We start from the raw sequence: 120,915 nt of genomic DNA on the forward strand, positions 1-120,915 counted from the left end.
AGGCCTAAATTATTTCTGTAAACAATTTTTGAATATTATGTACAACACAAATCATTGATAACCAGTTCCTGGCATGATAAAATAGCTTGTGTCAGACCCTCCCATTAACACTTAACGTATATACTCTAGACAAAATATAAAAGTGATTGTATGAAAACATGGAGACCAGCCAAGCAAGAAAAACTAGAGGGAATATAATCCTTGAAAAAAGGGAAAACCTCCCCCCGCAACCAATGAGTTCCACATTTAACAGGCTTTTCCGCTAATGATACTTCACGGTTTCCTGTAGCACAAGGGGAAATAGGCACGAAAGGCAGAGAGTGGAAGTCTGAATGGCCAAGGAAGTAGTGGCTGGAGTACAGGAATGCCAGAGCAGGTAGAAATTGAGCAAGAACTCTGGGAAGTGAGTGAGCTACAGAGAGGGGAACCCAAAATCCACATGCAAATCCCCCTCACATCCTTAGATACCTTCTAAATGGCACAAGTGCAGGGCAAGATTTTAAGGAACCTAGTGGAAAAGTCAAATATCTGAACAGGGATTTTTTTTTGCAGCTTCCACAGTGTTTGGGACACCAAGTTTGGGGTTCAGGACTCCCAAAATTAAAAGGCCTTGGTAGGGCTTCCCTGGTGGCGCAGTGGTTGAGAGTCCGCCTGCCAATGCAGGGGACACGGGAGGACACGGTCCGGGAGGATCCCACATGCCGCAGAGCGGCTGGACCCGTGAGCCATGGCCCCTGAGCCTGCGCGTCCGGAGGCTGTGCTCCGCAACGGGAGAGGCCACAACAGTGAGAGGCCCACGTACCGCAAAAAAAAAAAAAAAAAAAAAAAGAATACAGTGGTTTGAACCTGGGCGATGGCAGTGGATGTGGAGGAGTCATGGATGTGCATATACTCAGCAGGTCAAACCCGTGACTGCTGAAGGTTTTAAGGCGGGTAAGGGGGAAGTAAGCAGCAGGATAATAAAAATAGACTAGATTCATTGAGTGCCGACTATCCAGTCGCTGTTCATATTTAATCCTCGCAACAAACCTATGAGGCAGGTACAATTCGCACCCACATTTTACATGCAATCCGTTTTTCCAGCCTTGGGATTGGGAGTAGAGGCGGTAGTCCTCGGGACCTGGTTTATGTAAAAAAGGAGTGGGCTCCTGGGAGTAAGGTGGGGTGGCCTGTGGGGAGGTAGAGAAGTAAGGGTTGGGTAGGCGTCCGCAGGGGACAGGGCCCGCCGGCCGTTGGTCCCGCTGCCAAGGGAGCTTTGTGCAGATCCAGTCTCGCCAGCGGGTGGGAAGCGACAGCCCCGCTCAGTCCCTCCAGCAGCTGTCTCTACCTCATCTGCGATTTGGTGGGGAGCCAGCGCACCAAGCCCGGGAGGATGCGGCGCCCGCTGGGGCCTGGGGGCTTCCGGGGGCTCTGGCGGCTCCTCTGCTTCCTGCTGCTGAAGAGCCGCCCAGGGAGCGGCCGCGACGTTAGTGATCACGGTCAGGAGGACACCTGGGGGGTGCGGGCAGGGCCAGAGAGCGATTCTGAGAGAAGTGGGTCCGGGGGCCTCAAGGTTAGGAACTTAGGAGGAAAGGAATCTGTTTGAGGGGTGAGAAGAGAAAACTGCGCAGAAAGAGGCGCAGGCCTGGCGTGGGGCTCGGTGTATGGGGTACGGACTTAAGAGAAGCGGACTCGGGAAGATTGGGGATTCGGGAGAAGGACTGAAACACACAGGGCCAGCGGGAAGTAGAACCGGCCTGGGCGGCCGCAAGAGAACCAAGACGCGCTGAGGGGCCAGGGAAGAGATGCCCATGGCTCAGGGATAGTCAGGGGACCAGGATCTCTGCACAGTAGGAGCAGGGGCCGCGGGTATCGGGCTCCGGAGAGAAGGCTGGGCCGAGGGATGACCCAAGGCTTCTTTATAAGCCCCTAGAGCCTGGCGTTTGCGATCCAATTTCCGGTAAGAACGGGAAGGCTAGGATGGGGTAAAAAAGGATGGAGGGGGAAAGGATCCATCCTCTTCCTCCCCCTTCACTCTGCGCCAACCGGGTAGACCATCGCTGACACGTGTGAGCAGCCAGAGACCGACTGCGCAGACTCGAGGATTCCAGCGCCCTGCGCTTGGGGCAGACGGCGCAGACTCCTAGCCTGATGCCAACTCTCCTTGCCCGATTCTTGGGTTTAGAGGCCAATGCAGAGGACTCGCGAAAAACTGTAGGAGGTGACCTGGGGGCGGGGGGCGGGACGCGTGGGGTGGGAGAGGACCGGCAAGACTTGTGGGGATGACTCGCTCTCTTTACTGCCCAGAGCCGCCTCCATGCCAAGCTTTGGCCACCGCTCAGCACCACGGACAGCGCCAGGTGCCCTGTGGGTCTGACTGAGGGTGTCTGGGTCACCACTTTTCTATCAGTTCTGGGAGCGCTGCCTCAGAGAAGCTCTCTCCTTCCAGAAGCTATTTTCCTTCTCAATATTAGGTTCTGCTCCTTCCTAAAGCCAGGGAAATGATATTAGGGTCCATTTGACTGGGGAAGAGAATTCCCTTTTCATGATGACTCATGGTAGTTCCACTATAGGAAAACAAACAAAGAAACAAACAAAAATCCCAGACTCCAACCCTACCCCATTTACCTGGAATGAGGCAAGTGTGTATAGCATTAGGAATTATCTCCATCCCCGTCCTTCCCTTTTGCACAGTCGGGCAAACTGTGGCTTTCAGGACAAGGATCCAGACACTCAAACCCTATACATACCAATATTTCCTTCCTCGAAGGATTCCAGGCGTCCTCTCCAATCCCCTCCAGGCTTCAAAGCCTTCCCTGAATGCAGTTCACCTGCTCTCCACGCCCTACCTGTTCACCTGATTATCCATTCTATGTGTGTAGCTTTCTGAGTCTCTTTTTAACTCACCTTCCACAGGCTGCCTGTGGAGCTTGGTTCTTACCTGGAAGTTGGTACCAAAGGTGAATGAGGTGCAGGGGCTGAGGAACAGGGCAGATGGTGACGGGGGAAGGAAAAATGAAAAGGAGGACTTGAAAGGAGGTGGGGGTCTGGTGAGGGGGACAGAGACCACTGAACCCAGGGGTGATAGTGGAAGGAAGCTGCTTTCCTTCAGCTTGGATTTGGAAGGCTTCTGGTCAAGCTCCTTTCTCACACCACTATTTTGTCCTTAGATGGTCAGGGCCAAGTGGGAGTGGGGCACCTCTGGACCCTCCAAGGATTTACCACCCCAGTCTTCCAGCAGTTGCAAGTTGTACTCCAGCAGATTATGCCCCAAGGTGAGTAAGAGCTGGAGAAGAGAGGCTGAGGCTTGGTCAGATACAGGGGTATAGTGAGGGGCTTTTTGATCTGAGAACAGGCTTTCAGCCCCAAATGTCTCTACTTGACACTTTCCTGTCATGCTTACCTCATGGAGAGTTGGGAGAGACCAAAATGGGGATGGAGGTAGAAGGGCAGGCTGTTAGCCCTTGAACACCCTGGAAGGGCCCAGCAGAGGCTTCTAGAAGAAGCCCCTGGAAGAGGTCAGCATCTAACTCCTTGGGACTAGCCCCAACTCCAGGCACTATCTGAGTTTTTCCAGAGCCAGGAATCCTTAAGTCCTCATCCAGGAGAATACACACACACACACACACACACACACACACACACACACACACACCCCTAAGCCTCTGAGTAGGAAGCAGAGCAAATTGTATGACAAATAGAAGAGAGGAAGGAAAGGGAGTGGGGACTCCCTTGAAGGCAGATGGCTGACCCTTCCTTAGAGCAGAGTTTCATGAATGGGAGAAGAATCAGATAGGAAATCTGGCTTGAGTTCATGTTACTACTACCACTACTGATGTCTAATATGTGTAAAATGCCTTAAAGTAGTGGTTCTCAAAGTGCATCCCCAGACCAGTAGCATCAGCATCACCAGGAGACTTGCTGGAAAGGCTAATTCATGACCTTCACCCCAGACCTCCTGAATCAGAAGCTCTAGGAGGGAGGAACAGCCATCTGTGTTTTAACAAGCCTTGCAGGAGATTCTGATGTACTCTAAAGTTTGGGAATCACTGCCTTAGAGTTTTCTCAGCACTCTGTACATCCCTAATCTCATTTAATTTTCACAATAGCATCAAATGAGTCAGCAAAAAGAGTATAGTCCTAATCCTAACTGAATGTTTATTATATGCCAGGCATTGTGCTAAGCAAATTTTATATGCCATCTCATTTCATTCTCTCCACCAGTTGTGATCCTTTGGCCACTTGAGGGAGAAGGGGAGTGCTGACCTCACTCTGGTCTCTGGAGTGGGCCAGTCAGAGCGTCCCAGGTATTAATTCACCACCTCCTTTCAACCTGCAGGTTTGTTCTGGAAGGATGACATGGCCCAGGATGTGATGACACAGAAGATGGGGCACATTGGCAAACCCCACCCCCAGGATCCATGTGTGAGGATGCGGCAAGAAGCCTTTCCCACCAAAACCACTGGGGTGAGGTGTGTGAAGCCTATGGTCAGTCCATGATGTCTGGTGGACAGAGAGAACAGGGAGGGAACGGGCATTAAAACTGCAGGTAAGAGCCGCCAGGAGCACTCTGAGAATGACTCAGAAGTCCTGTCTGGGATCTGCAGGAAACAGTTCCATGAACCACTAGTGACACCTGCAAAGGGAGACGAGGGAGGTGCTCGCAAGCCTAGGTCCCATTTCTCATCCCCATCTCTTGTAGGAGCAAGCAAGGGGAGAAACTTCGACTCCTATTCCCCAAGGTGAGACTCATGTGTCTTCTCAAGACTTTTAAAGCCCTGACTTTAGGTCCCATCTCTTTCCCTCTGGGGCCCTGTCACCCTTTTCTGCCTCCTTCTTGACTCCTGGCTTCCCTCCTCACAGGCCCCAGTGGTCAAGGTGAACAGGGATCAGTGCTTTACCTCCAAAGTGGTTTCGAAGGCCCTGAAACGAGAGGTGACCAACCCTGTCAAGGTGAGGGGCTCACTTTTTCTAGGGAAGTTGGAATCACCAAGGACATGTTTAAATGAGGGAGGCAGGTGTGAAGGAGGGAAATGTGTATTGGTGTGTGAACACAGAAGGTGCATTTTCCTGTCTCTCTCAGACTACTTGTGGGCATCCATATGAAAGGTTGGGGGGTGTGATGCAGGTGCTGGGAGTCTCTAAGGGTGAAATGATCTATAGGATCATTCACAGGCACTGAATTTCCAAAGGCATAGAAAACTGCAGAGTTTTCAATGTTAAGTAAAAAGTTCTCCTTTTCTCCATGTACTCCCTTGTATATAGCAAGTGATAGCAAAGCTCCTTTGGATGAATGGGAGACGTAGCCCAGAGGCCCTCACATTCACCTCTTCCCCACCTTGCTCTACTCTGTGGCCTGGGTAAGTCAACCAGGCAAGGCTCGGAGTTATCTACCTAGGATGCTTGAACTCTTTGGAATCCAGATTGAAAACACCCATTTAGCACTGCCATCTATCTATAGATGAGACATTGGGGCCCAGGCTGGTCAAGCAACTTACTCAAGGCTGCATAGCAAGTTCATGGCAGAGCTAAGACTGGACCCAGGTCTCCTGATTCCCAGCCCTTTCCCCTACACAGTCCCTGCCCTTCCTCTCAGGGACTGCAGTGTGGGTTGTGCTGCCCCAAACATCAGACTCCTCCATATTGACAAAAGTCCTTTTTTGAACTAAGACCTAAATTACAAGAAGGTGGCAGCCAGTGGAAGATATGAAGGAAGGGCCTCCCAGGAAGAGAGCACCGCAATGACAAATGCCCTGACAGAAGGATACCATAGCAAGACTGAGGGAAAGTCAGTGGCAGAAGATTAGGTTGGAGATGTAGGCTCGGGGTCGATCACACAGGGGCTCACAGGTCATGGTGAAAGTTTGGATTTTATTCCAAGGGTAGTGGCAAGTTAACTAGGAAATTTTAAGGATGGGGATGTAATAATGTGATATGATTTTAAAAGCTCACTCTAACGGTATCAGGGATGGATTGTGAGAAAAGCGAGAGTGAAAACAGAGAGTCCTGTAAAGAGCCGATCATCCTGGTCCAGGGGAGACTGAAGTGGCTTGGACTGGGGTGGTGGCAGCGGAGCCGGCACCTCCAGCTAGCCATGTGCTCCATCCAGGGGCAGCCTGCACCTCTGGGGGCTTCTAGCCTCTCACGCTCTCCTAGGAAACCAGTTCCTACTCCCATAAGATGGTAGCTGAGCTTCCTAAGCTTAGGTTGGTCACTGGGTCCACACACTCAGAGCTAAGTGACAGACCCACCTGTGAGAGACCGGTTGCTGCCGTGCCTTCATGAAAGCAAACAAGGTGTTGCCGTTCTTCTCCAGCCTGAGCCCAAGGGAAAATCAGCGGATGAGAAGTCTATGAATTCTGTGTGGGAGCAAAGGGGACAGGCACTCAGTTGATGGGTTGAGTCACTGTGAGGTGACTCAAATCAGGGTGTTATTGAAGCATTTGTGGGAGAGTAGGTGAGGGAAGGGCCACCTCTCCACATACCGGTTCCAATCCTTTATTTCTGGTTTTAGGGCTTCTTTGAGTCACCCCCCACTGTGGGCCACAACCTTGTCGCTGATTGAGACCTAATGCAAAGCTGCTTTGCCCCAGTGCCCTCCCCATTGCCCTCTGGAGGGGAAGTTCCAGGATGACCGAAATCTGGATCATTAAAGTGACTTTGATGCAAACTCTCTGTGACTTGCCCTGAGGCAGGATGGATCGGGTTTGGACCTGGCCACAGCCTTCAAAGTGAGAGAGGTGGGACCAGAACAAGGGTTGCAGTGAGGCGAGCACAGCCCCTCACTGCTGCCGGAGGCTGCTTCTGTCTTGTTTTCTTTCCAGTGACCATTCCTGAAGTGAGGAAAGCGAGGATGGGACCACAGCTGGAATGGCAGCCTTCTTTACACACATCCAGCTATGCTGTGTGGTCTAGTTGCCCATCCTTCCATGTCAGACAGGCCTGGACCCTGCTGTTTTATGAGGGTCTCCCACCTCCACTATTACAGCCCCTGCCAGGGCTCTCTCACTCTTTGTGCGCTCAAGAATCAACATAGAAGTGCTGTAATCAAAGTGTACACACATTAAATGTTTTGCTGACTCTTGCCAGTTTGCTCCTGGTAGCGTAAAATCTTACAAGGGAGGGAGTAATCTGATCACTCATGCTCAGCTCAGCCAAATACCAGAATGTCCTATTTGCAAAGCTTTCTACTTCCCACGGTACTCTACTCATACTCTCATACATCAGAGGTGTAAGCACGTGGGCAGATATCAAAATTTAGTTTCTCTGAAGAACTGGGACTTGGCCACACATCTCATCCATTTAAGCAACCCAGAGAAATTAAGTGACTAGTTCTTGATGGCCCCGATTCTTGGTCATCCTGCTGTTTTTGCCCTCTCCCCCTCTATTCGTTGTGTTCAGGAATGGACCTAAACCCAACACTAGACCAGTCATATTCGTTTGTACCTAGTTCTCATTAAATTGGGCAACCCCTGCTACTCACCCACATTTCCCCCTCATTCATTCCCTCTTTCTTTCCAAGACAGAAAATGGAGAGAAGAAGATGAGCATTTTTAAAAGGAAGGTAAGTTTAGCTCTTATCGTAGAAGGGCAGATTATATGATTTGGATCGTATTATTTGATAGAAAATGGGAAGCCATTGAAGGTCTGTTGAGCAAGGGAGTGACACAATGAAAGCTGAGCTTAGGAAGAACAATGTCACATTTCTGTAGAAGGATGGGTTAGGGAGTAGGAGAAAAGTGGCAACATTCTAGAAAGACTGTTGAAATAGTGCAGTGTGCCACACGAGGACCTGAACTTGAGTGAAAGAGGACATATAAGAAGGATATCTTGAAGGATGAATTAATAGGCCTTGGCAAGTGTTAGGGGTTGAATCCTGTCCCCCCCAAAATTCATAAGTTGAAGTCCTAATCTCCTGTACCTCAGAACATGACCTTATTTGGAAATAGGAGTGTTAACAGATATAATTAGTCAATTTAAGATGAGGTCATTCGGGTGGGCCCTAATCCAGTATGACTAGTATCCTTAAAAAAGGGGAAATTTGGAGACAGACGTGCATAGAGGGGAGATGACAAGAAGAGATACAGGGAGAAGATGGCCACCAACAAGCCAAAGAGAGAGGCCTGGAACAGCTCCTTCTAGCCCAAGAAGGAACAAACCCTTAAAACACATTGATTTTAGACTTCTAGCCTCCAGAACTGTGAGACAATACATTTCTATTGTTTAAGTTCCCCAGTTTGTGGTACTTTGTTACAGCAGCCCTAGGGAACTAATACAGGTGATTTTTGTTTTTGTTAGAGATGTTTTGCCTTAGTGAATAATGATGCTGCACATGGAGCAGGGACATCTGGAGCGTTGGTTGGGGAAGGAAAACGGATGTAGTCTTTTTTTTTTTTTTTTTGGCTGCATTGAGACTTCGTTGCTGTGTGTGGGCTTTCTCTAGTTGTGGCGAGCGGGGGCTACTCTTCATTGTGGTGTGCAGGCTTCTCATTGCCGTGGCTTCTCTTGTTGTGGAGCATGGGCTCTAGGCATGCAGGCTTCTGTAGTTGTGGCATGTGGGCTCAGTAGTTGTGGCGCATGGGCTTAGTGGCTCTGCGACATGTGGGATCTTCCTGGACCACGGCTCAAACCCGTGTCCCCTGAATTGGCAGGTGGATTCTTAACCACTGTGCCACCAGGGAAGTCCCTGGATGTACGCTTAAAGGTTAAAGCCAAAAGCCTATTCAAGGACATCACAACAGCAGTTCTCTCCTACATCATTTCTCTTCCCCTGCATGCCTGATTATTTTCATCAATATATTAAGTACCCTGCAATATCTCCTAGATCTAATTTTTTTTTCTCAACTTCTGTTTCTGGTAACGGTGCACTACATGATTCATACTATCTCTGCCTGCGGAAGACAGCTTGTCTTAGTCTGATTCCTCCCAAAATCAAAGCCTGAAGTAAGGGCTTGCATGGGGGTCATGTAGATTGGGATTAAATTTCAAGATGAGGAGTGAGAGAATGGGAAGGGTGAAACAGAGGGCTTGGAAAGCTATTGAAGGATGCATTAAGGAGTTATATGCAACTGAGGTAAGTTCTTGTGGGGACTCTCTTAGGCATCATGTACAATGCACCTCAGAACTGTCCTCTGAGACAGAGAAAAGGAAAGTATTTATCCTATGGGCCCATCCCCCACTGGATAAAGGATTGCACTACAAGATGTTAATTTCCTCATATATCCAGGTTTTTCATGCATGAGAATGTCTGAGCAGAGTCCCAAGGATATCTAATGCTGTGGTAGCAGAGAGGACCCAGGCCAAAAACAAAAGATCTGCAGTGCAGGTGAGGCAGGTGGTATCAGATTACACCTGCATCTAGCTGGTGGCTGCAGTAATGGCTAGAATTAAAAGGCAACCCAAGAGGATGCAAAATGGGACAATAAATGGTGTCTAATATACCTTAAAAGCTGGATGGAAAAGTATCCAAAATCTTCTTAAAAGCGTCAAGGAGGGCTTCCCTGGTGGCGCAGTGGTTGAGAGTCCGCCTGCTGATGCAGGGGACACGGGTTCGTGCCCCGGTCCGGGAAGATCCCACATGCCGCGGAGCGTCTGGGCCCGTGAGCCATGGCCGCTGAGCCTGCGCGTCCGGAGCCTGTGCTCCGCAATGGGAGAGGCCACAGCAGTGAGAGGCCCGCGTACCGCAAAAAAAAAAAAAAAAAAAAAAAAAAGCGTCAAGGAGCTAGCGAAAGAGCGAGGAGTAATTGACTCAGGTCAAGATGCAGGAAAGGAGCAGAATCCAGAGGTGGTAAACCCAATGCTCACAGTTGCTTTGGACTGGGGAAATTTTCCATTTTAAGAAGCAGACAAAAAGCTGATTTAGACAGCCTATGCAGCTAGAGTAGTAGATGTCAGTGTCCAGGCCTGTGAAAGGAAGAATTCGAGTAAACTGCTCTCTGTTTTGGTCTGGGACCAAGAAGCTAACTCTAGAAATAAGGGGAAAATGGAAGTCAATCTACCCTTGCTCAGATCGCAGCATGTCCTTGTAATTGTATTAAGGTTGTATCAGATTGCTAGTGCTTTTAGGCACCTGCAGAAGTAAATGAAAATCCTCTAAGACCTTAAATTATTTCTACAAAAAATTTTTCAAATACTATAGTCTGCACAATAGATAACAGAAACAGACCCATAGTGATCCAATGATTGCAAAGCAAAACAACTGTGCTTTACTATGTTCAAGCATATCAAAGCCAAAGTGTAACTTTTGACAAGGATCTAGAAACCACAGAAAGTAATATGGAAGATTTTTAAAAGAATCAAACAAGTCAAAATACATGAGGCAAAAACTGATAGAACTGAAAGGAAAAACAGAAAAATTCACTTGTATAATTGGAGACTTCAACACTCCTCTGTCAGAAATTGATAAATCAAGCAAGCAGAAGTTCAGGAAAGATACAGATGACCTGAGCAGAACAATCATTCTATTTGATCTAACTGACATTTAGAATATACCACCCAACAACAGCACAGTGCACATTCTTCTCAAGCTCACATGGAACATTCATCAAGATAGACCACCATAAAACACACCTTAACAAATTTAAAAGACTAGAAATCATACAGAATACATTCTTAGACCACAATGGAATTAAACTAGAAATCAATAACAAAAAGATAGCTGGAAAATCTCCACATATCTGGAAAACAACACCTTTCTAAACAATCCATGGGCCAAAGAAGAAATTTCAAGAGAAATTTTAAAGTATTTTGAAATAAACAAAAATAAAATATAATTTATCACAATTTGTGGCATGAAGTGAAAACAGTGCTTAGAAGGAAATTTATACAATGAATGCATACATTAGAAAATAAGAATGATCTAAAATCAATAAAATAAGTTCACACTTTAGGAAACTAGAGAAAGAAGAGCAATTTAAGTTTGAACCAAGCAGAAGAAAACAATTAAAATTAGAGAGAAATCAATAAAATTGAAAACAGGAAAATAATAAAGAGAAATCAATAAAACTCAAAACTGGTTCTTTGAAAAGAAAAAGAATCAAACAGAAATTCTAAAACTTAAAAATGTAAGAACCAAGATTTTAAACTAATTGAATAGGTTTAATAACAGATTAGAGACAGCTGAAAGAGAACTGGTGTACCAGAAGATGTGTCACAAGAAACTTAGCCCTTCCCTCCAAAAAATACAAAGAGGCAAATGGTGGAAAATGCAGAAAAAAGGGTAAGAAATCAAGAGGATTCAGTGAGGAGGTCCACTATTCATTTTAATTGAAATCCCAGAAAGAGAAGAGAGAGAATAGGACATAAGCAATATTTTAAAAGATTGTGGCTGAAAATTTTCCAAAACTGTTGAAAGATATCGATCCACTGATTCAAGATTACCAAAAAATCTTAAGCAAAATATTAAAAAACTAAAACTAAGACAGAAAATATGACGAGACTGCAGGAAAACAAAGACAAAGGAAAAATTCTTAAAAGCAGCTGTGAATGTGGTGGAGGAAGGGATTATTTTCAAAGGAGCACCATTTAGTCTAATAATTAAGTCCAAGACAGCAACAATAGAAGCCAGAAGAAAGAGAAATGACTTCTTAAATATACTGAACGAAAATAACTGTCATCCTAGAATTCTATAACTAGCAAAATTATCCTTCAAACAGGAGTTCCACTTCTGTCTGGGTTGTAGGAAACTCAAAAGATAAACACTCTCATTCTAACAACAAGAAAATAGCTGGTTTAACTATAGAATCATGTTTTCTTGAGCACATCAGAGGAAATGGTTGGGGGACACAATGAGTCTTTTAGGGTGCTGGAAATGTTCAATTCCTTGACCTGGGTTACATGGGTGTTCATTTTGTGATAATTTATTGAGCTGTTCATTTTTGTCCTATGCATTTTTCTGTTTTTTATATTTCAAAATTTACAAATTTTTTAAAAAGGAAATAAATGGGGTGAAGTGAGAAAGATGGCAGGGGGAATTGTGGAGGTGAGGAGAAGACTTTCCTGAGTATATCTTATTATATAAGTTTGATTTTTAAACAGCGTAAATATTTTACATATTCTAAAATAAAGTATATAAAAATAAAAGCAAATTCTAATATTGAAAATGAACAAACTAACCAAATTATATATCAGATTAGTAAAAATGACTACACAAACAAAAGAATTATTTCAAATGACTTTAGAACACCATATTTTGATGGTATATCCCTAGGGATTATAAGGACAAAATAAACTACCCAAAGTCTTAAGTGTATTCACTGTTTTATTAGTAGAGTAATATCTATATTATCATTTGTAAATTATTGTATGCATATTGTAGGATTAAACCGATAAATGATTATGTTACGTTATGGGAAACCAAATTTTTCAGTGTAATAAAGAGATACAAGTATAGAATTAAGAATTCAGTAAAAATCACAGCTAAATTTTAATTGGAAATATCAGTGTGTGTGTGTATTTGTGACGGTATCTTAATATCCTAGCTCTGTGCACTGAAAGGACCTAGAAGCAACATCAATCACCTCAGTAGCCATTATCACCCCTAGAACCCAGACTGTGGTCTCTAAAGTCAGTTCTTACTAAAAGCTACCAAGTCTCTTTGGAGGAATGACTGCTTCCATGTCTAGGGCAAGGAATAAAAAAAATTAACCTCGTACATGTTGGAATGATAGAAAGCAAGGGAGCTTTCAGTGATTAATGGGACGTTTCAAAAGGAAAAAAGAATGAGTTTAAAGGAACTTTCACTTAATTACTTACTTAGGACAATTTGAATATTACTGTGATTGACTGATACATATTGAATATATAAAAATCCATACTTCCATAGTAATGCTCAAAGATAAAAAGTCATAACAAATATTTTTTAAAACTTAGGGACTTCCCTGATGGCGCAGTTGTTAAGAATCCACCTGCCAGTGAAGGGGACATGGGTTCGAGCCCTGGTCCGGGAAGATCCCACATGCCGCAGAGCAACTAAGCCCGTGTGCCACAACTACTGAGCCTGCACTCTAGAGCCCACAAGCCACAACTACTGAAGCCCGCTGCCTAGAGTCCATACTCCACAACAAGAGAAGCCACCTCAGTGAGAAGCCCACACACCACAACAAAGAGTAGCTCCCCAGCTCGCCGCAACTAGAGAAAGCCTGCGCACAGCAACGAAGACCCGATGCAGCCAAAATAAATAAATAAATAAATGTATTTAAAAAAACACAAAACTTACTTGCCACTCTTGGTGGTAACTATTACACCAACTCATCACTCTGCAAATTAATAGTTAAAGAGAAGAAACTAAGAATGTATGCTACCTTTCCAATTGGAATTGTATCTCAGGATATAACTAAGTGCAGTTGATGAGAGAATGCTCTTCTTTATGAAATAATATCAGCTAACAAATGTTAAAGGAGTGATAGAACTAGAAAATCACCATTTTAGTCAAAGATCATCAATGAATGGCAACACCACTAGGTGAAAAGTTGCTGGGGAACTACTTTATGACAGAGATCTGGCTGTCTCTACCTTAAACCAGTGATCAATTATAGCATCACTAACAGTGGGACAGCCAGACATTATACACTTCCTGAAATGATGCAATTGGAGTCATACAGCATCACCTGTAAATTTTTTGTTTTAAAAAATTTTTTACCTGATCCAGTCAAGACTTAAGTTCTATTTTTCAGGAAATACAGGGGACATACAGGATATATACAGGGAAAATACAGGAAAACATATCACGAGGAAACAGTCACAAATCCTGAAGGTAGGGAGTTGTAAAGAAAGCCTGACCTGGTATCTTCCACAAGAAAATGTCAAAAAATGGGGAGGGGGGGGGACGCACTGTTTATGTTAATTTAAAGAGAATTAAGAAACATAACCAAATGCAATGGTGGTCTTTGATTGACTGCTACTTTGAACAAAACAGCTGAAAAAAGGCATTTTTTTGGAAACAATTTGAGACATTTGAATACGAACTGAGCATTAAATGATATTCGGGAATTATCGTAAATTTCATTAGGCATCATAATGGCATTTAGGTTATATGGGAAAATACCCTTATTTCTTGGAAATGCATATTGAAACTTTTGGAAGGTAACTATAATGTCTATTGTTTACTTTTAAGTACTAAAAAGAAGCAAAGATGGCAAAATAATCAATAACTGTTCAGCCTAGGTGATGAGTGTATGAGTACCATGCACCACCATCTTTTTAAATTTTTTTATTTTTGTATTTTGGAAAATTTTTATGAACAGCAAGAGAGTAAAGTGATCAATTTTGACCTTTAGAAAGCTCACTCCCAAGCTTATTGGGTGACAAGAATGGAAGCAAAAGACTCGTTAGATGATTACTGCAGTAGTCATCATGAAAGAGAGAAGTCATATGGACTCCATCATATAGAGAGAAGTGGGCTGATGGGAGACATTTTGCAGGCAGAAACCATAGGATTTTGATAGGCTCGAGGTGGAAGAGGGCGAAAGAAAGGCGAGCCAAGGCTAATAACAAAAGCCAATATATATCCAGTGTTTAGTATATGCCAGTGCAGTGGTTGTTCTAAGTGAGGCACGTGAGTTTAATTCCTGTAAATCTTCACAACCACCTTGTGAGGGAGGCACTGTTGGCACCTCCATTTTACAGATCAGGAAACTTGGGCACAGAGAGGTCAAGCAACGTGCCCAAAGTTATACCCCTAAGTAGGCGGCATTGCTAGAAGTGGAATCCGAGCACACACGCAAAACCATTCCTGCTCTTAAGGATAACATCTATACCATTAATTGAGATGCGAAAGAGTACATATTGTATTCACCTGTATGCTCCTCTTCTTAAGGTTTATACGACCCGGCTCACGTAACTTTCTTGGCCCCCACACAACTGGAACCCTTCTCGCCAACCCTGCGACTGGGTGATACAGGTGGTGGCCCTTGGGGAGAAGCATATGTCAAGGTGAGGCCAAGTGCGAATTCTAGAGAAGCGCCTACTATTTGGGGTAGGAGGGACGGGGTGGGTAGGACCCCCAGTAAGACAGTGCTTTTACGCCACGAATGACGCAAATCAACGCAAGAGCCGGGGGTGGAAATGTCGTCACCATCCGCCTGGGGTTGGCGGAGTTGCCGCGAGAGGGGCGTGTAGACCCCGCCTCGGTGGGTGGGGAGTGGCAGGCCCCGCCTCGGCCCCTCTGCCAGGCTCCGGCCCGAGTCGCTGCGGCTCTGGCAGCCGAGCGGGAGCGCGGAGCCCGGAAGGATGCGGCGCCCGCGGCGGCCTGGGGGTCCCGGGGGATCTGGGGGTCTCCGGGTGCTCCTCTGCCTGATGCTGCTGGGCAGCCGTCCGGGAGGCTGCAACGCCATTAGCGCCCACGGTCAGGAGGAAATGGGGGGATTGGGGGAGGATGGTGCCGGGAGCAAAACTCGGTGGGGGGCGTGGGGGGAAGTGTCACGCAGGTCGCGAGCTCAGGTAGAATGTGTGTGTGGAGTGGGGTAGGGGGAGGCACTGTGAGATGAGGAAGATGAGAGGGCGTCTGCGAGGAAAGGGGCGTAGGCCTGGAGGTGGGGCTGGGAGCTCGGGGGCGGGACCTAAGAGAAGCGGGCTCAGGGGAAGATTGCGGTTTGGGGAGAAGGAATGGGGGTGCATATGGACAGAGGGACCTAGAGACGGGATACAGGACCACAGGAGAAGCAAGTCTCTCCGAGGCGCCAAAAAGTGGCGACAGGAGCTGAGGGATGGAGGAGGGGAGGGAAGAAGAGGGAGCCCTGATCTGCCGGGAGAAGTCGGGGCCGAGAGCTCCGGGGTCCCAGCTTTCCGTACAGTATCAGGCCGAGGGAGGGGCCAGCGTTTCTCTTCAAGCCCAGAGAGGCCGATGGCTGTAATCTGATCTCCGATAAGAGAGGGACAGCTGGGGGAGGGGGCCGAAGAAGGTGAAGAGGGAAGGGTCGTCTCACGTCCCCCTCCCCACGGCCAGGCTTGGTGCTGACTCACGTCTGTGCGGACAGAGACAGTCAGCGCTGACTCACGGGCAGGGGGAGGGTGGGGGCGGGGCGCACGTGGGGGAAGGGGGCAAGCTCGCCGTCTGGCGTTCTCCTTCGCCGTCTGGCGTTCTCCTTCCCCGCCGGGCTTGGAGGCCAATGCAAGATACTTCCTGTGGCGCCGCGGGTTAGGAGGGTGGAAGATGAAGACTGAAATGGCGGAGAGGTCACGTCCCTTGGAGACTCCTCACCCTGTTACCCTTCCCTCCCCCATCACTGCTTCCAGGCAAGCCCTCAGCGGCGCCAGGCTCAGAGCTTCAGCGCCACGAACCGCCCCAGCAGTACAGGGGCCGCGGACTGCAGGGACAGCGTGGGGAGCATTGCCTTAGAGACACCCCGCCCATACCCCTTTCCCACACGAAGGGGAAGTGTGCTGGGTTCCCATCTCTTCTGACCCCCAGGCCATTATAAGATGCTTGTGGAGATTGGGAAAGGAAAGTCCCTTTTTCCTCAGAATTTGGACAAAAACTACCCCATAGTAATGCTATGAGAGTAGATGTATCAATATGATTCTCCACCATCACGATTCCCATGCACCTGGAGGGCTTCTTCTCCCTATTACTCACTTAAGCTAACAGAGGCTTTTAGGGGAAGAATCCAGACTTGCAGATCTTTAAAATCCAAAGCCGGATCCTGTGCTTTCTTCTCAAGAGGAGGACTCTTCCTCCTCTCCTCCCAGCTGAAAGCCTTCCTTAGAATGAAAGAATGGATCCCATCTGCTTCCCCCTTTTCTAGCCTGTTCATCCATCTGACCATTCTATGTGTGTGGGTGTCTGAGCCTCTGCTCACCTGTCCTCTACAGGCTGTCTGTTTGACCGCAGACTCTGCTCTCACCTCGAAGTCTGTATTCAGGGTGAGTGAGGCCCAAACATAGGATTTACAAAACAGAGTTGGGGGGGGTGATGTATAATAAGAAAGAAGTGGGGTGGGCTGGAAGGGAGAGGGGGAACTGGGCTTGGAGAGAAGGGGGACTGGACTGGAGGGGCAGAGCTCTCTGAAGCCAAGAGAGGAGATTGAGGGAGTGCTGTCTATTTGCAGCCTGGACTTGGGAAGGCCTGTTGTCCAAGCCCCCCACCACTGACACCACTTTTGTGCTCTTAGATGGCTTGTTTGGACAATGCCAGGTGGGAGTGGGGCAAGCCCGGCCCCTTTTGCAAGTCACCTCCCCAGTTCTTCAACGCTTACAAGGTGTCCTCCGACAGCTCATGTCCCAAGGTGAGGTCTAGATGCGCTGGAGGAGGGAGACTGTAACTTGGTTAGATAAGGGTGGGGAAGGGAGGGGCCACCTGACTCCAGGATTTCTCTCATGGAACATTCCTATCACACCCACTCTGGAACCTCACCTTCCCAGACCTTACTGGAGAAGGAGGCAAGACAGGAGTGGGGGTGGAACCCTAGAGATAGGCTGTTCACACTTAGACTCTCTGGAGGAATCCAGAGGAGGCTTCTAGAAGACACCTCACACTTAGACTCTCTGGAGGAATCCAGAGGAGGCTTCTAGAAGACACCACTGGAAGAGGCCAGCATTTATATCTTTAGGACCAACCCACTCCCTGGAACTGACTGAGTACTCCAGGGCCATGAATCCTGGAGTCTTCAGCCAGGAGAATACCCCACTCATCCAATTCACTCATTCAACCAATATTTATTGGGTACTTCTACATGGCAAACGTAGTTTTAGGTGCTTGCGATATATCAGGGAGTGAAACAAAGATCTCTGCCTACTGGGGTTTACATTCAGGGGTGAAGGGAGGGAATACACTAGAAATTAGAAAACACTAGTATGTTAGAAGGTGATAAGTGCCATGGAGAAAACAATTACAGCAGGATAAAGGGATCAGAAATGGTGAGGTAGGAAGCTGTGGTATTAAATTGAGTGGTCAAGATAGACCTTATTGAGACTGAAATTCAAATAAAGACATCAAGGAGGTGGGGATGCTTTCCCAGAAGGTTATCTCAGGGAAGAGTGTTTCGGGTGGCCAGGGAGCTAGATAGAATAAAAGCCCTAAGATAGGAGCGTGAGTTTGAGGAACACCATGGAGAACCCCTCTACAGAGTGGCTCTGAAGGAGTGATGGAGAGGCAGAGTAGAAGATGCAGTCAGGTAGGTAATGAGGGAAGGGATGCTCTGGGATTTTATATGAGAATGTATGGACATTGGCTTTACTCTGAGTAAAAGAGGAAACCATCACAAGGTTTGAGCATAGGGGTGCATGATCTCACTTCTACTTTAAAAAGATCACTCTTGCTGCTGTGTTGAGAATAGAATGTAGGGAGTCAATGGTAGAAACAGAAACACGAAACATTAAAAGCTATCACAGTAACTCATGTAAGAGATGAATAAGCATGGACCAGGGTGGTTGCAGGGAGGTAATGAGAAATGACAGAATTCTGCCTGTATTTTTAAGGTAGTGAGCATGATTTCATGAAATATTGGATAGGGCCATGAAAGAAAGGGAGTAGTCAAGGATGACACCTAGGTTTTATTGCCTGAACAGCTAGGTTGATGTACATGTCATTAATTATGCAGAAGGATCAACTTGAGGAAAGGGGTGTTCAGTTTTGAATACACTGAGTTTAAGATATCCATTCAATAACGTGGGAAGTTGAGTATATAAGATTGGGTTTTAAAAAGGAGAGGTCCAGAGTGGAGATATGAATTTGGGATTCTTTGGCATATAGATGGTAATTAAACCCATGAGGTGAATGAAATAACCAAAAGATTGTGTGTTTATGAAGAAGAGCCCCAAAGAATTCTATTATTAAGAGGACCAGAAGAAGGAGCAGAACCAACAAGGGAGTCTGAGAAGGGAGAGCCAGCAAGGTAGGAGGAAAAACAAGAGTGTATGGTGTCCTAGAAGCTAAGTGAAAGTGTATCAAGGAGGAAGGAGTGATCAACAGTGTCAAATGATGGTGGTAGGTTAAGTGAGATGAGATCTGAGAATTGACCCTGGATTTAGATATGCAGAAGCCACTGGTGATCTTGATGAAAGCCGTTTTGGTAGAATAGTTGGGAATAAAATCCTGAATAGAGTGGATAAGAGGGAATGGGAGGAAAAGAACTGGATACAGCCAGTATAAATAACACTTTCAAAGAGTCTTGCTACAAAGAAAAGCAAAGAAATGGGGTGATAGCTGGAGGGGACTGTGGGATCAAACAGTATTTTTATAAGATGGGAGAAACTGCATCATGTTTGTATGTGAATGGGAATAATTCAGTAGGGAACAGGAGAAAATGATGATGTAGGAAATAGGGGAGAATTGTGGGGAAGATGTTCTTGAGTAGGTAGTAGGGGATGAAATCTCGTGCTCAAGCAGAGGAATTGGCCTTATACAGGGACACAGATAGTTCATCTAATGTTAATAGGCAAAAAAGCAGGTATAGATCCCAGGATATGAGTTAAGAGCAGTACAGATTATTAATCCAGAAACAAGGAAAAAGGAATGGGGGTGGAGAGTGGGAGATTATCCCTTTAAAATAGATGACTGACCTTTCCTGAGAGCAGAGCTTCATGGAGGAAAACGGTCAAACGGAGATCTGCCTCATGATAAGATGATGCTGCTGAATGTTTAAAACAGCTGTATAGTGCTTTGGAGTTTTCCAAGCACTTTTATTTTCCTGATTGTACTTAATCTTTACTACAGACCCATAAAGTATATATTATTCTCACTTTACAAATAAAGAAAACTAAGGTTCAGGATCAATAAAAAGAAGCTGAGGGCTTCCCTGGTGGCGCAGTGGTTGAGAGTCCGCCTGCCGATGCAGGGGACACGGGTTCGTGCCCCGGTCCGGGAAGATCCCACATGCCGCGGAGCGGCTGGGCCCGTGAGCCATGGCCGCTGAGCCTGCGCGTCCGGAGCCTGTGCTCCGCAACGGGAGAGGCCACAGCAGTGAGAGGCCTGCGTACCACAAAAAAAAAAAAAAAAAAAAAGCTGAATAATAATATTGATGATGATTATAATAATAGCACTTATTGAAAGCTCCCTATGTGTCAGGTACTATTCTAACCATTTTGTATTGTGTATTTTAATTATCGCAACAATTTTAGGAGGTATAAACCCCCATTTTTCAGATGAGAGAACTAAGGCTCGGATAGGTTCAGCTAAGGTTACACAATTAGTAAGTGGCAGAGGACTTAAACCCAGTCTCACTGGAAGCAGTCTCACTCCCAGATCTATACCTGAGTGTGGGAAAAGGACAGCTCAAATCACCCACCGCATCTCTAGACCCCCTCCGCTGTTCCTCTGCCCTGCCAAATTCAATACACTGCTGGGTAGAGGGTGCAGTTTTGATCTACACTGGTCCCTGTTACTGGGCCCTCAGACTTTCCCAAGCCAATCTCAATCTCACCCTATTCTGTTCCCTGGCAGGACTGTCCTGGCACGATGACCTCACCCAGTATGTGATCTCCCAGGAAATGGAGCGCATCCCCAGGCTTCACCCAGCAGAGCCCCATCCAAGGGACAGGTAGGCATCATTTCTCATCAACTCTGTGGATCTGTGATCATCCTGATGGACAGGGGGAAATGGGTACAAAAATCAGCAGGCTGGGGCTTGGGTAAAAGAGGTTCTGGAGTAGTCAGTCATCTGACACGCTCACATGCCCAACACGAGCTGAGCTCATCCCTGGGGATCCAGCAGAAGAGGGCCATTAAAAACTGTTTTAGGGCTTCCCTGGTGGCGCAGTGGTTGAGAGTCCGCCTGCCGATGCAGGGGACACGGGTTCGTGCCCCGGTCTGGGAGGATCCCACATGCCTTGGAGCGGCTGGGCCCGTGAGCCATGGCCTCTGGGCCTGCACATCCGGAGCCCGTGCTCTGCAGCGGAAGAGGCCACAGCGGTGAGAGGCCCGCGTACCACAAAACAACAAAAAAAACTGTTTTGTTTTGTGTTTTTTTTGCCTAACAAAGTCTTTTTTTAATTTTTAATTGAAGCATAATTGATTTACGGTGTTAAAAACTGTTTTGAAACATTTGGACTTTTGGTATTTTGTTTTTGGTCTGGTTTGTCTTTTAATGAATTCATTTACTCAGCAAAAAATACAGGGTTATACTATGTGCCAATCACTGTGCTAATCTTTACGGATACAAAGTAGGAGAACAAGACAAATTACTTTTTCTCTAGTACTGACATAGGAAAGATATGTTAGCAAAGTTTCACCCACATCAGACTCAGATATGAATCAGATAATGGTAGTACTTGAACTGATTTCTGGGATGCATCAGGAGATAGAGAGAGTGGAGAAGCTATAATAATTAGTACTACATGGTATTGGCACAGACATATATATAAGTACTTATAAGTACGTGTAAAATTATGTTCCTTTTTACAGTTTTTTAAAAATATACGTGCATCTATGCTTTTTCAAATTCTTTTCCCATTTGGATTGTTTCATAATATTGAGCAGAGTTCCCCGTGCTATACAGTAGGTCCTTGATGGTTATCTGTTTTAAATATAGCAGTGTATACAGGACATTTGGTATCTTAAAAGAAGCATCAAAGTAGTCATCATGGAACAAATTAGAATTTTGTCGGACTGAAGTCGTTTAATGTTCGGTTTTGTTACTATGTGGAATTGTATATGGTAGGAGGCACCATCATCTTTTTGTGGTTAGGGGCTCTGAAGGCATCATTCAGACCCTGTAAAGCAGAGGAAAGTAAATGACGGCTCGGGGCTCAGACGATGACACCAGGTGAAGGAGGCAGAGTGGGGCAGGGGGAACAGAGTGAGAGCGCACAGTCCTGAGTGTTTGAATGCGCACTTGGGGACATGCCCACAGGGACAGTGTGGCAAGCTGCAGACACAGTTCATCTAGGTTCCCAGCTGCCTTCCCCTTCTCCTGTTCTCCCCTCTCCATCCCTAGCCTCACGCTTCCAGCTCTGCCGCTGTGTTTCAGGGATCCGGGCATGCTTACCAGGGAAGCGATGACCTCTGCCCCTGGCTTGGCCCTCTGGCCCTTCCCCATGCTACTGTCTCCTCGCCTGAGGCTACCTCATCTCTTAAGAGAGCAGGCTCATTCTATGCTAAGCCTGGACCCACCATCTCTGCCTCGTAGGCTCTATATGCCCTCCCCCACACGACCAACACACACACACACACACACACACACACACACACACACACACACACACTTTGCTTTCCTCCCCAGATCTGGCTTGGCGCCCAGGAGACCGGGTCCCGCTGGGGAGCTGCTTTTACAGGGCATCCCCACTGGCTCCGCCCCTGCTCCCCAGCATCGGCTTCCTCGACCTCCAGTAGGTAGGGGTGGAGCTGGGGCAGGCTCCCCCCTCTCCCCTTTGCAGGCTGAGCTGCTGCCCCCTCTCCTGGAGCATCTGCTGCTGCCCCCGCAGCCTCCCCACCCCGCCCTGAGTTATGAACCTGCCCTGCTGCAGCCCTACTTGTTCCATCAGGTGAGCCCTGGACCTCCGCCCCACCGCAACCCCAGTCCCCCAGCCCTGATGTCTGCTCTCATCCGAATCTCTGGTTTCCCACAGTTTGGCTCCCGCGATGGCCCCCGGAGCTCAGAGAGCTCCCCAGGAATGGTCAGTGTTGGCCCCCTGCCCAAGGCTGAACCCCCAGCCCTCTTCAGCAGAACTGCCTCCAAGGGCACGTTCGGGGCTCACCCTGGCCGTTCCTATGGGGACCCTCCAGGGCCTCCGCCTGCTCAGCTTCTCCAGGAGTCAGGGCTGCTCTACCTGGCCCAGGAGCCACAAGTGCCCAGCAGGGCCAGGGCACCAAGGCTGCCAGAGCAAGGGGGCAGCAGCCAGGCAGATGACTCCTCAGAAGGCTATGAGGAGGAAGGACTAGAGGGTCGCAGGGAGAAGCCTCCTTCCCCAGAAGAGCAGCCAGGTAACAGAGTCCGCAGCATCCACTCCCTGCCTGTGGGGCTGCTTTCTGGGAGGTGGGGCGGGGAGGGTCCTTCCTGACTACCCATGCATTTGTTAATTTGTCCTTAAAGTCACCTACACACTCAGCTAATGTCTACCGACCACCTGCTCTATGCCAGGCACTAGGTAGGCAGTGGGGATACAGTGGGGGCAGTAGAGCTGACATGACTCTTCTTCAGCTGGGGGATCAAGGAGTCCCTGCTGGGCCTGAAGTTTGGTCTTGACACAGGAAGCTCTTTCCCCCAAAGTGTGGACAAGGGTGGGAAGGGGAGGGCATCAGTGTCCTGGTGTTTGAAAAGTTCTTAAATGTACCACCGGTCCCCTCCACCCCCAAATGCATCCCACAAGTTCATCTCGGCACCAGCCCTAAGCTCCGTGTCTGGCTCCCTGCAGATGTGACTCTGCAAAGGCTGGCAGCTGTGCTGGCGGGCTACGGGGTGGAGCTCCGTCAGCTGACTCCTGAGCAGCTCTCCACCCTCTCCACCCTGCTGCAGCTGCTGCCCGAGGGTGCAGGACGAAATCTGGGTGAGTGTCCAGGCAGAGAGACTACCAGCCCCGTGGAGGCCTCTTGCCCCACTTCTCAAGACCACAGCAAGCAACCTAGAGGGAAAGGGCCAAGGTCAGGGGAGGGAGTTCTTTTGAGACACGGAGTCATTGCCAGCCAAGGGCGGGGAGCAAGGGGTGGGGTGGTGAGCCGAGAGGTTAGAGCAGGAAAGGACTGGAGGATGGAAGCCACGGGAAAAGAAGCCAACAGGGGGTGTGAGCCGGGACCAGGAGGCACGGAGAAAGCTGGGCGGAAGATAATGAGGACCTAAGGAGGGGCATGGCCACTAAAAAGGAGAAGCCAATGATTGATGGGCAGAGGGAGGACTGAGCAGAGAAGAGCTTTGAGAGGTGTGGCCAATAACAGAGGGAGGAGTTGATAAAACAATGAATTATAAGGCAGAGGCACAGAGGCATGAGGCCACGCGTAGGAAGAGACCAGCGATGGGGTCTTGGTTACTGACGCGGGGAAAGAGACCACAGCAAATGTAACAGGCTCAGGGCCTCTGGCCTTTTCTCCCACCTGCGTTGTGTGGACCTTGGCCTTGGCCCTTTGCCCAGAGTCTTGTTTTTCCTGTCTCTGCAGGAGGGGTTGTAAACATTGGAGCTGACATCAAGAAAGTGAGTTTGTGACACCTGCCTGACCCATAAGTGCCCAATGGCAGCAAACCCCTTGACTGAAATCTAAATCTCAGTATCAGGACCCAGAATCTGTATCCTCCAAGCCCTCATTTTGGTGGAACTGAGGCCCAGAGGCTGCAAGTCATTGTTTAAGGTCTCACCTCAAGTTGAAGGCAGAGCTGGGACCAGAAGCTAGAATTCTTGATTCACTGCTTTTTTACACTACAGTCATCTCAGACCACACTCTGAGGGTCCCTAGGGGAAGTGGGGGGACGCGAGCAGGCGGGCTCCTGACTGCCCTGCGGCTTGAGGCACTCTATCCGTTTCACATGTTGGATTTCTAAGATTGTGTGGCTAAACAGAAGTCGAAAAATCACGGCTTGCCTGTTCATCTTCTCCCCTAACCCCAGCTTTCCTCACTCTGGAGCTTCTCCCCACTCCAGCCCCATCCTGTGGATTATTACTGATCATGAATAATCACTCATTCAGTCCTTTTTCATTCATTCATTCATTCATCCACTTGACTCACTTTCCTGGATGCCCTCTCTGTACCCGGTGCTGACCTGGGCCTGGGGATAGAAAGAGAAACATGTCCTAAGCACCCCTGTGGGAGCTCAGCGTCCGAGTGTGGACCCCCTCCCCCCCGACCCCTCCACCGTTAGAGACCATACCTCTGTCCTCTCTTCTAAACAGACAATGGCGGAGCAGGTGCAGGGCGCAGACGCAGCGGAGCCTCCACCGCCCACGCCCTCCCTGCCCGGATCCCCCACTGCTGGTCCCACCTCCAATAAAGCCCAGCAGGAGCTGAGCTCTGGATCCTCTGAGCCTCCCAAAGCTGCCGGCCCCCCTGCCACGCCCATCCTGCGAGAGGAGAAAAGTCCACTGGGCCAGAGCCAGCCCACGGCGGCAGGGCAGCCCTCTGCTAGGCCATCAGCAGAGGAATATGGCTACATTGTCACTGACCAGAAGTAAGGGCTCCAGCCTGGGGCAGCCTCCTGGTCCCTTGGGTGTTGGGCTGGCCCGCCTGGCAGGAAGCAGAGAGCAGAAGTCCAGATGTGGAGTACACACGGGGCTGGGCTGCTCTGCACCCCTGGAGGTTGTTTCAAGGAAGTGGCCTAGAGGGTCCCCACTTTCCTTCCTCTGCCGGCTCCCCACCTCCAGGCCCCTGAGTCTGGCTGCAGGAGTGAAGCTTCTGGAGATCCTGGCTGAGCATGTGCACATCTCCTTGGGCAGCTTCATCAACATCAGGTGGGGCTGTATCTGGCTGGGGCAGCAGGGATCTAGCAGGTAGCTTGAAGCGGGAGGTGGCTGGAGGGGCTCAGGGTAGGAGGGGAAGACAAACTGTGAGTAAGGGGCCAAGGTCGGGTCAAAGATGTTTCCAGCTGCACTGAAGGTACAGCCACACCCAGCCCTGCTGCTGGCCCCATCCAGTATCTTCCCAGCCTCAAACACCCCTGTATGGCATCTCTGATTGGTTTTAGCCCCATCCTCTAACAGGGAGAGGGCCAGAGAGGACCTCTCATTTTGAATCTGGCGTCTGTGGTGGGTGAGGCAGTAACATACCTCCTATTCGGCAGTGTCGTGGGACCAGCCCTTACCTTCCGCATCCGGCACAATGAACAGAACCTGTCTTTGGCTGACGTGACCAAGCAAGCTGGTAAGTACTCCTTGACCCCAGCCTGAGTTGTATATATCCAGGCCTGTGGCTGGTGCTCCCCTTGAAATATTCCCAGCCCACATGGACCCTGCCTGCCACCTGGCATAGCATGACATGGGGTGGAGTCCACATGGGGCTGGACACAATCTGACCTACATCCTCCCTGCAGGGATGGTGAAGTCTGAACTGGAAGCACAGACAGGGCTCCAGATCTTGCAGACAGGCGTGGGACAGGTATGAGATAACTGAAGGATCAATCAAAGCTCCAGAGGGCTCATGTTGCCCACAAGAGATGCAGGCAAACGACAGGAGAATAGGAGCTGAGATCTATCTGGCTGGTCCCCCAGCTTTGCCAAAGCAGCCCTCCCCCGTGCAGTTTTCTTTCTGACCAGCAGATGGCCCCAGCAGCTCCTCCCTGCAGGTCCAGCCTTCTCTCCGAAGCCAGCTTACTTGGAAGAATCACCTGAGATGGCCATAGCTGTCCATAGATGTTCTAGAGCAAAGTCTCAAATTCCAAGGGAAAACATGACACAGAAAGGACACTGAACTCAAAATATGCTTCTATTCTGCATCCAACACTGATGCCTCACATTCTACTCTTTGATCTCTTGGGTCTCTCTATACTTCTCTGTATCCATTTTTAAATGCAAAAACTCCTAGGGAGGGTCACCCACTAAGTCTCTGGCAGTGCAATGTGGTTGAGTTGCCTCAACGGGGATTGAGAAGGAAGATCTTCGGCCTCTCCAGGTCCTTCTGCCTGTACCGCCATGCCCCTGCCTCCCAGCTTTGCCCCAGGAGATATCCTAGCAGGGAGTGGGCCATGGGACAGGGGTGGGGAGCAGCTCCTAAGTCTCCCCACACCACTGCCCCCCTTGATTCTAGCCTTGTTCCCACAGAGGGAGGAGGCAGCCGCCGTCCTTCCCCGACCGGCCCACGGCACCTCTCCCATGCGCTCCACGCTGCTTACTCTGGTGGCCCTGGCGGGTGTGGCCGGGTTGCTCGTAGCTCTGGCAGTGGCCCTGTGTGCACGGCAGCGTGCGCGGCAGCGGGACAAGGAGCGCCTGGCCGCGCTGGGACCCGAGGGCGCCCACGGTGACACTACCTTTGAGTACCAGGTGTGCAGCCCCAGACGCTTGTTGATGAGAGGGAGTGGAAGGGGCTCGGGAGTCGGGGCCTCACCTGGGATGAGGGTGGGGAGCTGGATGTCCAGGCAGGTGCTGGAGAAGCCCCAGTGGGAGTGCTGCGGGGCAATTTTGAATGGATGGGAACTGAGAGCAGATGGTTGCTGACGTTCTCCCCAGTGCTGTGATTCGGGGGGGGGGGGCTCTAGGCTTCTGCTCTGTGACATCCGAGGTTGTCATAGGCATAGGCACCAGCCAAGCAGAACAGCCCCGAAAAGGATGAGAGCCATGGCAGAAGACCCTACCCCAGAGGAAATGGGTTTCATTCAAAAGCAATCAAGGACAAGCCTAGGGACTCTACTGAACTGAGCCCAGGACCCTGTTGGGAAGGATTCAGGAGACCTTGGACCCTGCCCCATCCTTCTTCCGCAGGACCTGTGCCGCCAGCACATGGCCACAAAGTCCCTGTTCAACCGGGCAGAGGGTCCACCGGAGCCCTCTCGAGTGAGCAGCGTGTCCTCGCAGTTTAGTGATGCGGCCCAGGCCAGCCCCAGCTCCCACAGCAGCACACCGTCCTGGTGCGAGGAGCCCGCCCAGGCCAACATGGACATCTCCACGGGACACATGATTCTGGTCAGGACAGGGCATCGGCCCAGAGTGGGTGAGGGGACCGGACGGTGGGAGGGGCAAGGCTGGCAGTGGGGGCCAGCGCCAGGCTGTGGTGTCCCTGTAGGCGTACATGGAGGACCACCTGCGGAACCGGGACCGCTTGGCCAAGGAGTGGCGGGCCCTGTGTGCCTACCAGGCGGAGCCCAACACCTGTGCCACCGCCCAGGGGGAGGGCAACATCAAAAAGAACCGCAACCCTGACTTCTTGCCCTGTGAGTGAGTCCTGCTGACCCGCCGGCCCCAGCCCTCTGTCTGCTGGGAGCTCTGGAGGGCTTGGGGGCGGGGCCGGGATCCTGGCTCAAGCTGAGTGGCAGAGGTGCCAGGACCCCAATGACTGGAGGGACTTCTGGGGTGGGATGCGGGGTCTGTGCAGATGACCACGCACGCATCAAGCTGAAGGTGGAGAGCAGCCCTTCTCGGAGCGATTACATCAACGCCAGCCCCATTGTGAGTGGCCCCCACCTCCTCCCTGTTTTCATCCTGCCCCCATAGACTCCATTTCCCCACCCAAGGCCCCAGAATTGTGAGCCTGATATCCTAGCATGGAAATGGGGCTTCTCAGCCTCCCCTAGACCCTGGCCCGCTCCCTTTGACCGAGCGTCTCCATAGTGGCATTTCCCATCCTGGCTCACGATGTATCTTTCCCGTCCCCAGATTGAGCACGACCCTCGGATGCCAGCCTACATAGCCACACAGGGCCCACTGTCACATACCATCTCAGACTTCTGGCAGGTGGGCTTTTGGAGGGAGGGCTTTTCCAGGGAGTAGGCGCCCTTGTGGCCAGCCAGGGCCAGCCAGGTCCCAGGGAGGTTAGAATGGAGCTTACCTGGGTCTCTGTCCCTAGATGGTGTGGGAGAGTGGCTGCACCGTCATTGTCATGCTGACCCCGCTGGTGGAGGATGGTGTCAAGCAGTGTGACCGCTACTGGCCAGATGAGGGCTCCTCCCTCTACCATGTATATGAGGTCAGCAGGACCCCACGGCCAGGAGACGATGGGGGTGGAGAAAATGGATGGTGCACCGCTCATGCATGTGTGAACATATGTGTATATAAACATATATGTGCATACACATATTCACATACATGCATATACATGTGTGTATGTGTGTGTCCAGTCTAGGGCCAAAAAGCACTTGTAAGGACCTATGATGAAAGGTACAGATACAAAGCTATAAAACCACTGAAACTAAGGTAAGAAGCTAAGAGCCAGGAGTACAGTTTTGAGACAGGGAAGATAAGTATACTCAAAGGCCAAGATTGAGACCTACTTTTATTGAGCCTAACTTAGATCTGAGTTTCCTGGAGGCCAAAGCGAAGAAAGAAATGCCACCAGTCACATATATTGCTTATTTAAAACAGAAACAAACTTTTTCATTAGGAGAAAAGTTAGGTAGGGGGGAACTGGGCAGAGGCAAGGCAAGGGAAGGAGCAACATTCCTGACAAATGGGAGGTGACACCCCCCCCCAATAAGACAAGAGACATTAATTGCACACGTCCAGTTTCTCATGAGCACTGGATAGCAGTTTTGCATCATCAGATGAGCACACAACGGTCTTTTTAAGTTTTAAAAATTGGTCTTGCTTGTGGTTAAAGAAAAAAATCAAATGGAAAATATAGAATTTTATCAAAGTTTATGGTGTGTGTAGCACAGACACTTTGCTAGTCTCTGTGCAGAAGAGGAAGGAGAAACTTTGAATTCAAGAGGCTCACAATATTGGGAATTCCCTCGCGGTCCAGTGGTGCTTTCACTGCCCTGGGCCTGGGTTTGATCCCTGGGGGATCTAAGATCCCTCAAGCCACGGGGCTCAGCCAAGACAAACAAATGAAAACTCACAATAGTTGTGTCTAGATGAAAAAGCCACCAGTTGTCCTGAGCAGTCCATTAAGTGACACAAACAGCTAGGGTTCTTGGGGACAGCTGGAACAGTTGGGGCGGGTGGTTGGGTGAGCTTCCTGGAGGATTTAGAATCTGACTGGCCTGGGAGGCCGGGAGGATTTGGAGATGCCCTGCCGCGCTCAGTCCTGCACCCCCTCCTCCGCAGGTGAACCTCGTGTCGGAGCACATCTGGTGCGAGGACTTCCTGGTGCGGAGCTTCTACCTGAAGAACGTGCAGACCCAGGAGACGCGCACGCTCACGCAGTTCCACTTCCTCAGCTGGCCGGCAGAGGGCACCCCGGCCTCCACCCGGCCCCTGCTGGACTTCCGCAGGTGAGCGCCCCAGCGCCTGGGCGGTGGGGCGGCCCGGGGGAGGCTCCGAGGAGCCGGAGAGAGAGCAGCACAGGAGCAGGGGGCCGGGAGCTAGGCTCCCTTACCTTCCCCCAGTCCATCAGGTCCTCCTAGGGCCCCAGGTCAGGTGAGGCAGATCCTGTAGCCTGACCTGGAGCCTCGGCCTCAGGTCCACTGGTGCCCCCTGCTAGACACCCCAAACCAGGACTGACTCTGACTTCCTGGACCCCCTTCCAGACACCAGCCCCCAAACCAGAACTGACGCTCTGTCTCGCTGTGCCCATTCCTCCACTGCTGTACTCCAGCCCCTGTCTGCTCTCTCTCTGCTGGCCAGCTGTCTCCTCCCTCTCTCTTGCACTCTTTTTCTCCCTGCCTCTCCATGTCCGGTGCTTTCTCCGTAACCCCATTCCCCCCAAGAAGGGCTCACTTTGTTTCTAGCTCTCTCCCTCTCCTCGGTCCCTGCTGCCTGTTTCCGCCTGTCCTGTGCTTCCAGGTGGCCAGCACTAGTCTCTGTGTCTGCTGTCCCCTCGCTGTCTCTCACTCCCTCCTGCCATCCCCCTTCTTTATCCCTCTGTGTCTCTTTGCCTCTATTTTTCTTTCCCTTTGTCTTTCCCTCTCTTTCCCTCTCTTCCTTCCCTCTTTTCTCTCCCCCCTCCCTCCCCCACCCACCTCTTTGTCCATCACTGTGTCTCGAAGTCTGTCTCACTCTTCCTCTCCATCCACGTTTCCCCCTCTCTGCACCTCTTCCTGTTCCTTCTCCCTGCTCTGTTTCCTCCACCTCCCTCCCATGTCTGCCTATTTACTCTGCCTCTCTGTCTCTGTCTCCCCCCACCATCTCTCATTCTCTACATGGCTCTATCTCTCCCTGGCTCTGTCTCCCTTCACTGTCCCCTCCCTCCTCCCTCCCCCTCTCTCTCTCTCTCTCTCTCTCTCACGGCTGCCAGTGTCATTTTTGTGATCTGCAGCTAGTATTCTCACTCCAGTTGCATAGTCACAAAAGTGATCATTGGCAGGTGTGGCCGCTGCATGGACAGGACATGAGGACGTGTGGGCCCAGGGACCACCCTGAAGGCTGCTGGGAGAGCCGGGGGCTGGGGGGACTCAGGCAAGAGACAAATACTATCAAAGGGAGTGCGGGAGGATCTCTGGATTCTTGGGGACTCAGTGGAACCAGGTGGGGGCTGGGACAGGAGGCTAACAGGGGGACCTGCCCTGTTCTGACGCTGAAACCGTGACCAGGCCAGGCCTCCAGCATCCCCTGCCTGTCCCCTCTCTAGACAGGTGGCTGAGAAGTCTGCTGCCAGGCTGGGGCCTCACCCACACTGTGGCGGCTTCCTGCTTCTCTGCCCCTTGCCAGGCTGGCCTGAGGTCTCTAGGCGCTAGGCAGAGAGCAGAGGGGCAGAGCCGGTGGGGGCGGGGGGCAGTTGAGGGAGGAACCTGGGGATAGTTTCTGAGCCTCAGGACAATGGTTTCTAACTGGGGTCCCCGGGGCCTGAGGCACAGGCTTCTCAAAAGCAACGCTAGGGGCATCAGAGCTATTTTTTTTGTTTTCCACATTTAAAAAATCTTTATAGAACTAGTGCATGGACCTGTTTTAAGGCTGCACAGGTTAGCCAAAAGGTTATATTTCTTTGCTTTAGGCTGGGATTATGTAAACTCAGTTGGCATTAGACACCCAGAACAAATTAATCGCTGCTTAATAAATATAGTTTGGTGAAGGTCCACCAGAGGCAAGGCAAAATAATTCTTTAAGTCCTAGAAAGTGACTCTGAGCAAGTTCCTTGACCTCTGTCTGTTTTCTTACCTGTGAAATGAGAATGATGACCATACTTTAGGGGTTGTTACAAAAGTCAGTAGCATAAAGTCTGTAAAGTCTGCTTTAAGTGCTTGGCACGTAGCAAGGGCTCTATTAATTCTAAATACTGTTTCTTATCATTATTATTAAATGATTGGGAACCACTGTGGCAACTTCTGTTCAACCCCAGCCCTGATATACCAGCCAATATGCTAGAAAACCATGTGGACTCCTGGAAAACCTTTCAAAGTCACCTGGCCCCTGCAAGCCTTGAGGAACCAGATGGAGGACCACTAAGTTCCAAGCTTCCCCTGAAGTACTCTAATAACCCTTCAGAAGGTCCTCCCTTGCCCTGGCCCATTGGAGGTATCAGAAATCTGCAAGTGACTCTCAAAGCAGGAATGTCATAAGGGACAAGGGCAGGTTAGACTGGGCCACCGAGAGAGGAAGAAACCCCCTGCTCATTGCTGAGCTGCTGTGATCAGGGCAGCAGAGTCGGAGGTCCAGGTGGACCAAGTCTGAATATGACCCAACCACGGAACACCAGTGTGGAGGCAAGACTTATCCAGGGAGACAGGCGCAGCATCATATTCAGAGCGGAGGTGTTGTCCTCCCCTCGCCAGAGGAACTCTGTGCCCAGGGCTACTACCCGACCTCACTGCTGGTGAGGACCACAGGTAGCCTGGGTGGCGAGCGGAACACCTTGGGCAGTTGTAGGGGCAGAGCAAGGATGTGGCAAGATTGACACCCTTGAAGTCACCAGAAAGCCTATCCTCCCCGAACTTCTGGCAGAGGTGGCTGTTAATATTATTATGTCTTATTATTAATCATACTATCATTTAATGAGCACCTACTGTGTGCCAGGTATTGCACTTAGTTCTTTACATGGATTATTTCACATAATCATAGTAAGAACCCTAAGAAGGAGGTTACTACTCTTATCATCCCCACTTTACAGGTAATAAAACTGAGGCTCAAAGAGGTTAAATCAGTTGTTCCAGGTGCACAGCTTGGGTACATAGCTCGTAAGTGATGAGGCAAGCCCAGTGCCACCTACACTATCTCTGGTTCTTTGCCTCCAGCCCTGACTCCTGTCTCCAGCCCTCTTCCCTCCTCTGCCATTGGCATGTGGGGAGAAAAGGAAGAAAGAGAGGCCCTCAGGTGTGTGTTTCGGTTCCCCTTTCCCTCTGCCGGTGCCCCCTGACCTCACGCCCATTTCTTATTGCAGGAAGGTGAACAAGTGCTACCGGGGCCGCTCCTGCCCCATCATTGTGCACTGCAGGTGCGTTCAGGGGGGCTGGGGTGTGGATGGAGGGGCCCTTGATGCCAGCAAACTACAGCCCATGGGCCAAATTCAGCATACCATCTGTTTTCTTAATGGCCCATGAGCTAAGAATGATGTTCCTATTTTTAAACAGTTGAAGAAAAAAAAAAAAAGTTTGACAGAGACTATACGTGGCCCACAAAGTTGAAAATATTTACCATCTTGTCATTTACATAAGAAGTTTGCTGAATGAAAGCCTGGCCAGAGGCTGGAGAAAGCTATTCCCTCTTGCTGCCTCTGCCTCAGGGCAGAGCCAGGGCTATCCTTTTCGGTTACCTCACTGCCCAAGAGACACCCCATGGGTCACAGGCTCCCCACTCGAGACCCAATTCCCAGGGCCTATGACCGTTCCCTCATCCTCCATTCACTCATCCCACCCCCATCCCCAGCTAACCCTAACAGCTCCACCAGTCTCCCCCTCTCCTCCTGGTTCCTGCTGGATCCCAAACTCAGCCTGTCACCATCTCCTCTTTCAGTGACGGTGCAGGAAGGACTGGCACCTACATCCTCATCGACATGGTACTGAACCGCATGGCAAAAGGTGACGACCCCCCTCCTCCCCGGCCACAGCTCACCTACAGCCCAGCCTCTGATTAGAGTCTCCCCAGCCCCTGGGATCACAGGAGTTCGTGGAGGGCAGGTTGCCACACCCCCAGGCTTTCTCCAGTCCTGCAAGCCTCCCACCCCAGGATGCCCTAGGCTTTCGGGGTTTTACCCTCCTCTGGACACCCCCTGAGCAGCCCCGTGCTCCCCCTACCCAGGAGTGAAGGAGATTGACATCGCTGCCACCCTGGAGCATGTCCGTGACCAGCGGCCTGGCCTCGTCCGCTCCAAGGTAACCGTTCCTCCCTCCACCCACCCTAGCCACCACCCTTCCCCAACCAAAGTGGCAGCAGCCGGCCTCTCCTGCCTGCCTCCATACCCCTCCCCCGGGAGGGCTCCCTCCCCCCCACCCCACAAGTGACCTCCCCAAAGCACCCTCCACCCCCGGGGCAGGAGCAGAGGCCAGGACCCCCCATGACCCTCCTCCCCCTGCCCTTCCCCAGGACCAGTTTGAATTTGCCCTGACAGCTGTGGCGGAGGAGGTGAATGCCATCCTTAAGGCCCTGCCCCAGTGAGACCCTTGGGGCCCCTCCGTGGGCAGCCCAGCCTCTGCTCCTTCTTTGCTATGTGAGCATCTGTGTACTCACTCCTCACTTCCCCACCTGCCACCTTGGCCCCTCTTGGGCATGTCTAGCCCTTCCAAGAGGAGCATGTAAAGAAGGGGAAGTGGGAAGGGGCACGCCGGGAGCCCTGGCATCAGTCCCGTGGGGGAGCTGGCAGCTGGCCAGGAGGAGAGGAAATCAACAATTCCACCCCAGAGCCTCCTCCTGCCTGAGTTCCCTGGCCCCCATTTCCCACCACTCTGGATGCTCCCAATATGTCTGTGTGGACGCCCTCCACCCTCCGGTGTGGCTAGAATGGGGCGGAGGGGCCACCATGTCCAGCTCTTCCTGTTCTCCCAGCCCCTGCTGCCCGCTGACCTGCCTCCACGACCCACACTCTGGCCCTTGCCCTTCCTACCCCCTCCCCCGGCCCTCCCTCCGCCACATGCCACTCAACTCTCTCCCCCTGGCACAAGAGAACATTTCTAGAAAAATCTACTTTTGTATCAATGTGAATAAAGTTAGTGTGTCGTGTGTGCAGCTGCAACCCAGACTCCTACGCATTTCTGTCTGCTCTGCTTCCAGACTCCAGCCCTGGCCTCAGCCTGGAGCCGGGCCCTGCTGCCTTTCTCAGGAGATGCAGAGAGGGTGATGGGAGGGCCAGGCTGCCAAGTCACGCTCTCCAAGGCTTGAATGGTAGCTAATAACAATTAGGCAGTGGTTTTTTTTATGCTGTGCTCCCTATGTGTCTGGCAGTCTCCAAGGTGCTTTACACCCATTAACTTGTTTAATCTTCAGGACACGCTACCAATTATTAGCCCCATCTTACAGACGAAGAGACTGCGGCACAGAACTTGCTCGAGGTACCACAGCTAGTTAAGTGGTAGAGTTAGGATTCGAACGCAGGCACGCTTGACCTCTTTGCTGCCGGTCCTCTCAGTTCTTGGGCGGCTGCTTCATGTCCTTCGGCCTCAGGAATAATGTACGTCGAGCAGGATTGAGGTTAGGACTAAACGAGGTGATGCAGGCAAAGTGCTCGCCACACCTTAAGCAAAAGTAGCTAAACTCTGATAGCGACTCGCAGACCAGGCCTATGAGGTGTGACAACAGCCATTCACCTGGGGGCAAGGGGCACTTTCTCCCCCCTCCCCCATAACGTTCCACCCTGTATGGCCCCAGGGGAGCCCTCATCTGCATGTCATGAGGTGTCCTTGTCAAAGATGGTAGACGTAGAACTGAGGCAAGAGAGCCTTGGGTATGGAGGTACTCAGGAGTTAGGGCCACCTAACCTTGCCAGGGTTCAGACCCGTCACATGAAAAATGGGCGAGTACCACCCGTGCTGCGCAGGGAGCGAAGGGACCAGTGAGTGGACCACGGGCCCTTCACCCTTCACCTGTGCTCTACTGAGGTTCAGCACCACTGGTGTTTCATCTCAAAGGCCGGAAGTGGGCAGAACAGCCACTTTACCAGCAGATTCTCTCTCTCTCAAGATAGAGGCTTGAAAGTCCTCTTTCAGGGCAGACTGCTTCCTTGCTTTGAGAAAAATACAATATAGACCCTTTGGCCACTGAAGATGAAGCCAAGTGCTCATCCCGGAATGGAAGAGAGCATTGGTGGGGAGCCACACCTCCCTGCTTGACAATAGAAAGGTGCTTGTCAAAGGTGCCTGGGAGGGCATCTCTGCAGGTATCTGGAGAGAGAAGCAGGAGAGGTACCTGGCTTTCTCCTCCCTGGGGCCCTGATGAGTTTGAGGCCTGGACCCTGGGTGGGGTGGACGTGTGCCACTCCACATGGAGAGAGGCAGGCCTCTGACACTGCCCACTGGCCTTAAGCTAAGGAGACCTGTGGAGGGGACTCAGTCTCTGGGCCTTGGGAGGAGGTTTTTACAGGTTTTTCACCACGTGTTCCCGGCTTTCTGTTGGCCCCATGCTTTCAGTCAAGTCATTACTCAGTCTGGTCCTAGCTGTGCCACAGAGTATTGGGTGGTGGGACCCTGCGTAAGGGGAACAACAGCTACCTGGGGAGAGCCAGCTGTGGGGCCCCAAGAAGTGAGGGCAGAAGAATGCGCATTTCATGGACTTCTACAACATACTTAGAGAGGGCCACCTGGTCAAAGAGAGGACTCCTGCTGTCAGCTGGGAAAGCTTGCAACTTCTGGATGCCTGGGCAATAAAGGGAGGTGTGTCACCCGCTGGTCCCCCAGGGTTCCCCACCCCGGGAAGGGAAGCACAGGGAACACGGCACACCACCAAACTCTCGAAACTCAGCTTTATTGAGTTCCAGTGTCTCCCTCTTGGTCTGAGCTCAGCCCCGCTGGCTTTGATAGGTCTCTGAGACTCAACGGCCCAGGGTCTGGCAACACCCCGGCTCCACCACTCCCCTCCCCAGCCACCAGGCTCCCCAGGGAGGGAGGAGGAGAGGCAGCTTCTGTGGTGTTGGAGAGAAAGAATGGGCAGCGGGGTCAGAGGCCGAAGAAGCCATACAAGCAGCAACATGCCCAGAGCACCCATCACACACCAATTCCAGCCACACACCCGCCCCCCACCACCACCACCACTGAGAGGGCTAGCTTCCAAGCTCCCACGCCTGTCAGCCTTCTGAGACCACGCCCTGCTTAGCTGATCAGCCGTGGCTCATTCTCAGACCCCGGGACTGCCCACAGGAAAAGAGCCTCTCCGAGATGCCACAGAGCCTTGATTGGTACACTCTAACCCCGGCGCTAGCAAGAGGTGTCAGGGGAAACAAAGCTCAGACCATTACCCCTTCATCCACATTCTTGCCACCCCTGCCAGGGACAAATCAAAGGACACGATCGCCCCATCTCACAGTGAGTTAACAAGCCTACCAGGGCTGGAACTACATGTCCCAAGATGCACAGCTCTGTAACTGTGCACCACTTCCCCCAAGCACGATCTAACAGAAAGGAGGCATGGTGCGTTGCATTCTGGGACTTGTAGTCCCCAAGAGACAGCACCAAACACCCAGGGAAGCGTTTACAGGCTAAGACTACTTCCCACCCAGCCCCCACCCACCACCCAGGCCCGGCTCTACGCTCAGCATGGGCGAGGGAGAGGAATGGAGGGTCCCCTCCCAGTGCACAGGGTTGGGCGCTGTCCTGTTGGAACTGTGCTGCCATTCTGGGTCCCGGACATCCAGCTCAGAACACATCTGGGGAGAGAGCAGGGGCGGGGTGACAGGAGAGAGGGTCAGCAGCAAGCCGTGGAGGACGGAGCTGAGCATGCAGCCCTGGGCTAGCCCTGTGGCCTCTCCCTGAGCCCTGATGCATGGTGCAGGAGGATGGGATATGGTCCCCTCCTAAGCCTCCCTCCTGGGGCAACCTGGCCTTAACCCCCCTCTCCAGGATTAGCCGGCCTCACCTCTGGCTAGTCCCAAGGCCTGGGGCAGGCTGAGGCAGCAAGAGGAAGGGAGGAGGAGTAGGCTCCGGTTCCGAATCTGGACGGCCGAGAGGCTCCCGCCCCACCCAGCTAGCCTCCCCGGAAGACCTTATGGCCCTACTGGCCACAGAATCTTCCTCGCCACAAAGAGGCCTTCTGGGGGAAGCAAGAAGGGAGTCCCAGCCAGACGGCAGTGAAAGCAAGCGATGCGGCCCACGGGGAATTGCAGAGAGAAGAGTGCGAGGGAGAAGCAGCACCAGGAGGGAAGCAACAGAGACGTCAGAGCTCAACACTGCGCAGAAACCAGGGTGGGGTTGTCTGCAGCCAGATAAGGAGAGCCGTGGCTGCTGACTCTGGCTCAGAGAACCTCAGGCCAAGTCCTCCTTCCTTAACATCATCAGCAACACAGGTGGCAGAAGACCTGGGCACGAAAGGCCTGACCCAAGCCACTAATGCCCCTTTAAACTCCCTGTCTAATAAGAATAAGTGAATCCTGGCTCCTCAGGCCCTCCCACTGCCCTGAGGCCCCCCACCCTGGGCTTTGCCAGGGACCTATCAGCCGTGGGCTGAGCACAGCAAATCCTGACTCCACGCTGGAGGGTGGAGGGGGGTGGACCTGGGAGGGAGCACGGAGGTGGAGAGGGGCTCCTGCAACTCAGGCCATGCCCCTCTCTGCTCTCCTGACAGTGAACAGGACCCCTGGCCCCCTGAATCGGGTGGGTTGGGCCTGGTGATCAGAGGATGAGGCAGCGAGAGGCCTTCTCCTCCGGAGATGGGCTGGGTTTGGCTGTGTCACCCCTTGCACCCTCATGGGTCTCCCCCATGCCTGGGTCGTGGTTCTGGGCCTTGGGCTGCCCCTGCCGTCGACGCTGTGCCCCCCGCCCACCTGCTGGTTTCTTCCCAGCTGCCTCCATCTCCGACAGGCTGTAGGCCATGGCAAGCTGCAGGTCCTCGTCATCCTCAGAGAGGTCGCTGTCAGGGGGTCGCGACACAGGGGTCTGCCGGACCTGTGTGGCCCCTGACCTGGAGGTGACAGACTGTTGCTGCTCGCGACGGCTCAGCTCCAAGCCCAGTGCCAGGTCATCCGGGATACCTGTGGGAATAACAGCCACCATGATCCAGGCTCTGATCCAGGCTGCAGGAATCCGGCCTCATGCAGCAGCCACTCTGACCCCTCACAGCTCCTCCTCTGGAACTGGTGTGCATGCATTTTGGCACCTAGCGTAGTGGTTATGAGCATGGCCAGGCATTCGGCTCCAGCAGGTATGAGCTGTCTCCTTTGGCAAGTTACTCAACCTCCCTAAGCCTCCCTTTCCTCATCTATAAAATGGGAATGACGTGAGTGCCTGCATCATCAAATTGTTCCAATGATTAAATAAGAGAGCCCATGAAGAGCCTTTAGCACACAGAGCTCCCAGAGTCGGCGGGCATAAAAGGGTAGTCATGGTGACCATCCTGTACTGCGTGGCAGCGTTGTGGGAAGAAAAGTTCAGCTCCAGGAGCCCTGTGTCCTGAGCTTCATTCCTGGCTTTACCCTTTGGTAAGTGGGTCAAAGCCTTGGGCCTGGGGCTACTTGGGAGTTAGGGCCATTTAGCTGTGCTGAGGCTCAGTCTCCTCAAACGAAAAGTAGGGCAAATGCAAACTGCCCTGCTTTCCCCCGGGTGTTTTAAGAATACAAGGGATGTGGTATGTGCGCAAGTGCTTTAAAAATAGTCAAGTGCTCTGCAAACTCCAGGCACCCCACACATGATGACGGCGATTAGCTGGCCCTCTGAGACTCCACAATTCTCTGTCCCAGCCCCCTTCCCTGGGATCACCATCTCCGACCCTGCCAATCTGGCTTCCCTGCCCCAGGGGAGTTCAGAGAGGAGCAGTTAGGGGAAGGGGCTTTGGGGCCTGGGGCTTCCTGATCGGGATTGGGTGGCAGAGCCGCTCCTCACCATTGATTGTGACAGACTTCAGCTGCCCGTCCTCCTCCACTTCCACCCGCTCCTGCCCGTTCTCCATGATCCTGGGGGAGACAGCACAGTTCATTCGGTGGGCATGCCCAAGTCCTGCGGGCACCTGTCCAGGCTCCGGGACGTCGCAGTGGACAGGGCAGTCTGCACTCTGCCCTCAGGGAGCTGCTCTCCAGTCGTATGCGGCTCCGCTCCACCCCCACCCACCCCACACCCTGCATGGTCCCAGAAGGAGCCCTCACCTGCGCGTCGTGATGCGGCGTCCTTGGACAAAGGTGGTAGATGTAGAAACAGAGCGAAAAGCACCAGCCCCAGGACTGAAGGAGAAAGATGAGGAGGAGAAATCTGGCATTGGGACAAAGGAGGAGGAGGAGAAGAGGATGTTAGACAGAGGCTGTACCAGGCAGGCTGCATGCACAATGGACCGGGAACCTCTGTGGGGTCTCCCCGCAGAGCTGCCCAGAGGCAGGGTTCCAGAGACACAGAGAGAAGGCGTGGGAAGATGACAAGCTGAGAGGAGGGGCTCCAGGACTCCAAATGCTTGCAAGCATGGGAAGGGACGGCACTTACCAGAGTGTCCAGGGAAGGAGGAAGAGAAGGTGAAGAAGGGGCCCGAGTGTCGGGCACTCCGGTTCTGAAGCTCTGAGAACGGGCCCAGGTCATCTGCAACAAGTAAGCAGATGAACCATCATCTGGTGAAAAGATTCCCCCAACCCTAGAATGTGTGAACCCTGCTCTGAAGTCTCGAAATATAAGCTGCTAAGCAACTGGGTACATTTCTGATTTTTTTCTTTTTCGCTTGGACTGATTTATAAATTAAATTCCTTTTTAGTATTATTATATGAAAAAGTTCCCTGGTCAATTCTGGCCACTATGAAGAATAAAGGAAGGGGGGTGGGGAATAGCTCCTTCAGTTTTATGCAGATAAGCCTGGTGTGATGTCAGGCAGACACAGCTACAAGCCCCGGCTCCGCCATCTGCTGTGTGACTGTAAGCAAGTTATCTGAATGTGCCTCAGTTTTCTCATCTGTAAATGTGGATAAAATTATCTACCTCACAGGGTTCATTTAACCATTCAAAAAAGTGGTATCTGTTGTTGTTTGTAATGGCATTATTACTGTCCCATGATGCTCTGAGTCTTGCTTTCATGGCTGTCACTGTGGAGGTTTAACAATGAATTATTGTTATCATTTAATAAGGCGAGTCTCTGAAGTGTCACTATAGGTCACGCGGGTTCTGGAATGTGTAAGGTTCTGTCCCAGAGCTCACTGGATCCACCCACACAAAATCTTCTGTCCGTGGAATTCTGCTTCCCTCTCAGCCTCCCGCCTAAGGGCCTCCCAGCTGATGGAGAGCAGGCCTGGAGGGAGAAGTCGAGCTTATCAGAGGCCGCCCGAGTCCACTCACCAAAGAGCTCTGCAAAAGGGTCACCACTCCCGAAGAACTCCCGGAAGACCTCCTCCGGGCTGCGGAAGGTGAAGGTGAAGCCAGGGCCGCCACTGCCAGCTTCCGCCCGACACGGGCCAGTACCTGAAGGAGAGGCAGGATGAGGAGGGGGCTTAGGGCGTGCACCCTGCCCTGAGCCAGGGGCCCCCCTAAGGCACAGAGACTCCAGGGAGACTCCAGGAGCCTCGAGAGCAGAGTGAGAGCAAGCATCCACTGCAGGAATCTGCCCTCCCCCTTCCTCCCTGACCCACTTCCATCCCTGGGTGCCCCCGCTCCACCTACCTGCCCCAGTCAGCCCTTCCCGGCCATAGTGGTCGTAGATCTCACGCTTATGCTCTGGAAAGAGAGAACAGATCATTTCTCCCTCCCTCTGGGATGACGGCCTCCCCTTCCAGGCTAGGCCCCTCAGAGGACTGGCCAGAGACTGACAACTGGGGGGCAGCAGGTTGCACAGCGGACATGCGCTACAGGTTTTAGCAGCAGCTCAGCCCTTCACATAGTGGCTCCTTCTCATCTGTAAAATGGACACAATAACAGCACCGACCTCAGAGTTGCAAGGATTAAATAAGATAATCCACCTTGCACAGTGCCTGATACATAGTGCTTCATAAATGTTAGCTAATCATTACTATGTTATTATTAATCAGGGCCTAGCCTAAATGTCACAGAGAGACCTTTCTTGACTACCTAAAACTGGTGCCTATTATTCCCTATTCCCTATCACATCACCCTGCTATGTTCCTTTGGAATAATCTTGTCTATGCATTCACTTGGTTAATGTTGGCCTTCCCTGACCAGACTGTGATAAACCCATCAGGACTTGTAGGGCCTGCTCGTCCTCCATCGTTCCTCAGTACCCAACAAGGGCCTGGCACCATAAGCACTCAGTGAATATTTTTTGAATTAATGAATGAAAGACCTGGACTCATATTCCTCGAGCAAGTTACTTCACCTCTCTCAGCCACAGTTTCCTTGCCTGAAAAATGGGGGTGATAAATCCTGTCTCACAGGATGGCTGTGAGGACTCATGGAGATTACAACTACCAATGCCTGGCACAGAGGAGGCTCGGCACACCTTGGTTACCTGCCCTGCTTCCTTCCCCTTGTCAGGATCCATGATGCAACTAGCAGACCCTGGGGAGCAGACACTGAGACAGGGGATCAGGGGAAGAATAAAAGGGTGCTTGACACACAGTAGGTGCTCCTCTGAATTGAAACAAACAAACAAACAAAAAAATCCCAGAGTCCCTGTGGGAGGGGGGCACTTAAATGCCAGGTTGGAAAAGGCATGGAGGAGACTGGGGTGGTGGCAGCATGGCTTTGGGAAAGAGTGTGAGGGGGCATGAAGTGGCAGTGACAGGTGCTGCCCTGCCCTGACCCCTGACCCTGGCCCTTACTGTCCGACAGCACTTCATACGCCTCGGCCACCTCCTTGAACTTCTTCTCAGCAAACTCTTTATTATCTGGGTTCTTGTCTGGGTGCCATTGTAAAGCCTTCTTCCGATATCTGCAGGAAGTGGGTTCAGAGGGGAGGGTCAGGAGACAAACGCAGGCACTTCTCACTAGGGAACAGAACGACCCACTTCCTGTTAGCCCACCATAGCCCTTCCACCACTCAGATCCCGGTCCATGCCAGCTGCTAGGGCTGCCCCTGCAGCAATGTTTTAACGGAGTCCCCATCTCGCCCCTCTGCAGCCAGTGCTGGGACTATACACTTGTATTAGACGTAAGGATGAGAAAGCCCCAGGCCTAACGCCTCCCTGGGGCTCGCTGGGGCTGGGGTTGCTAAGGACGTGGGTACATGCGGCCATGGGGGGGAGGGGCACAGTGCTTGAGCATCTTTGCACCGCATCCTGAGACAGTCCACACCTAGAGGCTGGGGGTTGGCGTAGGAATAAAGGGGAAGGGAGGGGATGGGGGGGCTGTACTGGAAAAGAGCTCACACTGCACCTTCCAGCGGAGCTTCACGCTGTAGACTTTCTCCTACTCATCCAGGGGTCTCCTTCCTCCCTACAGGGGTCGCCCTCTGAGGGAGGCCCGCAATCCTTTCTAAGGACCTGGCTCTCTCAGCCCAGCCTCTGAAGGGCCCCAGGGTGCTGGAGCGGGGGGGAGGGGGGTGAGTGGCTTTCTGGTGCACAGCGGAGGCACTTACGCCTTTTTGATGTCATCAGCGGACGCACTTCGCGGCACGTCTAGGATCTCGTAGTAGGATGCCATGGCAACTCGTCAGTCGTCAGGCGGGCCTCCTTGGGGCTACGGTAGAGAAGGTACAGTCAGGCGGAAAGAACCGAGAGCCCCTCCCGGGGCTGGAGACCCCGGGGGCGGCGGGAGGCGCTCCCAGGGGGCCGCGGAGCCCGCTGGCTCTCCTCGCGGCCGGTGACTCGGCTCCCTCGGGCAGCCTTATCGGCCCTCGCAGGCCGGTGCCACGGGCTATCTCGGGGCCCAGGGCCGGGGCGCCCTATCGCGGCCCCCAAACGCCAGCAGCCCGGCCCAGGGCCCCCCAGCCTGACCGGGGCCCCCCGCCCGCACCTCCTCCTCCGGGAGTCCCTGGCCTCTTGGAGCGCCCCGCCCCTGCCCCCCGCCGGGAACCGTCTGGCACCGGCTGCCCGGCTCGCGGCTGCTGCGTAGGACGCGGCAGGCCCAGCTGTGCGCGCAAGCTTGCGTCAGCGGCACGGAAACTACTAGAGACCCAGAGGAGGCCGGCTCGGCCTGTCACCTTGGGGGGTGGAGGGGGGTGTGTGCTGCTGCAGGGGCTGCCGGGAGATGGAGGCGGAGCCGGCTATTTTGGGCTTGCACCAGGACAACGTCATCCCCAGATGGGACCTGGGAGACAGCGGCAGGCTCCATCCAGGAGTGACGCACTTGCCAACAAACAAGCCACCCAGCCCCTGGCCCCTCTGTGGCTTTCCTAGAGACAGGCTCGATGACCGAGGATTACTCACCCAGAGGAAGTCGCCACTTCAAGGGCTCACAGACTCCTCTCTGGGCCTAAATCCTCCCCCTTCTTGAGATCCCTGCTCTAAGCCCCAGCCCTCAGAAGAGGCTGTCCGACTTCCCTGAGTAGGTCAGACCTGCCTCTCATAGCATCTCTTGGCAACCTTCCTCACACTGGTCAGAGCATTTATTTGTTTGATTATCTGATTGACAGTCACCTCCCCCACTAGGATGCAAACTCCACAAGGCAGAGATTATGTCTTTTTTCTCACTGGAGTATTCAGGACAGTAGTGCGGTTCAAAAATATCCATTGGATGATTAAATAATGCACAGATGGGAACATGTTCTTAACAATTTTGACACATTTGGGAGATTAATGGGATTAATGGGTGGTTAATGGGAAAATGGGGGGAAAAAAAGGAGAAGAAGTTCTCCAGATTCGAGGTTTTTCTTTCCAAACTGATCCTGAGTAGACCTCTTCCACCTTAGAGTGTTTTCTGGCTTCAGGCCTCATGGGAAAGTTAGAGAACCTTCTAGAACTGGCTCCTACTTGATATCCAGGCCAATCCACAAGCATTAATTGAGCATCTTCTATGTTGTAGATGCTGCCAGGATGTAAAAAGAAGACTGCGGCCCAATCCCTACCTTCACAGAGCTCCAACTACCAGCCCATCAGTATAGACCACTGGGAAACCCCAAGGCTTTGGAAACAGACCTGGGTTTGCAACCTGGTACTACTGTGTGACAAGAAAACCTCTAAGGACTCAGTTTTTCCTCCCTAAATACAGGTAACGCCTAGGGCTGTTTGAAAGTCAAATGAGGTATGGTACATAGTAGGTCTTGGTACAAAGTTTCTCTGGCATCATGACTGGCCCAAGCAATACTGGTTATGTGTATCCAGAAGAATATTTTAGGCTGGGTGACCCAGAAATGCTTCGTCAAAGAGAAGGGCTTGAGCCAGACGTGAGAGAAGAGCCTGGTGTGCGTTTGTCCAGTTTTCCTGGCTGCTCACAGCCTGAGCCTCCTACCTACCTACATCTGGCAAATTCCCATTGCGTGGGCTTTGATGGGAGCCAGGCCACTACCTGCCACAAAACCCGACACTTGCTCTCCCAGACTTCCTGGCTCCAAGGTGTAGGCAAAAGCTGGATGTTCTGCCAGTTGGAAGCTCCAACTGGGACTTGGAATCTGGAGCAAGTCACAGAGGAGCAGGGGCAGTTGAGAATTCATTTCTGCAGTGGTGGCAAGCAGAGCCAGCAGTGGCCTCTAGTGTCTGGAGGAGGAAATGTCAGCCTCGACGCCAGGGTGAGAGGAGGCCTCACTGCAGTGGGTGGAGGGGCCAGGGGCTTTTTAAGCAGGATGTCCTGTGCCCTGACCTTGACTGTGGTGCTGGCTGCCCAACTTCCCTTGATGCCTACCTGTTTGCGGTTAGGTCACTCCAAAATCTTCCAAATCTCTTTCTGTTTACTTCTTTTATCTCAACGGACATTTGTCTAGCACCCTACCATGTATGTGGTTTTATATTAAGAGTAGGAATACAGAGAGCTTTAAGTTTCAGTCCCTGTACTCAGGGAGATGAAAACCTCATTGGGACACAGACAAATGACAGCCAAGGGAAATTATGTGGAAAACATCTAGCAAGCAAAGGGTTAATTTCCTTTGTTCACAGGGAATTCCGACAAATTTATGAGAAAAGACAAACAATGCAGTTCTTTAAATGGGTGAAGGGCACAGACAAGACAGTTCACAGAAGAGAAAGTACTGGCTTTTAAATATGAAAAGATGCTCAGTATCATTCATAGCAAGAGAATTATAAAGGAAAGCTGCAGCAAAATACTTTCACTTCTTGGATGATTGACAAAGGTCAAAAAGTGTAATATGTTGTATGGACACAGGCGGTCTCATACATTGGTAGTAGGAGGGGTGTTTGGATATAACTTCTAAAGAGAGCAGTATGAAGTATATATCAAAAATCAAGGTATATAGGGGCTTCCCTGGTGGCGCAGTGGTTGAAAGTCTGCCTGCCGATGCAGGGAATACGGGTTCATGACCCGGTCCGGGAAGATCCCACATGCCGCGGAGCGGCTAGGCCCGTGAGCCATGGCCGCTGAGCCTGCGCATCCGGAGCCTGTGCTCCGCAACGGGAGAGGCCACAACAGTGATAGGCCCATGTACCGCAAAAAACAAAAAAATTAAAGGTGTATAGCCTGTGACCCAGTAATGCCAATTCTAATAATTTGTGGTTGTACATATGTGCAAAGAAGCATGTACAAGGGTTGCAGCATTCTTTTCATAGCAAACGATTAAAAACAACCTAAATACTATGTCATTAATAGCAAACTGGTTAAATAAGCAATGGTACAAGGTACTGTGGAATACTATATTGTCACCAAAAAGAACAAGGTATATCTATATGTACTGATGTGCACCATCTTCTAGATTTATTGTTAAGTAAAAAAACAAGATGCAGAGCGAAGCGTATTTAAATGCGTGTGTGCACACATTAGTATATATACATAGATGTCTGGAAGGGAGTACTAACCAAAAGAGTGAACAGTGGTGGCTGCCAAGAGGGGAACAAATGAAGGGGACTTATTTTTGCTGTTTGTAAATCTCTTTGGTACCTTACAAGTACTGAAGCATGTGCACATAGTAACTGGTCAAATGTAATATTTTTAAATCTAGCTGGGGAAATAGGATATCAGCAACAAGCTAAGTGCTATGGTACAAGGCAGTCCATGCCAAGTACTGAATGAGTGATAGAGACAGCCAGTAAGAGGGAGAATCTAGATGAGGGAGAGGTCTCCAGTGCCAGATGGGTTCTGGGTGACTGTGATCTAACCTGGAAAAAATGGCAACACTGAGGCCAGCAGGGGGAGGTGGCGTTCCGGAAGGAGGGAATGCAGCTTCGGAGGCAGGCATGCTCCTGACACATTAGAGGCGAGGGAGTAAATGTGCTGGGTGGAATCCAAGGTTGGGGCTCTGTCTCTTGTGTCTGCCTGCAAGAGGTAATTGTACCCTGGCTTTAGAAGCCTCAGGGATGACAGCATTCCCCCGCACTGAGGGAGTCCCCAGGAGCCAGGCTGGGTGGCGCTCCCAGCTGTCCCATGGAGATCTGGGTTGCCACCTCCCCACATCCACACCCAGTCCAACCTAGGCCTGCCAGGGCTTGCCTGCAGAGTTAGTAGCTGGGAGGCCTCACGGGGTCAGAGAAGAGGTGGCCATCCAGCTGCCCAGGGTGGGTTGGCTGGTACAGCTATCAGGAGGGGAGCCTGGCCACCTCTGTGGATGCCCAGCCGTGTTGGGTGGTAAAGAGCTTCCTCAGGGCCCTCCCTCCTGGCCTCTCCCAAACCCTTACCTCACCTATTGGATGTCAGTGGCAGAGGGCTTTTAGAGGACACTGACAACCCCAAAACGTGGCCCCAGAGACACCTCTGCCCTTGTTCAGCCCTGGAAGCTGGGTCCCTCCTCCGCCCCACATGCCCCCTACCACAGTGCCTGGGCAAGGAAGTGTCAAGCATCACCCCCTCCCTGCCTTCGAGGCACCTGAGTCACTGTCTGGGCACTGCAGAGCTGGCAGGCCCTGAAGAGGTGGCGTCTGGAGAGGTGCCTGTGTCTGCTGAGGGCAGGAGGGGAGGACACCCTAGGAAGGGGAGGGCAGCAGCATAAGCTTTGGCCCAGGCTGACCTGGGTTTCAATCCCGACTCCTCCACTTACTAGCTGGGTAACCTTGTGCAAGCCACATGACTTCTCCAAGCCTCAGTCACCACATCTATAAAATGGGCATTCATCGAACAAGTCTATTTAACAAATTTGAGAATCTATGTATCAGACAGCATTCTGGGTCCTGAGCGTAGAACAGGCCTTGTTCGCATGGAGCTTCCAGTCCAGTGGGTGGGTACAATAACTGTATTTACCTCAGGATTAAAGAAGATAGTATGGATGCAGGGCCTAGTATACTAGGAGCTGAATAAAGGGCAGTGATTTTTTCTGGTGTTTGAAAGGCTCCCCAAATAACCTCTCTTTCTTCCCCAAATTTGAAACCAGTTAATAGAGAGAAAGACACAGGACAGAGATTTGAAATTCAGTCCTTTCAGAGAAAAAAAAAAATGGGTTGGAGGATATAGCTGAGCTATTCAGCCAAAATGGGTTCCTAAATAATTAAGCTATCCTCCTAACCCAGAAGGCGCTGCAGAAAATCCACATACAAGGATTTTAGGGCAGCCACCTGGTTGGAAGTGGGGGCTTAAAGCTGTGCATGTGGCATAGTTTAAAGAAAGGTGATTTGTCTTTATCAAAAAGTGATGAATGTGATGGAGATTACGGGGAGGTAAGCTCTCCCTTCACCCCCATTCCCCCGTTGTTGCTTCCACTGTACCACTTCTGCCTTAATGCCAGCTTCCGGACTCTCTACACTCCACACTGAAGAAGACAGGAGGGTGCGCTAGTGAGGACCAGCTATATCAGACTACCCTAAGGCACTACTTCACATCCCCTGGCCTCACCAGGCTCTTTTTGCAGCCCTGTGCAGCTCGGACCAGCTTCACACACAGACAGCGCCTCACCTCCTGCCCAGGGATTCCCTGTTGACCCTGCAGCCCAAGTGTGTGCAACCTGAAGTACAGGCAAGTTAATGTTTGATGAGGCGAAGGTTTAACCAAGGGAAGAATGGAGCCAGTGCAGAAATTCCCCACCCTCACCTCCTCTCCTGCCCACTCTCCCAGGGAATCGTCTGAGATGCCATTTATCCAGCTACATCTTCTCTAGGGTGAGTTCTCCCTCCTTCTCTGCTTTACCCACCTCGGCCCCCATTCTGCTCCGTGGAATTGCACTCATTAATGAAATCTGAAGTCAGATCTGCTTTCTGGGGAACCCAGGCTAAGAAACCAGCCTTCCTATCTCTTATGAAGGAAAAGCCCCCCACCCCCATGGTTTTTCCCAAGAGGAAAAGACATTTGTGAGGCAATAAGGCCATAGCACTTTATTTAGGACAGACGTGAAGGATTCCCCCAGTATTCATCCCCCTCCTCCTCTTCTCCCTCCCCCTCCACACTATCCATGCCCACCTCCTCATAATCCTTCTCCAGGGCAGCCATATCCTCCCAGGCCTCGGAGAACTCACCCTCCTCCATGCCCTCGCCCACGTACCAGTGCACAAACGCCCTCTTGGCATACATCAGGTCGAACTTGTGGTCCAGGCGGGCCCAGGCCTCAGCGATGGCGGTCGTGTTGCTCAGCATGCACACGGCACGCTGCACCTTGGCCAGATCACCCCCGGGCACCACAGTGGGGGGCTGGTAGTTGATGCCAACCTTGAAGCCCGTGGGGCACCAGTCCACGAACTGAATACTGCGCTTGGTCTTGATGGCAGCGATGGCGGCGTTGACATCCTTGGGCACCACGTCTCCACGGTACAGCAGGCAGCAGGCCATGTACTTGCCGTGACGGGGATCACACTTCACCATCTGGTTGGCAGGCTCGAAGCAGGCATTGGTGATCTCTGCCACCGACAGCTGCTCGTGGTAGGCTTTCTCTGCAGAGATGACTGGCGCATAGGTGGCCAGGGGGAAGTGGATGCGAGGGTAGGGCACCAGGTTGGTCTGGAACTCCGTGAGGTCCACGTTGAGGGCGCCGTCGAAGCGCAGGGAGGCTGTGATGGAGGAGACGATCTGGCTGATGAGGCGGTTGAGGTTGGTGTACGTCGGGCGCTCGATGTCTAGGTTGCGGCGGCAGATGTCATAGATGGCTTCGTTGTCCACCATGAAGGCACAGTCTGAGTGCTCCAGGGTGGTGTGGGTGGTCAGGATGGAGTTATAGGGCTCCACCACGGCTGTGGACACCTGCGGGGCTGGGTAGATGGAGAACTCCAGCTTGGATTTCTTGCCATAGTCAGCAGAGAGCCGCTCCATCAGGAGTGAGGTGAAGCCAGAGCCAGTGCCCCCTCCAAAGCTGTGGAAGATGAGGAATCCTTGGAGTCCTGTGCACTGGTCAGCCTAGAACGTGAAGGCGAAGAGAAACGTGGGATGTGAAGCACAGCTGACCAACAGCAAAGAACCAGCTTGTGCTGTTTGAGATTTCCCCAAAAGTTTCATAAAATCCTTGGAAGACTTTTCCAAGGGCACAAAATAGACCCTGATAAGGAGGTCCCACTCTCTCCTCCTTGTCTTTCTTCCTCTCTCAAACCTCCTGAAGCCTTCCACAGACAGCTCTCTTGACTCTTGGGCCATGGTCATTTTTGTCATCGTAACTTGCCAACTCCACCCGGCTTCCTACCCGTGCCCCCTGATCTAACCAGATGTTTCTGGAGGGCTTCCTTACTGAGATGAACAGCCCAGGAACCTGATCCCCATCCTTGCTGCAGGCCGAAGTTGATCAGAGAGCCTTGAGCTGGTATTGTTTGGATCCCTGTTTTTCACAGGGCCTTCTGCCTACATACCTACAATACAAGGTGGCATTCTGGGACTGCTTATGGGTGCTCATATCTTGGCCAGGCAGCCTATCAACTGACAGCCACTCTGCCCAGCATTGGGCCACTTACTATAGCAGATAAAAGGGACACCCAGCTCCAGGCTGGAGCCCATACTCTGCCTCCCCTCCTCACTAGTCCTGATCCTGTGTGTTTAATGCTTGTCCAGGAGACTCTCCCAAGGATGGAAGGTGCCCTTCCCCTGTCTGGTCTCCAGACCACTTCACAACAGGAATCCAGACTCCCCCCTCCCCAGCCCTCAGCTCTTCTCTCACCAGCTTCCGAATCCGGTCCAGCACCGGGTCGATGAGCTCCTTTCCGTTGGTGTAGTGGCCATGGGCATAGTTATTGGCAGCATCTTCCTTGCCGGTGATGAGCTGCTCTGGATGGAAGAGCTGGCGATACGTGCCCGTCCGAACCTCATCTGCAATGGGCAGAATTTTAGGTCCCCCTCCCCTTGCAGCCTGGCTCCTGGAGCCCCAGGGTACCCAGAAGGGGTGGGGTCACCAGGCCCGAAGTTCTACCCTAGAGGAGCCCCATTCAGCCTGCTGTTATTGCCCTTGATCTTAAGTGTACTTCAACGAAAAGGAAAGAGATGTGGAGTGACCTTGAGACTCTGGAGCTGAGTGACGGCAGAGCTGGAGTTCTGATTCGCTGCAGCAACTGGGGACGACAAACCAGTGCTCTCCAATTATGGAGAAGGACTTGCTGTGGTACCTGGGACAAGGCCGTGGCAGGGGCTGGTCATCACTCACCAATCACAGTGGGCTCCAGATCCACAAACACCACCCGGGACACATGTTTGCCAGCCCCAGTTTCACTAAAGAAGGTGTTGAAGGAGTCATCCCCTCCCCCGATTGTCTTGTCGCTGGGCATCTGCCCATCTAGTTGGATCCCATGTTCCAAGCAGCAGAGCTCCCAGCAGGCATTGCCAGTCTGCACTCCAGCCTGCCCCACGTGGACTGAGATACACTCACGCTGAGTGGACAAAGGGCAGAGAGAAGCATATCATGCCTGGACACGATTCCTGCCTTCCTTCCTTGAGTGGTTCCCCGGCTGAGAGCAAGAGTTCCTGGACTTTGCTCTCGGCGCCCCATGTCCCGGGGGTGGGGGGCAGTGGCGGCGGGCAAAGCCCTCAGGGGAAGCAGATGTGACCAGTTCTAAGATTATAGAGTCTTTGCTCAGTGACCAAGCATCTTGAGGAACATTGAGGGGCTCAGATGAGTCTGACAGAGCATGATAGGCAACCCACCCATGTCCAGAAAGAAATTAGGGGCCATTAGTAAGGAACACAAGATCCAAGTGAGGTTTCAGGGGTCAGGGACAAGGATGAGGTTTAGAAAAGCAGAAGGAACTCTGGATTCATGTTAAAGCTAGGAATGCCAGCAAGGAAGGGGAAAGTGGGCCTGGGATGGATGTGTGTGTGCTGTGCTTTCCTCTTGGGTGTGTGTGGTTCTGGAGTGATGAGGAGCTGGGAAGTGAGTTCTTCCTCACATGACTCAAGGCTGGTCAAAGAGTTCTTGGCCCCCGGAGCAGGACTGGGGTAACCTGCTTGGTCCTAGAAAAAGAGAAAGGTCATTGCCCTTCCTGGGGAGCCCCATGAGCATCAAAAAGACTTGACCCTCCTGCTTCATCATGTACTGAGCCTCCATTATCTGCCTGACACCGGGCAGAGACTGGGGATACATAACACCTAATACCCAGAAACTCACTGTCTGGGGAAGGGAGCATTTCATATGATAACAGATACGTGACAGTGTGGTAAGTAGGATCCCAGAATGTTTCTTCCTGCTTGAGAAGTATTTACGGCAGACTTTAACAACAAAACGAGCACCCACATCCATCAAATTTCCCCAAGCTTTAAGGCTTAATCCTGTGGAGGATGTAGAGAAATGAGAATTCTCACACTGCTGCTAGAAGCCCAAAGTGATGCATCTTTTTTGGAGAGTGATCTGGCAATATCTAGGAAAGCTGAAGATGCTCTAGAGAAATTCTCACATAGGTACACAAGAAAACAGGTGCAAGAACAGTCACAGTACCATAGCAACAGAAGCCAATTAAATGTCCTTCAACAGGAGAAAATAAAGGATGATTCAGAAGTGGACGTGGATGAATACAGGAAAGAATCTTGGGCTTCCCTGGTGGCGCAGTGGTTAAGAACCTGCCTGCCAATGCAAGGGACACGGGTTCGAGCCCTGGCCCGGGAAGATCCCACATGCTGCGGAGCAACTAAGCCCGTGCGCCACAACTACTGAGCCTGAGCCCTAGAGCCCGCAAGGCACAACTACTGAGCCCACGTGCCACAACTACTGAAGCCCGCGCGCCTAGAGCCCGTGCTCCGCAACAAGAGAGGCCACCGCAATGAGAAGCCCACGCACCACAACGAAGAGTAGCCCCTGCTCACTGCAACTAGAGAAAGCCCGTGCACAGCAACGAAGACCCAACACAGCCAAAAATAAAATTAATTAATTTTTTTAAAAAAGAGTCTTGCCCCCCAAAATTCTTAATAGAAAAAAAGCAAATTAAGAAGAATCATAATACAGTACTATTTATATAAATCTTTAACTTGTATGCATCGTTTACAGATAAATTTTTATATTTGCTATATATTCTTGGAATGTATTACAGAAGTAAAGAAAGCAAGGGAAAATATTAGCACCCAATTTGGAATAACGTTAGAGGAGGGAGGTGAATGCATTCAGAGAAGGATTCTGTTTCTTAAGCTGGGTAGCAGGTGTTCATTACATTATTCTTTGTACCTTTTCTCATGTCTGAAATATTTCATAATGACGTTACTTTATCCATAAATTTTACACTTCTCTGACTTCGTAAATATGACACAAGGGCCTTGACTTTTTGTGATTTTTAGATGACTGGGATTAATACATAGACCACCTGTATCCCAGCCCCATTACTCCCCCACTTGCCTCTCTGTGGGCGTCTTCCCCTGGTGAAGTGGGGCGATAACAAGAGCCCCTCCTAGAATCACTCTGCGGATGAAAGAATGCGTGTAAGTTGCCTGGCTCATTGGACGACACAAAGTAGGGTGCGCCATACCTGTCGGACCCCCTTACCAATTCCCCATCCCCCAACCCTGGGGGTCATAGAAAGAGAAAGTAATGAATTAAGCTGGGAGGGATTTCGGGACAAAGGACTCCAGAAATCCCCAGGTCCAGGAGGGAGGGCTGACTCAGCTCACCAATCACCTGGCTGGCAGGGCCACCACCCGCTGCTGCACCTCAGAGCCTGCCCAGGCTCTGTGCACAAAGCCATACCCTGTCCTGGCTCCCACAGCTGCTGGCCCACGCAAGGTGTGTCTGACCTGGGGTATGCCAGGGTCGCTGGAAACGATGCCCCTCACTCTGGGTTTGGGCAAAGAATTCAGCCCCTGGAATCACACAGACTTGACCTCAAACCGCACCTCAGCTGCTCCCATTCCCTTTTCTTGCCGGTGAAAATAGCATAATCTCACACTGGCAGGCTTTGTCATTAGGTGGTTCAGTTCCGTACAGTAAGCGTCAGTTAGGTGCCAGGCACTGTGCTCAGCGCTTCGCATACGCTATCTGCCTTAATCGTCACAAGAACCCCTTAGGGAGGTGTGTCTTTATTACGCTATTTTACTGACTCTCAGGCCAAACAACTTGCTCAAAGTCACGAGCAAAACCAGGAATATTCAGAGAGGGGACAGTCTGGGTCCAACCACACTCCTAACTGCCCTTCTATCCTGCCTGTCGGGGAGCCGGGTAAAAGATACCAAATGAGCCCCATATGTAGCACCCTCCCTCTCCCCACTGATATGTAGCTGAAATGAGGGGTCAGATCAAGGCACAGCAGAAGAACAGGACTATGAAGATGTGTCCTTACAGCCGGGAGGTGGGACCAGAGGCCAGCAGGGGCCCAAGGTTTGCAGGAAAGTGCCTACACTTGCTGCCCCTGTCCTGCTTACCCCACTCTCCCTACCCCTAAATTCAGAGCCCTTCAGCAGCCCCTCAGACTCAGACCGTGTCCTAGTTACCATGGCCTGTCCCTCTCTATCCCCTGAACATACCAGCACATTTGGGGGGTTGCACTCACATCTGGAAGTTTCTCTCCCTCTCCCCCACCTGACCTGCCCACACGCTGTAACCCCATGAACACCTGGACCATGGGACCCTCGTTTGCACGCTCAGCCCCACCTCTGCTTACCATGCTGCCTGGCTGGGGGCTGGCTGGGGTCGTCTGTCTGTCTGTCTGCTGCAAGATGGAAGGCAGGGACAGGCCTGTGACGGACCCACAGCTGCCGGCCTCCTTATCCTCTCTGGTCTGCCCTTGGGGAGGTGGGGGGCGGGAATGTTGTTAGAAACGGCCCCAAGAGGCAGGCCTGTTGACGTGGTTACCGTGCAGCCGGCAGGCGCTGGGCCTGGGCCTAAGCAGGGGAACGAGATGGGGCAGGCAGAGGAGGGGCCTGCTGGTAGCCCCACATCGCTGGGTACACGGTGTCTGTTGCTCAGTCACACAACTCCATTTCCTGGTGGTTCAGCCCGGCCCTCACAGGTGAGAGGGGATTTAGAAATCAAGCCCCCTGAGCTCCAGCACTGCCCTCACCCCCAAGGTTGGTGAGGATTGGAAGAGGAGTAGGCGGGGCTAAGAAAAGTCTGCAGTGGACCAGAAATGATGAGTCCTAGGGCAAGAGGTCAACTCAGGGCCTTCTGGGTGGAAACTCAGAATATCACAGAACAGAGGGAACTAGAGCTCAGGTTAGCCCCATCTCAAGCACTTAACTTCCTTTGCCTCAGTTTTCTCATCTGCAGAATGGGGAGAGGTAGTATTGTGAGATTAAGCAAGATAAACTTTCTTACATGTTTAGTCCAGAGTTGCTGTTGTTCTCCACAGGCAAAGCAAGATGCTGAGCATCTTCAGGGCTATTCCTAAGTGTCTCTCCCTATTCCAATCCAAGTCTTTGCTGTTCCAGCCTGGCCTTATTTCCCCACAGAAGGAGTCACCATATGGCCTTGGGCAAAATTGTGAGATAAAAATGTTACTCTCGGGCTTCCCTGGTGGCGCAGTGGTTGAGAGTCTGCCTGCCGATGCAGGGGACACGGGTTCGTGCCCCGGTCTGGGAAGATCCCACATGCCGCCTGTGTTCCGCAATGGGAGAGTCCACAGCAGTGAGAGGACCGCGTACCGCAAAAAAAAAAAAAAAAAAAGAAAAGTTACTCTCTCACATTTGTATCCTGCTCTGTAGTTCTAAAGGCAGCTTCACCCCTTATCTCCTTTGAGTCCCTCAACAACTTTGTGAGGTAGGCAAGGTGAGGCCTCCACTCCCAGAGGAAGAAAAGGTAATTGCAGCCCCTTATGTTTTGCCCAAGATCACGTGAGAGTTAATTAGTGGTGGAATTAAGATTCTTCTGGGACTCAGGCTCAGTGACTCTCCCCTTTCCACATGGCAGAGTTTTCGATGTCCCTCATCCCCCTGCTGCGTTTTTTTTTTTTTAATAAATTTATTTTTATTTATTTTATTTTTGGCTGCGTTGGGTCTTCTTTGCTGCACGTGGGCTTTCTCTACTTGCGGCGAGTGGGGGCTACTCTTCGTTGCGGTACGCGGGCTTCTCATTGCGGTGGCTTCTCTTGTTGCGGAGCACGGGCTCTAGAGCGCAGGCTCAGTAGTTGTGGTGCACGGGCTTAGCTGCTCTGCGGCATGTGGGAAGCCCCCCTGCTGCGTTTTTATTTTCTTTCTTCCCATCCTAAATTCTATGGGGCTTCCCTGGTGGCGCAGTGGTTAAGAATCCGCCTGCCAATGAAGGGGACACGGGTTCGAGCCCTGGTCCAGGAAGATCCCACATGCTGCGGAGCAACTAAGGCCGTGCGCCGCAACTACTGAGCCTGCACTCTAGAGCCCGCAAGCCACAACTGCTGAGCCCGTGTGCCACAACTACTGAAGCCCGCATGCCTAGAGCCTGTGCTCTGCAACAAGAGAAGCCACCACAATGAGAAGCCCTCGCACCGCAAACGAAGAGCAGCCCCCTCTCACCGCAACGAGAGAATAGCCCGTGCGCAGCAACGAAGACCCAATGCAGCCAAAAAAAAAAAAAAAAATTCTATGGTCAGTGGTCAACACTCCCTTGCACGTCCCTCAACTCCCTCTCCTCTGTCTAGCTTCAGTTTCCTCGTTTGACTAAACCACAACCCTGGTTAAATCCATTTCTTCACCAATTCTGTGCCTGCACTGACCCAGCTAAACAGTGGCTGTAGAAAAACCCAGAACCATACTGACTGATCTGACTTCAAATGCATGACCACTAACCTCAAATGGACCCTAATGCTGCCTGGAAACCACATTACCTGTCTCCAGTCACACTTGCAGCCAGCACCGTGACCAGGAATAGGAATGCTAGATTTAGCAAATAGCAGCCCTATCCGGGAAGAAGATGCTAATATGAATTTTCAGCCAATGTGGCAAATGGTGAGAGAGTTATCCTGAGGTTGGGTCTTTTTTCAGAGCCCTTCTCACCACAGCATACAAGGGTGTGACCCAGAATATTAAGATGGTTGACTCTGATTTTGGCTATGGACTGAAGTCCTCTCTCTCCTACCTGGAACTAAGAGGCCAAGATCCCTGGAGAGAAGACACAGCCAACCAACACTTCAAAGGTAAGGAAGCCCAGTCTACCCTGGGTTGATCCATGAAGCCATAGACCTCAGAAATTATTATCCAGATGAATGGATTTGGGGCCCACTGGGCCCAAAAGTCTCCTGCTAGCACTCCAACTTCTCCCAACTGGTCTTTGAAGTTGGGTATCTAGACAACACTAATTCTGGAAAGAAAATTATCCCAAAGGCAGGCAGAGGGAGGGGTCTTATGTAAAACAGAATAAAGAGACTGAGATTTTTTGAGAGCATGTTAATGTATCTAAGTTATAAAATGAGAGGTAATCAATACTCTTCATTCCTTCAACAAATATTTATTGAGTGTCTGCTATGTGCCAAGCACTGTTCCAGATACCAGAGATACAGTGGTAAGCAAAAAGAGTCTGTGCTTTTTTATTTTATTTATTTATTTATTTATTATTTTTGTCTGCGCTGGGTCTTCGTTGCTGCGCGTGGGCTTTCTCTAGTTGCAGCGAGCGGGGGCTACTCTTCATTGTGGTGCTTGGGCTTCTCATTGCGGTGGCTTTTCTTGTTGAGGAGCACAGGCTCGAGGTGCGTGGGCTTCAGTAGTTGCAGCACGCGGGCTCAGTAGTTGTGGCTCACAGGCTTAGTCGCTCCGCGGCATATGGGATCTTCCCAGATCAGGGCTCAGACCTGTGTCCCCTGCATTGGCAGGCGTATTCTTAAGCACTGCGCCACCAGGGAGCCCCAAGAGTCTGTGCTTTTAAGGAGTTTATATTTTTGTGGGAAGACATAATAACTAAACAAACAAGAGAATTTCAGATAGCAATGAACACATGAAGAAAACAAAACAGGATAATGGCTCAGAAAGAGATGGAGGGCTACTATTGAGAAGAAGCCACTCTCTAAGAAGGTGATATTTGAACTGAGCGATAAGGAGATGGCCACACCAAGATCTGGATTGTAGTGGTCCAGGCAGAGAGAATAGCAAGTGCAAAGGAGCAAGCCTGGTGTATATAAGGAAACCGAGGGAGGGAGGGAGGGGGCTATGCAAGATGAGGTCACAGAGGTAAAGGGGCCTGGCAAGGAGAATGGCTTTTATTACAAGTGCAATGGGAGGGTTTTAAGCAAGCCTCATTGCCTACTTTGTGTTTTGTTTTAGAGAGATTAGTTCAGCTGCTATGTGAAGAATGCATTATAGGGATTCAAGAGTAGGAGAAGGAAGCTGGTTAGGAGGCTATGGCAGACATCCAGAAATGAGGGGCTGGTGGCTTGGACTAGAGTGGGGATGGGGGAAGTAGCTGGGTTTGAAGTAAAGTGATAGGACATGCTAATCTGGGGTGTGCAGGCCTCACCAACGGCCTCACCTGACCCCTGCCTCCACTTCTTCTTTGCTGGCATGGTCCTGATTTTGTATAATTATTCACCCTTCCACTTGGTCATGCCCAACTTGGTAACTTCCACTTGGCCTTTCCCTAGACCTAGGGCTAAGTAAAGGTTAGTCCAAACCATTCCTAGTAGTTCCATTCCCTCCTTCCAGTGACTAGTTTAGGCCTGGGGCCAGTGAGATATAAGGGAAAGTCTGCTAGGGTGCTTTAAGGAAAGGTTTTTCTCCCTGATAAAAAGAGATGTGGGAGGAAACCAAACCCCTTTCCCGCCTTAGGATGGTATCATATGAGGGCATAAATACTTGGAGCTGCTGCGGCCATCCTGTGATTAGGAGAGAAGATGCCGCCAGCCCATTGAGGATGCCAGAGCAGAAAGCTGGAAATACCGGACTTTTTGGTGACATCACTGAATCCACCCTGGAACCGCCCTGCACTCAAGGTTTCTTGTAGGATAATAAATGTACCCATTGTTTAAGCTGCTGGTAGTTAGGCTTTCCATTACTTGAAGCTAAAACATTCTTACTAATAAAAGAGGGGAAGGAGAGAGGGAAAGAGGAATGCAGGATGATCCTAGGTTTTTACCTAAGCACTTGGGTGGAAGGTGATGTTGTTGACTCAGACTCGGAAGCCTAGGATAGAAGCAGGTTTGGCAGGGAGTGGGATGAGGGTAGTATACTGAGAGTTCTACTTTGAATGTGTTATGTTGAGCTGTCTAATGTGCTTTCAAGGTATGATGTCAAGAAGGCAAAGAGTCATGTGAGTCTGAAGTTTAGAGGAGAGGTCCAAAGTGGAGGTATACATTTGAGAGCCATCAACATATAAGTGATATGTCTTTCTTTTTGTTCAATTCTTGCACTTCAGCTTGGCAATGTATATACTCTAGGTATTTTTTTTTGAGTAACCCTAAATATGTTACAATCACTTTTTATTAAAGACACTTAAAAATATACCCCAAAGTAGAGATAACATAATAAAACCCCATATACACATCACTCACCTTCAACGATTGCTCCTTCAGGGAGAAAAGCACATGGAGAGCCTGGGACTGAGCTATGGGGAATACCCTTTAGAGGTAAACCATCAAAGACCACCAAAAAGGAGTGGCCAGAACAGAAACCAGGAGGGGAGGTGTCATCGAAGCCAAGAAGGAAGTGCTTCAACTACAAAACACTATAAGGGAAGGATAAGCTATGTCAAATACTGCTGAGAGGCTGAGAACGATGTGAAGAGAGAGACATGGCCTTTGGCTTTGGCAAGATGGAGGTCACTAGAGACCTTGGCAAGAACATCTAAGTGGAGCATGTGAACCAGGTCTGCGTGGACAGCAAGAAGGAGAGAAGACATGGAGATATTCCTTTGGAAAGATGGGTCTGTGAGGAGGAGGACAGCTGGTAGATGCTCCATCTGAAAAAGTGGAAGGATGTGCACCAAGGCTCAGCTCCACCTCTCCCAGATGGAATCAATGGAGACATTTTAAACTTTGATGACCTTGCTGCACTGCTCCAAGGTTGTGGTGAGACTCTGAGAAGGAGTTAGAAAAGACAGAGATAACAGTGGGCGTGGTGAAGAGGGAGAGCGATCCAAAGAGAGAATGGACCTCCATGTAGGGTAAATGGACTAAGCAATGCATCATGAGGAAGAGTGAAGAAGTGCCTGGCATCGTCTTCTAGATTCTGTACATGTATGTGAATGTCTAAGAGTTTTCCTTCTGGTAATATGGACTGTTACCTGCACACGTACCAGGAGTTTATGGCCCTAATTCAGGGGATCTGTATATACCCTGAGAAGATACATACACGCTCACAGCCATGCACATACACACATGAGCGTGCACAAACACACATGCACAATCAGGAGCAGAACCTATGTTCCACTAACACGCCTTGGGCATGTCTCCCTGAAAAACCTTGTCTTCTCCATTTTTCCTGCCAGGAGGCCTGCTCAGTGGTAGTGAACTCCTTGCTACAGGGGCCAGGGTAATGTAAATGTGTGATGTGGGTGGAGCACATGACGTTAAATGGAAACAGGCACTGGTCTTCTGTGCCAGGGAGACACAGAGTGGTGAGGGCTGCCTGAACTGGAGCAGCTTGTTGCCCATCCTAAGAGAGTAGCCGCCACCCAGCTGCATTTGTTGCCTATTGGTTTCCTATGGAGGCTGTAAGAAATTGCTACAAACTTAATAGCTTAAAACAATGCAAATTTATTATCTCACAGTTCTGGAGGTCAGAAGTCCAAAATAGGTCTTATAGGGATTGCAGTATTATGATTTAAAAGAAAAAAATATATATGGTTACTCAGATGACCCAAATATATTTCTTATATATTATTTGGTGTTTGTCCACTCCTCCTGGCTCACAGTTCCCCAAACCCTGAGAATTCCCTAAGTGTTGAGAGTGATCAAGGTGTCTTTTGTTAAGTTAATGAGATGACTTTTGGACCCACCTAAGGAGGGGGGCTGCTTGTCAGTGGAGCCAACTGAGTGATTAGACGGTTAGAAATTTCAGTCCCACCACCCGCTTCTGACCTCCTGGGAGGGGCGGGCAGCTGGAGATTGAGTTCAATTACCAATAGTCAATGATTTAATCAGTCGTGCTTATGTAATGAAGCCTCCAGCCAAACTCAAAAGGATGGGGTTTGGAGACCTTCCAGGATGGTGGACACATGGAGGTGCTGGGAGAGTGGCGCTCCTGGAGCTATGGAAGCTCATGCCCTTTCCCCGTACCTTGCCCTCTGCATCTCTTCCATCTGGCTGCTCCTGGCTTATATCCTTTTATAATAAACCAGTGATCTAGTAGGTAGAATGTTTCTCTGAACTCTGTGAGCCTCTCTAGCAAATTAATTGAACCCAAGGAAGAAGTAATGGTAACCTCTAATTTACAGCCGGTCAGTCAGAAAGACGGGTAACAACCTGGACTTGTGATTGGTATCCTGAATTGGAGGGGGCTGTTGGAACTTCCAATTTGTAGCTGGTGGGTCAGAAGCACAGGCAACAACCTGGGCTAGTGACTGGCATCTGAAGTGGGGAGTGGGTGACAGTCGTGTAGGACCAAACCCTTAATCGGGGAATCTGATGCTGTCTCCAGGCAGAAAGTGGCAGAATAGAGTTGTTTTTTGTGTTTTTTTTTTGCGGTACGCGGGCCTCTCACTGCTGTGGCCTCTCCCGTTGCGGAGCACAGGCTCCGGACGCGCAGGCTCAGCGGCCATGGCTCACGGGCCCAGCCGCTCCGCGAAATGTGGGATCTTCCCAGACCGGGGCACGAACCCGCGTCCCCTGCATCGGCAGGCGGACTCTCAACCACTGCGCCACCAGGGAAGCCCTGAGTTGTATTCTTGAACACCATGCTGGTGGCTGAGAATTGCTTGGTGGTGTGTGGGGAAGCCCCCTGCCCTGCACACTGGAATTGGAAGCCTGTTTAGGGATAAACTCAAGGTGTTGGTATGGCTGTCTTCCTTCTAAAGACTCTAGAGGAGAATATGTTCCTTGCCTTTTCCATCTTCTGGAGGCTGCCCACATTCCTTACCATGGCTTCCTTTCATCTTGAAAGCCATCACTCTGACCTCTCCTTCCCGGACTCTGACTCTCCTGCCTCCCTCTTCCATTTATAAGGACACTTGTGATTGCTTTGGGCCCACCCAGAAAATCCAGAATAATCTCCCATCTCAAGACCTTTACCCTAATCACATCCAAAGAGACATGTAAGGTAACGTAGTCACAGATTCCAGGGATTTTGCCATGTAAGGTAACATAGTCACAGATTCCAGGGATTAGGATGTGGACATCTTGGTGGGGAGCTATTCTGCCTATCACAATTGCTAAATGGGAATGCAGGCCTAGAATAGTCATATCTTCCAATTCTTTTCAAGATAAGCTGGAAATCTGGATTTTTACATGATCGTGCAGAAAAGAGTTAACATAGCAGAACTGAGACTTAGAAAGGCCCGCTCGCAAGGTTGGCCCTTGGCTGGCATCTGGGAACTTGGCTCTTAGAGTGTGCCCAGTCAACAGCTAACTGATAAGCATGGTTCATTGTGCCTAGATGGTGTGTGTAAACGATATGATTTATGCTGAACACCTGCTTTTCTTCTAAAGAGTCTGGAATTTTGGTAAGTGCAAGGCAGAGGTGCCTATGCGACCAGACCCCACTAAAAACCTTGGGTGCTGAGTCTCTAACGGGCTTTCTTGGGCAGAAACACTGCAGGAAAACGTTGTCCCATTTTCATTTTGGAGGAAGAGTACACTGTGTGAGCCCTTATGGGAGGGAGAGGGCATAGATTCCTTCAGACTCTGCTTGTGTCTTTTCCCCTTATCATCCAGTTGTGTATTGTTCCTACATCACTGTAATAAACCTTAGCTGTGAGTCCAAGTTTATGCTGAGTCCTGAGAGTCTGTCTGGCAAGTCTCCTAACATAGGGGTGGTCTTTGGGGATGCCCCAAAGACAATTCCTGATTTTTTTCATATTCTAAACGCTATGGGGGTTAACACTGTGGGCGAATTTGGCCTCCAGGCTGCTAATTTGAAACTTCTGACTTCTTAGAGTTTCACCTTAATTTTAGTCCCGTCTCTGTAGTGAAAAAATTCACCTGACACACACTTAGCAAATCTTTACCACATGCTAAGCGCCATACTAGGAGCTACAGACACAAAAGTGAATAAGACACAATCCTTACCTTCAACAAGGCCGCTATCTAATAAGATGGACGTGTACAAGAATAACCGCAGCATGATGTGCTACACACGCTAAAATAAATGAATAAGATGCTCTAAGAGTCCAGACAACTGCATACACGGTGCTTTGCTGTGTATGTACACATCCCTCAGTTCATCTGGTCCTCACAATCCGAAGTTATTATCCCAGTTTTACAAAGAAAGAAGCTGAACCTGAAGGGCAAATAGGTTTTGGATTTTGCCTAAGATAGCGCAATCTTCTTAAAATATTCATTCTGCTGGGGTTGGGGTGCACAAGGAAAAAAGAGGGCCAGGGAAGGTCTGCAAGAGGCCGTGTGTTCTGTAATCACCAAGGCTCCTTGCTCTGTAGAGACCATGACCCCATTTCCCAAAGCAGCCTCATTGTATGCCCTTGCCAGTTTTCTTTTTAATGAATGAGTCTTGTTCTCCCAACCATATGGTTAGTCTACTGGGAAAAGAGACCTTGTCATATTTCACTGTATTCCTTTCCATGCCTTGCCTAAGTAAGGTGTCGATTAGCTATTTTGTTGGTAGAAAGTTGCCATTGCTAGTTATTTTATCCTGATGTGTTGTTCTGTCAGACAGCTCTGGCCCTAGGAAACACTCTGATACGAGAGGCAGGTGAATCCTTTCTAAGTGACTAGCCTGGGAGACAGGTTTCTTAATGTGACCAATAGGCACATAGGGCACTTCTGATGATTTCCTCAGTGAAGGGAGACAGCTAGAAAATGTAAGGCATGCAAGGGAAAGCAGAAGTAGATTAAAAAGCCCATTCTTGCAAGAAATGGAAATGAAACGTAAAAAGAAGGAATAGCTTCAGCTGAGACCTCCACCTGAGCTCTGAGGGCGTTGAGATGCATGTCGCAGATCCTGCCTATGGCTTAGGGACAGAAGAGGGTGGGGAAGTCAAAATCAGCCATGATATCTGAATCTCCATTTCCTTTTTTCCTCTTTGGAGTCAACAAACGTTATGATACCTCACAACAATGCTTTCTGGGGGTGGAATCATTGTCTCCTCTCACCGGTGAAAATGCCAAGGACTCAGTGAGGTTAAGTCACTTGCCCAAGGTCACAAAGGGCAGTCAAGATGCGAATCCAGGTACTGAGGGCTTCGGTCCAGAGCTCAGGCAGTTCTGGCAGCAGGAAAACGGGCAGGTGACGATGGCGAGGGCCGGCTAATAGTGACGGCGCTGATGACGGGGCCACTGACCGGCGGGTAGCCTGCGAGCCGCAGGAGATTCCGGGGGTCGGCCCTCGCAGACAGACTGTGGGGCTCGGCTCCGCGGAGCAGCCTAAGGGATCGAAAACCTGGGGCTCAGGCTGTGCAGCTCCTGGTCCTCGGCCGCCCACGGGCGTTGGCGAAGGCCAGCCATCCCGGCCGGGGACCAGCAGGCCGCTTGCAGCTGCAAGGGGTTCCTGGGGGACAGGCCAGAGCCGGGCAGTCGGCCGGAGCCTCCAGGGAGGCGGGTCGGGGAGGGCGCCGGCGAAGGCTGGCTACAGCCACTTCGGATAAACAGTCTCTACAGCACCCGCCCTAAGTCAGAACACCTGAGCCACAGGCGCCCCCATGACGCAGGTGGCGAGACTCGTCCTGGCACTGCGCCCTGCGTCCCAACAGCGGAGCTCAGGAGCTCTGAGTGTCGGCTCAAAACCCGGAGCGAAGGGTTAAAGATCCGGTCGCTACCCCTAACCCACGCGGGACAGGTGAGGGACGGGGATACGCCAGGGGGAGGGGACTCGCCCTGGCCCCACCCCTCCGGGCCGCCTATCTTTTGGGGCGTGGCCTATGGGCTGCCCAGCTCCTAGTGGGCGGTCGGGGCGCGTGGGCCCGCCCCCCGCGTATAAGAGCGGTGCGGCACTGCAGCTAGCGCAGTTCTCACTGAGACCCGTCACCCGGACTCTACGTGAGACCCACCGCCTGGACTCACCATGGTGAGTGCGGCCCTGCCGGCATCTCGCCCGTCCCTTAATTGCCCCTCTTCTTCGGGGAACCTCCCTCCCGGGATGCTCGGAGCCCTCCATCCGAAGTTCCTGGTCTCGAGGAGTTGGCGGAGGAGTGGGGTGGGGGGGTGGGGGGGTGCATTTCCCTCACCCCACCCCCTCCCGGTGACTTTGGCTGAGCCACGTTGTCCACTTTCGGAGGCTGGGGAAGGGAGTGGAGTGGGGTGGGATTCTTCACGAGCAGAGAGGAGTCCTCCTGGAATCCCCTCCTGCTCCACCAAGCATTTTGTGCCCTAATTCTCCTGAGGGGAGTCACGCGGTCCCGTGCCCAGTCCTTTCCGCTGGCGAGGAGACCCGCTCGGCTGCCCTCCGCCCCTATCCTCCCCCTCACTTCCCGGTCCCCGGAACTGACCAAACACGTGCTTGGCGCAAGAAGGTGGAGGGGGTCAGATTACTTGGTGCAGCATCCCCCTTTCCTCCGACTGTGTGTGTATCCCTCCTACCCACAGTCCCCTGTGACTCAGCACCCCTCTTCTGATCCTGGAGGGGTGGCGAGAATGGGGTTCAGCCTAGTCAGGCGAGCCGGATTCTCTCCAGCCGGAATCAGGGTGCACGGACGGGCAGAGACAGCTGGCGCTGAGCGAGAGTGCGGCCGGGGCCAGGTTGGGGGGAGGGGAAAGAGGTGTGTGTAGGGGGGTGGTATTTATAGCCTAGGGACCGGGACCGAAATCCAATCCTCGCTTTCCGCCGGGATGTAACTGGAAAGAATCTAGAAGCGGGGGGGGGGGGGGGTGCGAATGCAGGGCCAGGGTGCAGGATGGCGCTCACCCTGCCCAGGGCAAGGCGGTTACCTCTGGGGCCTCACCGCAGGTTCCGCTTCCTTTTCTGGGTATTTGGAAACCGTCACCCCGCCATTTCGGTGTCGAAAAGGGAGGCTGCGCCGGCCCTGCGTGGCACCACTTTGGCTCTTCAGAGGTTAATTTCACACTGGCAGGGATGAGCCTAGGGCAGCGAGTGCCCCAGTACCCACAACCCGTATTGCCTGCGCCTGCCGTCTTTTGCTCTCTGCAGTCTCGGTGAGGGCTCCGCAGTGGACGAAGGTGGTGAAGACACCCAGGGTGTGGGGGTGGAGGTGACGAGCGCAGCCAGACGGGCTTGAAAGGCGGTGGGGGGAGGGCATCCTGCTGGCCAGCGTGGTCAGTTGACGCCTGGCTGGAAGGCTGAGACACCTCTGCAGCCCGCAAGAATGAAAGGGGGAGAGGGTTATACGAAATACTAGTTGTTCCATCCTCAGAGCAAAGAACTAATCAAGCTGGGGACCTCTAGCTATAAATTCATAGCTCCGGAAAACCTTCTGTCCCTCCTCAGGCTCTTGAGAAGCTGATTTGTGGGAGTAGGGATTGGGAACAGCTGAAAAATCGCTTGTCCTTGTCTCAGTTACTGCAGTGTCTGCCTGTCTCATACACACTTGCCCTCTCCGTCCTCCCTGAGTGTCCTGTGAATGTAGCAGGGTCATGTGGAGCCACAGCTCTTACTTGACAAGGTCCCAATGGAGAAGTAGGCTGAGGGACTGGCCTGCCCTACTGGGTGCCTCCAGTTGGAAAGTCCTATGCAGGGGAGCCTGGGCAGGCTGCCAGCCTCTTTGACCTCTGCCCAGCCCCAAGCCTCCACTTTTGCCAACTGAGTGATCCTAACTGGTAGGTGATAGGGTGGGAGAGAGGCTCATGAGGTAAGGACTTATGTATGTGGAGCTTATGCCATGTCCCCTCTCTTTATCCTTCAGCGTGAATGCATCTCAGTCCATGTGGGGCAGGCAGGTGTTCAGATGGGCAATGCCTGCTGGGAGCTCTACTGTCTGGAACATGGGATTCAGCCAGATGGGCAGATGCCCAGTGACAAGACCATTGGTGGAGGGGACGACTCCTTCACCACCTTCTTCTGTGAAACCGGCGCTGGAAAGCATGTGCCCCGGGCAGTTTTTGTGGATTTGGAGCCCACCGTAATCGGTGAGAGGAAGAGAGGGTGGAATTGAGGGGATGGAAAGTGACTCTAAGCTTCTCTCTGGAGAGAGGGTGTGTAGACCTGGCTTTCCTGGCCCTAAAAACCCCTTGCCCTGCTGAAAGCTAAAGAAGGCAAGCTGATTGCAGGCTGGCCTGGGCAGCAGGTCTGGGTTTCCCATACACACTGGTATCTCAGGCTGGCAGAAGGATGAGCTCTTCCATATATCTGACCACAGTTACCAGGCTGGGGGAGGGAGGTATGTGCTGAGCACAGCCTTGTGGTTTCTGCCCTAATGATGTGGTTTATGCCCTTCCAGATGAGATCCGAAATGGCCCATACCGACAGCTCTTCCACCCCGAGCAGCTCATCACTGGGAAAGAGGATGCTGCTAACAACTACGCTCGTGGTCACTATACCATTGGCAAGGAAATCATTGACCCTGTACTGGACCGAATCCGCAAGCTGGTGAGAACTTGGGATGGAAGGAAGGGAGCGTTTGAGAGGATGCTAATGGTCAGAAACATTTTTTCCCAGATCCATTTCTTTTTTTTTTTGCGGTATGCGGGCCTCTCACTGCTGTGGCCTCTCCCGTTGTGGAGCACAGGCTCCGGACGCGCAGGCTCAGCGGCCATGGCTCACGGGCCCAGCCGCTCCACGGCATGTGGGATCTTCCCAGACCGGGGCACGAACCCGTGTCCCCCGCATCGGCAGGCGGACTCTCAACCACTGCGCCACCAGGGAAGCCCTCCCACATCCATTTCATGGGGTCATCTCTAATTGTACATGTCCCAGAGCATGCTGCAGCTATGGGATACTCATTAGTCTTTGCCTTGACTCCTGAGAAATTTTAGGCGTTTGTGAAGCCAGAAGATAAAGAGTTCCTCAGGCCCCTTCCCTGCCCACATTGCTCTCTACTTTCTTGCCTTTCAGTCTGATCAGTGCACAGGACTTCAGGGCTTCCTGGTGTTCCACAGCTTTGGAGGGGGCACTGGCTCTGGCTTCACCTCACTCCTGATGGAGCGGCTCTCTGTTGACTATGGCAAGAAATCCAAGCTGGAGTTCTCCATCTACCCAGCCCCGCAGGTGTCCACGGCCGTGGTGGAGCCCTATAACTCCATCCTGACCACCCACACCACCCTGGAGCACTCAGACTGTGCCTTCATGGTGGACAACGAAGCCATCTATGATATCTGCCGCCGCAACCTAGACATCGAGCGCCCGACGTACACCAACCTCAACCGCCTCATCAGCCAGATCGTCTCCTCCATCACGGCCTCCCTGCGCTTCGACGGCGCCCTCAACGTGGACCTCACGGAGTTCCAGACCAACCTGGTGCCCTACCCTCGCATCCACTTCCCCCTGGCCACCTATGCGCCAGTCATCTCTGCAGAGAAAGCCTACCACGAGCAGCTGTCGGTGGCAGAGATCACCAATGCCTGCTTCGAGCCTGCCAACCAGATGGTGAAGTGTGATCCCCGTCACGGCAAGTACATGGCCTGCTGCCTGCTGTACCGTGGAGACGTGGTGCCCAAGGATGTCAACGCCGCCATCGCTGCCATCAAGACCAAGCGCAGTATTCAGTTCGTGGACTGGTGCCCCACGGGCTTCAAGGTTGGCATCAACTACCAGCCCCCCACTGTGGTGCCCGGGGGTGATCTGGCCAAGGTGCAGCGTGCCGTGTGCATGCTGAGCAACACGACCGCCATCGCTGAGGCCTGGGCCCGCCTGGACCACAAGTTCGACCTGATGTATGCCAAGAGGGCGTTTGTGCACTGGTACGTGGGCGAGGGCATGGAGGAGGGTGAGTTCTCCGAGGCCCGGGAGGATATGGCTGCCCTGGAGAAGGATTACGAGGAAGTAGGCATCGACTCCTATGAGGACGAGGATGAGGGAGAAGAATAGAACAGCTGCCTGGAGTCCACTCACTGTGTTTATTGCAAAATCCTTTCGAAATAAACAGTCTCCTTGCACGGTTTCTTGTCCCCTCCTTGGGTGATTAAGCTTCTGCTGCCTCGTCCCCTTTTGTGCTGCTGCTGCTTCTGCTGCTGCCCTCACTATGTGCTGCTCGTGACTCTTTCCCTTCCGTGGCTGAAAGTGAGAACTTCAGGCCAGGAAAGAAAGACCTTCCTTGCCAGGCCCAGGAAACATGACCCCGTGTATGATCCTAGAGGAGCCCAGGATAGGGGGGAGATGAGGACCAAGTCTTGGACCCGTCTGTCCAGCCATAAGCTGTTAAAGGATCTGAGGCTTCACTTCTGTTCCAAGTAGTAGTTTAAGCCCAGCAGTTTCTGTATTTGAGAGTTAGACGGCTACCCTATTCTTCCCGCTGCTCTGCATTCACTGACTCTGGAGGCAAGGCTTGGCCCAGGTACCTCTGTGCGTTATAAGGGCTTGGGAGTGGGGCTGAGCTGGCCCAGAGTTCCTGGGCATGGAGCCTAGTCATAAGCTTGGGGGATGGGAGGGAACAAGGGCGATCTCCTAGAGTTGTTTATGTCACTGCACCTCCTAGCAGCTTTGCAAAGCTTACTGTTGGTCTCGCTGCTTTGCTGGGGCCTAGGGCTGTGCCATTAAAAGTCAGGTCATTTCCCCTCTGTTTGTGCTTTCTTTCTGGCCTCAGCCTCTGTGCTAGCTGGTGGAAGCCTCCTGCCAGGGCCCTGGGGAAAACTTCAACTTTGCTAATAGGCACCCTGGGACCCACACTGACGTCAGCTGTTGGGGGTGGGCACAGTGCGGGGAAGAAGCTTCAATCTCAGGAGCAGGAGATGCGAACCCTGCCCTTGCCTCCCCTCCCTGGTGATTCAGGAACACGGTGCCCTTCCCAGGGGAACAGCTTTCAAGCCCAGCAAGGGCAGGGCCCCTGTTTACTCAGCAGAGTAAGCAGGAAGTGGCAGCTGGATACTGCCACACCACACTGGCCTCATTAATCATTAACCATGTGTGAACTAGAACCATCTGGGAGAGATTCTGGGCCAAAATGGCTGCCACCTCCACTCTCCTTGCTCCCAGGCAGAGGCTAGAGACCAGCTATGTAGCTGTCCCAAAGACTCCTCAGGTGTCTCCACCCAGAAGCCGTTGCCTGGAAAACTAGCCGGGCTGCTCTAAGCTACCCAGCCCTGGGAATGAAGAAATGAAAGTATGAATTGAGGGTGCTTAAGGCGGCCCTGGTCACAGTTCTTGGCATAGAAGCCAGTTCAAACCAGAGCATCTTGAAGTTTCTGAATAAGACAAGCTAGGAGAAGTATTGCCCACCACCAACCAGCCAGATCTAAGGTAGGCACACCTGCCTACGTACGTGGAATGATGAACTCACGCCATTCTTGACGCTACGCCAGTTCCTCTTCTCTCCAGGCTCTCCCTTGGAAATGGCAACCAGACTTTTGGCCCCCTGCACCTCTTCTCTCACTCCAGGCACAAGGAAACTAAGATCACACCAAGCTACTTGCACTTTATTCTTCTATTCATACATTTTCCTGCTCCCAGATTTGGAGACAGATCATGATGTAAGCTCAGCAGTCCTGCTCAGAACCTTTACCAGATTCTATCAGTTCCCCTTTCCCCGTTCCCCACCCTCACCCACCACTACCCAGTCAGGCCCCCAGTCCAGTTGTTGCTCTTGGGCGTAAGGGAGCAGAATCAGAGACAGAAGACTGAGCTGACTGTCCCCACCCCCCAGCTGCCCCCAACTACAAGACAGCTGTCCTGGTTAGAAGGGATGGAGATTCCACTAAGGGGTGGGAGCTTCTTCCCAAGGCACAGGGGGCACCTTCTCAACATGGCCACTGGTTTGTTCAGATTTGGGTAGTGTGCTGGCTCTGAGCTGGGGGCTGCAGTGCCTCCAGCTGACTCAGGAGGGAAGGAATATGAGGGCGCTGCTGCGGGTCCACAGTCATCATTAAGGTCAGCAGCTGCCGCAAGGCTGAAGAATGCCTGTAGAAGGAGGAGGGCAGGGCCATGAGGGCAGCCATCCCCTGTGCCACAGCTCCAGCCCCGCAAACGGCTGGGAGGAGTCTGAACTGCTTTTGCTGCCCCCTTCACTGCTCACCTGGGGCTCTGCGGGATGCTTAGTTGGTTCTGCACAGCAAGGGCCACACTGTCACCCTTCTGGAACACCATGTCATAAGGGCCTTCCCCAAACATCATGGCATATAGCACACAGCCTAGGGACTAAGCATAACTTGGTTATTCCTTGGAAGGGGACCAGTGTAGGTGATATCGCTCCCCTTAATTCTGTAGTGAAAGGAAACTACAATATGCGGACTTCAGTCACATGACACCACCAGGGCCCAGAGAAACTGCGAGTTAGCTGGAGGCCTCTGCACCCTGGGCTTGGCCACTGCCTTCAGCCCTGACAGTTGGCTGTACTCACCCTGTTCAAAGGGCGGGATTATACCACTTCCTGAGCAACTTAGTGTCAGTGACAGTTTCCAGGAAGAGAGTCGAGGGCGGATGAGGACATACGTGGTTTCTGGGGCCCCATGCGCTAGAAACCAAAGACCTGTTCTACTCCACAGTAGGTACAGAGCAGCACTCCTCCCCACCCAGATTCCCACCCACATCCTCCTCACCCAGACATCAGTCCGCTCATCGATGACACAGTGGCTCTGCACGGAAAAGAGCTCCGGGGCCCGGTAGGAGATGGTGCACCGCTGGGCTGCCCAGTCCTGGAACAGTGGCCCCAGAGCTCAAAAGTGGGGCACAGGTCATGGTCATGTGACCAAATTGGGGCACGCACCAGAAGGGGTTGAGGATGGGGAACAGGTAGGCAAAGGAACCTAGAGACTCTTACCTGGAGGGTCAGAGCCTGGCGGGAGCCCTCCACGTGGATGCATGCTTGACTCATGGAACCCAAGTCCATTAAAACTGGCTGCCCCTCATCTCCAAGCAAGATATTGGTGGGTTTCAGGTCCCTGCAGGAAAGTGGAAATGAACCATGAGCGTCCTTGGACAGGAAGGCTGGAATCCTGGGCCGGGGGGGGGGCGCAAAAGAATCATGGGGTCTGTTCTTTGGGAGGACAGCAGAGACCTCTCATTTCTCTTGATGAGGCTCTTCCCTTCTGCCCCGCAGGTACACAGGAGCCTCCCACTGACCTGTGGGCATAACCCTTGGCATGAATAGCCTCCAGGCCTCTGCAGATACTCAGCAGCAGCTGAAGGATTTGCTCTTCAGTCAAGAAGTTGCCTTTGTCCTTCAGCTGTTCTATCTCGTCCCATAGCGTACCTCTCTGCAAAACAAGTTTCCCCACAGTTGATGTTTTTTTAGCCTCTGCTCCTTGAGCCTGAGTCCTTCCCCATGACAAAGCCTATCAACCATCTCACCACACACCCCACAGCCCCATCTGGGTTCCTTAAACCCCAAATCTGAAGTAGTCAAACCAGAACACGGTCTCTGCTTCCCAACGTTCTTGACTGCTCACACAGCCCTTGGCAGGTGGCTCTGTTGCAACCCCCTCCATAGCCAGGAGACTTTCTGACCTTGAAGAAGGGTAGCAGCAGCCAGGCCTCATGTTTAGTGCCTCGCTCCCTCAGACAATAAGCCACAAGGCGAAGGATGTTGGGGTGATGGAAGAGGCGATGCATGTCTGCTTCTCGTTGTGCCTCCTCCCGGTCCTGCTGCTCATGACACAGGATTCGCTTCAGGGCGTAGAACTGTCCATCATGTAACCCCTCCACTAGGTCCACATAGCTGAACCCACTGTGGGCCAAAGGGGTCAGTGAAGGACCATGGTCATTTCCCACACTGCTTGGACCCAGAGGAATTCCCTGGGGAGAAGGGTGGGGCAGGGTGGTGTCTTTCCCGTTTAGTAACAACCCTCCCAAGGTGTGACTCTAAAAAGAAGTCTGAAGATTATTACACTTTGAGCTCAAGACCAGGGACAGAGTCACCTTTTAGGTGCTATGATTTTTTTTTTTTTTTGCGGTACGCAGGCCTCTCACTGTTGTGGCCTCTCCCGTTGAGGAGCACACGCTCCGGATGCACAGGCTCAGCGGCCGTGGCTCACGGGCCTAGCCGCTCCGTGGCATGTGGGATCTTCCCGGACCGGGGCACGAACCCGTGTCCCCTGCATCGGCAGGCGGACTCTCAACCACTGCGCCACCAGGGAAGCCCCTAGGTGCTATGATCTTAATGCAGGGCTCTGCACATGACAGATGCTCCATAAATATTAAATAAATAACAGTCAACATTTATCAAGTGCTATGAACCAGGCCGTAGGGGAGACATTTGATACGCAGTATCTAATTTATTCCTCACAGCCCTACAAGTAAAGCATAATTAGCTCCAAAAGGCAGATGAAACTATGGCTTATCAAGGCCATACATGGTGAATCTAGGAAGCCTGGCTCCACAATCCACTTTCTTGACCACCACAGTAGCTGGGCTCTGTCAGGTGAATCAGAGGCTAGGCAGAAAACTTTTGTGCCCCTATCATGTGCAGACTGCTGTCCTTCAAACACCATAACCCTAGGGACTAGTTAAATGATTTCCAAACACTCACCCCTCCCCCAGTTTCTGGATGAAGAGGTAGCGCTTATTGTCAATGATGACAGTTCCCCGAGAGCAGACACAAAGCGCGTGGCCCATAGTGTCTCAGTCATCCTCCTTAAGGACGGTCTGGGGCTGCCAAAGGGTTCGTCCAGGTTGAGAGGTCTCTTTCAGGCAAGTCGCTGGGGGCCCAGCGGATCATGCTGGAAGGAAAAGAACGGCAGGGTCGCTGGCCGGGCACAATCCAGAAGACCCCTAAAGTGGCAACGTGGAGCGCTCAGGGCCAGATCTCGGAACCTAGAAAAAATGGGCCCTGGCAACGCCGGCTCCAAGGCTGGGGTCAGGTGCCTAAAAGCCTCAGGCCCCGCGGCGACTCCCAGGCCACTTCCTCCAACCCCCGCCCACCTTTAGGCGACTCCCACTCCCACGCCCGTTGGGCTGCAAAGGCAGGTCATGGGGGGGTTCCGGGGGGGAGGTGCGAGGCCCGGACCCACCACTTGCACAGCCCACCCCAGTCTCGGCGCGCAGAGCCCAGGGTGGGCCAGCCTGGACTCCCAACTCACCTGGCTTCGGCTGGAGGGAGGCGCCAGACACCGGAAACAGCGATTACGTCATCAGCCCGCGCCTGTGTAACGGCCCGTAGTATGCTAGCAACCTCTGGGCACCCAGGCGATGTGGGGGCGTGGAGCTGAGAGGCCCGGTGCTGGCTAGGCCAGGGGGAGGACGGGTCCCAGGGCCCGAGTGAGGGTTCCACACCTGGCCTTCAGTACGGGTCAAGACGCAGGCATCTACGCCAAAGGGGAGCAAAGCCGGCCTCGGCCTGAGGCCCCCCAGGACCTCCATCTCCCAATGCCAGAGGTAGGGGGCGTCATACCTCCCGCGCACTGGGCAGCCAGCTACGGTCCAGCCCGAGGTGGATGCTGAGAGGGGCGGGTGCTGGCGGCCTGGACCCCTGGAGCTCTGATCAGTACAACCTTGAGGGCTCTGGCCTGTATCCCATTACCGTAGTCTCAGTGGTTAAGAGCTCAGGCTCTTGAACCAGACTAGGGTCTGAATCCTGTCTTAATAGCCTATTAGCTGTGTGACCTGAACAAGTTACTTAACCTCTGGAAGGCTCACTTTCCCTCACTGTAAAATGGGTATACTAGTACCTAAGGTTAAGTGCATGAACTGTGAGGCCAGACTGCCTTGTTTAAATCCCAGCTCTACTAAACTAGCTGTGTGACACTGAACAGGCTACTTCATATTTGTATCCTTCAGCCCCCTCATCAGTAAAATGGAAATGATCATCATCGGCCTCACAGAGTTGTCTGGAGATTAAATGAGAGGGAAAGTGCTTAGCACAGTATTTGACACATAGCTCTCGGCAGCGTCAATAATCAGAAATTAATAATAATAATATTATCCTGGTCCTCACATCCCAGGCTTGGGACTGTGAAGGCAGGTGTAATGGAAATTCACAAATTCCCAAGCCTTGGAACCAAGCAGTTGTCCTCGACCTCTCTTGCCTAAGCAGGCAGGGATAAATTGGAAAGAGGTGCACATCCAAAGAAAATAGGATGGCCTAGATGGTCTCTTTTGTTGAAGCAGCAAAGGACTCTCCAGGAAAAAGATCCCTCTTGTAATCTGGTCCCCCCCACCCCCTTTCCTCTGGTTTCCCTTGGTTCTGAACCTGTTTCTGACATTCATCTAGATTTAACCTGCTATGTGCCAGGCCCTGTGATAGAAGCAGAGGATTCAGGTTGGATAAGATTCTCCCCACCCTCAGGGGGCTCAGTGTAGTAGAGCACTGCTTCTCAATCTTTATTTATTTGGCTGCGCTGGTCTTAGTTGCGGCATGTGGGCTCTTAGTTGTGGCATGTGGGATCTAGTGCATTGGGAGCACAGAGTCTTACCCACTGGACCACCAGGGAAATCCCTGCTTCTCAATCTTGAGTTTGCTTAGGAGCACCTGGAAAGCTTGTCAAAATACAAAATCTGATTCTATAGGTTTGAGGTAGGATCTGAGACTCTGCATTTCTAACAAGCTCCCAGGTGATGCTGGTGAAGCTGGCTCATGAACTGCACTTTGAGTAGCAAGATGTAGAGGATTTTACAAACTAGTCGAGTAGTGGGTAGCTGCAGGCTGTAGACAAAGTCCAGACTAATTCGCCTGGCAACTTGAGGTGGTCTCCGCCCACTTGCTCGCTGAGGTTCCCTCCCAGGAATCCGCCACGTGACGGTCGGACCACCGTCTCTGACTAGAAGAGCTCCGAAAGCGCCATGGCTCCCCAGAAGCTGCTCTGCCTTCCCTCCCTGCTGCTGCTACTCCTGACGCGGCTGCTGCCCCAGGTAGGATGAGTATCAAACCAGCCGGCTGGGTGCGGGGAGACGGGATCAGATATGGCGGAGGAGAGAACTTAAGTGAAAACAACAGAATACTGGGAAGGGCTAGTTCCATCTCTGCTCTTGGCAGACGCTGACCCCCGACTCCAGACCACTGCTGAGCACCGTCTCCCCTTGCAGGTAGACACTCGGTCGTTTGTAGTGGATCGGGATCATGACAGATTCCTCCTGGACGGGGCCCCGTTCCGCTACGTGTCTGGCAGCCTGCACTACTTTCGGGTACCACGGGTGCTTTGGGCAGACCGGCTTTTCAAGATGCGAATGAGTGGCCTCAACGCCGTACAGTTGTAAGAAGTGCTCCCGAGAGCCATGGAAGGGTGGGATTTACTCTTCCTACCACCCCCTTAAGAAGGGGATCAGGACAGGAAGATTGGCTGTGTATGAGAGGTTCTAGCTCCAGGGCCTCCCAGCCAAGGGTGGGAAAGGGTGGGCCAGGACCTCCTTCCAACAGCTTCCTGGAGATTCCCTGCAAAGCCTGAGCCCATAGGCCTCCGCGGCATCTCCCTGCCTTGGGCCCTTGTTAACCTCTTCCTTTCTCAGTTATGTGCCCTGGAACTACCACGAGCCAGAGCCTGGGGTCTATAACTTTAATGCCAACCGTGACCTCTTTGCATTTCTGAGAGAGGCAACTTTAGCAAACCTGTTGGTCATACTGAGACCAGGACCTTACATCTGTGCAGAGTGGGAGATGGTGAGTTAGTGGGAGAATGAATAGAAGCAAAGCCTCCGAAGTGCAGTTCCCAGACTACTCGCATCTGCCCCCACTCTAGGGTCACTTCCATCACTATACTCAACTTCCTCCCTTCTTACCTCCCCTACTCCACTCCCAGACAACAAAGCCCAGTCACTTTTTTTTTTTGGCTGCCTTGGGGCTTCGTTGCTGCACCGGCTTTCTCTAGTTGCAGTGAGCGGGGCTACTTTTCTTTGTGGTGTGTGGGCTTCTCACTGCAATGGCTTCTCTTGTTGTGGAGCACGGGCTCTAGGCACGCAGGCTTCAGTGGTTGTGGCATGCGGGCTCAGTAGTTGTGGTGCACGGGCTTAGTTGCTCTGCAGCATGTGGGATCTTCACGGACCAGGGCTCAAACCCATGTCACCTGCATTGGCAGGCGGATTCTTAACCACTGCGCCACCAGGGAAGTCCCCCACTCACTTCTCTGTTGTCTTTATGTTTGTCTCAGGGGGGTCTCCCAGCCTGGTTGCTTCGAAAACCTAAAATTCATCTGAGAACTTCAGATCCAGGTGAGCTGAGAAAAAAAGACTTGACACAGAAAAAAGCAAAGGACAACAACAAAATGGGTCATTTGAGTGCCCCAAACAGAGATCATTCATTCAAATATTTAGTGTTTTCATCATGCCCAGCAGAATGCTAGGAACTGGGGGACCAGACAGACCCAGTCTGGAAGAAACGTTAATTTAAAAAAACCCCAAACTTATAAGATTATTTAAAAATACTACACAAGAAAATAGACAAGGAGTTGAGATAGTGAATAACAGGGCCTCTTTTAGGTAGGAAGGCCAGAAAAGGCTTTCCTGAGAAGATGACATTTCAGTTACTCTAGGGAAGGGAAAACACCGGTCATATGAAGAGTGAGGCGAGAACGACCAGGTAGAGGGAATGATGTATTGTTTTAAAATTAATTAATTTATTTTTGGCCGCGCCTCAGGGCTTGTAGGATCTTAGTTCCCAGACCAGGGATTGAATGGCCCTTGGCAGTGAAAGTGCGAAGTCCTAACCACTGGACCGCCAGGGAGTTCCCGGATATGGTATCTTTTAAGGCCCAGAGATAGAAAGATCATGGCATGGTTGAGGCCAGCATGGCTGGAGCACAGTGGGTGAGGGAGAGTAGTATGACAAGAAATTGTAGATAGATAGGGACTGTTAATGCAGGATCTTACAGGCCACTGTAAGGGGTTTGCATTTTATTATAAGCACAGTAGAAAGTCATTGAAAGAGTTTAACCAGAATTATCTGATTTGTTTTTAGATTACGTTAGCCTGGATGTGGAAAATGGATTGAGGGGAGCAAGGGTAGAGGTGGAGAAACTTAACTGGGAGACTATGACTGTAGCTGAGGAGAGAGATGACGGCTCCTGGACTGTGATAGTGGTGGAAATAGAAAGAAGAGAGCAGGACTGAGCTATAGGTTGGAGATAAAAGTCACCAGGACTCTACTGACAGATTTTGATGAGAGGGGGAGGGGTGGGGGCAGTGTGGGTAGGATGAGGAAAGAAAGGAATCAAGTTTCTGGCCAGTCAAGATGGTGGTGCCATTTATTGACTTAGGGAAGATAGAGAAGACAAGGGGTGGCAAAAGAACAACTTTTGGGGAAGAAACAATGGTTGTGTTCTGGTCATGTTAAATTTTTATCACTCAAGGGAGGATATTAAGTAAGCAATAGGATGTGTGAATGTGGAGCTTAGGAGTAGGTCTGAGCTAGAGGCATAAATTTGGGAGTCATCGGTGTAAGGATGGCATTTAAATCCATGTGTACTGAGACATTAATTAGGGAAAGAGCATGAAAAAGAAAAGATGAGATGCCCAATATTTCAAGGCGTTTGGATTTCATTTCAGGTGCAAGTAGGAAGTCATTAGAGCAGGGAATAATTCTATCTGCTTTACACCTTTTAAAAAGTTTACTGTTTTAAAAAGGTCAAAATTCCTTATATCTGCTGGGGACTCTCCAGGTGCTGTTTCACTTCTTAGGGTGCTGGAGAGCTTTATGCCACTTATAGCATTTCCGAAACTCAACTGACTATGAAATACATTTAAAATGATAAAGTATTGATGGAAAAACAACATGCAGTCTGTTTTTCTCAAGAAAACCAGTGACCTCTTCATTGCTGAATCCATGGTGATGTCTCAGATCTTATCCCCCTTGACCAGTCAGCAGCATTCAGCCCAGTTGATCACTTTGTCCTGTGAAATACTCTTCTCACCGTTTCCATGATACCACACTTATTTGGTCCCTGCCCCTCCCCCTACAATCTTTCCGACCACTCCTTCTCAGTCTCTTACTGATCCTTCTCCACTTCCCTTTCCACTAAATGCTGGGGTGTGTCAGGGCTCAGTCCTTGGACACTCCTCTTTTCCATATATATTTACTCCCTTTATGATCTCATTCATTTGCGTGCTTTAAATTCCATCTGATAGCTAATGATTCTGAAATATATATCTCCAGTCAGGACCTTCCCTTGGCTTCCAAAACCATATATCCAACTGCCTACTTGACTTCTGCATTTGGAGGTCTAAAAGGCATACTGATACAACTAAGTTCCTTCCAAACCAGCTATTCATACACTCTCCCTGTCTCAGTTAATGGCAAGTCCATTTTCCAATTCATCGGGCTAAACACTGTGGTGGAATTTTTCACACCTGTCTTTCTCTCAGGCCCCTCATTCAGTCCGTCAGAAAATCCTGTCAGCTTCACCCTCAAAATATATTGAATTCAATTACTTTTCATCGCCCCCAATGCCACCACCCTGGTCCAAACCACCTCTCTCAGCTGGATTACTTTAATACCTTCCTAACTGGTTTCCCTTCTTTGCCCCTCCCCCATGTAGTCTATTCTTAATTCAGCAGTCAGTGTGATCCTCTTAAAATATAAGTTTAAATATATATTTTAGATCATGTCATTTCTCTGTCTAAACCTCTCCAACAGGTTCTCAACTCATTCAGAATACGAACCATGGATTCCTTAAAATGGTCTATTAGGTCCTACCTAATTGGCCCAGTCACCTCCCTGACATCCACTCTTCTCCCCATTGTTCATGCTGGCTTCTCTGCTGTTCCTGTCTTGAGGCCTTTGCACGTGGTACTGCCTCTATCTTCCTGCAGAACGACCTCGCTGATGCCTTCCCTGGGCCACCCTCTAAAATTTAAACTCCCTTCACCCCACCATTTTATATCCTCCTTCCCTGCTTAATTTTTTCTCCTTGGCATTAACACACTACATATTTTACCTGATTATTTAATTCACTGCCTCCCTCACTGGAAAGGAAATTCCACAAGGACAGAGATCTTTGTCCATTTTGTTCCCTTCTGTATCCCTAACACCTAGAACACTGCTTAGTGCATAGTGAGCACCCATAAATACCTGTTGAATGAGAGTTAATGTATGCTTGGATTAAAGGAGGCAAAACAACCTGGGCCTCCTTTATACAGAACACAAAACGTAAAGGAATTAAATGTTTTAAGAATATAAAAATACCCTCTAAAATATCTTTCGTTGACTCCACCTTTGAGAGTCCGCTATCTGCTAAGCATTGTCCTCAATGACAGGGATGCAGCAAATGAACCTGACAGACAAGGTTCCTGCTCACTAGTGGGGGAGACCAACAGGAAACAATTACAGAAATAAATGCTTAATTATAATTTGTTAAGCACTCGAAAGGGAAGTATGAAGTGATGTGAGAGTGTGTAACAGGGGGATCTACCCTCATCTAGGATATCAGAGGTTTCCTTGGGGAAGTGAAATTTAAGATCTGAAGCCTGAGTTGGAGTTGCTTAGGTAAGGAGGCAGAGGTCATGCATCAGTCTTCTGAGGGTGAGTCAACAGAAATCACCAATAGGAGTTGAGAATTTAAGGCATGATACCCAATATCATCTTTCATTTGATGACTTAAATCTCCTGGACTGTCAGTTATATCAGGGTGCAGGTCAGACATTCTACACTTTTGTAAACTCCCATGCTACTTCATAGCAATCTCAAGTATATATGATTACATAATAACAGCTCCATTTGATGTGTTTTAACATTTTTCTTACATTTAAAAAATGAATTTACAAGAAATACTGCTTTGTTTCCTATGCTCAAATTTCATTGCCATGCAACTATACAAGTGCTTAGGGTTCAGAGATTCTCCTGACAAGTCACTGCTTCCCAGACACAGCTGTGGACAAGTGGGGTGCAAAGTGCAGCCCAGAGTTCAGGCAGCACTGAAGTTGCTAGCACTGAGGCTAGGGGTGGGGGCTGCAGAGGTGGTGGTGCCCTGATGAACAGAGCACTGCCCCTTCCTTTAGACTTCCTTGCCGCAGTGGACTCCTGGCTCAAGGTCTTGCTGCCCAAGATACATCCATGGCTCTACCACAATGGGGGCAACATCATTAGCATTCAGGTACAAGTGGAAAGTTGACTGGGCTAGGGGAAGGAGGTGACGGTGTCCTTAATTTCTCCACCTCATAGCCGACCTCCACTTTTCCTTTCCCCTGGCAGGTGGAGAATGAATACGGTAGCTACGGGGCCTGCGACATGAGCTACATGAGACACCTGGCTGGGCTCTTCCGTGCACTGCTTGGAGACAAGATCTTGCTCTTCACCACAGATGGCCCTGAAGGCCTCAAATGTGGCTCCCTCCAGGGACTCTATACCACTATAGATTTTGGCCCAGGTCTCCTGAGCAAGGGTTCGGAGTGAAGTCTGGGGAAGGGGCACCTGTTCCATGTTGCTCATCTTTCACCTTTGCCTCCTTTCTGCAGCTGACAACATGACCAAAATCTTTGCCCTGCTTCGGAAGTATGAACCCCGCGGGCCATTGGTGAGGAGCCAGAGGGGAGGGCAATCAAAGCAGGTGTCAGAGTGGGAAATGGGTTGAGCTCGGTTCCCATCTGGCTCACAGCTCCTTTCACTTCATGCTGTAGGTGAACTCTGAGTACTACACAGGCTGGCTGGATTACTGGGGCCAGAATCACTCCACACGCTCCGTACCAGCTGTAACCAAAGGACTAGAGAACATGCTAAAGTTGGGAGCCAGTGTGAACATGTAACTGGAGACACCGGGGCCAGCATGACTCTGTAACTGGGTGCTGGGGATGAAGGTTAAGATTCAGTGGGTCAGCTTTTACCTTTCCCCCTGCTCTCCCCCACTTTAGGTACATGTTCCATGGAGGTACCAACTTTGGATACTGGAATGGTGAGTCCAGATGGTCCCTGGGGTGGCAGCAGGGAGGCAGCAAGGAATTAGAATCTGCGGGCTGCACGGATTAGGACGCTAGAAGCTGGATGTGGCCACTGCTGCCCCTGCTGATAGCAAAACTCTCTGCATGCATTTCTTTGCTTAGTGCCTATCACCTGAAAGATATATGGAATTAATTAAATTTGTTTGACCAGGTGCTGATGAGAAGGGACGCTTTCTTCCAATTACTACCAGCTACGACTACGATGCACCCATATCTGAAGCAGGGGACCCCACACCTAAGCTTTTTGCTATTCGAAATGTCATCAGCAAGGTGCCCCACCACTTCATTAAGCACCAAAAGCTTTTATTAATTTGGGGGGAGGGAGTACCCAAATTACTTGTAAAGGGATCCCATAAATCAGTGGTTGTTGTCTGGGCCAGAGAGCCCTCTGAGCACCCTATGGCAGCATTTCTCACCCACCCAAATGGGATTCCCTGGGGAGATACACACAAATATGTGTAAAATTACAGAACCTTCATGACCCCTGAAGCCCTTCCCTGGACCCCCAGTTAAGAACCCTGCACTAGGGTCTTGGAATAGGGGTTCTTTGTGTGGTTTTCCTATGGTTCCTGAGAGAATTTGATCTCAGTTCCAGGAAGTTCCCTTGGGACCTTTACCTCCCCCCAGCCCCAAGATGATGCTTGGACCTTTGAGCCTACACCTGGTAAGCTTCTCTCCATTACTCTCTAATTCTACCCCTTTATTCTCTAAATAGCCCAGCCTGTCCTACCCTCTATTCTGAAAGTTCCCTCATATTCTGATACTTTCCCCTTATTCTAACAGGATGGGAATTTGCTGGCTTTCCTAGACTTCCTATGTCCCCAAGGGCCCATCCATTCAATCCTGCCAATGACCTTTGAGGCTGTCAACCAGGTAAAGCATAATCCCCCATCCGGTGGGTATGGCAACAGCTATACCAGGGGTTCCCTCAGCTATGCATCTTCCCCACAGTATCCTTTCTTATCTCTCAGCTTATAAACTTATTCTTACACACCCAGGACCATGGGTATATGTTGTACCGGACCTATCTGACCCATACTGTTTCTGAGCCAACACAATTCTGGGTGCCAAACAATGGAGTCCATGACCGTGCCTACGTGATGGTGGATGGGGTGAGAACCTAATACCAGGCTATCTCTGAGCCCATTTCCTCTCCTCCCCAGCACACTTTAGTCTTAAATTTCCCATATCTACCTTTTCCCACTGCCTGCTCACATTTGAGGGGATAAGCTGGGATGAGGAAGAGTTTGACTAAGGATAAGGTTCCATTATGAATGGATAAGTGACAGAAGAGCTATATTCTCTTTGCCCTCTAAATCAGTGTCCTAATGTGGCTTCCTGTGTGGTGGCCACAGGCTAGATGCTGAGCTCCTCCCTTTTACAGATACTCTTATCCACAGGTGTTTCAGGGTGTTTTGGAACGAAACATGAAACACAACCTATTTTTGACGGGGAAAAAGGGGGCCAAACTGGATGTCTTGCTGGAGAACATGGGGAGGCTCAGTTTTGGGTCTAACAGCAGTGACTTCAAGGTGAGCTAGCTATGCCCACTCCCTTGCCCCCATACTCTTTTTTTTTTTAATTTCATTTTTTAAATTATTTATTTATTTGGCCGCGCCAGGCCTTACTTGCTGCACGTGGGATCTTTGTTGCAGCACATGGCATCTTTTTTAGCTGCAGCATGCAGAATCTTTAGTTGTGACATGCGGGATCCAGTTCTCTGAACAGGGATTGAACCCAAGCCCCCTGCATTGGGAGCACAGAGTCTTAACCACTGGACCACCAGGGAATTCCCACCCCCCAATATTCTTATTGACCGAACTCCCTTGGAAAGATAGGGGCCTAATAGAAGATAAACAAGAGCTATGTCCTGGGCTTCCCTGGTGGCGCAGTGGTTGAGAGTCTGCCTGCCGATGCAGGGGATGCGGGTTCGTGCCCCGGTCTGGAAAGATCCCACATGCAGCGGAGTGGCTGGGCCCGTGAGCCATGGCCGCTGAGCCTGCGCGTCCAGAGCCTGTGCTCCGCAACGGGAGAGGCCACAACAGTGAGAGGCCCGTGTACCACAAAAAAAAAAAAAAAAAAAAGCTATGTCCTTAGGGCTTAGGCAGCAAAGCAGCAGCTTGTGGGGATCTGGACATGGCCACTAGTTGCATCCCAGGGCTTGAGTAGGGATAGTTTGGCCTTAGAACTTAGAGAATGATGAATTTTCATTTGCCTTCTTCACAGGGCCTATTGGAGCCACCAATTCTGGGGCAAACGGTCCTTACCCAGTGGCTGATGTTCCCTCTGAAAGTTGATAATCTTGTAAAGTGGTGGTTTCCCAACCAGTTGCTGAAAAGCTCACATCCTCAAACTCCCTCTGGCCCCACCTTCTACTCTACAACCTTCCCAATTTTAGACTCAGGCGGGGACACATTTCTCTTTCTACCTGGATGGACCAAGGTATTGCTGACAGTGAGGGTGGGGCTGGGGAGTAGGGTGGTAAGAGGAAAATCTTGGAAGGAGGGAGAGCAGAAATTATTCCTCTGATTAGAAACCCCAAAGGGGATAATTCTACCCCTTTGAGAGCTGATCCTTTATATTCCTCTCCTTCCTCCTCCCCAGGGCCAAGTCTGGATCAATGGGTTTAACCTGGGCCGCTACTGGACAAAGAGGGGGCCACAACAGACCCTCTATGTGCCAAGACCCCTGCTGTTTCCTAGGGGAGCCCTCAACAAAATCACGTTGCTGGAGCTAGAAAATGTGCCTCTTCAGCCCCAAATCCAATTCCTGGATAGGCCTATCCTCAGTAGCACTATGCATAAGACATACATCTATTCCCTCTCAGCTGAAAGTGCCTCTGAACCAATGGAGTTAAGTGGGCACTGAAAGAAAGGTAACCCTTGGACCTGGGACATGGAGTGGGCAGGATCCCTTGGTACTAGTCATGGTGACCGTAAGGAAACAAAGGCCACAGGTCTGAATGTAAGTACAAGTGCAGTTTCCTTGCCAAACTTCATTGTGATTAAAATTCCAGAGACAGTACCAGCTCCACACACCTCTATGGCCCTGGTTCCTGAATGTCCCTCACCCCAATCTTCCAAATACTCTCTGGTTTCGTGGGGAAGAAGAAACCAGAGGGGGCCAGTGTGTATGTGCCCTCTCAGAGCCTAGAGTTGGCCCCAGGTGGAGCTGTAAGAGATCAGGAAAAGGGCTTTCCAGCCCGACAGCGATGATCCTGGAGGCAGCGTGTGGAGAGGAAAGAAGTCAAAGTAGTGAAAGGGAATATGAGGCCTTGGAGGGATGTCCCACAGCTCCAGTGGCGTCTGAACAAGAGGAAGAAAAATGGCTGGAGAGGTGTCCCAGAAACTTTCTAATCCAAGCCTTCCCTGTCCCTCCTCCTGCCACTTCTATTTTTATTCCAAAGGTTCCCAGAGCGTCTCAAATCCCTTCAACAGCCTTTCTGAACACTGAGCGGGCACGCATTCTACTTGTCCAGAATGGCCTCTAACTCATCACAACCTACCCACTCACGCCCACCCCCTCTATGTACCGAACACTGATGATGGCAGGGTCAGGGACCTGAGGGGTAGGGGCTCCCAAATGGGCAGCCAGTCGGCGCTCTGCAGCCAGAGCTCCCTGAGGGGAAGAGAAGTTGTGTTAAGGACAAGGCCCCAGTGGTGGAGAGGGTACCCAAGAAGTGACACTGCACACTGGATCAGACCTCTAAGGAAGTGTTGCTGGGGAAGAAAGAACTTCCAGCCTCGCCTTCTCTCAGTCGCTGAGGGCGGCAAATCTCCGCTGCTCTTCTTGCTCCCACTACTGCTCCTGCCGGTGCCGCCGGGCTGCCTTCCGCTCCCTTTTCCGAATGGCCTGCCGCGCCTCCATTTCCGCTGTCAGTGGCCCTGGCACCTGGAGGATTTCTGGGAAGGTATAAGGTAAGACCTATACAAACTATCCTTGGTAAAACTGGAAGAAAATAGAAAAGATCTAGCCAGAATCTCTGATGCTTTCCCACCCTGCTGCTGCCTCTTCCAGCTGACCTGAGCTTTGCTGTAATCATTAGCATCTGGATTCTTCTCCATGAAGCTCTGGAACTCATCACATGATTTGTCAGCTGCAACCGTGTACGGTGGCCGGGTCCGGTAGTCCCTAGGTGCAAAAACCCAAAAAATGAGTTCAACATCACCTGCCTCCGGCTCCTCCCAACATCACCCAAGCAGACCAGGGGAAACACTGCTAAGTAGCTGGTGCCAAGATCATCGTCAGGAGGGGCCGGCACGAGGGCCCTTACCTACTGAGCCTCTCCCAGCTGTGGCGGCTGCGTGCAGGAGGGTGAAGCCACCAGAGCCCAAGGGGGCACTGAGCAGAGACAGAACTCCAGGGTCTAGGGGGCTGGCAGCTAGCCAGAGCTTCAGCATCCCCCATCTCCAGCTCGGCAAGCAGCCAAGAGCACATCCCAGTGCTCTGGCTGACCAGGGGACTTGGCCTCATCTGGGGAAGGCCCCAAAGGCTCTGACTCTGAAAAGGCCTCATCTTCTTGAGGTTGCTGGGAAAGAGTCATTTGCGCCCCAGCCTCCAGGTCTTGGTTTCTCTCCCTCTTATTCCTTTTTCTCCTCCTCTGCTTGGGCAATACCTCAAATTCACGAAGATCCAGCATCCCCAGTGTCACCTCTACTAGCTCCAACTCTACCTGGGAGCCATCCTCTCCCTCTGACTCTGAACCTAGGGAAAAATCTGCTATGTTAGATCCATCTCAGGAATAAGCAGAGGGTAGAAGGTTGTGGGCTGCCCCAGATGCATAAGAATGTACACAGAGAGAAAATCCAGATCACTTGAAATAAAAGTGTTTGTATTTTGTCACCCAAGATAAAGTAGCCCATCAAGAGCTGAAGCCATTAGTATCACATGCAGAGATGAGGCTCGCAGCCCAGACAAGCACAGGCCCAGAAGAAGCTATGCAGGGACAAGAGTCCCTGAACATTCCCATGACAGCCTTAGGGTGGTGCACAACAGAGGAAAGCACGAGCAGTGACAGCCATGCAGGCCAACAGTCTGCAGCAAGGCAAGCAGCCCTTAGCCCAAAACCAGAGCATCCAAGAAGACAGGTAAATTATGTAAGATCCACACAACACACATTCAAGCATCGACTTCATGCTAAGACTTCTCAAAGTACTAGGGATAACGTCAGTGAACAAAAGAGACGATAGATTTGGAAAAGTCACAAAACGTGTAATTGCTACCACATACCCCACACTATAAACAGACGTGTGTGTGTGTGTGTGTGTGTGTGTGTGTGTGTGTAGTATGTAAGGGTTTACCTATAAATAGGGAAGTGAATAAGTTATGACAGTAGGGGATTTGCCACTGCAGTTCTAGGACAGACCCTGAGAGAGAGTTGACAATTGCCAGATGGTGCTCAAACCCTGTTTGGGAGCTTCCTCATTCCGCCCGAGTGCCTCATTTTCATCACTGCGGACCTTTCTTTCTTCCTCAGTGGCCTTCCTTCCTCTCATTGTCTTCCAGTTTGTCTGAGGTAAATCCAACCTGACTGTCTCCCGGGGGTCTTCTCCTGCCATAAAACAAAAGATGGTTCTCAAATTTAGCTGAGGAGAAGCCCGCCCAGGTTTCTCTCAATGAAGATGCCATCGGACTGCAGTACGAGGGCTAGAAAATCATCTGGGTGCACAAATGAGAAGCCGAGGCTTGGGCCGGGAGGTACGGGAAGGTCTAGGGAGTCTGGGGATCTGGACAGAAGGGTCACCGTGGACATGCAAGGTGGTCAGCTTATGGAGCACACGCTGTAGCTCTTGGAAGGTGGGTCTGCGGGTAGTGAGGGGGATATCCCAAAGTCGGGGATCCCCACGTTGCAAGGGAGCCTCATGGCCTCCAAAGAACAAGGACCGGCCAGAGCGGGGTGCACGCATCAGTATCGTCCCAGCCTTCTCCAGCACCTTAGCCTATTCTGGCCCTTCCAGCAGGTCACAAACATCCTAGAGAAGAAAGTAACTCAGCCCTGCATCTCTTCACTTGCTACTTTTAAATCTCCAACCAAAACATGACCCACAGATCATGTGTAGGGAGTGGGAGGCAGAAGATAATGGAGGGGGCTTCCCTGGTGGCACAGTGGTTAAGAATCCGCTTGCCAATGCAGGGGACACGGGTTCGAGCCCTGGTCTGGGAAGATCCCACGTGCCACGGAGCAACTAAGCCCGTGCACCACAACTACTGAGGCTGCACTCTAGAGCCCTCGTGCCACAACTACTGAAGCCCATATGCCTAGAGCCCGTGTTCTGAAACGAGAAGGCACCGCAATGAGAAGCCCGCGTACCGCAACGAAGAGTAGTCCCCGCAACTAGAGAAAGCCCGTGCGCAGCAATGAAGACCCAATGCAGCCAAAAAGAAAGAAAGAAAGAAGATAATGGAGGGAGAATGACAGGACTAAGAATCCTGGGCATTCACCCCATTCTACCTTCATCTACCCAAAAATAACCAAGACAGGGGATACAGGAGCCAGCCTCCCTACTGTAACATTTAATCAGTTGAGAGGGAAAAAGTGTGGATTAGAGGAGCACCAGATCTGGACACTTAACTCACCTTATATAGCATGTCTTCACTGTAGCGCCTCAGGTTGGCTCCAGCAGAGCGGGAAGCCGCACCCCGGGCATCCCGAAGCCCCTGGGCTGTGCCCCACTTGGCCCGCACTGTGTAGCAGTGAAAGGTTTTGTGTGTCAATGCTTCTTGTCTGTAGACAGCACAGACTCAGTACTGGAAACCAGCTGGTACTCCCAGGCTACCAGGATCCATTCCATCCTTACCCCATGCAGCACCCTCTCACCCTTGGAAAACAGCACCAGCAAAGTGCCCAGCAGCAGCCATGAGCACCATGCAGTCCCTGGGACCTCCGCTTTTCAGGTTTTGTAGCAGCACTTCTGCTGCTTCTGGGGGCACCTGGATGACAGAGGAGCAGCACGAACATATCTGTGGCACTTTCTGACAGCAAGAAATAAGTGCCAATGCTAAGTGCTTCACATGCATCATCTCTTTTAATACAACTTATTTGTCCCCATTTTACAAATAAGAAAATTTGAGGGCTTCCCTGGTGGTTGAGAGTCCACCTGCCGATGCAGGGAACACGGGTTTGTGCCCTGATCCGGGAGGATCCCACGTGCCGCGGAGCGGCTGAGCCCGTGAGCCATGGCCGCTGAGCCTGCGCGTCCAGAGCCTGTTCTCCGCAACGGGAGAGGCCACAACAGTGAGAGGCCTGCGTACCGCAAAAAAAAAAAAAAAGAAAAAAAAGAAAATTTGAGGCTTGTGGAGGTAGTCAAGGTCAAGTGGTAGAACCATAATTCAAACCTAGATTGGTCTATTTCCAAACTTAATTCCATTACACTTGACCCTTCTAAGATTCAAGCCAGTTCAATCCAAGACTGTGCTGTCAAGTGTGATACCCACCCCCAACAGGAAGGAAGGAAGGAAGTGAGACACGGACTGTGCTGAGGGAAAGTCTAGGCTGAGTGTACAGGAGGCTGGAGTTGACCACACAACCTGTGCTGGCACTTGCCTGGCGAGGGCCTAGGACACAGCAATAGGCATCAAGAAACTGGCCCTGGGCATTCTGGAAAAGAACCCGATGGGGGTGGAAGCCTCGGGGTAGGTCAGGCTTCTCAAACTCAGCCCTCTCCTCATCCAGTATCTGCAAGTCCTCCTCACTGGCTGAGTCTGAGTCTTCTGATCCTGAGATGCTGGAAAGATCTCCTGAGAACAACATGAGATACGCAAGTTTGGTGCCCCATCTTTGACCTTTCCTCAAGCTCCTAAACTAGGGTCTTTCTCCATCCCCATGACCTATCCCCACACAGGTCTCCCAACAGTCATCACCTGTGGAGCTCTGCTTTTCAAAGTCCAGGGCAGACCGGAGAGGCTTGTCCTTGAGATGCTGCTTTAGGTTAAACCGATGCCAATCAAGTTCATAATGTCCCCTCTAGCAGGAGGCAAAGAAGGAAGCACAGTGTGGAAGCATGGCCCAGCCTGGCCTTTTATGGTATACAAGACCTCTAACAGAACTCCAGGAAGTATGACCAGGTAACACTAACTTTCTTAGTTAAAACATGGAACTTTATTCATTAAAGACAAAATGTCTACCTCTCCCCACCTACCATTACACTTTTGCTTCCACCATTTAGCTCTGTACCTGGTCTTTTACCTGTTCCTGGTGGTTCTGGAAGGTCTGGTCACAGGTTGAACGAAACAACTTCTCTGAAATATCCAGAGGACCCTGGAGTGGTTTTCTTTCTGGGCTTATTCTCTCCCCTGAACCTAAATAAGGGGAGGGTAAACAGAGGTAGAAAAGGAGCCCAAATCCACAGTATCTAGGATTACATTCAGAGTCTGATATACAAAGCAGAGGAGGATACAAAAAGAGATGGCATGTCCTTGCCTTCAAGGAATTTACAATCTAGTAATAACGAAGCGAATAGCACAACAATCACCTTATACAATAAATATGCTTCTGAAAAGATGTACGTAAAATGAATATAAATCAAACATTGTAAATTAATCAACGGGATTGTTTAGAGAAATCCTAGAAAATGATTTCTGGTAAAGTTAAAATTCTTTTTAACTGTGCAAAAATCACTTCCCAAATGCCACTTTTTTAGCTTATATTTCCAATTACAGTGTGCAGTTTGTTCTTTAAAAAGGTACAAGAGAAACAGCCAAACTAAAGCTGTATGAAACCAAGAGTAAGTTGTTTTATATTCAGCAAGAAGGAATGACTTGATTGGAATAGTTAAATTTGGACTATGTCAAGGAATTTTGAAGTGTTTTTGCAGGCAGTGGTGGTAACATGATGAGGCATAAACAATGGCAAGAGACTTGTTTGGAGACAATTCAGGAGCCTGTTCTGGAAATCCAGAGATCGAGTGAATTCTTTTTTTTTTGACCAAAATATAGATTTTAATTTTACACGTACAAATGTTGCCTTAAATTCATAACAGTTAAGAAACATATACACAAACCTCAGCTTAAAAGGAAAAGTAAAAACCAAACACTCTGCAGTTGGGGTTTGATAAATTTTATCCAGTAGAAGGAGATGTCAACAAGGGCTCCTAAGCTGGGAAACACCAATAAAAAAATGTGTTCCCTGAAGGAGCAATAAGCTCCCTTTAAAGAGCCCTGTCACGTCCCTCACGGGTCCACCCCAAACCTTCCCAGATACCTGGATAGGAAACCTGCAGAGCCTGGGCCAGAGCCTCCCCGGGAGCATGGCTCACCAGGCGCAGGCCCTGAAGGACCGGAGTATCCGCCTTGGGGTCAAACAGGGAGACCGACACAGAAGCCTGGGCTGCAGCTGGAGCCGGCGACATGGCTGAGCACAAAGGCGGTTAAGAAACAGAGCTCCCCAAAGCAAGATCCTATGCCGCGTCTCCCGCCAGCATGACTTGGTCTCCCCCACGGCGCAAGGCACCACGGCCCTCGCCCTGGTGACAGGGGTTAATACGTGACCCCAGCCCGCTTTCTCACACCCCCCAGTCTCGGACCACACAAGAGTGAAATGGGGGCGCATTCAGCAACCAAATCCAGTCCAACAGAATTAAAATCACTGAGGTTCATTAACCAACCGCTCCTCATTACCCGTGCGACGACCTCCAGCAGTGACTAAACCGCGTGAACTCGTCCCCGCCCTCAGAAGCTGCCCCAAAGGTCCCAGGGAGCCGAGTGACACGGCCGTCTACAGTTCGAAGCACGGATTTCTGCAAAAGCACAACAATCTCGTCACTACGGGGCAGCAAAGAGGACAAAAGGCGTCGCCCGCACCTGAACCCCTCCCCACGTAGAGCGCACAATTGGTCCCCTGACTTCCAAGACCCGCCTCTAGCCTTTAGTCCCGCCCCAGACGCCGAGATTGGCCGTCGTGTCTCCACCTATCACGTTCATTGGTCAGGCTAACTGCGGGTGACAGTGAGTGGCAGACGCCGGGCCTACCGCTCCGGGTCGGGCAGAGCCCAGTGGAGCCGACGGAGCCCCTGGAATCACCCGGGTCACCGTCCCTGAGGTGAAACGCGAGACCGGATACCGAAATCTCACGGTCCGGGTCGGGCCTGGCCAGGGGTGCCCTCGGAGCCCTAAGTGAGCTCGCGGCGAGTAACGGGGGAAGGGGCGCCGCGGGCGGGGCGGGGGCGCGCAGCCGGAATGTTTTGATAGCGGGGGCGCGCGGACGGGGGCGCGCGCGAGCGACGGGGCCGCGCGCAGTGCTGTCCGCTGTTGGGAACCGAGCCTTTGGCCGGGGGCCGGGCAATCTGGGGGCGTGCTGGGCTCGGGTCGTGGCTGCTGGGTGTAGGGAGGCAACCCAGCCCACCTGCGGGTATCGGCTGTCGGACTGGATTGATTCCTCCAACGTTCGCAGGAACCCCTGAACCCAGGCCCGGCTGGCAGGGGCTCTATGGGCCCTGGGTCTACACTGACCCAATAAGTGGTGAGTTCCCTGAGGGCTTGGTCAGCTTAGGACCCAGGGTTCTCACTAACCCAGGGAATCCCACCGGGGCCTGGCTGGGCAGGGCTCCACAGCCACGGGGTCTGCACTGACTGGTTGAGTGCCACCTAGATCATGCCTGGCTCCAGGACCAAGGCAGTTCACCCAGAATCTAGGTCTACACTGACCCAATCAGTATATCCCATCCAGGAACTCTGCCTGCCTGCTGGGCCTTTGGGGCTAGGGAAGCAAGGGAAGGAGTTGACCAGAAAGGTCCTCTTTAGAAAAGACTCTCTTCTTGGCTTTTGGGTTTGGGGCTTTGTGGACCCTGAACGGTCCATCTAATTTCTGAGGCTGAAGTGGGGCAATGGAGAAACAGTCCAGCCCTGTACAGACTCAGTCTCCACAGGTTCACTTAGACACTTCTTGGGACCCTAGAGTTGAATGAGTGGCCGTGTATAATACAACCAGAGGAAGTACGCATAGCCCTAGGCTGGAAGGGTGCCTCTTTCCCACTGCAGCCTCCCTGCCCCTTGCTTGGCCGCCCCTGAGTGTGGGGCGTCGGGGGGTGGTAGGGTTGGGTTTATTTCTGTTCCCACTCCCCACTCTCCGGGGCCTGACACCTTCTCCTCCAGCAGCTGCAGAGCCAGGGCATCGAGGGCTGGAGTGGAGCAGACACTGCCCATGGAGCTGGTAGGGCCATGTGCTTATCTCAAATCTCTGTTTACAAAGTGCTTCCAAACTGCTAGTCTCTTGGGAGACCAAGGTTTCTCTAGGAGGGGAGGGGGAGGACCCCTTCTCTCCAGTGAATAGAAGATGAAGCAGACCCCCCACAGGGCCAGAATCTGCCTTCAGGCCAGCAAGGCCTCCGTAGACATTCAATAAAGGCTCTGGGAATGACTGACCTCATTGGTCGGTGAGGGCCTCCCAAGCCCTGAGCTTGTTGCTCTCCTTGGGTTACTGCTCTTTCTCTGCCTTTGATCCAAGAAGACTGGTAGTGGAGACCAAGCCCAGGATTCCTTCTCAGTCATTTCTGGTCTGGTAGGCAGGGGAGAAGACCAACAGCACCAGGGATCTGAACCTGGGTCTCTGCTTCCTCATTACCCACAGGTGGACAAGGTGGACAGGGGGCGGTGGTGATGGCGCAGTTTGACACTGAATACCAGCGCCTAGAGGCCTCCTACAGCGATTCACCCCCCGGGGAGGAGGACCTGTTGGTGCATGTCCCTGAGGGGAGCAAGTGTGAGTTCCTGGACATGACGGCCAGAGCTGGGGCTTGGGGGGAGAATTGGTGGAGGAACACTGAGGGAGCAGGGGCTTCCACTTCTTCAGGGCTCTGATGTCTCTGCTCCTGTACCCACAGCACCTTGGCACCACATCGAAAACCTTGATCTCTTCTTCTCTCGAATATCCTTTGTGTCTCTGTGTTGGAGCTCTGGGACCTATAGCCCCTCTCTAAGCCAGGCCCCTGATGAGAAGTCGGTGTGGGTATGGCTCTAATCCTTTTCAGACACCTTGAGCCTGAAAGAGGCTAGAGAAATAATGATCATTATAAACAATGATACCTCACATTTATCAAGAGCTACGTGCCTTGCATTTTGTAGTGTTAGTTTATAAGGAACCTCTCTGAGTGTGATTCTTTTTGATGGTATGCTAATAACCATAATAATTAATGTCATTTGACTTATTCTGTGTCAGTTCTGTGTTAAATACTTTATATGCACTATCTCAGACCTAATAATCCTATGAGGCAGGTGCTATTATTCCCAACACACCACTACAGACAAAAGCTTAGAGAGGTTAAGTAACTTGGCCAAAGTCACACAGCTTGAAAGTCATAGAGCCAGGACTTCAGCTCAGGTATGTGACACCAAAGTCTGTACTTTTTTTTTTTTTTAAGTTTTTAATTTTTTTTTATGCCGTGTTGGGTCTTCATTTCTGCACGGGCTTTCTCTACTTGTGGCAACCAGGGGCTACTCTTTGTTGCGGTGCACATACTTCTCATCGTGGTGGCTTCTCTTGTTGCGGAGCACGGGCTCTAAGAGCGTGGGCTTCAGTAGTTGTGGCTCATGGGCTCTAGAGCACAGGCTCAGTAGCTGTGGCGCACGGGCTTTGTTCCATGTGGGATCTTCCCGGACCAGGGATCGAACTCATGTCCCCTGCATTGGCAGGCAGATTCTTAACCACTGCACCACCAGGGAAGTCCCTGTGCTCTTAATTGCTGTCTATACAGACCACTTTTTCTTAACAATTACACGTTTATAATCTACACCAGAAGAATGGCTTCACTTGTATGCTCATCGGGGAGATCTTTGAGCTCATGTAAGTATAAGAAGGGATGGACGATGTGGTGAAGGAATACATTTCAGTGTTTCCTCTCTTTGAGCTCAACGCCTGGCCCAAACCGCCAATGCAAGTCAGTCCTAGGCTCAAAACTCTGCAAACATTTATAGTTTAAGGACTGGGTGTGACACCGTTTTACAGCCTTATCTTTTTTAATCTCGCTTATAAGGAAAGCTTTCCAAGTCCTGTCTCTTCCACAAAGAGAAGTCAGACTTGATCATTTCATCAGAGCTCCAGTGGAATGCGCATGGTTCAGGCAGGAGGTATCAGAGATGCCAGCCACTCACTTGAGAAAAATGTCTCTGTTCTGCCTTGGTTGCACCTTAGGCCTGCTGCTGAGTAGAGAGCCTGCTAGGAGGAAGGAGCCATATGGCTTTGCCAAATGTCAAGGGGTTGGGAAACCTTCCCTCCATAAGAAAAGAGTTCAAATCCGCAAAGGGCTTCTAACTACCATCTCAAAAGGAAATCAGGTACTGGGGACCACAGACCACAATTTAAGACCTTTGAAGGAGTCCAGCGAGTGGTGGCAGAGATTACTATGAGGTGGAAAAGCAGGCTGATTCTGTGGTGCCTGAAGCTAAGAGCAAAAAGTAGGAGCTGGCTTGGGTCCCCTGGGGCCAAGCAGTAGAGAGAGCCCACACGGAGTTCTCCAGCCCATTTCCCCAGAGGCTGCTCCCTAATTTTGGTCTGGGGCTTCCAGACTCTTCATTTTTCCCATGTTATTTCACTGGTATCTCTCGGACTGCGCCCTCTTTTCCCAACTCCCCAGGCAGTTCCTCTTTGTGGTTGCGTTCACCACCTTCCTGGTCAGCTGTGTGGACTACGACATCCTATTTGCCAACAAGATGGTGAACCACAGTCTTCACCCTACCGAGCCTGTCAAGGTTACTCTGCCAGATGCCTTTTTGCCTGCCCAAGTCTGTAGCGCCAGGTAAGTGCGGCACTTCAGAGGGCACCAGAGCCTGTTGTTCAGCTAGCAGGTGGGGAATGGAGTGGAGTGTGAGGCAGTAACATTCCCCAGAACACAGGCTCAGGCTCAGCCTCTCCAAATCCTTCAGGACAGCAGCATGTCTGCCAAGGCTCCTCAAGGGCCACTCCTCCTCCCCTTCTTTTCCCCACCAGGATTCAGGAAAATGGCTCCCTTATCACCATCCTCGTCATTGCTGGTGTCTTCTGGGTTCACCGGCTCGTCAAGTTCATCTATAACATTTGCTGCTACTGGGAGATCCACTCCTTCTACCTGCATGCTCTGCGCATCCCCATGGTGAGACTGGGAAATTGGGCAGTTACAACCACAGGCCAGGACGTCTTCTGCAGCTTGGGAAGCGGCGGGGGGGTGGGGGGGTTGTATTCCTGGGCATCAGGCAGCCTCAGCCGTCCTCTGCAGATCAAGGAGCATCCGGTTAAAAGCTCCACTCAGAGGACCCCTGAGCCTCACAGCTCATGCAGGGCAAGGGGCCGAGGCAACAACCCCACCTTCCATCCCTCGTCTCTTCCCCACCCCATAGTCTGCGCTTCCATACTGCACGTGGCAAGAAGTACAGGCCCGGATTGTGCAGACCCAGAAAGAGCACCAGATCTGCATCCACAAACGTGAGCTAACAGAGCTGGACATCTACCACCGCATCCTCCGTTTCCAGAACTACATGGTGGCACTGGTTAACAAATCCCTCCTGCCTCTGCGCTTCCGCCTGCCCGGTCTCGGGGAGGTTGTCTTCTTCACTCGGGGCCTCAAGTACAACTTCGAGCTGATCCTCTTTTGGGGACCTGGCTCTCTGTTTCTCAATGAATGGAGCCTCAAGGCTGAGTACAAACGTGGGGGACAACGGCTCGAGCTGGCCCAGCGTCTCAGCAACCGCATCCTGTGGATTGGCATCGCCAACTTCCTGCTGTGCCCCCTCATCCTCATCTGGCAGATCCTCTATGCCTTTTTCAGTTACGCCGAGGTGCTGAAGCGGGAGCCGGGGGCCCTGGGAGCACGTTGCTGGTCGCTCTACGGCCGCTGCTACCTCCGCCACTTCAACGAGCTGGAGCACGAGCTACAGTCCCGCCTCAACCGAGGCTACAAGCCCGCATCCAAGTACATGAATTGCTTCTTGTCACCTCTGCTGACACTGCTGGCCAAGAACTGCGCCTTCTTTGCTGGCTCCATCCTGGCCGTGCTTATTGCCCTCACCATCTACGACGAAGATGTGTTGGCTGTGGAACATGTCCTCACCACTGTCACGCTCCTGGGGGTCACCGTGACTGTGTGCAGGTGGGCCAGGGGAGCAGGTGGGAGCAAGCCAACTAGCATTCCTGGGGGCTTATGTCTCACCATGACCCTGATCCCACTAGGTCCTTTATTCCGGACCAGCACATGGTGTTCTGCCCTGAGCAGCTGCTCCGCGTGATCCTCGCTCACATCCACTACATGCCTGACCACTGGCAGGGTAATGCCCACCGCTCGCAGACCCGGGACGAGTTTGCCCAGCTCTTCCAGTACAAGGCAGTGAGTGGAGTTGGAGTTAGGGCCTGCTAGAGACTGGCTGATAGCCTGGTGGCGAGGGCTGGGCTCCCTCCTGCTCTCTTGTGACCCTGATCCCTTCCCTTTTAGGTGTTCATCTTGGAGGAGCTACTGAGCCCCATTGTCACCCCCCTCATCCTCATCTTCTGCCTGCGCCCACGGGCCCTGGAGATTATAGACTTCTTCCGGAGTTTCACCGTGGAGGTCGTTGGTGTCGGAGATACCTGCTCCTTCGCTCAGATGGATGTTCGCCAGCATGGGCACCCCCAGGTATTAGGAAAGGAGGGAGGGGGGCAGTTGGCCAGAGGTGATGCTGGCATATACAGTGTCTTTGGGCAAACTGCAAAAAGGCACCCTTCTGAGCCAACAAATCACAAAAAGGCAGCCCTGCCTTGGGGCAACCCTGTACCAGGGCACACACTGCTTTGTAAACAGGAGCCTGGGCTCGATTATAACCTTAAACTTGCACCCTTGGCCAAGCTCCCTGGAAGGCACAAACCAAGCAGCTAGCCTGGCATGTGGCCACTCGTGGGGTGGGCACCTGGGCCCCTGGACAAGATACAGCAGTGCATTGTGGTCTCTGCCCTCCAGGGGCAAGGCCTCCCCACTGGCAGGAAAGGTACAAAAAGGGTTCCTGTAAGGGGACAGTCCTGCTCACTGCAGCCTCCCTTGTACAGTGGCTGTCCGGTGGGCAGACGGAGGCCTCAGTGTACCAGCAAGCCGAGGATGGGAAGACAGAGTTGTCACTCATGCACTTTGCCATCACCAACCCTGGCTGGCAGCCACCACGTGAGAGCACGGCCTTCCTCGGTTTCCTCAAGGAGCAAGTTCAGCGGGACGGAGCAGCTGCAGGCCTTGCCCAAGGGGGTCTGCTCCCGGAAAATGCACTCTTTACGTCCATCCAATCCTTACAATCTGAGTCTGAGGTGCGTTCCTAGGGACTGGGAGATGACAGGAAGAGTGGACTCCAGGAGCTGGGACGTGGGACGTGTGCATGGGGCGGAAGGGCCTACCGGGTCAGTTTCCTTCTGTCCAGTCTGTGCCACTGGGTCCTAATGTGCAGAATACTGGGGGACTCAGAGGCATCCCTATGCCCTGAGAATTCTACCCACCCTTTTCTTTCATAGCCACTGAGCCTTATTGCAAATGTGGTAGCCGGCTCATCCTGCCGGGGCCCCCCACTGCCCAGAGACCTGCAGGGCTCCAGGCACAGGGCTGAGGTCGCCTCTGCCCTGTGCTCCTTCTCCCCTCTGCAGCCTGGTCAGGCTCCCACAGGCCGGGCTCCCAGCACCATGACAGGCTCTGGGTGAGTAGAGGTGGGCCATGAGAGGAGGGCATGGCAGTAGCCCCCAGCAATTTGTGTGGGTCTCAGAAATGTTGATGACTGCTGTCTGTGCTGGGGGGCAGGGTGGATGCCAGGACAGCCAGCTCCGGGAGCAGTGTGTGGGAAGGACAGCTGCAGAGCCTGGTGCTGTCGGAATATGCATCCACCGAGATGAGCCTGCATGCCCTCTATATGCACCAGGTGAGTGGGCTGGAAGGGGCAGGGTCGTAGAACCAAGGTGGCAGCTGAAAACAGAATAGAGGGTTTTAGATGTGAAGCAAGACCTGGGTTCAAATCTCTTCTCTGCCATTTACCTGCTCTGCAATCTCCATTCCCACATACATCCTCTTCCTGTCCTTTTTAGCCCAGGCCTTTTCCGCACTTGTGGTTTCCCCTGCCAAGAACCTACTTCCCTGAGATATCCACAGGGCTCCCTCCTTCTCATTCAAGTATGCTCCTTCTTTCCCCATGAGACCACCTCTGGCCACCCTGAGTAAAAGCCTCCCTTGCCTACCCTCCTGAACCTTCCTGTTCTGTTTTTCTCTCCATAGCATTTAGCACCATGGGACATTGTATTTTTCCCTTATTTATTTGTTTATTATCTATCCTTCCCCACTTCCCCGAAGTGTATAAGCCCCACAGGAGTTGGAATTTTTGTCTATTTTGTTCACTGCTGTATCCCTAGCACCTAAAAGAGTTCCTGGCACTTAGATTCACAACCAATTTGTTCCAGAATCAAATGACTGGGGAAAATGAGAGCTATTACAATTTATGCACAGGCTTGTTCCAGGGATCTGCTGAGAATTTAACCTGTAAGATATCATGTGTATGTTACACATTATTAACACATCAGATACCCTGGGTCAGTGATTCTAGGTGAGGCACTATAAATGGGAACTGGCCGATACCATGGTGGAGGGTAGCTATTTCAGACAGATATTCTTCTGTCCCCAACTAATGAATCCCCCACTTCGCAGCTCCACAAGCAGCAGGCCCAGGCTGAACCTGAGCGGCATGTGTGGCACCGCCGGGAGAGTGATGAGAGTGGGGAGAGTGCCCCCGAAGAGGGGGGAGAGGGTGCCCGGGGCCCCCAGCCTATCCCCCGCTCCGCCAGCTATCCCTGTGCTGCATCCCGGCCTGGAGCTCCTGAGACCACTGCCCTGCATGGGGGCTTCCAGAGGCGCTACGGAGGCATCACAGGTATCCACTGGGAAGGACACAGAGTCTTCAGGGAAGGGTGATCCTTCTGGGGCCTCTAGGGGACGAAAGAAGTCAGAGGGACCAGACCCAAGGAGACTAATCCCTCCCCCGCACTTCCACCTACCCCCAAAAGCCCCAGAACCCTTCTCCTCGTTCCTGTTTGTGTTCATTCTAAGAGTATTTACTTGTATATTTAGATCCTGGAACAGTGCCCCGGGCTCCCTCTCACTTCTCTCGGCTGCCCCTTGGAGGATGGGCTGAAGATGGGCAGTCAGCATCAAGGCACCCAGAGCCCGTGCCTGAAGAGGGCTCAGAGGATGAGCTTCCCCCTCAGGTGCACAAGGTAAGGGCTTCAAGACCCCAAAACAACTGCCAGAAGCAGTAACTTGCAGGCTGAGGTCAAAGCTTCTCATGTGAAGGGAGGTGGGCCTCTCAGGCAGAGATACTGCAACTTCCCCACCAAAGTACACTTCCTTTTCTTCCCTCACCTGCTGTGAAATCCAGGACTTGATTTTTCCTTTGCTTACCTCCTCAAGAATCAAGTTTTCCGTTTCCTTTATCTCCAGGCTTCTGTTGTGTAAGCAGATAGCTGAAGACTATCTCCATTACCAACCCTTTTCTCTCCACAGGTATAGACGAGGCTGAGGGGGTCCCTATGCCCCAGGATGGAGGCCACCGTTGCCCTGCCATCCCATCCGCCTGCCATGGAGGGCTCCTCTGACTGTTGCCTGGCTCCACGCGTGTGGTGTTTGTGTGTCTGTGCCTGGCCAAGGAAGGTGCCAATGCTGGGCTCGCCACAGCCCCAGGAGAGAGATTGGGGGCCTAGGAACCAGGGCACACAGGACTCTAGCCTCATCCCCAGGACACCCCTTGGCTCAGAGTGTGGTGCTAGAAACTGGTCCCCAGCCCAGCCCCAGTACTGCCACCTTTGCACCCAACCCTGCAAGTCTCCAGAGGACTGCCCACCACAGAAGCTGCCAAGCAGGGAGAACCTGTGCCAACTGTGGAGTGGGGAGGTGGGCCTGGACCCTCAACCTCTGCAGCCGCCCTCCCCGCACCCTGAACAGATGAGCAGCTCAGGCTGTGGCCCTTACCTCACCCCCAGTTCTCTCCCAGTGCTGCAGCCTGCTCACCTCTCCCCTGCTTCCTGCACATCACTGGCATGTGTGCCACTTGCTCCTGTTCTGTTCGCTTGTTCCCCTTCTGTTCGGCTTTTGCTTTGTCTTGGTGTGGAGGCTTTAGCTCCTAGCTCCCCTCATGCTATCTTTGGACACTAAGAAGGAAGTTTCTAAATTGCAGGAGCAGGATGGAAATTCTTTGCTGCCCTCTCCAACTTTTAAGATGGGTCCCCCGGGAGACTGAGGCCTTCCTGGCCCCTATTGCTGCTTATTGTACCCCGCCCCACCACCTGCACATGGGATGGACAGGGCTGGAAGTGTGCCCTCGACTGGCTGCCTATCAGCAAGAGAGCTCTGGCCTGCATCCCACTGTCCCTTGAGGGGGATGGAGGGCCGACAGGACGGCTTCGCTTTGGGCTGCCGCATTGCATGCTGGGACCCGGCTCCTTCCCTTCGCCCCACCCCTCACCCAGCTGCGGTCCGCTGCGGGTGAGCGGTGAACTACGCTGCCCGAACTTACAGCGGAGTGGGGTGGGGACCGTGTACAGCTTGACAACCCTTAATAAAGAAGGGATTTTGACCAGGTCGCGGCTTGTTGTCTCGAGTGGCCAAGGTTCTGGGGGCAAGCGGGGTGTGGGGTGTGTGTGAACCACCCAGGTGGCTGGGGACCCGGTCGGCTCTGTGGGAAAGCTGGCCAATGCGATCGCTTGGATATACCGACCTACTGGGCGAGCAGAGGGCAGCTTCCGATCCCTGGTTCCGTGGAGGTCAAGGACTCCGGCAGGACGTGCGGTCAGATTTCCCGCCCTGAGCACGTGACCATGCCGACTCCTCTGTTCTATTTTGCCTTCCCCAGCGTGCACCATTCCCCCGCCCCTTCGGAGACGCTCGGCCAATGGGGTCCTGGGTAGGAGCTGGGAGCGGCCCTGGTGGGCGGGGCTGCTGCGGAAGAGAGCGGCTGGAGGCAGAGGCTGAACATTCCTGTGGGCCCCGACTTGGCCAGGGGGTCCCCGGCCGCGAGCTAAGGGCGGACGGCAGAGACGGCGTACGTCCCCGGCGTGAGTGCGTGGCGGCGGCGCGTGCGCGAAGCGAGGGGGTGGTGTGGCCGGGTCCACGTTCGTCCCTGCCGCGCGACCCCCGCGGCTTAGCGCCCCGAGGCTCCATGACCCGAGATACCCGGGATTCCGCGCCCCGCCCCGAGCGGCCGGTCCAGTTCTCCTGTCCCTCAGTCCCCTCAGCCTCGGCCGGCGGCCACGCATTGCCATGGTGACTGTGGGCAACTACTGTGAGGCCGAAGGACCCGCGGGTCCGGTCTGGGCGAAGGGTGGCCTCAGCCCCTGCTTCTTCTTCACGCTTGTACCCTCGACGCTGATGGGCCTGGGGGCTCTGGCCTTGGTGCCGGCTCTTCCCTGCAAACGTCCGGAGCGGCCAGGTGGCGCTGACGCGGTGTCTTGGGCGGCCGGCCCTCGCGTAGCTCCCTACGTGCTGCAGCTGCTTCTGGCCACACTTCAGGTGGCGCTGCCCCTAGCCGGCCTGGTTGGCCGGGTGGGCGTTGCCCAGGGTGCCCCACTGCCAGGCTACCTATTGCTGGCGTCTTTATTGGGGACTGTGGCCAGCGCCTGTGGCCTGGGGCTGCTCGTGGTGGAACGGAGCCAGGCACGGCAGAAGCTAGCAATGGGCGTCTGGATCAAGTTCACGCACAGCCCGGGTCTCCTGCTCCTCTGGACTGTGGCTTTTGCAGCCGAGAACTTGGCCCTAGTGTCTTGGAACAGCCCACAATGGTGGTGGGCAAGGGCGAACTTGAGCCAGCAGGTGAGTGACCTCGTGGGGGGAGGGGAAGCATGGGTAGCGGGTGCTGGGAAGAAAGATGGCATGTCTGGTCACACTGGCTCCATGCTTTCGAATGCCTCTAAAAAAGGGAAGAAAGGAGGGGCCAGCGTTGCTGGGAGCTGATAGCCAGCTGCTGGGGAGTGGCTGTGCTGAGTCACTGTGGATTTTTTTAAAAGCCTATTAGATGCTGGGCCCCTGAGGAGGACCTGGGTGTGTGCCCTACCCCAGTCCCCAGATGTGTTATAAGTAGTAACAATGGGATTCTGGCCCTCGTTGATAGTCTCCCCACATATGTTTAATTCTAGGTTCAGTTTAGCCTGTGGGTGCTGCGGTATGTGGTCTCTGGAGGGCTTTTTGTCCTGGGGCTCTGGGCCCCCGGACTTCGTCCCCAGTCATACACCTTGCGGGTCAATGAAGAGGATCAAGATGTAGACAGGAGCCAGGTACACCTCGGTTTCTGAAACTTCAGATCTATCTTAATTCCATTCTCTGTCATCATTTCTTCCCACCATAAAAACCCATTTCTTTCCTAAATCTCAGTTTGTGCCCTGTTAGCTTTACCCCATCAGGGATTGCTTGTTGGTCTGTTACCGTTACCTGGGAGCTGTAATCCCATACATTTTCCCTAGAGGCTTTCTGGATAGTGAGCTTCATTTTGATTTCTGAGCTTCCCTCCCTTATGCGTTTCACCATCCTAGGTTCAGTCAACAGAGGGGCCACCACGGTCTACCTGGCAAGACCTTGGCAGGAAACTCCGCCTACTGAGTGGCTACCTGTGGCCTCGAGGGAGTCCAGCTCTGCAGTTTGTTGTGCTCATCTGCCTGGGGCTCATGGGGCTGGACCGGGGACTGAACGTGTTGGTCCCCATCTTCTACAGGGACATAGGTGAGGGGAGAAGGGTTGTCAGCTCAGCACTTTGGTCTTTCATTGGCCTGGTTGGTGCAGGGGACTAGCCTAGGGAAGTGGGACAGAGTTGGGAGCTGGGTGGTCAGAAAGAGACTGTGGCTGATTCCTGGGGCGGTTTCTCCTGAAGAGGGTTCTAGGGTCCATAAGTGGGCTCGGACTCGTTTTCTCCATAGTGAACTTGCTGACCCAGAAGGCACCTTGGAGCTCCTTGGTCTGGACTGTCATCACCTATGTCTTCCTCAAGTTCCTCCAGGGGGGTGGCACCGGCAGTACAGGTATGAGGGACTCTGCTCTCACCTCGGTTGGTATTGGCCCCTCTCCCTTCTCCCACAGGCGTCCTTCCCCCAGGCCCCTTGGTGCTCTCAGACCTTTCACATTTTGCTGCTGGGATGACGTCCTTAGGCTTCTCAGCCCTACCAAGGCCTCCCCTGGCTTCCCCCAGGCTTCGTGAGCAACCTGCGCACGTTCCTATGGATCCGGGTGCAGCAGTTCACCTCGCGGCAGGTGGAGCTGCGCCTCTTCTCCCACCTGCACGAGCTCTCGCTGCGCTGGCACCTGGGGCGCCGCACGGGGGAGGTGCTGCGGATCGTGGACCGGGGCACATCCAGTGTCACGGGGCTGCTCAGGTGCCAAGCCAATGGAAAGGAAGTGTGGGAGGGCGGGTCTGGAGAAGCAGGGGTGGAGGGGCTGTCAGGAGAATAGACCCAGCTTGAGGAGCTGCTCCTCTGTCCTCTTTTTTTTTTTAATTGTAAAATTAATGTACACATGCTCTCGTAATAATTCAAATAAAGAAGACAGAGCAAATCTCTTTTGAATTCCGCTCACTTCTCCAGAGGTTCTCACTCCATTCAGTATGTTGAGTTCTGCTTTTTTTGCATTTTTTTACATATATACATGCAGACTCACAGAACTAATGTGGTATCGTGGAGGTTTTTCCTAAAATGAATGGTGTCATGAAGTAGATGTCATTCTCCGAATGGCCTTATTATCAAAATGTTAGGGAGATGTATTCTAACCCACACATGAAGATCTTCCTCATTCATTATAATTGATCCAGAGCATTCTATAATTTGGGCATCCTATGGTTTACTTCGCCATCTACCTCTTAAGGGGCATTTAGCTTGATTCCAGTCTGTTGCTGTTGAAAACAAAACACTACGCTGAAACCCCCTAGGGAGAGTTGCTGGCTCCGAGCCCTTAAACCTTTCTTCGTTGCTTGACTTCACCTCCTAGCTACCTGGTGTTCAACATCATCCCCACGCTGGCCGACATCATCATTGGCATCATCTACTTCAGCATGTTCTTCAATGCCTGGTTTGGCCTCATTGTGTTCCTGTGCATGAGTCTTTACCTCGGTGAGTGCTGCTTGGTGAAGCCACCTCCCTGAACTATCCACGGACTCCCTTGGGCATGAGCCCTGCCCCCACTCAGGTGACCCAGCTTTGGGAGACTGTAGATCAGTGGACCCGCATAGCCTCCTGCTGCTCTCCAATATGACGGGTGAGCCTCCTCTGCTGAGGGAAGCTCAGCTCACCCTGGGTGGAGGGAGGGCTGGGGAAGGGCATCCTGGTCACATTAGGTGCCCGCTGTGGATGCGAGTCAAGGACGAACCTCATTTTTGTAACAGGATGCAGCTTGCGTTCATTTGTTCACCACAACCGTTTTCACACAGGCTTTATGCAGCCTGCAACGAGGTCTTGGACACAGCCCCTTCCCTCAGGGAGCTTAAGACTCCCTCCCCTTTGGAATCTGGATCCCTGGGCTGTAGCACAGGGTTAGCGCGCATGTGACCGGCAGCAGGCATGCACATGGTCTCCGCTGCTGGGAGTGATGTCTTGCTCTCTTCTTCTCCCTCTCCCTCCTCCTGTCACTCTCTAGCCCTGACCATTGTGGTCACTGAGTGGAGAACGAAGTTTCGACGTGCTATGAACACACAGGAGAATGCTACCCGGGCACGGGCTGTGGACTCTTTGCTAAACTTTGAGACGGTAACAGAGGCCTTGGTGTCAGTGTTGTGAGGCTCGGAGATGTGGAAGAGTGTGCCTGGGACCATTGGGGCTGATGAGCAGCTGGGGGGTGCGAGGTGTGCTGTTTACAATTAGGGAGGAGGGATGGGGAATTGAGCTGAAAGCTGTGGCCGTGTGGAACAGCGGTGGTTTGAATTCATCAGGTGAAGTATTACAATGCGGAGCGTTATGAAGTGGAACGCTATCGCGAGGCCATCATCAAATATCAGGTGAGGATGCCAGTTTGAGGCCTACTGAGAGCAACAGCCTGGCCTTGTGGAATTGCCAGGACAGAGAGGAGTAAAATTTGGGCTGTGAGGTTGAAGGTGCCCAGGGCCAGGTTGGGATTTGGTGAGTGTCAGCATGTATGTGATATTCCTTCCTCTCATGTCATGGCCCCAGGGTTTGGAGTGGAAGTCAAGTGCTTCACTGGTTTTGCTAAATCAGACCCAGAACCTGGTGATTGGACTTGGGCTCCTCTCTGGCTCCCTGCTTTGTGCATATTTTGTCAGTGAGCAGAAGCTACAGGTGAGGGAATTGTGCTGGGCCTGGGGATGAGGGGACCGGGGTCTTTGTTTAGGCCACCAGGTTCCTGGGTGGGAAGCAGGCAGGGTGATAGCCACTGGGCAGGGTGAGAGCCCGCAGGCCTCCTGTGACTCCTCTTCCCTTGATGTCCACAGGTTGGGGACTTTGTGCTGTTTGGCACTTATATCATCCAGCTGTACATGCCCCTCAACTGGTTTGGCACCTACTACAGGTAACCTGACCCTGGCCCTCACCTGTTCAGGGTGCACTGTTATTTCTCCAGCTCCTCAGAGGAGTTCCAGCCAGCATTCTTCTTGCAGGATGATCCAGACCAACTTCATTGACATGGAGAACATGTTTGACCTGCTAAAAGAGGAGACAGAAGTGAGTGAGGAGACAGGAGCCGGGTTTGTGGGGAGCGGGAGCCTGCGTGGCGTTCTTTGTGTCTGGAGAATAACAGGCCTGTAATGGCACACATTGGTGGCACTCTTCCAGGTGAAGGACCTTCCTGGAGCAGGGCCCCTTCACTTTCAGAGGGGCCAGATTGAGTTTGAGAATGTACACTTCAGCTACACCGATGGGTGAGCCCCTCCCCTTTCACTGTCCCCCAGCCCCCTTTTCCAGTGTCCATTTACACACTGCCTTCCTGCCCCTCCTCCCTGCTTCTCAGCCCCCCACTACCTGGGAAGAGAGCCTGAGTAAGAGAGGGGCAGGGCCCAATAGTGGCTCTAGTGTCGGAGGGGGCTCCTGGCAGTGCAGCAGGCCTGCTGAGCATGCCCATCCTTCTTTGCAGGCGGGAGACCCTGCAGGATGTGTCCTTCACCGTGATGCCTGGACAGACACTGGCCCTGGTAAGAGGAGACCCAGCCAGTTGGCCCAGACTCCTTGAGCTTCCCTTATTCTAGTGCCCATGGTAGCTTGGGACCAAGGCTGTGGAGTTAGCCCTGTCATGCCAGGTTACTGGAGTGACTGTAGCAGCCTCCATGGACATCGGTGGCCTCTTGGAGAGAAAGATTTAAAAGCCAATGGGCCTTAGAATGTTTTCCCTTTGTTTCTTATGCAACAGGTGGGCCCATCAGGAGCAGGGAAGAGCACAATTTTGCGCCTGCTGTTTCGCTTCTATGACATCAGCTCTGGCTGCATCCGAATAGATGGGCAGAACATTTCACAGGTAAGGATGCTTGGGAGAAGCCGGTAATTTAGAGGCCTGTGTGTGAGAGAATGGCAGGTGCTGGGCATCCAGGGAGTGGTGGAGGAGCTGTCACCCCTGCAGAAAGTTGGGCCAGGAGACCTCAGCCTTTCTAGCAGTAGACGACCTGCATAAGGAAAGTAGTCATGAGAATGAGTGGTATGGTGCTGTGTGAGGCACAAAGATCTGCAGCAACCCAGGGAAGCAGGGAGAGAAAGTGTATTTTCTCTTTATCGATGGGGAAACAGACTCAGAGAGGTTAAGTGATTTGCCTGCACAGCTAGGGTTTAGGAAGGTGGAGGCAGGATTCTCACGCAGGGCCTCTCATCCTATATGCTTCCCACCATCCCATCCTACCTTCCAGGCCTGGGTGGGTCTCAGAGGCCAGAGCATATGGTCTTTTGGCCCCAGGTGACCCAGGTCTCTCTCCGGTCTCGCATTGGAGTCGTGCCCCAGGACACTGTCCTCTTCAATGACACCATTGCCAACAATATCCGCTACGGCCGCATCACGGCTGGGAACGATGAGGTGAAGGCTGCGGCTCAGGCTGCAGGCATCCATGACACCATTATGGCTTTCCCTGAAGGTGAGCCTCCCCTGCAGAGTCCCCCTCCTGCCCAGTTCAGTCCCGTTACTCCCTCTGACCTCGATTCCACCTCTTCCTTGCCCACCTGGTCACAGAAAACAAGTTAATTACTGTGACTTGAGGGAAGTGGGCAATTTCCACAGGGTACGATACGCAGGTGGGTGAGCGGGGACTGAAGCTAAGCGGTGGGGAGAAGCAGCGTGTCGCCATCGCTCGCACCATTCTCAAGGCTCCAGACATCATTCTGCTGGACGAGGTGAGGGCCCCGAGTGCCTTCTCCCCTCCTTCCTCCCCGACCTGTGCCCCAGCCATTCCTGCTGGGCACCGTCTCCATCTAGGAGAGCTAGCACAAATCCATGTTTCACAGAAACACCTTGCAGTTTTCAAGCGCAAAACAGGTTCTTTTTGATTCCTGAGGCTTTGGCCAGCAGCTCGCATCCTCCTCCCACTGGGGATTTGGGTGGCCGGGGCAGTTTTACCCAGTCCCTCTCTGTAGGCAACATCTGCGCTGGATACATCTAATGAGAGGGCCATCCAGGCTTCTCTGGCCAAAGTCTGCGCCAACCGCACCACCATCGTGGTGGCACACAGGTACGGGACGGGCAGCAGGCAGCGGGGCCCACACTGATGGTGTGGTAGGTGACTGATCTCTGACCTCTCAGGCTCTCCACTGTGGTTAGTGCTGACCAGATCCTCGTCGTCAAGGATGGCTGCATTGTGGAGAGAGGACGGTAAGGGACACAGCAGGATGAATAGGGAAGGGCCTCTGAATTGAGGGCCCCAGGAAAAGGTTGTGGAATCCCAGGGCTTTCTGGAAGGATCTCCCTCGCCAGTTCCCTGTCATCTCATAGACTAGTGGCGAGGACTCTTGGGGTAAAACTGATAGTTGGTTGGGACTTATGTTTTTCTCCTTGGCCCAGGCACGAGGCTCTGTTGTCCCGAGGCGGGGTGTATGCTGACATGTGGCAGCTGCAGCAGCAGGGACAGGAAGTCTCTGAAGACACCAAGCCCCAGACTAAGGCCTGGTGACAAAAGTATGCTTCCCTCCCAAAGCATAACTGAGGGAAATAACACTGTACCCCTCTTCCCTGCCATATTTCATCCTGGTCTTGGTGCTAGCTACAGTGAAGGAAAGGGGCCTTTCAAAAAAGCACTTTTGGGGGAAATAAAAGTGTGGACTGAGCTGGGATCACTGTGACTTTCTGGTGTGAGGGATTGCAACGGGCCTCCACCCTTAGATCAGGTGAGCATTCTTGACAGGACTCTTCTGTTTTTGGTTGGAGAGGAGAAAGAAACACACCACTTTGGTGTCTTACTGACTGCCAAGATTCTTTATTCTTTCTAGCCCCCCCTCCTAGCCCCCTACACATGGGGGGAGCCCCAGTATACGGGGGATATCAAGATGCAGGGGGCCATGTGGGGTCTGGCCAGGGCCCAGCCAGGGAACAGTTCAGAGCTGTTCTCTCCCATGCAGCTGGAGAGGCCAGCAGAGCCATCTGTAGGCTCAGCTCCACAAGCTGTTTCTCCTGATGCTCCCTGCAGGCGGCCTCCACGTCACTCCTCCTCATCTTCACTCTAGGCTGCTCCGGGCCTCCTCTCCCTGTGGACCCTAGAGATGCGAGGGCCACAGTCCTCCTCAGCTGAGCCTCCCTCCCCAAGCCCAAGGCCCTAGCACAGGTTGCAGTTGGACGGCTTCAAGCTGCGGCTCTGAGCCTGGAGCAAGGGGAGGGGAAGGAGAGGAAGACAGGGTTCGACGTCAAGAAAATGAGGGGGACAGTCCTCACTGCAGAGCTCAGCATGGGCTGGAGTCATATTGAAAACACAAGGATAACCACCATTCCCAAACTCTACTACTTGGAAGAGCACCCCCCAACCCCCCGTAAACTCCTTACTTGCTCCCAGCGCAGGGCCTGTGTCTACCCCGTCCTCATACCTGCCGCTGTCGGTATTCTGCCTCGCTGGCTGATAGTGCTTGTGCTAAAGCTAAGTCTTCTTCCTCCTGAGAACTGGGAGGGAGGAACAGCTTAAGCTGGATGACAGTATCTAAAATGTGAGCATCTCATCTGTTAGGCATCACGGTGCTGGACACTTGTGAGTATTATCTCAATTTTCATAGGTAGGGTTCTATAAGGTATTAGTACTGTCCCCATTTTATAGAGGGCATTAAGACTAATGGGTTAAAGAACTTGTCAAAGGTCATAGACTATAGTTCAAAAGCTTAATTGTGAGCCCAAGTTCCTAACAGTTATCCTGCATTGGATGAGAGTGGTCCCACCTACCTCCCTCCAAACTGAGCCCTTGCCCACGTCCCACCCTCTTTCACCAGAGAGAAGGTACCTTGGGACCTGGGGTTTGGTCTCTGCCAGGGACAGTTCCAGGGCTCGTTGCAGAGCCTCATCCTCACTCTGCAAAAGGAAAAATAAGACCAGCTGCCTTGGACTTTACTCTCTGTTGGGTTTGCTTCTGTCCATCTGACCCCTGCCCAACTCACCAAGCCATTTTGCAAAGCAATCACTGGAGAGGCTGTCCGGGATGGAGACTGAGCTGTGGCTCTATGGCAGACATTCAAGAGGCTGAGGTCAGAGATGTGAAGGGAAAAAAGGAAGAGGAGAAACAGGCAGGCCTACCTGCTGGCAGAGGTAGATGAAGGCAAGGTCTGGTTTGGGCTGGGGATGGTCTTTGTAGAAGAAGCTAGGCCTTGTGCTCTGGAGATGGCAGCCAGTCTGTAGGGAAGAGACACTCTTGGCATGCCTCCAGGCACGGTCAGCTTGCATGTTCCTCCCTGGCCTGACCAAGGAAGTCTGGAGGGGAACTCCTCCACAAGGTCTGGAAAACATGCACTTCAAAGGAAATAAAAAGACTCCCTAGCCAAAGGGGACAGGTTGACGCTTCCCAACTATAATGACAGAGGTTGAGTCAGTTTCAGAAGGATGGGATGGTCCCAAAGGCAAGTAGAGGACTTGGTTGCAATTACCCTGCCCTACTTGTGGGGTGCCCCTCCCCAGAGCAGTCATGGTCCAGTGGGTGACGGTGCTTGATGCAGAAATTTCGGCCACAGTGGTCGCAGGTCAGTTTCATCATTTCCCGCTGCCGGCAGCCAGAGCGTTCACACTTATTGGTGAAGATCTGAGGTGGAGTAGGGAGGATTGTCTCTGCTGAGACTCTGATCCCCCTTCAACCTCATCCTAACAGTTGTACAGACTTCCAGGCAACTGTAGTCCCAGGTGACCATGGTGAACCCCTCCAACGCTTACCTTACGCTTTTGCTGAGCTGGATCAGAGCGGCAGTCTCCGTCAATGTGTTCCCCAACAGCACGGTCAGGGGGCTCCCCTCTGGCCACAGGAACAGGCACATTACAGAGTGGGCATACAGGTACCTGGATATCCTACAGTCAGGGAGCAGGGGTCGGTCTGTGGCCTACTCCCAAACCAGCCAAATCTCTGGTCCTGAAAGAACCTGGACATGACCCCCCATAAACGCAAAAGGAAACAATGTTCCCAGCACTGAGTCTCAGAAAGACAGTAAAAGAGAGGAAATGGGAGGCAGAGGGGTTCCAGAGATTCTGCATGCCATCCTCCATCCGCCCCCTTTCACCCGCAGACCGCCCCCTCACCTTTTGGTAAGCAGATCCACAGTGATGCTGGGCGTAGGCCACGTGGTCTGCGCAAAAGATGCCCGAGCAGGCGTCGCACTTGAGCGGCAGAAAATCTGCAGGAAGTGGGTTGGACTGCAGGTCCAGGGGGACCTCGACCTCCTTCCCGCTCACTCAAGCTTTCCGCTCAGGGGAACGAAAACGCCGCAGTACTCGCAGTGAACTGCACCCCTGACCTAGTCCACTATCTCTTAAGCCACGCCCCAACCTCGAGCCCCGCCTCCCTCGGGCACTTCCAGCCCGGGAGCCCACCCTTCCCGCCACTTGCAGTTCCAAGCCCGTCTCCGCCCGGCCCCGCCTCCCGCCTGCTCCGCCCCTCACCCCCTCACCCAACCGCTGACAGCTCGGCTCCGAACAGTGAGCCCCAAGGTCCGGAAACTCCATCGCCGGGCCGGACGGGGCCTGCTGGTAGAGGAAGCGATGCTGAGCTCCTCTAGAGTTCCCGCTCCGGGTCCAAACCGCGACCCCGCACTCTGGGGGGACTCGCTGTCCCGCCCCTTTCTCCCCACTGCCCAGCCCGGGTTACCGGAGCGTCAGCGCCTCCAGGCCCGCAGCTCCCACTCCTCCCCTGGCGCGCGCGGGCGCGCTGACGTCGTCGCGCAGGGCGGGCACGTTCCGCGCAGTCCCCGGGGGGCGGGGGAGCGTCCCGGAAGAGCCGATCCCCCCGCCCAGTCCTGTTGCGTTAGGCTGGAAGCTGCATGGTTTCCCTTGGGCGCGTACCTACCTCCACGAAGGGCGAAAGGGCAGGCGAAGGCAAGGACCGATGACATCTTGGAGGGCTGGGGTGGTTTGGGGTCTTTCACAATTGGGTCCTTCGTGCGCTTTTCGCCCTACACTCTCCGACTAGCCGTTTCGTTCGCAGCCACTGCTGTACTTACTCTCCAGGAGCTGACAGCTCCCTCGTTTCTGTGAAATACACATTTCTCTTCAGGGCTGTAGCTCCTCCAAGTTCAGCTTCGATGTTCTTTTGTAAGGCTTTTCTGACGCTCCTCAGTTTGAGCTAAGCGCCCCTCCTGTGGTCTCCCTGGTCGTGTTTTAGCACCGTATCACCGTATTGTCATCAGCTGTTCCCTCACTCCCCTGCCTACCCCTGCCCCACATAAATATACCGGTACGTCAGGGGCCGCGTCTGCCTTGCTTTGTGTTAGGTAGGCCCCAGCACCCAGCTCAGTGCCTGTGGTTTTCAGACTTCAGTGTGAATCCAAATCACCTACAAGAGCTGCTTTGAAATGCAGATTCCTGAGCCCCCAGGACTTCTGATTTAGTAGGAAGTGTAGGAGAGAACTCTGACAGATTATCCATGTACTACACTTTGAAAAACACATGCCTAGAATATGCTGAATGCTTATTAAATATTTCTTGAATGAAGCTAGAGAGTCACTGGATTGACATCCTGCTTTACCTTAGGGAGCCCCAGGTTGAGACCTTCTGTTTCAGCACATTTTGTTGCTCACATGCCTCTCTGGCCCCTCATGCGTGGGCTTGGTTGCACTCTTATTTTCCCAGAAGTTTGGGCATGGGGACAAGTAAACAGGTGAAATAAACTTAGAGTTGAACAGTGTCCTCCAAAATGGAGACAGAACCAGGCTACAGCTGGAAATGAGGAGCCAGCCTTCTTCTCTTCTCCCTCTCCCTCTCCAACTTTTTTTTGTTTTTTTTTTTTTTGCGGTTCACGGGCCTCTCACTGTTGTGGCCTCTCCCGTTGTGGAGCACAGGCTCCGGACGCGCAGGCCCAGTGGCCATGGCTCACGGGCCTAGCTGCTCTGCGGCATGTGGGATCTTCCTGGACCGGGGCATGAACCTGTGTCCCCTGCATCAGCAGGCGGACTCTCAACCACTGCGCCACCAGGGAAGCCCCCTCTCCAACTTTTGACTCTGTTTCCCTGTGTCTGCTTCTTACATCCTTACAGCTCTAAGGCTGGTGAAAATTAAAACCATTTTTTCCTGGTTCCTCAAGCAGAAGAGGCCTAATTTCAGCTCTGACTGGGCCTGATTGCCTTGACTTGGATTTTCTGCCAAGTCCTGACCTGTGGCCCAGGGGCCAGGGTATGTGTTGTTCTGATGGGCCAGGCCTGAGTCTCATGTTTGGGGGAAGTGAGTCAGCTTCACCTACAGTGAACATCACCAAGCTGGCTTGGACAGTCCTTCCAGAAAACCCAAGAGTCCATTCAATTCCTTCCTTCCTTCGTTCAGCATACTGAGTATCCTCCCACGTGCCTGTCACGGGATAATACATGCATAGACTAGGATCTACCAGGTAATACGGCAGTGCATTTCAGGTACACCCATTCTGGAGTTGACAAGTGTTATTCAAGCCAAAACTTGAAGGGTGAGTAGATGTTGGCTAGGTGAAGGCCAAGGGAGAAAGGAGTGGGATGGAAGGAGATGGTATTCCAGACAGAGGAAACAGCAAGGACAAAAACCTGGAGATAAGAGGGAACAAGATCCTTTAGATGAGCTTTTTAAAAGCTTATAGCATCGGGATCTTAGAGTGTAAGAGACAGCTTAGCAGAAGATAAAGCTGAAGAGTTAGCTGGGGTCAAATCTCAGGTCATGGAAGCCACGTTAGTGTTGAGAATTTTAACATGAACATAATAGGAAACTGTAGATAGCTTTAAGCAGAAGAGTAACATGATCCAATTTGTATTTTGGGAAAGTCACTCTGGCTTCAGAGTGGGGAACAGATTGGAAGAAGGGAGACTAGGTAGAAGGCTGTTGCTATAGTAGAGACGAGATGATGGCGTGAACTAGGGATGGTGCTTAGAATTAAAGCTCAGTATAGAGGTTAGATATGAGATAGAAATTTTAAAATAGGTAACTTTCCAATATATCACTGAAAGAATAAAATGGTAAAAAGAAAGAAAGAAATTCTGTTCCCAGAGCAACCATAAAGTACACAGAACAAATTTTTTTTTTTTTTTTTTGCACATGCCATGCGGCTTGTGGGATCTTAGTTCCCCAACCAGGGATTGAACCTGGGCCCTCAGCAGTGAGAGCACTGAGTCCTAACCACTGGACCACCAGGAAATTCCCTCAGAGAAAAAATTATGACTTTATCTGTGGGAAACACCTTGACCTACCTCTATGCAGAAGTTCAGCCCAACATTCAGTGAGTGTATGGAACACCTTTGGCCAATCTTGCAGGGAAATTTTGTCAGCTCCTTCCCTCAACCCATCCTCACACCCTGGGGTAGGCCCTGGGCAGCCATGTTTCTGCCAAAGATGATTGGTCTGGGAGTGGTCATCTGACCCACACTGGGTAACTAAGTTTGTGTTTCCCAAAAGCATAACCTGAGACAAGGATTTCGGTGCAGATAATTCATGTAGAAGGTAGTCCTAGCCAGAGTAAGAGAGCAGGAAGGAGGGAGACAGGGAAGGAAGGAAAACAAAGTGTATTATTGAACTGGTTACTACTGTGGTTCCCAATTCCACTGGGAGCCCTAGGAGGAAGCATGTAAAATACACCTCAGAATCGTCCTTCTAAAGGACAGGAGGCTGGGCTGACTCCTGTCTTCTGTAAGTTGGGGGTTTCTCCTGGGAGTGATAAGTCCCCCATGTCCACCTTGCACAGCCAACCCGTACCTGTGTGCAAGCTGATTGAGCTACGAGGGGCTTTGGGAAAAGCCCTGAGGCAGAAATACTGAAGCTGGCTCAGCTTGGAGGTGGGAAGGCATCTGGGCTCATAGGAGCTGTCCACAGCGACAGCTGAAGTCCAAGATGTGCCAAGCAGATGAGGCACAGGGCACCAGGAGCATCTGCTATATTTGGCCAATCAGATTCTTTCCTGGGAATTTGGAATCGAGGCCAAAAAAATCAGTGTTCATTGGATCTGTAACATACAAGCTATGGGCTTGCCATCTGCCATACTACCATACTGTCATACTGACTGAGGGACAGGAAGAGATTGTTATCTGCAATACTATGACTGATGGGACACAGCCCCATAAAAAGAGATTGATTTTGTAGCTTACACACATGGGTTTAAATCATATCATTACCTCTTTTGCCTCCTCCCAAAGTCTACACCCCCCAACAAAACCATGGCTAACTGCCTTTATTTCATTAGTTTCACTTTGTCCCTTTTAAGATAGTTATAAGTTATCCCATTAGATTCACTATATTTCCCAAGGCTTTGTCAGACTCTCTTATCACACCCGAAGTCAGGCTGTTGACATGCAGGAGACTCTTCATCCGGGTATGCACCTGAGCGTCCTCTGCCATAGGGATTCAGCTTTTGACCTAAGCCCTTCGGAAAGGAGAGCTGTTGAAGAGCTTGCTATTTGTCAATTCCAAGACTCCATATCTGTGGAATCCAGCATCAGTTCTGTTAGATTTAAACATATGAAATTGCTAATAATTGACTTTTTTTTTTTAATTTACAAAAACAGCAATTTCATATGGTTTAATCTAAGCAGCACATGTCACAGGCAAGAACTGTTTTTCCTCTGACCTTCAATCTAATCCTCACCCTGCTGGGTTTTGGAGCCCGGATATGAAGACAAACAGGCACTGTCTGGGAGTATGGTTTAAAGTCCACACACCTTAAAATCGGATGTGTCAAATGTCTATGTACCTTAGCACTTCAACCCTGCACCATTTTCTACTAACAATGTATAAAGGAGAGGGTATTGGATAGGATATAGGTTAAACTGCCATAACAGTGACTCAGAAACTGGCATTAACAAGAAAGAAGTTTAATTTCTTGCTTATGTAATTATTCAGGGCTGGCTGGTATGATAGCACTTGTCGGGGACTTGGACACCTCCTATTTTGTTGCTTCACCATCATTAAGGTGTTGCCTTTGTCTACGTGGTACCAAATGAGTCCTTGTTCTAGGCAGCAGAATGAGGGAGAAGAAGGCATCCCCTCCACCCGCCCCACCCCCACCATTCAGTGACCTTGAATTTGCATACATCACTTCTGTGAACATTGTATAGACCAGCTATAATTGTATAAATCATTAACTTAGTCACACGATCATACCCAACTTCAGGGAAGCTGGGAAATGTAGTCTTTAGCTGGGCGGCTATGTGTCCAGATAAAATTTCAATTATTATGTCAGTGAAGGAGAACAGATATTTGGGGGACAACTAGTGTCACAAAAGGAAATAAAGGATGACTTTTATGGTATTTGGGCTGTCCTGAGCTTGAAGTAATGAAGCAGGTGGTGGGTCACTTAAAGGCACACAGCGGCCAGAATGGTGTAAGGCATGTCTCTTAGCTCGGGAGGTCGGAGGATGAGAAAAACAGGACCAAGCACCACCTGGTCAGTCTTCGATTGTAGCCCACTCTACCCAATAGCCATTCCCCAGCTCCCTCCTTGAGGACAAAACTCTGATTTTAATCATCTTTTTCCAAGTAGTTGTTTTTTGCATAGGTCCCTTTGCAGCTCCTAGGATGAGTCTTAAATGGTCTAAGTCAATGTTTTTCAAACTTTTTAACGATTACTCTCAATAGGAAATACATTTTATAACCCAACACACACACACACACACACACACACACACACAAACACACACATACATGCCTGACACCTGACTTTTTTTTTTTTCTTTTTTGCGGTACGCGAGCCTCTCACTGTTGTGGCCTCTCCCGTTGCGGAGCACAGGCTCTGGACGCGCAGGCTCAGCGACCATGGCTCACGGGCCCAGCCGCTCCGTGGCATGTGGGATCTTCCCGGACCGGGGCACGAACCCGCATCCCCTGCATCGGCAGGCGGACTCTCAACCACTTCGCCACCAGGGAAGCCCTATTTTTTTTTTAATTAATTTATCTATTATTTATTTTTGGCTGTGTTGGGTCTTTGTTGCTGGGCTCAGGCTTTCTTTAGTTGTGGCAAGCGGGGCTACCCTTCCTTGCGGTGCGTGGGCTTCTCATTGAGGTGGCTTCTCTTGTTGCGGAGCACGGGCTCTAGGCGCAAGGACTTCAGTAGTTGTGGCTCGCGGGCTCTAGAGCGCAGGCTCAGTAGTTGTGGCGCACGGGCTTAGTTGCTCCGCAGTATGTGGGATCTTCATGGACCAGGGCTTGAACCTGTGTACCCTGCATTGGCAGGCGGATTCTTAACCTCTGCGCCACCAGGGAATTGACCTCATTTTTTTTTTAAATAAATTTATTGTTTGTTTATTTATTTATTTATTTATGCCTGCATTGGGTCTTCGTTGCTGCACGCAGGCTTTCTCTAGTTGCGGTGAGCAGGGGCTACTCTTTGTCGTGGTGCGCAGCTTCTCATTGCGGTGGCTTCTCTTGTTGCAGAGCACGGGCTCTAGGCACACAGGCTTCAGTAGTTGTAGCACACAGGCTCAGTAGTTGTGGCTCGTGTGCTCTAGAGCGCAGGCTCAGTAGTTGTGGTGCACGGGCTTAGTTGCTCCGCGGCATGTGGGATCTTCCCGGACCAGGGCTTGAACCCGTGTCCCCTGCATTGGCAGGCGGATTCTTAACCACTGCGCCACCAGGGAAGCCCAACCTTATTATTTTTGATACACTTTGATATTCTATTATATTTCATTTTTTTTAAATGCTGGTTGCCATACACTACCTTGATTTCCATCCACCATTCCATTAAGGGGATACAACCTTCAGTTTGGGAAAAAACCCAAATTCTCTAAGCCAACAAAACTTCCCCTTTGTTAAGGCATGTAAAACAACTTGTATCTGAAAGAAAAATTTATCCCAAACTTTAAAGAAGACAAAAATGGGGAATTCTCTGGCGGTCCAGTGGTCAGGACTCTGGGCTTTCACTGCCGAGGGCCCAAACTAAGATCCCACAAGCCACGTGGCCAAATAAATAAATAAGTTAGAACTAAAAAGATAAAGACTTTTAAAAAATAAAAAAGACAAAAAATGATGATCATTCTTTTTTTAATATAATACTAGAGTTTTCCTAAGAATCCAACTTGACCTTCATCTGATACTCCTGGGAATATAACTGTTGTCACAGTATATTTGATTAACAATCCACTACTGATAAAAGCACAGAGGTTACAGTTCTGTAACATTAACCTGTAGAAATTGATAAGGTGTTTTTCTTGTATAGCCTTGAAGAAACATTAACCTAAAAGTTATTTTTAATTTATTTTTATTTATTTATTTTTGCAGTATGCGGGCCTCTCACTGTTGTGGCCTCTCCTATTGCGGAGCACAGGCTCCGGACGCGCAGGCCCAGCGGTCATGGCTCACGGGCCCAGCCGCTCCGCGGCATGTGGGATCTTCCCGGACTGGGGCATGAACCCGTGTCCCCTAGCATCGGCAGGCGGACTCTCAACCACTGCGCCACCAGGGAAGCCCTAAAAGTTGTTATTTTTTAGCCCTGTGGAATGTTAATCAGTTTAGTATCTACCCTAGTAATTTTTTTCATTCTGCTATGTATACATTTTTTTCCTGAAAACACTCAGAGAACCAATTTTTTGTATTCTTTATCAGTTCCCTCATGAATGATTTATATGTGCATATAGTCTATTTGGATGAGAATTTATAATATTTCTGCTCTGGACATTACCTGTGACATCTAGCACTCAGGCAGCTGTTTTGTGACCATGAGTGGAGCCAAGCAGAGCCAACATGCTGAAGATGGCAGAGAAGAAAGATGGAAAAGATCCAGGGTCACTGATAAATTAACCAACCCGGGGATACCACATCTGGCTTCTTGTTATGTAAGAGAGGAAATGTCCTTGTTAGCACCGTTTCCTACATTTTGCAACCCAAAGCTTCCTTTGTGATGCACCTGTTGTGGCAGCTCACCTTAATAAAAGTGAACATTTGATTCACCCAGATGGAACTTTTTGCTGGTGTATCATCAACATATGATGGTGGCTCTGGTGGTAGCAGTGGAATGATCACTGAGTTTCCCAATCAACTTTAGAGATCCTCCCCTCACAGCTCTGCAAAGACTCCTGATACAGTGATATTATATTCTGCACATTAATATTCTGTAAACTTGTTTTTATCTTTATTTTTGTTTACTTGCTTTTAATTTTAAATTACTTCCAGGGCTTTATAAATCCTTTTGTTTTAATATATAGCTGTCTGATTTTAAATATTTTTTTCATGTTAAACTATAATCATTTCATTTTAAGAATTTTATTTATTCATTTTTTTCCTCTCTACATTCATGGCTTTAGAGTGGTAGGCTTCCAATTTTTTGGAACCTTGTGTGGAACAGACTAAACAAAGAGAAACACTGCCTCTTTCCCTGCTCCCACTCCACAAATGCTCAGATAACCAAAAGCTTAGAGAACCCTAAAAATATAATCTTGGAAGTTCTCTCTTGAGCATAAGCCAGAATGTTTTAACTGTCAGAGACCCCAAAGGCCACAAGAGAGAATGAAGCCCTCACAGTTTCCCTTGTCTCAGGCAAAACTTTTCCTGACTGGTAGGTTATAGTCCAGATTAAGCTATAACCTACCTGACTGGTAGGTTATAGTCCTGACTGGTAGGCTATAGTCCAGATTAACCTACCTATAGGTAGGTTAAGTCCATGCTAATCAGCAGCCTAGGAGCTTCCCAAGATTTAAAAGGATGATGAACAGACCAAAGCCACTGCCTCCTGCTACATAGTGTGGACGTAGGTTCCTTGCTTCCGAATAAGGGAGTAAAGGAGAACATTGAGAGAAATCCAGTAACACTCTCCACGTTGAACAAGCTGTGTCAGAAGATATCAACTAGCAATTGAGCATTGCTTAAGTCTCTTTGATTGTAGACCAACAAAGCACACGCAGACCTGCTAAGCAGCTTTGTGCTTCAGCTGTGGGAAGCTGAGCTGCAGCCTCCCACAGGAAAAGGAGAAATGGGCTCCTCTACAAATCAGCAGGTGCAGGCATGGCCAGACACCTCTTATCTCAGCTTCAGCTGGTTTAAAGCAGACAAGGTCAACGTGAGGATGCCAGCAAGGATGTCTTGGGCCCAGTTCTACTCAAATTTTAGTTTAATGGTATCTGTTTAGTTTCGTGGTTTTCCTCCTCCTCAAATGACTCTCAGAGAAACAGTGCATACTGAAAGGGAAAGGAAAACCATTTTGCTAACCCTCCTGTCCTACTGTTACTCATCTCTTAGTTTATTTAATCCCCCATGAAAACCTTTTGAAGTGGATATTATGTATTCCCCTTTTGAAGATAAGAAGACTGAGATTGAGAGAGATAAAGTTACTTGCTTTTGGAGATGGGATCTGGACCCAGGTTTGTGCATTGCCTTAAGTCCCGTGTTCTTTCATTATACAACATTGCCTCCCCCAAATCGACTCCATAACCTCCTCAGCAACTGAAAAGAAGAATCTTAAGTGGTGGTTTTCTCAGAGTGTGGAAAATCCCAAATCTCTCCATGGGTTATCAATAATCAAACACCCTTTCAGAGCAAGGTACTATTTAAATATCTAAATATGACTATTTAAATAACCAGGTGTGGAAGCTCTTTGATTGGAACTGACTTCAGACCCCAGGAGAGACCAGCATGGCTCTGCCTTCACTGAGGTCTGCCTTGCTTTCTCAGGTACGTGATATACAATCTTTGTGACAATATTCAGTCACTTGTCCTGAAGTGCCCTAGCTCTCCTGTGGATTAATTATAGACCTAGTTTAGGCGCATAGTTCAAATTCACATGATTTTATAGGTTACACAGTGATTTCACATGTATCTGATTCAACCCACTAAATATTGACCAAGTCTTATCAGATGTTATACTA

At 51.5% G+C, this 120,915-nt stretch overlaps 11 protein-coding genes across 35 annotated transcripts; 6 read left to right on the top strand and 5 right to left on the bottom strand.

Annotated features, from left to right (window-relative positions):
• Positions 1 to 1,203: 1,203 nt before the first annotated feature.
• On the top strand, positions 1,204 to 6,544 carry RESP18 (regulated endocrine specific protein 18). The gene is made up of 6 exons (XM_022567755.2): positions 1,204 to 1,478; positions 3,150 to 3,254; positions 4,319 to 4,451; positions 4,682 to 4,721; positions 4,843 to 4,932; positions 6,494 to 6,544. The coding sequence occupies exons 1-6, from the start codon at positions 1,373 to 1,375 to the stop codon at positions 6,542 to 6,544; spliced, it is 525 nt and encodes a 174-aa protein (XP_022423463.1). The 5' UTR covers positions 1,204 to 1,372.
• A 6,751-nt stretch (positions 6,545 to 13,295) lies between these two features.
• On the top strand, positions 13,296 to 34,583 carry PTPRN (protein tyrosine phosphatase receptor type N). 2 transcript variants are annotated; one of them, XM_022567747.3, is made up of 23 exons: positions 13,296 to 15,322; positions 16,789 to 16,839; positions 17,088 to 17,201; positions 20,357 to 20,453; positions 22,134 to 22,395; positions 22,480 to 22,834; positions 23,266 to 23,397; positions 24,002 to 24,036; positions 24,730 to 25,004; positions 25,198 to 25,284; positions 25,614 to 25,693; positions 25,863 to 25,927; positions 26,590 to 26,808; positions 27,247 to 27,447; positions 27,548 to 27,695; positions 27,857 to 27,930; positions 28,138 to 28,215; positions 28,328 to 28,447; positions 29,527 to 29,693; positions 32,735 to 32,788; positions 33,307 to 33,371; positions 33,592 to 33,665; positions 33,877 to 34,582. In XM_022567747.3, exons 1-23 carry the CDS (start codon positions 15,208 to 15,210, stop codon positions 33,946 to 33,948), a joined length of 2,940 nt encoding a protein of 979 aa, XP_022423455.1. In that variant the 5' UTR covers positions 13,296 to 15,207; the 3' UTR covers positions 33,949 to 34,582. The 2 variants fall into 2 exon arrangements, with proteins under 2 accessions (XP_022423455.1, XP_022423456.1); XM_022567748.3 differs by lacking the exon at positions 25,198 to 25,284 and having other exon boundaries at positions 33,877 to 34,583.
• A 1,644-nt stretch (positions 34,584 to 36,227) lies between these two features.
• DNAJB2 (DnaJ heat shock protein family (Hsp40) member B2) lies at positions 36,228 to 43,463 on the bottom strand. 4 transcript variants are annotated; one of them, XM_089916347.1, is made up of 9 exons: positions 43,375 to 43,463; positions 42,928 to 43,028; positions 42,173 to 42,282; positions 41,058 to 41,111; positions 40,737 to 40,859; positions 39,900 to 39,992; positions 39,572 to 39,674; positions 39,312 to 39,382; positions 36,228 to 38,464 (listed from the first exon to the last, which is right to left on the bottom strand). In XM_089916347.1, exons 2-9 carry the CDS (start codon positions 42,990 to 42,992, stop codon positions 38,106 to 38,108), a joined length of 978 nt encoding a protein of 325 aa, XP_089772473.1. In that variant the 5' UTR covers positions 42,993 to 43,028; positions 43,375 to 43,463; the 3' UTR covers positions 36,228 to 38,105. The 4 variants fall into 4 exon arrangements, with proteins under 4 accessions (XP_089772473.1, XP_022423459.1, XP_089772474.1 ...); XM_022567751.3 differs by having other exon boundaries at positions 43,305 to 43,428; XM_089916348.1 differs by lacking the exon at positions 43,375 to 43,463 and having other exon boundaries at positions 36,228 to 37,144; positions 38,258 to 38,464; positions 42,928 to 43,264.
• Positions 43,464 to 48,680: 5,217 nt separating this feature from the next.
• Positions 48,681 to 51,052, bottom strand: LOC111171851 (tubulin alpha-1D chain-like). The gene is made up of 3 exons (XM_089915904.1): positions 50,932 to 51,052; positions 50,452 to 50,672; positions 48,681 to 49,703 (listed from the first exon to the last, which is right to left on the bottom strand). Exons 1-3 carry the CDS (start codon positions 51,050 to 51,052, stop codon positions 48,696 to 48,698), a joined length of 1,350 nt encoding a protein of 449 aa, XP_089772030.1. The 3' UTR covers positions 48,681 to 48,695.
• A 13,610-nt stretch (positions 51,053 to 64,662) lies between these two features.
• LOC111171848 (tubulin alpha-4A chain) lies at positions 64,663 to 68,757 on the top strand. The gene is made up of 4 exons (XM_022567740.2): positions 64,663 to 64,772; positions 66,565 to 66,787; positions 67,099 to 67,247; positions 67,713 to 68,757. The coding sequence occupies exons 1-4, from the start codon at positions 64,770 to 64,772 to the stop codon at positions 68,682 to 68,684; spliced, it is 1,347 nt and encodes a 448-aa protein (XP_022423448.1). The 5' UTR covers positions 64,663 to 64,769; the 3' UTR covers positions 68,685 to 68,757.
• A 1,445-nt stretch (positions 68,758 to 70,202) lies between these two features.
• STK16 (serine/threonine kinase 16) lies at positions 70,203 to 74,030 on the bottom strand. Of its 4 annotated transcripts, none has more exons than XM_022567743.2 (8): positions 73,826 to 74,029; positions 73,276 to 73,465; positions 72,255 to 72,474; positions 71,871 to 72,004; positions 71,569 to 71,689; positions 71,348 to 71,443; positions 70,825 to 70,946; positions 70,203 to 70,709 (listed from the first exon to the last, which is right to left on the bottom strand). In XM_022567743.2, the coding sequence occupies exons 2-8, from the start codon at positions 73,359 to 73,361 to the stop codon at positions 70,571 to 70,573; spliced, it is 918 nt and encodes a 305-aa protein (XP_022423451.1). In that variant the 5' UTR covers positions 73,362 to 73,465; positions 73,826 to 74,029; the 3' UTR covers positions 70,203 to 70,570. The 4 variants fall into 4 exon arrangements, with proteins under 4 accessions (XP_022423451.1, XP_030616353.1, XP_089772475.1 ...); XM_030760493.2 differs by lacking the exon at positions 73,826 to 74,029 and adding an exon at positions 73,757 to 73,821; XM_089916349.1 differs by lacking the exon at positions 71,348 to 71,443 and having other exon boundaries at positions 73,826 to 74,030.
• GLB1L (galactosidase beta 1 like) lies at positions 73,393 to 88,885 on the top strand. 2 transcript variants are annotated; one of them, XM_022567739.3, is made up of 17 exons: positions 73,394 to 74,120; positions 75,467 to 75,593; positions 75,768 to 75,934; positions 76,188 to 76,338; positions 76,826 to 76,886; positions 80,667 to 80,761; positions 80,860 to 81,034; positions 81,123 to 81,181; positions 81,285 to 81,406; positions 81,516 to 81,556; positions 81,754 to 81,872; positions 82,192 to 82,266; positions 82,386 to 82,475; positions 82,601 to 82,714; positions 83,003 to 83,134; positions 83,829 to 84,044; positions 84,207 to 88,885. In XM_022567739.3, the coding sequence occupies exons 2-17, from the start codon at positions 75,525 to 75,527 to the stop codon at positions 84,468 to 84,470; spliced, it is 1,950 nt and encodes a 649-aa protein (XP_022423447.2). In that variant the 5' UTR covers positions 73,394 to 74,120; positions 75,467 to 75,524; the 3' UTR covers positions 84,471 to 88,885. The 2 variants fall into 2 exon arrangements, with proteins under 2 accessions (XP_030616352.2, XP_022423447.2); XM_030760492.2 differs by lacking the exon at positions 82,601 to 82,714 and having other exon boundaries at positions 73,393 to 74,120.
• ANKZF1 (ankyrin repeat and zinc finger peptidyl tRNA hydrolase 1) lies at positions 84,578 to 91,181 on the bottom strand. The gene is given in 14 exon segments (XM_089916354.1): positions 84,578 to 84,907; positions 85,135 to 85,220; positions 85,350 to 85,493; positions 85,625 to 85,770; positions 85,876 to 86,007; positions 86,010 to 86,306; positions 86,968 to 87,153; positions 87,346 to 87,574; positions 88,179 to 88,326; positions 88,420 to 88,532; positions 89,122 to 89,339; positions 89,463 to 89,565; positions 89,788 to 89,900; positions 90,802 to 91,181. Coding segments are annotated over 14 exon segments (2,187 nt in total). The 5' UTR covers positions 90,950 to 91,181; the 3' UTR covers positions 84,578 to 84,783.
• Positions 91,182 to 91,546: 365 nt separating this feature from the next.
• Positions 91,547 to 101,132, top strand: ATG9A (autophagy related 9A). Of its 13 annotated transcripts, none has more exons than XM_022567716.3 (17): positions 91,548 to 91,712; positions 91,990 to 92,058; positions 92,691 to 92,748; positions 93,166 to 93,297; positions 93,419 to 93,462; positions 94,313 to 94,377; positions 95,168 to 95,329; positions 95,521 to 95,662; positions 95,907 to 96,655; positions 96,736 to 96,889; positions 96,995 to 97,174; positions 97,582 to 97,830; positions 98,032 to 98,210; positions 98,312 to 98,429; positions 99,206 to 99,428; positions 99,626 to 99,771; positions 100,058 to 101,132. In XM_022567716.3, exons 4-17 carry the CDS (start codon positions 93,195 to 93,197, stop codon positions 100,061 to 100,063), a joined length of 2,520 nt encoding a protein of 839 aa, XP_022423424.1. In that variant the 5' UTR covers positions 91,548 to 91,712; positions 91,990 to 92,058; positions 92,691 to 92,748; positions 93,166 to 93,194; the 3' UTR covers positions 100,064 to 101,132. The 13 variants fall into 13 exon arrangements, with proteins under 13 accessions (XP_089772469.1, XP_022423424.1, XP_022423428.1 ...); XM_022567720.3 differs by having other exon boundaries at positions 92,694 to 92,748; XM_089916340.1 differs by having other exon boundaries at positions 91,556 to 91,638.
• A 329-nt stretch (positions 101,133 to 101,461) lies between these two features.
• ABCB6 (ATP binding cassette subfamily B member 6 (LAN blood group)) lies at positions 101,462 to 108,770 on the top strand. 4 transcript variants are annotated; one of them, XM_022567715.3, is made up of 19 exons: positions 101,462 to 102,358; positions 102,682 to 102,819; positions 103,075 to 103,261; positions 103,456 to 103,557; positions 103,725 to 103,908; positions 104,516 to 104,637; positions 105,161 to 105,270; positions 105,453 to 105,518; positions 105,691 to 105,816; positions 105,969 to 106,045; positions 106,134 to 106,197; positions 106,309 to 106,394; positions 106,607 to 106,664; positions 106,880 to 106,984; positions 107,414 to 107,588; positions 107,732 to 107,844; positions 108,085 to 108,179; positions 108,251 to 108,319; positions 108,509 to 108,770. In XM_022567715.3, the coding sequence occupies exons 1-19, from the start codon at positions 101,810 to 101,812 to the stop codon at positions 108,615 to 108,617; spliced, it is 2,535 nt and encodes an 844-aa protein (XP_022423423.1). In that variant the 5' UTR covers positions 101,462 to 101,809; the 3' UTR covers positions 108,618 to 108,770. The 4 variants fall into 4 exon arrangements, 3 of the variants coding, with proteins under 3 accessions (XP_022423423.1, XP_089772462.1, XP_089772463.1); XM_089916336.1 differs by lacking the exon at positions 105,691 to 105,816 and having other exon boundaries at positions 101,605 to 102,358; XM_089916337.1 differs by lacking the exon at positions 102,682 to 102,819 and having other exon boundaries at positions 101,605 to 102,358.
• A 363-nt stretch (positions 108,771 to 109,133) lies between these two features.
• Positions 109,134 to 111,852, bottom strand: ZFAND2B (zinc finger AN1-type containing 2B). Of its 2 annotated transcripts, none has more exons than XM_022567734.3 (10): positions 111,768 to 111,852; positions 111,571 to 111,646; positions 111,203 to 111,297; positions 110,843 to 110,974; positions 110,563 to 110,714; positions 110,216 to 110,311; positions 110,080 to 110,140; positions 109,926 to 109,993; positions 109,522 to 109,594; positions 109,134 to 109,301 (listed from the first exon to the last, which is right to left on the bottom strand). In XM_022567734.3, exons 2-10 carry the CDS (start codon positions 111,623 to 111,625, stop codon positions 109,257 to 109,259), a joined length of 777 nt encoding a protein of 258 aa, XP_022423442.1. In that variant the 5' UTR covers positions 111,626 to 111,646; positions 111,768 to 111,852; the 3' UTR covers positions 109,134 to 109,256. The 2 variants fall into 2 exon arrangements, with proteins under 2 accessions (XP_022423442.1, XP_089772479.1); XM_089916353.1 differs by having other exon boundaries at positions 109,211 to 109,301; positions 109,481 to 109,594.
• Between the last annotated feature and the right edge of the window lie 9,063 nt (positions 111,853 to 120,915).

The sequence above is a fragment of the Delphinapterus leucas genome, chromosome 8 (assembly GCF_059928025.1).
Source record: "Delphinapterus leucas isolate spDelLeu-1000000601 "Yukka" chromosome 8, BTC_Dleu_Yukka2, whole genome shotgun sequence".
In the NCBI taxonomy this organism is placed as follows: Eukaryota; Metazoa; Chordata; class Mammalia; order Artiodactyla; family Monodontidae; genus Delphinapterus; species Delphinapterus leucas.

Bases quoted from the DNA above. Each gene is read 5' to 3' on its own strand.
- RESP18 (XM_022567755.2), top strand. From the start codon at position 1,373: ATGCGGCGCCCGCTGGGGCCTGGGGGCTTCCGGGGGCTCTGGCGGCTC. The intron at 1,479-3,149 runs GTCAGGAGGACA...TTTTGTCCTTAG, and splicing joins CCGCGACGTTAGTGATCACG to ATGGTCAGGGCCAAGTGGGA. The intron at 4,452-4,681 runs GTGTGTGAAGCC...CATCTCTTGTAG, and splicing joins ACCAAAACCACTGGGGTGAG to GAGCAAGCAAGGGGAGAAAC.
- PTPRN (XM_022567747.3), top strand. From the start codon at position 15,208: ATGCGGCGCCCGCGGCGGCCTGGGGGTCCCGGGGGATCTGGGGGTCTC. The intron at 27,931-28,137 runs GTGAGTGGCCCC...TCCCGTCCCCAG, and splicing joins ACATCAACGCCAGCCCCATT to ATTGAGCACGACCCTCGGAT. The intron at 33,666-33,876 runs GTAACCGTTCCT...GCCCTTCCCCAG, and splicing joins CTGGCCTCGTCCGCTCCAAG to GACCAGTTTGAATTTGCCCT.
- DNAJB2 (XM_089916347.1), bottom strand. From the start codon at position 42,992: ATGGCATCCTACTACGAGATCCTAGACGTGCCGCGAAGTGCGTCCGCT. The intron at 42,283-42,927 runs GTAAGTGCCTCC...CACTTCCTGCAG, and splicing joins GCTGATGACATCAAAAAGGC to ATATCGGAAGAAGGCTTTAC. The intron at 39,993-40,736 runs GTGAGTGGACTC...TACTTGTTGCAG, and splicing joins CCCTTTTGCAGAGCTCTTTG to ATGACCTGGGCCCGTTCTCA.
- LOC111171851 (XM_089915904.1), bottom strand. From the start codon at position 51,052: ATGCCCAGCGACAAGACAATCGGGGGAGGGGATGACTCCTTCAACACC. The intron at 50,673-50,931 runs GTGAGTGATGAC...GGTGACCCCACC, and splicing joins TCTGGAGCCCACTGTGATTG to CCTTCTGGGTACCCTGGGGC. The intron at 49,704-50,451 runs GTGAGAGAAGAG...TTCACGTTCTAG, and splicing joins TGGACCGGATTCGGAAGCTG to GCTGACCAGTGCACAGGACT.
- LOC111171848 (XM_022567740.2), top strand. The intron at 66,788-67,098 runs GTGAGAGGAAGA...ATGCCCTTCCAG, and splicing joins TTTGGAGCCCACCGTAATCG to ATGAGATCCGAAATGGCCCA. The intron at 67,248-67,712 runs GTGAGAACTTGG...CTTGCCTTTCAG, and splicing joins TGGACCGAATCCGCAAGCTG to TCTGATCAGTGCACAGGACT.
- STK16 (XM_022567743.2), bottom strand. From the start codon at position 73,361: ATGGGCCACGCGCTTTGTGTCTGCTCTCGGGGAACTGTCATCATTGAC. The intron at 70,947-71,347 runs GTGAGGAGGATG...AGTTATGCTTAG, and splicing joins ATGAGCGGACTGATGTCTGG to TCCCTAGGCTGTGTGCTATA. The intron at 70,710-70,824 runs GTGAGCAGTGAA...CTCCTTCTACAG, and splicing joins AGCATCCCGCAGAGCCCCAG to GCATTCTTCAGCCTTGCGGC.
- GLB1L (XM_022567739.3), top strand. From the start codon at position 75,525: ATGGCTCCCCAGAAGCTGCTCTGCCTTCCCTCCCTGCTGCTGCTACTC. The intron at 81,873-82,191 runs GTGCCCCACCAC...ATTTGATCTCAG, and splicing joins TTCGAAATGTCATCAGCAAG to TTCCAGGAAGTTCCCTTGGG. The intron at 82,267-82,385 runs GTAAGCTTCTCT...TTATTCTAACAG, and splicing joins GACCTTTGAGCCTACACCTG to GATGGGAATTTGCTGGCTTT.
- ATG9A (XM_089916338.1), top strand. From the start codon at position 93,195: ATGGCGCAGTTTGACACTGAATACCAGCGCCTAGAGGCCTCCTACAGC. The intron at 96,656-96,735 runs GTGGGCCAGGGG...TGATCCCACTAG, and splicing joins GTCACCGTGACTGTGTGCAG to GTCCTTTATTCCGGACCAGC. The intron at 98,211-98,311 runs GTGAGTAGAGGT...GCTGGGGGGCAG, and splicing joins AGCACCATGACAGGCTCTGG to GGTGGATGCCAGGACAGCCA.
- ABCB6 (XM_022567715.3), top strand. From the start codon at position 101,810: ATGGTGACTGTGGGCAACTACTGTGAGGCCGAAGGACCCGCGGGTCCG. The intron at 103,909-104,515 runs GTGCCAAGCCAA...TTCACCTCCTAG, and splicing joins AGTGTCACGGGGCTGCTCAG to CTACCTGGTGTTCAACATCA. The intron at 107,589-107,731 runs GTGAGCCTCCCC...CAATTTCCACAG, and splicing joins CATTATGGCTTTCCCTGAAG to GGTACGATACGCAGGTGGGT.
- ZFAND2B (XM_022567734.3), bottom strand. From the start codon at position 111,625: ATGGAGTTTCCGGACCTTGGGGCTCACTGTTCGGAGCCGAGCTGTCAG. The intron at 110,975-111,202 runs GTGAGGGGGCGG...CCCTGACTGTAG, and splicing joins GTGGATCTGCTTACCAAAAG to GATATCCAGGTACCTGTATG. The intron at 109,994-110,079 runs GTGAGTTGGGCA...TTCCTTTTGCAG, and splicing joins TTGCTTTGCAAAATGGCTTG to AGTGAGGATGAGGCTCTGCA.